The sequence below is a fragment of a genome, unplaced genomic scaffold (assembly GCF_019419815.1).
Source record: "Pyrus x bretschneideri cultivar Hongxiangsu unplaced genomic scaffold, Pyrus_bretschneideri_v1 Contig52, whole genome shotgun sequence".
NCBI lineage: Eukaryota > Viridiplantae > Streptophyta > Magnoliopsida > Rosales > Rosaceae > Pyrus > Pyrus x bretschneideri.
Window position 1 is genome coordinate 1,510,986 of NW_025999790.1, and position 142,158 is coordinate 1,653,143.

The 142,158-nt window shown below is 37.1% G+C and overlaps 14 protein-coding genes, 1 long non-coding RNA gene and 1 pseudogene across 26 annotated transcripts in view; 11 read left to right on the forward strand and 5 right to left on the reverse strand.

Moving 5' to 3' along the window:
* Positions 1 to 660: 660 nt before the first annotated feature.
* LOC103945529 (defensin Ec-AMP-D2-like) lies at positions 661 to 1,457 on the forward strand. The gene is made up of 2 exons (XM_009356109.3): positions 661 to 927; positions 1,017 to 1,457. Exons 1-2 carry the CDS (start codon positions 864 to 866, stop codon positions 1,187 to 1,189), a joined length of 237 nt encoding a protein of 78 aa, XP_009354384.2. The 5' UTR covers positions 661 to 863; the 3' UTR covers positions 1,190 to 1,457.
* Positions 1,458 to 2,467: 1,010 nt separating this feature from the next.
* On the forward strand, positions 2,468 to 2,965 carry LOC103945528. The gene is made up of 2 exons (XR_666975.3): positions 2,468 to 2,615; positions 2,725 to 2,965. It is a non-coding gene; the product is annotated as an uncharacterized LOC103945528 (long non-coding RNA).
* Positions 2,966 to 10,558: 7,593 nt separating this feature from the next.
* Positions 10,559 to 15,514, forward strand: LOC103945530 (serine carboxypeptidase-like 40). Its single transcript, XM_048570186.1, has 7 exons — positions 10,559 to 11,078; positions 12,590 to 12,696; positions 12,795 to 13,070; positions 14,146 to 14,406; positions 14,501 to 14,712; positions 14,848 to 14,953; positions 15,207 to 15,514. Exons 1-7 carry the CDS (start codon positions 10,691 to 10,693, stop codon positions 15,363 to 15,365), a joined length of 1,509 nt encoding a protein of 502 aa, XP_048426143.1. The 5' UTR covers positions 10,559 to 10,690; the 3' UTR covers positions 15,366 to 15,514.
* An 11,183-nt stretch (positions 15,515 to 26,697) lies between these two features.
* Positions 26,698 to 27,622, forward strand: LOC103945531 (N-terminal acetyltransferase A complex catalytic subunit NAA10). The gene has a single exon (XM_018647052.2). It carries the CDS (start codon positions 26,821 to 26,823, stop codon positions 27,427 to 27,429), a length of 609 nt encoding a protein of 202 aa, XP_018502568.2. The 5' UTR covers positions 26,698 to 26,820; the 3' UTR covers positions 27,430 to 27,622.
* Positions 27,623 to 32,136: 4,514 nt separating this feature from the next.
* On the forward strand, positions 32,137 to 33,038 carry LOC103945532 (N-terminal acetyltransferase A complex catalytic subunit NAA10-like). Its single transcript, XM_048570189.1, has 2 exons — positions 32,137 to 32,666; positions 32,702 to 33,038. Exons 1-2 carry the CDS (start codon positions 32,171 to 32,173, stop codon positions 32,824 to 32,826), a joined length of 621 nt encoding a protein of 206 aa, XP_048426146.1. The 5' UTR covers positions 32,137 to 32,170; the 3' UTR covers positions 32,827 to 33,038.
* A 4,427-nt stretch (positions 33,039 to 37,465) lies between these two features.
* On the reverse strand, positions 37,466 to 41,338 carry LOC103945533 (protein PNS1). Its single transcript, XM_009356114.3, has 5 exons — positions 41,065 to 41,338; positions 40,524 to 40,943; positions 39,329 to 40,246; positions 38,480 to 38,713; positions 37,466 to 38,322 (listed from the first exon to the last, which is right to left on the reverse strand). Exons 1-5 carry the CDS (start codon positions 41,080 to 41,082, stop codon positions 38,143 to 38,145), a joined length of 1,770 nt encoding a protein of 589 aa, XP_009354389.2. The 5' UTR covers positions 41,083 to 41,338; the 3' UTR covers positions 37,466 to 38,142.
* A 3,385-nt stretch (positions 41,339 to 44,723) lies between these two features.
* Positions 44,724 to 46,867, reverse strand: LOC103945534. The gene is made up of 2 exons (XM_009356115.3): positions 46,634 to 46,867; positions 44,724 to 45,248 (listed from the first exon to the last, which is right to left on the reverse strand). Exons 1-2 carry the CDS (start codon positions 46,775 to 46,777, stop codon positions 45,126 to 45,128), a joined length of 267 nt encoding a protein of 88 aa, XP_009354390.2. The 5' UTR covers positions 46,778 to 46,867; the 3' UTR covers positions 44,724 to 45,125.
* A 1,274-nt stretch (positions 46,868 to 48,141) lies between these two features.
* Positions 48,142 to 50,283, forward strand: LOC103945616 (annotated as a pseudogene).
* Positions 50,284 to 53,814: 3,531 nt separating this feature from the next.
* Positions 53,815 to 64,426, forward strand: LOC103945535 (protein transport protein SEC31 homolog B). Its single transcript, XM_009356116.3, has 22 exons — positions 53,815 to 54,474; positions 55,137 to 55,191; positions 55,312 to 55,434; positions 55,914 to 56,010; positions 56,103 to 56,139; positions 56,242 to 56,347; positions 56,415 to 56,472; positions 57,233 to 57,330; positions 57,469 to 57,588; positions 58,092 to 58,134; positions 59,014 to 59,114; positions 59,191 to 59,318; positions 59,444 to 60,002; positions 60,157 to 60,249; positions 60,470 to 60,655; positions 60,761 to 60,974; positions 61,208 to 61,317; positions 61,433 to 61,606; positions 62,008 to 62,133; positions 62,222 to 62,489; positions 63,548 to 63,786; positions 63,881 to 64,426. Exons 1-22 carry the CDS (start codon positions 54,155 to 54,157, stop codon positions 63,971 to 63,973), a joined length of 3,348 nt encoding a protein of 1,115 aa, XP_009354391.2. The 5' UTR covers positions 53,815 to 54,154; the 3' UTR covers positions 63,974 to 64,426.
* A 2,953-nt stretch (positions 64,427 to 67,379) lies between these two features.
* Positions 67,380 to 69,330, reverse strand: LOC103945536 (serine/threonine-protein kinase-like protein At3g51990). Its single transcript, XM_009356118.3, has one exon. It carries the CDS (start codon positions 69,184 to 69,186, stop codon positions 67,684 to 67,686), a length of 1,503 nt encoding a protein of 500 aa, XP_009354393.2. The 5' UTR covers positions 69,187 to 69,330; the 3' UTR covers positions 67,380 to 67,683.
* A 5,805-nt stretch (positions 69,331 to 75,135) lies between these two features.
* LOC103945538 (acyl-CoA--sterol O-acyltransferase 1) lies at positions 75,136 to 77,181 on the forward strand. Of its 6 annotated transcripts, none has more exons than XM_048570417.1 (2): positions 75,136 to 76,515; positions 76,925 to 77,181. In XM_048570417.1, exon 1 carries the CDS (start codon positions 75,279 to 75,281, stop codon positions 76,503 to 76,505), a length of 1,227 nt encoding a protein of 408 aa, XP_048426374.1. In that variant the 5' UTR covers positions 75,136 to 75,278; the 3' UTR covers positions 76,506 to 76,515; positions 76,925 to 77,181. The 6 variants fall into 6 exon arrangements, with proteins under 6 accessions (XP_048426374.1, XP_048426373.1, XP_048426375.1 ...); XM_048570416.1 differs by lacking the exon at positions 76,925 to 77,181 and adding an exon at positions 76,744 to 76,923; XM_048570418.1 differs by lacking the exon at positions 76,925 to 77,181 and adding an exon at positions 76,761 to 76,923.
* Positions 77,156 to 79,618, reverse strand: LOC103945539 (structure-specific endonuclease subunit slx1). Of its 2 annotated transcripts, none has more exons than XM_009356120.3 (3): positions 79,187 to 79,616; positions 78,237 to 78,343; positions 77,156 to 77,613 (listed from the first exon to the last, which is right to left on the reverse strand). In XM_009356120.3, exons 1-3 carry the CDS (start codon positions 79,408 to 79,410, stop codon positions 77,420 to 77,422), a joined length of 525 nt encoding a protein of 174 aa, XP_009354395.2. In that variant the 5' UTR covers positions 79,411 to 79,616; the 3' UTR covers positions 77,156 to 77,419. The 2 variants fall into 2 exon arrangements, with proteins under 2 accessions (XP_009354395.2, XP_048426377.1); XM_048570420.1 differs by having other exon boundaries at positions 77,552 to 78,054; positions 79,187 to 79,618.
* An 883-nt stretch (positions 79,619 to 80,501) lies between these two features.
* On the reverse strand, positions 80,502 to 83,887 carry LOC103945540 (pheophytinase, chloroplastic). 2 transcript variants are annotated; one of them, XM_009356121.3, is made up of 6 exons: positions 83,730 to 83,887; positions 82,558 to 83,326; positions 81,974 to 82,200; positions 81,583 to 81,774; positions 81,328 to 81,484; positions 80,502 to 80,860 (listed from the first exon to the last, which is right to left on the reverse strand). In XM_009356121.3, exons 2-6 carry the CDS (start codon positions 83,308 to 83,310, stop codon positions 80,633 to 80,635), a joined length of 1,557 nt encoding a protein of 518 aa, XP_009354396.2. In that variant the 5' UTR covers positions 83,311 to 83,326; positions 83,730 to 83,887; the 3' UTR covers positions 80,502 to 80,632. The 2 variants fall into 2 exon arrangements, with proteins under 2 accessions (XP_009354396.2, XP_018502571.2); XM_018647055.2 differs by having other exon boundaries at positions 82,558 to 83,376; positions 83,730 to 83,880.
* Positions 83,888 to 93,724: 9,837 nt separating this feature from the next.
* On the forward strand, positions 93,725 to 96,445 carry LOC125470735 (probable rhamnogalacturonate lyase B). The gene is given in 3 exon segments (XM_048570219.1): positions 93,725 to 94,357; positions 94,460 to 94,631; positions 94,877 to 96,445. Coding segments are annotated over 3 exon segments (2,274 nt in total). The 3' UTR covers positions 96,346 to 96,445.
* Positions 96,446 to 98,944: 2,499 nt separating this feature from the next.
* LOC103945542 (basic leucine zipper 23) lies at positions 98,945 to 100,650 on the forward strand. 5 transcript variants are annotated; one of them, XM_009356124.3, is made up of 3 exons: positions 98,945 to 99,022; positions 99,375 to 99,543; positions 99,633 to 100,650. In XM_009356124.3, exon 3 carries the CDS (start codon positions 99,692 to 99,694, stop codon positions 100,427 to 100,429), a length of 738 nt encoding a protein of 245 aa, XP_009354399.2. In that variant the 5' UTR covers positions 98,945 to 99,022; positions 99,375 to 99,543; positions 99,633 to 99,691; the 3' UTR covers positions 100,430 to 100,650. The 5 variants fall into 5 exon arrangements, with proteins under 5 accessions (XP_009354399.2, XP_048426155.1, XP_048426152.1 ...); XM_048570198.1 differs by having other exon boundaries at positions 99,004 to 99,022; positions 99,426 to 99,543; XM_048570195.1 differs by lacking the exon at positions 98,945 to 99,022 and adding an exon at positions 99,034 to 99,237.
* A 38,470-nt stretch (positions 100,651 to 139,120) lies between these two features.
* The window catches only part of LOC103945543 (zinc finger CCCH domain-containing protein 53), a 5,024-nt gene continuing 1,986 nt past the window's right edge, over positions 139,121 to 142,158 (forward strand). Inside the window, exons 1-5 of the mRNA XM_009356125.3 lie at positions 139,121 to 139,649; positions 140,100 to 141,301; positions 141,417 to 141,599; positions 141,715 to 141,894; positions 142,030 to 142,121. Of these exons, the coding sequence (XP_009354400.2) occupies positions 140,322 to 141,301; positions 141,417 to 141,599; positions 141,715 to 141,894; positions 142,030 to 142,121 (1,435 nt within the window). The 5' untranslated portion in view covers positions 139,121 to 139,649; positions 140,100 to 140,321. The remainder of the gene's footprint in view (positions 139,650 to 140,099; positions 141,302 to 141,416; positions 141,600 to 141,714; positions 141,895 to 142,029; positions 142,122 to 142,158) is intronic.

Genomic DNA, 142,158 nt, shown 5'->3' on the forward strand with positions numbered 1-142,158 from the left:
TAACCCAGAAAACCTTCTCCCTCTCCTCCGTTCTCTTCATCTCCCCTCCCTTCTCTCTCCCTGAGACCCACCAACCCATCCATCCTCGTTCGTCGTCTGTCCCCTTTTCCCCCTCCGTTTGTTCCCCTCCCTTCCCAACCAAAACCACAACCCACTTCCCCACCGCCACCCGATCCGACCCATTTCAACTCATCCCTCACATCTCCACCTTCACCTCTCTGGTCCTATTCGACCCGCCCACAACGAGGATAATCCTAATATCACAGCCAAACAGCTGTTGCTCCACCTCTCGAGGCTGCCCGCGCCCATTGTTCTTGAATTTGGTTTATATTTTCAATTTTTTATTATTTTTTTGGTTGGGTTTCCACCGAATTGGGTTTTTTATTTGGGATTGTTTGAATTGGGGTTTTTGATATGGGTTTGATTTGGACTCTTACCTTCACCGGCCTCCATTTTTTTATTTTTTGGGATTAAGGTTGGGTGTAGGTTAATATGGGGAGGTGAAGAGAGTGGAAGAGAGGGAGAAGGTAAGACATAGGTGTGTGGGGGGCTTGCGGTGGAGGTGGGATGGAGTTGGGGTGGGGAGGGGAGGGGGAGTTGCGGGGGAGGTGGGGTGGGGTGGGAGGGTTGCTGGGAAGGTGGGAGTGGGGTGGGATGGGGTTTGTTTCTTTTTTTTTTAAATTTTTAAATAGGGTAAATTATTATAAAAATTATTTTTTTAATTAGTAACTTATAATTTTCTCGATAGTTCTGAATGGCACAGCACCGATCAGGCAGCTCCACAACAACTCTATATAACAGGGCTTGCAAGGTCACTAATCTTCACATCGATCTAACTCATATAGTATATTTCATATAGAAAGATGGAGCGTTCCATGCGTTTGTTTTCGACTGCCTTCGTCTTTGTTCTTCTTTTGGTGGCTACAGGTAACCTAAATATATGCATATTCTTCTCCAGCTAAATTGCCTCTTGTTAACATATTAATTTAGGACTGTTTAATAACCATAATTGGCAGGGATGATGGGACCAATGCTTGCAGAGGGTAGGACCTGTGAGGCTCACAGCCGCAAGTTCGAGGGACACTGCCATAGTAAAAGCAACTGTGCATCTATTTGCCAGACTGAGGGCTTCCAGGGAGGCCATTGTCGTGGCTTTCGCCGCAGATGCTTCTGCACTAAACATTGTTAATTAGCTATTAATTAATGATCAAATGATCATCATTAATCAGACATGTATGATATATATGTGTGACATGATGAAATAATCGCTTAATTATCATTCCGTGCATGGATACCTACGTACGTGCTTGCTTGTGTGCTACTAGAATAAATTAATAACCCAATCTTTCACAGTTGGGTTATCATTAATTGTTCTTTTGTTCTTGTTTATTAAGAAAAACTATCACCGCGTGAGTTACTTTGTAATCTCTTATGGAGATGTTCATTTTATGTAACTTCCGTATTTCAGAACAACGTCTTTGTAATACCCTACCGTTTGCAACTGTACTAGGATCACGGTTTATTACACTAAGTAAAATAATACAATTGGTTGGACATCTCAAAAAAAAAAAAAAAAATCAATCAATTATATTATAAAACTTAGTATACCGAATCTTGTTCTTGACACACTAAAAAATTTCTCCCATGTAGATGCTAAATGAGGACATTATTTTGACCTTATTTTATAAGAATGAGGCAAAGGTCATTGGCCTGCCACGTCTCTAAGACGTGAGGTTAGAAAAGAGGTAAATTTTACATGTTCCCACAAAGCTTCAGTACTAATTCTACATGTTTCTGAAGTTTTACCATTGAAATAATTTAGGGTTTGCATAACTTTATGACAATGGTTGCTAGTGTGGCTCATTTTTTTTAATTTTGCACACCTATTTTAATCATGGCCTTTGGTCAGAAATTATTTTCGAGACAATTTTTTGTAATGACCTAGCCAACCTTAATAAGAGTGTAACATCAAGATTGGTGTCACGTTAGTTGGTATGTAACAACAAGATTGGCGGATCTAAACTTCTGGCCCCTGTGCTACTACCGGTAGTGCTTGTGGTAATCAATTTAGAGAGTACTTGTCTCCTTCTCTCTCGTACTAAATAATGAATTAAATTCAAGCTTCTCGATTCTCCAACAATCTTCCTGGTTATGATTTTGGAGATGGCTAAACCCTAAACTATAAAGCCTAACTAGCTGTAACGTGTTCATGATCAAGTTAAGTGATGAGTCTGATGACTACCATTGGAGCAGCGAAGAAAAGAAGCATTTTTCACAGCACTGTAAAACTTGGATTAGTTGCCGTCATGTGGGGAAAAAGGACAGAGAGACATGCCACTGCAGCAAGTACTGACTCACTCATTCATTTGAGCACAGAAAAATGCATGGCTCCTATTGTTTCCCTCTTTCTTTGTCGTCGTATATTTGTGAACGGCATGGCCCAATCACATCAGTCATAATGCTTAGCACATGCACATATCTTATCTTCTCAATCTCCAGTCTATATAAGGGCTGCTAGGTTACGACTATGGATACATATAAATTATATAAAATGGAGCGTTCCATGCGTTTATTTCCAACCGCCTTCGTCTTCCTGCTGCTTTTGGTGGCCACCGGTAATATTTCTCTTCCCTCAATCTTGTTAACAACTTCGTCGCTAATATATACTATTACGATTTTAAGCATGCATGTTAACCGTTTATTGTTTGGAATAATTGTTTAAAGGGACGATGGTTGCTGAGGGTAGGACCTGCGAGTCTCAGAGTAATCGCTTCAAAGGAACCTGCGTGAGTAAAAGTAACTGTGCTGCTGTTTGCCAAACAGAGGGCTTCCCCGGAGGCAATTGTCGTGGCTTACGCCGTAGATGCTTTTGCACTAAACATTGTTAATTAGCTAATTAATTAAGCTAGTGATGAGCTGATCACTTATCACTTAATTATCAGTGGATGCATGGACGTAGGTACTTTGATACGAGTGTGGAACTAGCTAGAATAAGTTAATGGCCTTCACAGTTGGGTTGTTAACATCGTGTCCCTATTATGGTTCTTAGTGTTCTTGTTTGTTAAGTACCACCGTCGTGAGTTATTTCGTAATGCCGTACTATGTACGAATTTCAGTATTTTTAATGCCCTACGTTTGAAATGCAATTAATCATCAGTTCCTCAAGCGTTCTGCTTTAACTTCATTTTATTAGGCTTAGCCAAATTAAATAAAGCAACATAATCTTCCTCTACACCTAATGTTCAAATCATGATCTATAATTTAGGTTAATTTGGTATAGACATACTAAAACTTGTGTAAAAACAATCATTTTGTTTAAAGGATATGGTCATTTTAAGTGAGATATATGTCGCTTCATTTACGTATAAAAATGTGAATAATAAGTCAAATGTGCCTAAAATTCAAATATTCGTTTAAGAGTAAAAGTTAAAATTCAAATATTCCATTTTTTTATTTTTTGAGATTAAGGTTGGATGCAGGTTGAAATGGGGAGAGAGAAGGGAGGGGAGGTGAAGAGAGTGGAGGAGAGGGAGAAGGTAAGACATAGGTGAGTGGGGGGGCTTGCGGTGGAGTTGTTGTGGTGAGTGGGTGGGGGGGGGGGGGGGATGGGATTTGCAGGGGAGGTGGGGGTGGGGTGGGTTTCTGGGTTGGTTTTTTTTTTTTTTTTTTTTTGTTTAGGGTAAATTATTTTTTTGTCATGTGGCATAAATTTGACAGTCACGTCAACATAAATGTGGATCTCATATTTGCCATGTCATCACTTAACAGATTTTCTAACGGATGTATGAAATTGAAATAAATGATAAGTAAATATAGGAAATTTAAATGTTTCAAAAATGTTGTAAGAAATTGAAATCAACCCTAAACCTGATGGGGTAAAATGTAATTTACCCTAAAAAAAACAAAAAAAGGAACGTGACATTTTTTCGTTTGACAAATCATAAAGAAAATGTATAAGTTGATCACCAGTGAATACTAAGTATTACTGTTTCTATAAAAACGATAGTTGATTCACGAGACCAAGTCAATAACAGGCCAAAGCCATGAAAGCAAGATTACAGAGAAATGCAATCCTCGAGACAAGAAGGTCTACAATGAAATTGGGAGGACTTCCAATCCATTCACAACGGCTGACAATATTTGGGCTATAACGACACATTATTGGCTTGGCGGCAAATATGGGCACACAAATCCTTAGTGATTGCAGGAAACAAAGTCATTCAAAGCTTCAACGATCTGAAGCGAATCTCTTTCAATCAAAACATCTCGAAAATCCCTCACCGCGGCCCAAACCTCACCTTCTTTCGCAGCCAAAGCATCTGCTTGCAAAGGAGAAAATACATCATGGAAATTCCTGCAGCATGGCGCCACAAAACTTCCAGCTTTTTTCCCTCACAATTAAACCCACTCCTCCGACTTTTCTTTCATTGATCCATGCTCCATTAAAATATAGCAGTCTAAAGAGATTCTAAGAAAAGATTTGGACTACTTGGATCTTACAGAAAATACGACATAAAACCGAGCGCAATAACGTTCTAAAATTTATATAGCCGACCCCACTTAGTAGGATAATATTTTATTCTTGTTGTTGTAGATTCTTACTCTTCTTTGTTGACGCTATATTAAAATTTCCAATTTTAAGGATAATTATACTTTTTCTGAACAGTCTGTTGTTTTCAATTTTTCTTGCACAGTGAATTTGGTATCTGTAATTTTATTGTTTGTAAATTGTAGTCAATCCCTTTACTTGTAAACCTTATTTACATAAGATTGTTTCGTTGTACGTGCGAAAGGGATTATAAGAAGAAAAGCAAGGGAAAATGAAAGGAATGGGACAAATTTACATGCATTTTACTATCTTATTGTCAGACTTAGTGGAACTTCAAATTTCTTCACATAAAGAGGAACACAAGAAGACTTCAAAATCCTAAACGACGACTAAGGGAGAAAAAAACTCACGCCCTCATGAGAAGGGAATTTTAGAAATAATAGTGGGTAGGAAAATAGCGTCTTAATTATATAACTTTTTATTGTGGGTGGAATTACAAGAGGAGGATAATTAAGCTCAATTAGGCTAGTAGAAATGGGTTAGGCTGTGATGTGCGTCAAATTAACTGAAGCCGTCTACTATTGACTTTTTCTTTAAACAAACGATATTGTCTACACTAAGGGGAAGGGGGTGGGCTAAGCCTCACAATGGGCTAGCAATAATGTGGTTCAAATTCGCCTTTGGCGAGAATCAAACCTAATCTCTCACTTACAAGTGAAGATGAATACCATTAAATTGTAGTACTAAATGACATATGTCTGCTGTTAACTTAAAAGATGCATTAGCTATATGGAGCCATAGGTTTGGCCTCATGTCCCTCCTGACATATTGTATTTTTTTTGTTTATCAATAAATTCTCCTCAAAGTCTCTTCCCATGATAGCAATGCTGGAGTGGAACGGACTTTGTGGCCAAATTAAAAAAAAAAAAAAATGGAGCCATATATATTAGTACTCCCACCAAATTGCAAGTTAGGCTAAGATCCATAAAAAACAAGACACATTACATAATTTAAAACGTATTACTATAATGGAAACTAAATTGCGAATACGATATCTTATTGTTAGACTGTTTTTTCTATCGACCTCAGTCACAGTTGAACGGTTAAAGAAGTACTTTAATTTCATAATAGTTCTGAAATTTTGCTTTGTCAGTTTAGAATTTGTCAGCACAATGATATTTTCTTAGTAGTGAGTTGACAATGATGTTAAGATGTCTGGTGTGTTCTTTCTTATCTTTCTTAGTGTTGTTTTCCAGATAATTATATCACATCAAAGCGTTATGGACCAACATATGTAAACTTATCTATTTGAGTTTTAGTCAAGTTCCTTGTATAAGGACAAGGGCTAGAGAATCTCTTCAATTATTGAGTATTGCCTTAAGTACCCAACTCTAATTTTATAAAAGTAAATTAGCTACAGTTGATTGAACAAACTCTTGGACAAATGCTCCTTGTGCCTGAATCGATAACCATCCAAGAAACATGCCAAAAGATGTTTCTTTTGGAGAAGGAATCCCTAACCACCCATCATGTACATTGTAATCCATATTATATGAGTTATTCACTATGATTGAGGAGGAGATGTTAGCTACATTTTCATTCAAACCTTCTCATTTTACTTTTTCATTTTTTTTTTTATCCTACAATGTTGCTTAGTGATAGAATCATCTGCTTTATAGATCACCATATGAAGATTAACTTTGCAAAAAGGCAACTAAAATTTGTAAAGGTGAGCTAGAAAATAGAGTAGACGATTTAGTAGAGAAGGATTGACAAGACAATTTTAGATATAGTTAATTTTTTCTTACGAAAAAAAATATTCTAAAAATAACGGTTTCAAAACATAATAAAACATTACATAATAAGAATAAGCATTGAAAAAATACAATGAGAAACTCTAAATGAGCACGTTGCTAAGAAAGAAAAAGAGGTTCAACTTTTGTTTCAAAGATTGCATCACAGTCCAAACCCACATATCCTCTGACCTTCTGTTCTTTCAATCTTTTTTTTTTTTTTTTATAGATTGTACCATTAAAAAATGAAACAGGAAAAACTGAAGAAAGTAACAAACACCCACGTACACATTTTCTTCATCATTTTCAGGTAACTGTTTTCAAGGGGTAAGACTGATAACAGGTATATTTATTGGTATTTGGAGTAGGGGCAAATATTCTGTTATATTTATAGGACTGATGGCGTGGTGATTACTCATATACTTTGAATGAAAGAGCTAGTTGGCTGAAATTGCAGTGGCTGCTGAACAATTATTGTGCGATCTGATCTCTGTAGCTATCTGACATGATCTCTCCGAGTACCATATTCAAGGGAATTGGCGGAAGTGTACGATTGCATCTCTGGTCAATTCAGAAAAAATTACATAATGGTAGCTCAATCAAGTCATGCGCTGGCCTATATCCCGCTTATAAAGTTAAATGATTATACGCACTTCACATTATTTTACTATATGCTCACGTTATTCTATTTGTATTATCCACATGTTTTATGTTATTATGTTTGTGTTGATCAAGTGTCGGACTTGAAAATTCTTGTTGTGTGTTGACCACATGTTGAACTTGAAAATTCGTTGCACAGAGGCATGTTCATAATAAATCCTACATTAATTAAAGAAAATATTTTACATTATCTTATAAGTAAGTTAAATTATTTCTCAACAATTAATTTTGTAAGAAAATCTCAAATTTTTTCGTGATGATTGCACATTCATATAATTTAGCCTTCGACAATTCCCTGCAAATGTGGACACAATCCCTGCAAATGTAGATAGGATAAACTTGTCACCAACTTTTTCATAAAAATGCGTGAAAAAAATAAGACAAGTGAGCTAAATGTGGAACATGATCCCTCCGGATCCAAATAAACTCAGCCTCCTGGGCAAATGATCCGGGTTGTTGAAATTTGATACAACGGTTGTAAACAAGTGACCCTTCTAAAAGTTATAATAATTGTAGCCATTTGATCAAATTTCAACGGTCCAGATCCTTTGATTCTTAAGCTCAGTTTATTTAAGTGCAAAAAGAATCCGATTCCGCTAAATGTAGATAGGATAAACTTATCATCAACTTTTTCATAAAAATTCGTGAAAAAATAAGTACAAGTGAGCTAGAATAACGACTGTCTTTATTATGAACCCTAAATTTTGTACATATATAAGTAGTATCAAATTAGGACATCAGGAGATCGTCTCATTCGGGTCCTCATTATGAAAAGTAGGTGACATAAAAAAATACGAAGAAAATATAAAAATAGTTACATAATTGAATTTTGAAAACCGGAGGCCATTATTAACGCTTTTAAAAAAGGAGTATGTACAACTCCGAATGCAAGAATGCATGATATATTTTAGAGTGCTTTTCTAAAAGCATAGCCGTTATTCCTAGTTCCTTTTTTATCGTCCCTAGTTTAGAGATCTATCTCCTACATGTTACATATATACGGTACAATGTTGGTATTGTAGGTAAAATAGTTTATGAGATTGTTATAATTCATCAATTTCATCATTAAGATTTAAAATCGATAAAAGTGGTTTCTGAATTTGTCCGCTGTTAATCATTTTAGTTATTCCGTAAAAAATCTTTGTTAAATAAAGATCAAAATGACAAAAATACTCTTAATTTAATAAACAATGGTCTAAAATGATTTGATAAAATGAGAATATTTTTGTCATTTTGATCTTTATGTAACAGAGATTTTTCACGGAAGACTAAATTGATTAATAGTAGGACAAACTCAAGATCAGTTTTATCGATTTTAAATCTTAAAAATTAAAATTATGAGTTATACAAATCTGAAAGACAATTTTAGTTGAAAAAACCTAGATCATCCTTTGACCTTACCCCTTTAATTGCCGAGGATTCATTCACGCGAGGCAATCATAGGACAGAAGAATGCGTTGACTCCGGAACTTTCCTTCTACAATAGGATTAGGTGGGACACTCTGCATGTTCTCTCATTTTCTTTTATAAACTGAGTGGTGTATACTTTTTCTTTCATAGAACATTGTCCTTTACCATATATAAAGGATAAGTCAGGGAAAATTCTTATGGATAGCAAAAATAGAACATACTTGACGTACCATTTTAGGTGTTATAATAAGAGTGAATGATGTGATTAATATATTTCGGTTTTATAATTATATTAATAAGAAACAAGCTTTTGTGTTTTATTTGAGTGAAATAGTAACATAACATTGATCGTATTCTGAGCACACCGAAAATTATTCACAAGAAAAAAATGAAATATATTGGTCCTTTTATTGCTGCATTTATTATTTTTAGTCATCTCACCACTAAAATAAAAGCTAGTTACAGGTGTGTTGGTTATATCAATTGACTAGGATGATGAGTCAAGCTATTTGCACTCAACTTCAAATCCCTTTCACCGTAAGTTAGAATATTTAAAAATAGAATATGCCATTGTCAAAAAGACAAAAAAAAAAAAAAAAAGAAAAAAAAAGACTAACTCTTAATTTAGCTCAACTAGCAAAAGTGCTTCATAACAAAAATGTAAGTGCTTCATACAAAAAGAGTCTCAATCGAACCCTAGCTAGAAGCGCTTTATGTAATGTAGGTTGTAGATGTTTTTTAAGACCCAAAAGCATTTGGAACTACGTTTCAAAAAGAAAACTTATAAGCGCTTTTTAAGCAAGTGCTTCAAGAAATGCTTGGACTTTTAATAAATCTTTTGACTCGCAGCCCCAACTGCGAAGTTGAGGTCGGCGTGGCCTCCATATGAAAGCAATCCTAAACAAGCTCTTAATGTCATTCTTAAGACTGCCAACAACTATAGCAAGTATGTGTGTTACATCATTATAGGTCTTTGGCCAAAAAAATTTACATATAATAGATCGTAGTATAAAGGTTAACTAGCATACGTATTCATCGCAATTATTTAATTAAATAAACACATGTAATACGCAAAAATAAAAATCAGTGAAATGATAATGATGTGTCAAAGTTAAAGGTTGTGTGCAAAAACTGAATTCTTCCTACTAATTGAGTGCAAGTTATCAAATATATATCTTTTTCATTATCTTAGACGTACGTACCATCTCTCTCGGTGGAAATGGAAATGAGTGAAAGATAAAAGATGGAAGAGCAAGTGGTCCATTTCAAGTCCCACGCAAATTATTGGAATTAACTTCTTGTGATCATCATCTTGAAATGGGAAATTTATTAGGAGGGAAGCTAATCATCACCAAGAATACTAAAATTATAAATTTTTTAACGAAGAGATGAGTAGTTTGTGAGGGTAATTTAAATGGTATGGTTATATAATAAATAATAAAAACGTTATAGTAATGATTTATAAATTATAAATTTTATAAAAACGTTAACAGTATGCGCATATCATTCTCAATTTATTGACACGATTACACCACAATCAAAACGTTATAGTAACGGTATACTCGGTAATATGTAAATTGTTCTCACTTTGTTGAGGCAAGTTTGGAAACGAGTGACAATTAATACACAAAATCTTGACGAAGGGTGATTTCCTTAGAGCCCGGCCCTGCACTAGCTAAGGTTGTCATACTTTCTCTTTGTTGGAATTTTTCATTTATTTAATTAATTGCATGTGTTATTAAATGATGAGTAATGTTATTCATACTATGTTTTTGTACTATATTTTTATACCACCTTAGGTGACATCTGATGTGGATAGCCACATCATTTGAAAAATTTGCAAAACCCAAGGAGAGGAATAAGAAAGATTCCTCGTATACCACAATCATTATTTAATTAATTAGTTTTTCTTAATTATTAGTTTATTAAATAATGAACTAAATTTAAAAATCTGATTAATTCAAATAATGTGGCTGTCCACATCAAATGCCACTTAAGGTGGTATGAAAATATGGTACAAAAACATAGTAAGAATATCATTACTCTTAAATGACCCCAAGCACTTCCCAAACACTACTACACATGGCGTAACATGATTGGTGACTAACACATTTGGTCCCACTTTCGTCTTATAAAAATGCGAGCTCTCCTACCCTTTCATGGGAATTTCAGTGAAACCTAAACATTTAAAACAATCATTCACCCTTTGGATCTAAAACCCACAAGCCTTTTTATTCTTTCTTTCTCTCTAAAAAGACAGCGAAAATATACTAATACCATGAATACAATCAAAATGAAAACAATTAGGCCTTGTTTGGCACTTTTCTCTCTTCTCATTCTTTCTTGCTTCGTAGCTCAAATCCATGGAAGCAAGCAATCAGAAGCTCTTTCACGGCTCTACAAGTCCAAATTGAAGAACGCCGCCCCCATCGACAAGAGCCCTTTCGTGGCGATTCTTCACGCAAACACAACAAAAACTCATACTCAAGAGGGATTGAAGGAGAAGGATAGGATCGATAAGTTGCCTGGACAACCCAACGTGAAGTTCTCTCAGTATGGCGGGTACGTTACGGTGGATAAAAAAGCCGGTCGTGCATTATTTTACTACTTAGTTGAAGCTGAGAAAGCTAAGGATTCTTCACCTCTTCTTCTATGGCTCAATGGAGGTAAGTTACTATCCTACTTGCAAATTGTAATGTCAAAGTCACCAGCTCAACTGATGGTGTTATAATTTGTCATTTGCTGCAAATAGTAGGCGCGGTTGCGTGGTTGCGTGGTTAATTGTGATCTCTTTGTCAAAGTATACATTTTTTTCCTTTATTGTAATTATTGGTAATTGATAGGAGTGAAAATATATGAAGTATTCCACGGTTCTACCAATATCCCAACAAAGTAGCACGTTTGAGTTTGGCTAAAATGGCTAGATCAATATGCTCATTTTTCTGAAGTCAAATTTTAATCTATTTTCTTATAATTTAAACAAATTTATGTAAAATATCGCTTTTATAAAAATATAAAAACCGTATTGTGTATGGTACTAGCTACTCCAAGCTATCTTATCTTTCTGTGTTTTTCCACTCTATGAGTCTGTGTAGTTTACGACTCCTTTGGATGATGGTGGTTCCTAGTTTTCTTTGGCTGGATATGATTATTAAAAGAATAATATTTTATAGCCAATATTATACCCGTCAATTATATATTGATGATGCCCTAAACAATAATTTTCATCACCCAAAAGGTTAATTGTTAATCAGTTGCTTGTAAATTTGCATTAATTGTCTTTAGGTTGACAACCACATATTGTACTGTGATAGTCTCACCAAAAACACATGGCTCACTGTTAATCGTTGATGTGTGTGAAATTTAATATAAAAATCACGTATGTCAACTAATGACAATGATTCATGTACTTAATATTGTATCGGCCGTCTTTGATATTATTTTGACCATAATTTATTATCAACGATCAATTACGATCACCTTTTTATTTTAATTACAATTTATTTGTTCGAAACATTTCAACTTTCATTCACATTCCCCAGATGGCTAATCCTGCCACTCCTCTTTAATTTCCGGAATGGGGCTGGGATTTAAATCCCAGACTTCACTCTTGTGGAGGATATCTCGGCGCTCATTCTGTTGATGAAGCTAATATGTCTCAGTTGGAAAATATACATAATTTAAATATGACGTTGAAAAAGTTTGTGATTGATAAGTTGATAACATGCAGCTCAATTATTTATCAGATAAATACAAATAGTTTTATTGTCCACATGCCAAATAATCATTTATTTACACAATTGGGTTAACCTATCCTTTCGACCATTGGTTTTTAATGATTTGGTATAAGACTGTTATGACTCACTCTTGCAATACACCAGTGTATGGAATGGCCTAGTATTTGAACTATTATATTGAGATTGTCATAGTTCAGTCATGCAAATTTAGCAGTTCAATGCACCGACTCATCTCATAGCAGACCTGTGTAATATTGTAGAAGTTTCTTAGAAAACCATTGTAATTTAGTCTACAAACTTCCACTTGAATTCTGTGTTAATTGGATCCAGTAACATAAGTAATAGTTACTTTGATGACCTTTTTTAAAATTTATTGCCCGTCAAATGGTACAAATTAAGTGAAAATGTAATAAGGTTGCCATTGCTTAATATTTTCACAGGACCTGGTTGTTCTTCTCTTGCCTATGGAGCAATGCTCGAGCTTGGACCGTTCCGAATCCACAGCGATGGAAAAACACTTTACAGAAACAGATTTTCATGGAATCACTGGTATTATAAATATGAAACAATTAACAGATATTAGCCTATCATTTTCAAAGTTTACAGAAATTACCTAATCTTTTTAATATGTTTTACTTTCCTTCAGCTGCCAATGTGTTGTTCCTTGAGTCTCCTGCTGGGGTGGGTTTTTCTTACTCAAATAGAACATCTGATTACGATGCAAGCGGGGATAGAAACACAGCTGCAGATAATTATGTATTTTTGGTGAATTGGTTGGAGAGGTTTCCTGAATACAAGGGCAGGGAGTTTTATATTTCTGGGGAAAGCTATGCAGGGCATTATGTACCTCAACTTGCACATACCATTCTCAACCATAATAAGAGGGCAAACAAGACCATTATCAACCTCAAGGGCATTATAGTATGTGCCTCTCTCTCTCTCTCTAAAATTGGGAAGTACAAATATATGGCAAATAGTATTTTTGCTTTACAAATAAGCAACATTGGGGGATGGGGCATCAATGCGGAACTGTGATTGAATGCTCTTAATCAACTGATTGAGTTGCTGACAAATCACTGGAAAATAATTAAGTTTTAGATTAATTGGCAAGCACAATCTATAGCAAACAATTAGAACCTAGACTGCATGTGGTTCTATGTTCTTGGATTCTTGGTAGTTAGTGAAAGTTGTTAAAAGGCCCTAGGAAAATGCTTGCATTGGAGTGATTGGTAGGTCCTAGCAAGTGTTGGCCAACTGGTGGTGCAAAATGGTAGGCTATTTGTCATCATATAATCCCTTTTATTATTGGTTTTCCATAATTCTTGGTCTGGTCATCATTTTTGTTTTTGATGGCTAGTGTGACACATATTATGGGCCCGTTGCCTAATTTTGGTGGGTGGGTGGAAAATCAGTTATTATATGATGCGAAAGTATTTTTGAACTCCTTTTTCACTACACGTTCATGGTTATTTTATATATTTGTATTGAACAAATTAAAAAAGAATTAAGGATAAAAAATTTAATAGATGCATGCAACATGAGAAGGGAGTTGCGAATTTTTTTTTTTTTTTTTTTTATATATATGTGGAGCAGTATGTTGGCTTCTCACTGTAATAGATGCGATTCATTATTGTATATACCATTCACATCAAGTTAATTTGCTACCAACCTATTATTGTTATCATAACACACTTTTTATGTGAGACAATTAACTGCCACATAACGTTATTGATTCATTTATGTATAGCACATGTATTAATTAGTGCTATGTTCTAGGTCCATCAAATATATATTTACCATGTCGTGTGTTTGTATTACAATATGTATTTAGTAGCACCATTTGACGGTGTGATGGTCAATATCCAAAAACTTTGTCACCATGACATGTTAAAAGCACTGATGACAATGAAGCAGAACGTTTCACTAAAATTTTAGCAACATTGCAAATACCCTATCTCACTTATTTACTCAAAGCTTTCTTTGTTGCATCTTGCAGATTGGGAATGCAGTTATCAATGATGAAACTGATTCAAAAGGAACGTACGACTACCTTGCGACCCATGCTTTGATTTCAGATAAAACTGCAAACAATATAAACAAGTACTGTAACTTTGCAGCTAATGTCACCACTCAACCTAAGGAGTGCAATGATGCCACTGATGCTGCTGATAAAGATACCTACTACGTTGATATTTTTAACATCTATGCCCCTTTATGCTTGTCTACGAACCTCACTGCAAAACCCAAAAGGACTTCAGTAAGTTAAAACAAAACCCTAAATTTTACTGCATGTAGATATACGCAACACCTGCTAATTACCAAACGTAATCTTGCGGTAACATGTCGTGCAGATTTTCGAATTTGATCCGTGTAGTGAGTACTATGCATATGGTTATTTGAATCGGCCTGATGTTCAACAAGCTCTCCATGCCAATGTCACCAAACTGTCACACGACTGGGAACCATGTAGTGATATAATCACAAACTGGGGCGATAGCGCATCAACCGTACTACCTCTTTTACATGAGTTCCTGGATAATGGACTTCGAGTGTGGATTTTCAGGTGAAGTTTCGGCGTTTTCTTCTTCAATATATAATTGAGAAAAAGAAGGCCTTGCAGTTTTAGTGTTTGGGGGGGGGGGGGGGGGGTGTGGTGGTGGTACAAACGATCTTATTTTTATGAAAATATTGAGTGCAGTGGCGACATTGATGGGAGGGTATCAGTGACTTCAACAAAGTATTCTATTGACAAGATGAATCTTGCAGTAAAGACTGAGTGGCATGCTTGGTTCCTTAGTGGAGAGGTAATTTCCGACGACATTTGGATTTTATTTTATTTTTTTTCTACTTTTTCTTTGTTTCAGTAATTGAATTTTGGGAAAATTTGAAATAGGTCTAATTTTATAAACTACCTTTTGAAATAGGTCCAATTTTTAGTGACTTTTAACTTTTGAAATAAGTCCAATTTTTAGTTACTTTGGACCTATTTCAAAAAACCCCTTGAATTTTCAGAAATCCTTCAAAGTCTTTATATTTATTTTGGATGTTCTATTTCAGGTTGGTGGGTACACACAAGTGTACGAGGGAGGCCTAACTTTTGCTACAGTGAGAGAGGCAGGGCATCAAGTTCCAAGTTATCAGCCTGCAAGAGGACTTTCTCTCATCAAGCACTTCCTTGATGGCACACCTCTTCCTGATACTACAGGATATTACTAACTAGCTAATTTCTTCAAATCTTTCTACCTAGTCGACTGTCACTACCTTGTTATTAATATTTTTGGTCCACACAAGGTTAATTGATTTGTCACTCTCCTATTTGTAATTTATGGTTATTGAAACTAATAAAAGTTCACTGCAATTTTTTATCTCCTCTCGCTACATTAATGCCTCACATAGAAATATGACTTCTTAGATTAATTATTAAACAATAGTACATATGATATATATAGGAGTACACCAAATCCCTATGACACCAAAAATTCTACAATAATTACAACTCCTCCCAGTCCCCACCACCACCCCTCACCACCATTGTTACCACAACCACCCTCCACCACCATCATTGCCAACACCAATCACTCTCCACCACCACCACCACTCCTCGTTACCATCACCATCTACACCACCACCACTCCAACTACTGTTACCCCCTCCTTACTCAGCTATTGTCACCACTCACATCCAACTATCACCATCATTGTCACCTACTACGATTTAGTGGCATTTCTCTTTACTTATAAGTGAGAGGTCCTATGTTTAATTTATACTCATATTCCTTAATGTAAATATATTGTTGTAGTTTAACCATAGACGGGAGATAAGTAGTTTCCTCTAAGGGAGAGATACATTGTCCTTGACTAAAATACATTACCAAGAACATAGGCAATTAGCCAAATTAAATATCAGTCACATATTTATTATGTAGAACAATGTAAAAACCAAATCATTTCAGCATCCAAATATCAAAATATGCATTTTTTTGCCAATTTCCCCAAAAACATTCTCAAATCCTTTAAAATTCCAGAATTAAAAAAGCAAAAATCCCTTTCAATGTTTATATTTTTGTATAACGTTACTAAAATCAATTTACCGACGGATTACCAGCAAAGATGGATATCTCTCTCCCTGGCGACAAGAAGAGGTCGGGCAGAAGCTCAAGAGCAAAAGCTCCGACTACATCACTCTCTCCAACACGAAATCCTTTGCACCATCTTCCCTTTCCTCGACTTCTTCAACCTCTCAAGTTCTGTCTTGTGCAAAATCTGGTACTCACTTTTTTCTTCGCCTTCTTACGGAATTTTGTAGGTAAACTTGAACTGGGGTTTGCTGTTTTAATGTAGGAGCACGATAATCAACAAGTCTAAGGTGCTCCGAGTATTTTACTGCAAGCATGGCAGATGGATCTTGCAGGTTCTAGCAATGGGTCTAGTGACTGTCAATGAGAAATCTTGGGAGGTTTTCCCGGAACATTTGCGCACAAGATAATTCCATCAGGAAGTACGAGCGTCCTTAGAAGTTCAAAATCATGCTTCCCTGGATTGTCACTACATGCTACATAAAGAAATAAGCATGTTTCATTGGAAAAACTTTGTCATGGTTGAATATTATCATATCAGAAACTGACATGTAGTCATAAGTTCATAACCAAAGACCATACCTCACGCAAATTGCACATCCCCTGCTCCATGATATTCGGCCATTGGGTGCAGGCTCTACCATTCACAACAAATCCAAAATAAAAATCATCTGACGCCCTTTTAACGGCCGTCCCTTCACGCTGTCAACATTTGGGATATGTTCTGATGGTAAGCTACTTTTAAGTAATTGATCCAAAGAATAAACTAGCTATCCTCCATAACCTGCACACGCTACATGCTCCATGTCAGTGTCAAATTCACAAGGTAATCCAAAAAAAATCGGGTAAGGTTCCCTTAATCTCTCTGCATGGATTAGGATATTAGTTAGAGTCCCGCTCGAGTGTAAATCATCCTGGGAAAGCAGGAACAGAAAAAGATCCTGGTAAAGCCGTAAACCCAACCAAAAAAAAAAAAAAAAAAAACCTACAGGAAGAGCAAGTCTCTATGCTTTTGCTGCCCCATGAACCTAAGCTACGATTCAGCTGGTGGTTTGGGTACAACAGCGGAAAGATCAGCCCACAGAAGGCCACAGTATGGAACAAAAGCTGAGGTAAGATGAGCTGCAAGACGGTGACAACATTACTACAGAGTACAGACTACAAAGCTGAATTAAAGACCAGGTTGTGTTACCGTGTAACACCACCACCAAGTATCACCATACTAAACTCCCAAAATTTAACTTATAACAATCTAAACTTTCAATTACCTTCATGCAATGATCAAAACCCTAGATCAATAAGAAAATATCCTTAACCAAACTCAGAAACATAGACAACTACACCCTTATATGTTACTGATTTCAAGAATTTATAACTTCCTCATTGATTATGTTGGAAAATTTAAATTATAATTATAATATTAAATTTATTAATTGAATGGAAATTAGAAGTGGAGCATTTTGGTAGAAATGTGTCTATTCAAAAAGAGTTGAAACTTTTGACCCTTTATAAATAGTCATATGTTTTTCAAAAAGGTATCTCAAATTCTATAAATAGGAAAGCCCCTATAATCATTTTAGAACTTTTAATTATACATATAGTGTACTAAATATTAGAGTGTCACATTGAGTCCATATGAGAGAGTTTTTAACACAATCGTGGTTAATGGAGCCTTGTGATTTGGATTGCTACTATTACAAGAACGTGGTCATAGTATCTTGGGAGACAAGTGCCGATCAACCATAAGCATCATAGAGAGGCGTAAACTTGTCTTAAGAACAAAGTATCTAACAATTGCCTCGACCATATTTCCAAGTTTTTCTAACCGTTATATTATGTTCATTTAACATTGGTTACTAATGTACATGCATTACTTTGATATATAATTGCATGAATTATTTCTTAATTTTCTATGTGATTTTATATAGCAATTTACACCCTATTTTTTCAACATATTACAAATAACAAAAGATCTTCCAAATTCATCCATTCTTAGCCACTCTCACGTTCTCTCTCTCTTTTCTCTCTCCTTCAATTTTAAAAACAAAAATAAAACATTCCACATACAATTTGTGTGTGGACATATACTAGTTTAATTTAAGAGGATGAGGAGGCTAAGAGCAGCAAGCAAGTAGATTTCGCACTTTCTTTTCTTTCCTATCGAACCAACCTTTTTTTTTTATATCTAAACTACATATTAAAATAATTCACTTTGTCAACAAAAAGTTAATAAAATTACAATTATAACCTTTAATGAATAACGGAAAAGAAAAAAAATGAGAAAAGGAAAAGAATAGCAGCATTAAGTAATTTTAAACAAATAATTTTTTTATTTTTTTTCCTAAACCTCACTGCAGCGTCACTCTCTCTCTCTCACACTCTCTCTCTCCATAACTGCCAAAAGAAATTTTCTACAAAATTCCTACTAAAAATAAAAAATAATATTTGATAAAAAAATAAAAATAAAAATGATATTTCTCATGCATAGAGTGTGTGACTTGCTAGTTTTCAACGGCGGATGAAAAGAGAGCACAACAGTACAACCAAACCTAGTCAGTTCTTTTTTTTTTATTTTTTTTTATTTTAGAAAAAGGGTTTGAAAACTTTGAGTTTTAATGATAAATACAAATAAAAGATGAATAGTATCATGATTGATTTTTTAATATAAAATGTGATTTTTCGTTAAAATGAACAATATCGTAGATTTTTTTGTTAAAATTCTTATTTATTTCTTTATTTATTTTCAGGCTCAGCTCAGTTGTGTGTATTTTATGAAAGAAGCTCGGTTGTGTTGGTCAATTATCTTTTGGTCGGACTTTCTCTCATGTTATCTTTTGGTCGGACCATCTCTCCTCTCTCTCTCGTGTCGACGGTGCCGTGTACAATTCTCTCTCTGTGGTGTGCAGATCCTCTCGCCTCTCTCTCCCAAATTGTAGAATGAAAAAATAGCCCCAATCTTCTCTGCCCCAGAACCCTAGAAAATCCCTAATTCATCTGGGAAAGAGAAAGGCCCAACCTTTTTCTCTTTTCTCTCTCCAGAATAACCTAGCAAAATCCCAATTCTAGAGCCAGAATCTTTTCCATCAAATCAAGTGATATTGCTTAGAATTTTGGGAGACAATTTCCCCTCCTCTCGTTGACATGGAATCCAAATCTGAAAAAAAATTTATTCGATTTTGCGAGGGAAAGAACAGTCATCTTTCCTTTCTTTTCTACGGGTGCATATGACAAGCATTTAGGGATTTTTCCTGTGAGAGAAGGCATTTAGTGAAGAAATCGGTTATCTCGTTAACTGAGTAGGCTCATAGCTTGATGAGGAAAGGGATGTGTGTTAGTTCTTATCTTATGCCTAGGCCTACTGCTCTCTGCGGGGATGTTATCATTTTTCATCATATATTTGAGTTCCATTGTCGAAATATATTAGGGTTGGACATTGTCGAAAGAAGATGATTTACATCTTTTTGTATATCATATATTTGAGTTCCATAAATGTTAATTATCCAAAAGCACAAATATTCCTGAGAGTCCTGAATCTCTTGATGTACTTCCGAACTGAGGGGGGAGCTTGAATACTGTCCTTGAATCATATGTTCCTAGATCATGATTCCTCCCTATAGTTTGGCCATGGTGATATTTCAACTGTATACTGTATTGTGATGACTTATATATTGTGGCAACAAGTTAGTACCTCTACCATACATCTTATTATTAGACGGTGTGCTACGACTGTGAATCAGAACACAGGTGAAGTAATTTCAAGATGCGTCTTGAATGGATGTTTATCATCAAGTTCGCAGAACTCGATTGGAGCTACCCAAAGAATGAGAGGATCAAGGCTTTCGGAAGATACCCCGTTGAGAGCATTCTTAGCACCAGATGACCTCCCAATACGATAAGTACATCAGAATTTGGAAATTCGACTAACACGGCTACTCTTTTTTTTGGCTAGGATATGCATGATATTCATGATAATGTTCATGTGCAGAGTTTATTTTTGGTTCTTGTACAAACTACAACAAATTCTTGCTAATGTTTAGTTAAATTGGTTGTGAGAAAAATCGATATAAGTCTAGACAAGTTGGATACTTTGTGAAAGCAACTCAAAAAATCACTTCCTCACTAAGTCCTTTTACAGCAAAAGAACAATTGATATCGGAACGAATCACTCACAATTCATCTAAAAAAGAAATAGAAAGCCACAACCTCCCTTCTTTCCCCAAAAGAACCCTAGAAAAACTCAATTCCGAAGCCCAATCTTTTCCATCGAATCGAATGAGATTGCTTAGAGTTTTGATACGACTCTAATCTATTGGGCTTGTATTAGGACTAATTGGACAACCTATTATTGTTGGCTATCCATAAGGTCCATTATATATGTAATACCATAAGGTTCATCTACATCTCAAACCCTAGTTATCCTTGGATGTATTTAAACCCCTTTTATGATGTAGAGAGCTTATGAATGAAAATATGAATTTCCTTTGATTTCTTTTCAACTTTCTACATTTACTTTCTTGCATTTTCCCTTTTATCATGTCTGGTCCTGTTAGAGCTTTGGGGAGACAATTTCCCCTCCTCTCATCAGATGGAATCCAAATCTCTCTTCATTTTGATTTTGATTTTGCGGGGCAAGAACAATATCAAGAGGTTCTCTTCTCTCCCTTTTACCTTCTTTTCTACAAGGACGACTTAAGTAGCAGAGAACCGACTGGGTGCGTGCATTCCGTCCCCAACATCCAACACACATATAGCTAAGGATCCTGTGTTCAACCGCTTTAACGAAGTACCTTTAGCCCTAGTTTAGTACTGAGCTGATTCTGAAAAAGTGGCTATAAAAAAAAAAGCTGGGAGCTTATTTATGTTTGATAAACATTTAGCTTCAGCTTTTTTTCACAGTTTTGGGTAAAAAAAAAAAGCCAAAAACACAAAGCTGCAAAACTCAGCTTTGAAAAACAGCTTTTTTTTCACATCTATTTTACATAAAATTTATCAAACACTATAATACTGCTTTTTTTTTTTTTCAAAAGCACTTTTACAAAAAAGTTTACCAAACACTCTGTTGTTGCTTTATTTCACAGCTGCTTATTCTCACATCACAGCAAAAACAGTTTTTTTTCAAAGCACAACAATACCAAACCAGCCCTTACTAGTTTCGAACTCAATGATGGAATGGCTAAGCTGGGCAAGTGCTTAGGGCTTTTTATTTTTATTTTTTGTGGCTTCAATTCTTTGATTTTGTTAACGTTGATTTCTTTTGGGGAGCTTAGATCTTTCCATCTCCGTTTTCAATCTATTTTCTATAGATTCTGGTTATATGCAGATTGCAGTTTTAAAAGTTGTCGTCTTTCGTTTTAATTTCTTAATTTTTCATGTATAAATTTGGTTTTTTTCATGTATAAATTTGTTGCTTTTCCATGCAGCTTCTCCAATCATGATGCTGTTAAAAGTCGTCTCATAATAGTAGAAGAGCTCAAATGTGCAGGTTTCTCCATCAACCTAAGTTATCGATTCAGGTGTTAGTTCGAGCACAATGGCAAAGTTCCACAACATGGAACAAACTGAGGTATTCTAAAAGAGTCAATTAGAGTGTAAATGAAGCTTACATAATCTCTCAAATAGGGTCAAATAGCTTTAAAGGTACATAAACCTCTCAAATAGAGTGAATTGTTACAAGAAGATCTCATGATTCACATCTTGTTCGTATTGCATACGTCTCGATATTTAAGACTGGCGGATGATAAGGGAAATTGAGATATTTTCTCCACCAAAGTCCTTGTGGAGCATTCTCATTTCCTACAAGCTTCTTAGAATTTTGAAGTAGACTTCCATTCCCCACTTAGGTCCCCAGCTATTTCTTGCTTGCCAAAACCTAGGCCCGTATCCACAAATATTAACAAAATAGAACCCGAATCTATAGCCAATCTCCTTCAAAAATACCTTTCATATTTTCCATAATGTTAGCATTTCTTCTTCTGGCATTCATGCACTTTTGCATGGTCATAAATGCCAGAACAAGAAATGCAAATTTTATGAAAACTATGTAAGGTATTTTTGTGGGAGATGCGGTTATGGATTCAGGTTCTCTTTTGTTAATATTTGTGGATACAGGCCCCGGTTTTGGAATGCAAGAAATAGTTGGGGACTAATTGGGGAATGGAAGGTACTTCAAAATTCTAAGCAGCATAGTAGAAAATGAGAATCCTCCAAAAGGACTTTCGGAGAGAAAATACCTCATTTTCCCTTATCATCCGTCCTACGGAGTCTTAAATATCGAGCCGTATGCAATACAACCTACCTATGGGACCCATTGCTCCCATTGCCATCACGTGGCATAATGAAATGTATGTGGATGTGTTAGTAGATGTGAATCTTGAGATTTTCTTCTGACTTTTAACTCTAGTTGAGAGCTTTATGTACCTTTAACTCTAATTGACTCTTTTAGATTACTTCAATTTTTGTTCCATGTTGTGGCCTTTTGTGGACTGTTCTTTCTACTGTTGTGCAGGATCCACCAGCTGAATCAATAACTTAGGTTCATGGGGAGCAAAAGTATAGAGATTTGCTCTTGCTGTAAGCTTTTTGCTTTTTTTTGTTGGGTTTACTACTTTCCCAGGAGCATTTGCTGTTCTTACTTTGAAAGAATGAATGATCCTATGTACAACAAACTAAAAAATGCAGAAGCTCGACAATAAATATTACCATTCGAATGACATGGTCTTATACGTCCGTATGTGTGTTTGTGTGTCTGTGTTCTTAGCTAAAGCAGCCACAATAGTGCACCAACTTGGATGATTACATTAGAGTGAGACTAACTAATATCCTAATCCATGCAGAGAGATTGAGGGAACGTTACCCAAAAATTTTTGGATTACCCTGTGAGTTTGACACAGGCATGCAGCGTGCAGAGTGTTTAGCTTATGGAGGATAGCTAGTTTATTCTTTGGATCAATCATATAAAATGTAGCTAATCATCAGAATATATCTATTCAAGATGCGTCTTGAATGGATATTTATCATCAAGTTCTCGAAACGCTACCCAAATAATGAGAGGAGCAAAGCTTTCGGAAGATACCCCATTGAGAGCATTCTTGGTACCAGAGACCTCCCATTACTGTGTTTGACTGTTGGGGATAAGGAAGGTTGTCACCACGCACTACGATAAGTATATCAGAATCTGGAAATTCGACTAAGACGGCCACTCTATTTTTGCTAGGATATGCATGATAGTCATGATAATGTTCATGTACAGAGTTTATTTATGGTTCTTGTACGAACTACAACAAATTCTTGATGTCGAAATACAAACCCTTTTCCATCTATTCCTCGAGAAAAATAGTCGGTCGAGTTTATTGACGATTCCAAAACTGAACTGGGACGAGAAACAATCAAAACTACAAATTGCAGATGACGAATTGAAAATGAATGTCAGATTTAAGAATTTGATCTTGGAGAGTTGGTATTCATATTTCTATGTTTTTGAGAATTTCGCCGATTTCCCTATTGAGGCTTTTTTTTTTTTTTTGGTCAAAAGTACTTCCTATTACAAAAAAACTTTACAACTTGACAAGGCCCAAAACCAACATATTGACATCCAAAAAAGGGCCACAACAGAGCAACACATCACAGAAACTAAGATACAATTAGGCTCAAAAAGCAAAACATGAACACCAATCCTAGAAACTTCTACTGTCTCCTTCGCCGCCAGAGGTTGTCCCAAGCCGTCAAATTCCTCTTTCACAGTCAAGCAATACCTCATCAAATGCCACATCAAACTCCAATTTGCTACCTGAGCATAGCCATACAGTAAGGATAGCCAGCAACCAAACAATTGAAGCCAACTGACGAGATGAAGTCCATGGAGATCCACGAACAACACTGCCGATAAAGACAGATAACAATGAGAAGGTGGTGGTGCTGGACACACTCAAGCCAGTGAAGCCATTGGAACTCTACACACAATCTCAGTAGGTTGTATGGTTGAAGATCGGAATATGGATGAACACATAGGATAGATACTGTCTTGGAAAGAGAAACCGAACATATCAGTATAACAACCAAGCCTAAAAAACAGTAGAAGTAAGGAAAACATATAAGAAGGAAAGAGAGGGGAGGACAGTGACTGACCCTGACCAAAGCTAGGGTCGACGCCACTAGTTTTACTGAAATTTGGAGGCCTTACACGAACGGGTGAAAAAATTCTCAAAAAGAGAGAACGACTCTAACTAGAGAGAGAAATCTACTATCCCCTATTGAGCCTTTAAACCACTGCGAATTTCACTAGAACTTTAACCAATTTCTCACATGAACTATTATAAGCAATCGTATATGTTCTAATTTTCTGTCCAAAAAAATCACATGCCGATTACAATATTATTTGTTGTTATTTTCTCTTTCTTTAATGTGACAGTTTTAATGCAAATTTAGATCAATTACGGGGAAAATAAAAATTCAAAGGTTAAAGTGGTAGTGGAGTTCAATTTAAGGAGAAAAATCAACGAAACACTCTCTCTTGTTTTTTTTTTTTTTTTTTTTTTTTTTTTTTTTTTTTTAAGTATAGACTTTAAGCCCTTGTTGAAATTCATCAAGATCATGACTCAGCCCATTTCTACCATTATTGCCATCATTATTATCAAGCACGAATTTATAGTCTTTTTTTTTTTAACATTTTGAATACTGGTACTAGACTTATTTTTTAGGTTCTCAATCTAAAAGATTATTCTCGGATTACCGGGTTATCAAACCATAAAAAATGAAAATAAATTTGTTTTGTTGCTTTTATTTTACAAAATAGTTATTTAAAAATCATTATGTAAAACATTACTGGACGGTTTACCACTTAGTAATACAGTCTAGTGATATTTATTTCTTCTTCACTTAAGTAAGATATTTTAGGTTCGATTCTCACCAAATACGAATTTGAATCATATTATTACTAGTTCAGTGTGAAATTAAGTTCATTTATTTTTCTTAGTATAGATAATTTCATTTCTGCAAAAAAATAAACATTACCGGACTCCCTTAGAGCATCCCCAGCGTGGGGTTTAGCTCGGGGGACGGGCTCCAAAACGGAGGCCCGAGTGAAGGTGGATCGGCTCCAGCGTTGGGAAGCCGGGGGGAAGGGGAAGGCCCGAGGGCCAAGCCCGTGAGGAATTGACAGGCCTTGAGCCTGGGGTGGGAGTGACGCCATGCTGACGCCAGGGTGGCGTCAGCCTATTATTTAATTTTTTTTGTGTCAGGCGCGTGCACCCCACCCGCGCGTGGGGGCGCGTCCTGACACTTTAATCAGAAAAAAAAAAATTTTGTCTGTTACCGTTGGGAAGCCACGTGGCTTCCCACGGTACGTTAGATCCTAACGGTCACTTAATGTGGACCGTTAGATCTCAACGGTAAAAAATTTTAAAACTGTCAGATTTAATATCCACCGTTCGATCTGAGATCAACGGTGGATATTAAAATGCTTTATAAATTAAAAAATAAATGAAAAAATAGTTTAAAAAATCTGAAAAGTTACCGTTGTGACACGTGGCACAATCTGGAGCGTTGGAATTCAAATTTTTTTATATCCAACGGCAGAGATTAATTAATTGAATAAAAATTCAAAAAAAAATGTAAAAAATTCAAAAAAAAATGTAAAAAATTCAAAAAAATTCAAAAAAAAATCTGAAAAAAATTGTAAAAAAAATTGTTTTTACTTTTCTATAAATACCTTCTCATTATCATCTACCTTCACAACAATTTCATATTTTCTCAACCACTTTCAATCACATTCCTTTCTTTGTCTCAAAGTTTGAATCCATTTTTTTTCAACAAAATGACCACTGGTGCAGGTACGAATTGGTCGCTTATTGAAGATGTTGCGTTGTGTACTAGCTGGGTTGAAGTTACTCATAGGTTCTGCATAATGCCACGTGGCATGCCGTCATTCGTTAAAAATCTGATGGAAATCTATCATCCAAGATTGTTAACAGATTATGACACGTGGCATGCCGTCATTCGTTTAAAATCTGATGGAAATCTATCCTCAAAGATTGTGAACCGATTATGACACGTGGCGCGACGTGATTGGTTAATAATCTTATCAGAAATCCATATTATAATTATTTATTTTGTATTATTTAATAATACTTAGGATAATGACACGTGGCGCACCGACAACGATTAAAAATCTTATTCGATATTACATTTAAAATTATTTTGTATTAATTTTATAAATAAAAAAAATACTAATATTTTATTGCCTATTGCCAGGGCTATAGAAGTGTAACGGTGGAGATGCAAAATCTATTGCCAGGGCTACTTACTGTTCATTAAGGGCAATTACTGTTCATTAGGTGGATTGAATAGTGAATTGCCAGGGGGAAGGGCTCCAACGCTGGAGTTGCTCTTAAGATCCTCCAAAATCCTAATAGGACTGCAATTTTTATATTTTTAAATTTGTTTGAAAAGTAAGGATGACTCGGTCCAAGCCGATCCCATGAAATGTCCCAGAACACCCCGACACTTCTTTTGATCTCATCGCTCTCTGTTTCTCTTCTTCCCCAAAATCAAAATTCCCACACCAAAACATCGATCCTATAAACTCCAGAAGCTCCCAAAATGGTGTGCATACGCAAGGCAACCATCAATGACCTCCTGGCGATGCAAGCCTGCAACCTCTTCTGCCTCCCTGAGAGCTACCAGATGAAGTACTACCTCCTCCACATCCTCTCATGGCCGCAGCTCCTCTACGTCGCCGAAGACTACAACGGCCGCATCGTCGGCTACGTCCTCACCAAGATGGAGGAGGAGAGCGACGAGTGCCACGGCCACATCACCTCCCTCGCCGTCCTTCGCACCCACCGCAAACTCGGCCTCGCCACCAAGCTCATGAGCGCCGCCCAGAACGCCATGGAACAGGTGTTCGCGGCGGAGTACGTGTCGCTTCACGTGAGGAAGAGCAATCGGGCGGCATGCAATTTGTACACGGGAACTTTAGGGTATAAGATTCATGATGTGGAGGCGAAGTACTATGCCGATGGGGAAGATGCTTATGATATGAGGAAGGAGCTCAGGGGGAAGAAGGTGCATGGACATAGTCATGGGCAACACCACCATCATCACCATCATGAAGGTGGGTGTTGCTCAGGGGAGGCGGTGAAACCAGAGAAGGCGGAGGCGAGGAAGGTCGAGAGAGGGAATGCTAAGGCGGAGGCCAAAGCGGTTTGAGAGTGAGAGGTAAATTGGGTTATTTGGGGGGCTTTCTGTTGTTTTACTTTATATATGGTTTTGATGCTTAGCGTTTGTATTGCAATTTGACAAATGCATATGAGGATTCGGAATAAGTTGTTGATGTTTAATACTTACTCTGCATTAAGTGATTTATGTTGTAATTTCATGTTTATTTTCTGTTCGTTGTGTCTACTCTCAGGTGGTTTTGTTTATGTCACCCAATATATTTTTGAGTCGTATGCAATAGTTTTTCTTGTAAATTGATGGAGGGTTGAATCATAATAGTCGTTATGGATTGATAAACGATCTATGTTCTCTCTTTGAGTTTGTTCCATTTGATGATGCGTACCACATGCTCTTAACATCTAGTACTGAATTCTATTCGAGGCCGAGGTTGCGTATAATACTGGAATAGAATAAGAAAAATAGCTTAGATTACTATTTTCTTGCTGGGCAAGTGAACAAACCCGCATTCCCACAATGCACTAAACCCGCATCTCGCCCTTTAGCCTTTGCCCTTAAGGGGGAACAGGTGCTGTTGTGCCCAAAGGTGATTTTGATGCTGGATTACAAACTACTCTTTTCAGTAGTGTGCATATGCACATATATATGTATGTATGTATTTAAGTAGTATTGGTGAAGTAACTACTTTTCTTGAGAGAAAAACATCTTTGCCATACGGGATACTAGCTATAATAATGAAATTGAAAAACGGTAATTTTTGAATTGTGAGATTGTGTCTGAAGTTAAATTGTTTGATGCTTAGCTATCCTTCTTTGTCTGGCTTTTCAGAAAGGGGGAGGGATGGATTTTTTTTCCAATTTTAGGCACTTGTTCTTTGAACATGAGTTGCTCCTGAGCAATGGTTTTAAATCAGAGCTTTGTATTTATGTTAAGTAGTTAATCACCTAAGTAATCTGGCCTGATGGTGGATTTCTTTGCTCACGGTGAAACTGATCGAGTAAAGTTTAGGATAAAGAAATGGCCACACATAGAATAGTAGTGTTGATAGAAAATCACTAAAAGCACATAATCTTTTATCTATGCACCGGAACAGAGCTCTAATATGTAATGCAGCTGGAAAAGAGTTCGATAAATACAGGAAGCTGCCCCCTACTGGCCGCCTCTGCCTTTGGCTTATGGGGCAGTGGCAACCCACCCTTATTCTCTACCCTATCTCGTCTTCTCGCCCTCTCAGTTCTCTCCCCCCTTCCCCCTCCCTCTCTTGTGGTATTTGCTCTTAGGCTCTTAGCTTCGTCTTTTTCTCACTGAGCTTTGTCTCAGATTTCCCACATGCTCGGGTCCTCTCTTTCCTCCCTGACTTCAATATCAACCAGTGGCTGCAGCTAGTGATCTAAAACAGGAAGAGTGAAGTATTTTTTTATTTTGGACCGTCAGATCGAATGAGTTAGAGAGGATTAAAGTATAGAAATTAACAAAATGGGTGTGGAAGATAGAAATTTTGATTGCAGTTGTTTGGAAGTGTTGGCACTTACAGTATATGAATATTCTAAACAACATATTTATGCGTTTTGAGCAATCCTCTCTATCCCAGAATTTTCATTGCAGGCATAAAGACTTTGTGTCTCAACCCATGTTCTCACTTAGTATTTGCTGGATCGACTGCTGGATATGCATTACGTTGGGACATCAGGTATGAAATATGACTTCAAATGCTAATTTAAGAATTTTAATTTGCCTGGTTAAACTAATAAGTACTTTGGCTTGATGAAAGTCTATGCTGTATCCGTTTCCATGTTGCACTTCGTTACAATTTCGAATACAAGGTTTACGTTAATTAACCTTTGTGTCCTTGTTTGGTCTGTCTTCACCGTTTTATTTTACTGTTTTGACAGTGACAGATGACGTAATAGAGTTGTATGTTAATTGACCCTGTTCTTCTGTTATATTGTATGATTCAGGACAATGAGATGTTTATGGGAGACACGAGTGAGTCCAAATAGGGTATACTCATTTGGTGGACGAGACGCTGTGCTGCGTTTTCTGAACCAGAACACAGGTGATGTAATTTGAAGATGAGTCTTGGATGGATATTTATCTTCAAGTCCTCGAAACACGAATGGGGCTGCCCAAAGAATGAGAGGAACAAGGCTTTCGGAAGATACCCCCATTGAGAGCACTCTTTAGTACCAGACGACCTTCCATTACGTGTTTGACTGTTCGGATGAGGAAGGTTATCACCGCGCACTATGTTAAGTACATCAGAATCTGGGGTAAGTATATCAGAATCTGGAAATTCGACCAAGACCGACCACCCTTTTGTTTTTTGTTAGGATATGTATGATATCCATGCTAATGTACATGTTCAGAGTTTATTTTATGGTTCTTGTACTATAAACTACAACAAATGCTTGATCATGAAATACAAACTTGTTTTCCATCCAGTCCTCGAGAAAAACAGGTCGAGTTTACTGATGTTTCCAAAACCGAACCGATTGACAAGAAACGATCGAAACTGGAAATTGCAGATGATGATGTATTGAAAAGGAATGTCGGATTGAAGAATTTTATCTTGGAGAGTCGGTATTCATGTTTCTATTTTTTAAGTATTTCGCCATCCCTATTGATCTTGTGAACCACTCTGAATTCCACCAGAACCTTAGCCAATTTCTCACAAAACAGTCACATGCCGGTTACAACATTACTTCTTGTTATTTTCCTTCCTTAAATGAAACAGTTTTAATGAAAGGTTAGATCAATTACGAGGAAAGTAAAATTCAAATGTAAAACTAGTAGTGTAGTACAAGATCAGGTTAAACATCGACGAATACTCTTTTTTTGTATTTAAGCTCATGTTAAAAATTAAAAAAAAAAAACGTTAGGCAGATCAACTTTTGAATTGATTAATGTTTGAACTTCTTTTTTAATGATTTATCAAAAACTTTAAGCCCATGTTTAAAGAAAAAGAGGTAATTGTCGATTTTTCCCTTAAACTTGTAAGGTGTTGTCAATTTTCTCCTTGAACTTTAATTTTAACTAATTACTCCCTTAAACTATTATAATTAGCCGAAATCCCCCATACTGTTAGATTTTCTAATTTTCTGTCAAATATTCCATCAATCTCTGTCAACGCTAGAAAATTCTACGGGGCATAAAAGTAATTTGGCCACTCACAAAAGCCAAACTGACTGAGAGAAAGCATCAGGGTTAACCATTTGGCAAAAGAGGTGTAACTGTTGAATGCAAAGTTTCTGGAAATGGGCGTTGGGCACGATCTTCTGGTCCTTCTCGAAATTCTACAAGAAGTCGATGGGGGAGTTTGAAGCTAGAAGGCGACGACAGATGCCGAGGGACCATGGAATTGGAATTAGGGTCACATCGAAGTGACGTGACGTAGCTGGCAGTGGGGATGAGGGGTTTCTAGAGTTTTGGAGGGATGAGGGTGTGTGGGGATGGGGGGTTTCTAGAGTTTTGGAGGGATGAGGGTGTGAAGGCGTCAATGGTGAAGACGTCATGGGGTCCGGGAGTGGAAGTGGCATTGGGTTTGAGGGATGCGGGAGTTTGTGGGAAATAGGGGGAAAGAGGTGGGTAAAAGTTGAAATTGATAGGTGTTGGTGGGGTGGTTGCAGAGAAAATAAGCATGGGGTGGTGGGTAGGTTGGGTTTTGGGTGTTAATTGGTGGAAGTAGATTTTTGGAGGTGGTTTTGGGAGAGAGATTGAGGTCTAGAGACATGGGGTGGAAAGAATTGGAAATAAGATTTAACTGTCGAATTCAGTGGGGAATTTTGCAGGAGTGGCATTTCTTATTGCTTTGTGTGTAATCTGTTGTGAACTTTGGAAAGAGAAGCATCGAAAATGAAAGAGCTCGTAAGATATTTGGAGGAGGAGCAGGAGGAGGAGGTTGTGGTGAGTTGAGTTGAGCGAGTCAGTTTGCCTATAAAAAGACGTTTTTGTTCAGGATGGACGGAATATCAAATGAAAAATTGGGAAATCTAACCGCATGGGGAATTTGGCTAATTATAAGAATTCAGGAGGGTAATCGGCTAAAATTAAAGTTCAAGGGGAAAATTGGCAACGCCTTACAAGTTCGGGGGGAAATCGACAAATAAGCCTAAAGAAAAATGTTAGGCAAACAAACTTTTTAGATCGATTGATGTAACACGCAACAGCTTTCGTGCGAGTTCTTAATCCGTTGCTTTGTTGCTTTCGAGTTTGAACTTCTTTGTTAATGATTTATTAGTCATTACATCATGTGGTTTATTGAAGATGGTTTAAAAATTTGGTCTCTCGCATCACCCATGTTTAAATTCATCAAACCCAAGACTCAGCCCACCTCTGCCACCATTGTCGTCGTTACTACCAAACACAAATTTGTAGCATTTTTTTTTAACATTTTAGATATTGGTATCAGACGGGTTTTCTATGTTATCATTCTGAAAAATCATTACCGGATTAAACTACCAGATGCATTTTTAAATCATAAATGTGAATATCGTTTTATCTTGTTCAGTTTTACAAAATAGTTGTTTTAAAAGAAAATTTGTAATACGTTACTGGAATCCTCCATAATTTTAATTTCACTTCAACTTATATTTGTTTGAAAAGTGTAGACTTAAGCCCATATAAGCCCATGACTCGGCCGAAACCCAATCCCATGGAAAATTCCAGAACACCCCCACATTGCTTTTGACCTCAAATACTCTCTGTTTCTCTTCCTCCCCAAAACCAAAATTCCTAGCCCAAAACCCTAACCCTCGAAACTCCAGAAGCTCCAAAAATGGTGTGCATACGAAAGGCCACCATCGACGACCTCCTGGCGATGCAAGCCTGCAACCTCTTCTGCCTCCCTGAGAACTACCAGATGAAGTACTACCTCTACCACATCCTCTCATGGCCGCAGCTCCTATACGTCGCCGAAGACTACAACGGCCGCATCGTCGGCTACGTCCTCGCCAAGATGGAGGAGGAGAGCAACGAGTGCCACGGCCACATCACCTCCCTCGCCGTCCTCCGCACCCACCGCAAACTCGGCCTCGCCACCAAGCTCATGAGCGCCGCCCAGAACGCCATGGAACAGGTGTTCGCGGCGGAGTACGTGTCGCTTCACGTGAGGAAGAGCAATCGGGCGGCGTTCAATTTGTACACGGGGACTTTGGGGTATAAGATTCATGATGTGGAGGCGAAGTACTATGCCGATGGGGAAGATGCGTATGATATGAGGAAGGAGCTCAAGGGGAAGAAGGTGCATGGACATAGTCATGGGCATGGGCATGGTCATGGTCATGGTCATGGGCATGGGCATGGCATGGGCATCACCACCATCATCACCATCATGAAGGTGGGTGTTGCTCAGGGGAGGCAGCGAAACCAGAAAAGGCGGAGGCGAAGAAGGTCGATAGAGGGAATGCTAAGGCGGAGGCCAAAGCGGTATGAGAGTGAGAGAGGTAAATTGGGTTATTTGGGGACAGTGTATTTTCGATTGTTTTACTTTATCTATGGTTTTGATGCTTAGTTTTTGTACCTGCAATTTGACAAATACATTTGAGGATTCGGAACTTTCGTAGTTTTTGTTATAAGTTGTTGATGTTGATGTTTAATACTTACTCTGAATTGAGTGATTTAAGTTGTGATTTGTTTATTTTCTATTCGTAGTGTCTACCGTTTGGCAATTTTGTTTTTGTCACTCAATTTATTTTTGAGTCGTATATAAATAGTTTTTCTCGTAATTTGATGGAATGCTGAATCACAATAGCATTTCTCATAAGTAGCAAGTTAACAAACCACAGTCCCACACTGCACTAAACCCGCATCTCACCCTTTAGCCTAGTCCACATCTCGCCCTTTAGCCTAGCCCTTAAGGTGGAACAGGTGCTATTGTGCCCAAAGTGACTTTGGTACTGGATTACGAACTACTCTTTTCTGTAGTTTGCATATGTACATATATACATACATCTATATATATTATGTTCTTGAGAGAAACACATCCGTGCCATACAAGGTCCGAGTTTTAATATTGAAAATGATAAACAGTAGTATTTTAATTGTGAGATTGTGTCTGAAGTTAAATTGTTTGATGATTAGCTATCCTTCTTTGCCTGGCTTTTCAGAAAGGGCGAGGAATGGAATTTTTTTTCTATTTTGGGCATTTGTTCTTTAAACATGAGTTGCTGTTGAGCAATGTTTTAAATCAGAGCTTAGTCTTTACGTTAAGTAGTTAATCACCTAAGTATCTGCCCTGATGGTGGATTTCTTTCCGCACCGTGAGGTGTCGATTGACTAAACTGCTCCAGTAAAGTTTAGCATAAAGAAATGGCCACATATAGAATAATAGGGTTGACGGAAAATCACTAAAGCAAGTAAGCTTGTATCCATGCACAGAACAAAGCTCTGATATGTAATGCAGCAGGCAAAGAGTTCGAATAGAAAATAGGATCTTATTCAACTGACATCCTGAACTGAGCACCCACGCAATAAGAAGTTCCTACTAAAATTTTTTACACCAGTTAGGGCTCCGTTCAAGTTTTTGTGGCCGTGCTAAAATATCTAGTTTGTTTCTGGAAAGAGGGAACAGTGCAGAAAACATGTGTTGTAGTGTGAAAAGTCAGCCTTGGCACCGATGTAAGTTGAGGTTAACTTCTCTTGGCTGTTAATTTTGGATATAATGATATAGCTATTGTACTTCCTTCATGTAGGACTATTGGTTTCTTTCTTTCTGTCTACCTTTTTCTTTTGTTATTAAACTACCGTCAGGAAGTAAACGTTGTGAGAGGACATAACTCTCGCCCTATGAGAAAAATACAAGAAGCGACCCCCTACTGGCTGGCCCCTGCCTTTGGTTTAGGGGATGGTGGCAACCCACCCTTATTCTCTACCCTATCTCGTCTTCTCGCCCACTCACTTCTCTTTCTCTCCCCCTCTTAGGTGGTTGTTTTGCTTTTAGGCTCTTAGCTTTGTCTCAGATCTCCCATGTGCTCGGGTCCTCTCCTTTCTCCCTCACTCCAACATCAATCAATGGCTGCAGCTACTGATCATAAACACGAGTTGTCACATATATGTCGGGAGGTATGTAGAGTTTTGGCTTAGGTGCTCGCACTACCTCCTTGTCTATGTCAGTTCTGTCGGTAGTTGGCTGCTTGTTTCCCATTGCTTTTCTCTGATTTGTTGGGTAATCTCTCAGGTTTGATTTTGGATTTGATAAGTGTGAAGTGGGTCGACCTGGAATGGTTTCTTCGGAGGATATTTTTGCAATTTCAGGCCTTTGGTTTCGTTGATTTCGGGCTTTTAGTTGGTGAGAACGCTCATTACCTCCTCATAGGAAGAGTGAAGTATTCAGTTCCCAGCATGTTTTAGCGTAGTATATTTTGATTCGAAGCTTGCTATATTTTGATTATATTTGTATGTAAACTTTCCATCTTCCAGTCACAAATCTTGAAGATCTAACAGTGGGAACTCAAATTTGTTTGAATTTTTGGTTGAAATGTGTGTAGGTATTGGAAGTAGAAGATTAAAATAAAATATATATGTATATAGTTTTGGTTCGAACCTTAAACCGGCATAAATCGAACGAAATTTGCGTAAACTGAACCGGACAGATTTATTAATAAATTTAAGTGGAATCACATTAAACTTAACTGTTGATATTTTCTAGTTCCGATTCAAGGGCGGAACCGGGCTGAATTGGACCGTGCCCCACCCCTACTTATTGAGGACTAGTGGAGTTTGTCATAGCTTACTCAACAAAGTTGGGCAATGATGATATTTATGCACTGGACTTGAGGATGAGTGTTATCATTAAACTATTTTAGTTTAATTGATTCAAGCCACGAATTTCGAAATTTAAACTAGGGTGTTTAGAGGACTAAGCAAAACTTTCTGTTTTTGAAGTACATCCGCACGAATGAGGATCCTCACGCGTACCTGACTACAACTGGCCGTATAATATACAATTAACGGATGTGATTGAAAGATTTCTACTGATTGTCACGTCGGATTCTCTCTCCATCTGTACAGTACCAATGCCACATTAATATTAAATTTAATATAGTTATTATTGTTGGCATGCTGGGAATAGTCTGAGCGCTAATTAATATATGATTAAGAAGTGCGCATTATGCCAACGTTGGTAGCTGTCATATTCTTCAACCGGACAATTTTTTTTAAAGATAATGTTAGAAAGATTAAATTTTATAAATTAAATGACGTGGCTGTTGATAATTAGATTATTACTTAAGTGTTCATTAACATGTTTATTTTCTATTAATAACACATCATTTAGTTTACCAATTTAGTTTAAAATTTTAGTATCGCTAGCATTACTCTTTTTTAGGCCTCAAGTCGAGGCAATGGAATTAGGATGCAGCTCTAAACAAACAAGAAGAATGCTAGCAAGACCTGCTCATTTACGTAGCAAAAAGCAAAATACTTTCATGAAGGAAGGATATGGATAATTTTGAAATAGGTGGGTGAGTGTGATCACTACATTTTATGGTATAAATCCTTCTAATAGTATAATGTCACACGTGTTATATATTAAGTTTTTTTTATTCCTAATCAAACCCTTTACTTTTAAAAAAAACTAACGAAAAGTCTAAAAAAACTTCATTTTTAATGAAAAACATTTTTTAAAGGTACAATGAATAATACCAGAAAAATGTATAAATGTGGTTTTTCGTTAAAAATGAACAGTACCCTTACTTTTATGATTGAAATAAAAATATAAAGAGCAAAGGTTAGATGGATGGCACCTACCCTTACCCTACCCTACAAGCAAACAAAGGAGGGATTGTCATGGAATATAATCTCTTATTCTTATCATCTACTTCTTGTCTTACTAGACTATGGAACAATATGAGCAAATTTTCGACGATGTTTAAGTTTATGTCAAGTTTTATGTTAGCGTAATGACGTGGCACATGATTTAGCGCATTTTATGCCTTGGCGTTGGATCGAAGAGGCAAAGGGGAGTGTGTGTTGGTTTGGGGTGGGTGGGTGTGCGTTGTGGATCAAAGTTGGGTCAAGGGGGGGCTGAAGTCGTTCGAATGGGAGAGGCGGTGAAGGAGACGAACGTTGGGGGCTGATTTCATAATTCATGTGGCACCATATTAACAAAGATGTATGGAAGATAAAAATAAATGTGTGAATATTGAATAGCACTATCCAATTCAATCATGGTTTTGGTGCTCTCCCTTGAGTGCTTGCCACCATAACAAGGCAATAGTGAGTGTTTTAATTGGTTCTTTCTCAAAAAAGTAAAGTTTCCTCTAATGAAAGCACAAGTGAGAAACAAAGGGAAGGAAACTATCATGTTTTTTTTATAAGATCCAATCATTTGATGTTTGCTCTCTTTTTGGTTAAAGCCACATGTTTACGCATACTTCAATCACTTGTTTTCGTTTGTTTGAAATCGAAACACAATGGAGAGAAGATTCTCAGCCGATGCTTAACCAACCATACATTTCAAAAGTAATCAAAGGTATAACTTCTTCAAAAATATTATCAAACTTAATACAAAAATGACCATACTTTTGTCTTAAATTTGCAAAACCGTTTGTTGGACAGAGGGTGATTTACTAATTGTTTAATAAACAAGGGCTACTTCTTTGGGTAGTTCATCGGCTCGATTCTCATGTGAGAGAGATTCTTCTTTAGGTATTATAACATTTAATGTACCAAATCGTATTTTTATCATACTAAAAAATTTCCTCTCATGCAAGCATGGAAAAGAAATAAGAAATTGATAAAAATACTATAGGATCAAAAAGTTAGATAAATTCTTGAAGAAAACCCTAAAGAGGATTTCTTTAAGAAGGTACCGTTCACACATCTCGATCTCTTTGAGGATATACCATTCACACCTCTTTTTACTTTCTACAAATTCTGTTCAGTTCTGTCTTTTGATTTTTTTTAATTCATTAAATCCGAGATCAAAAATTAAAAAATGTATAAAAAGTAAAAAAAGTGTGAGTAGCACCATCCTTTTATAGGATCCAACCAACCTAGGGCAGTATGTGCATTAGTTTAATAAAGATAAACCCTAAGATTTAGTATTTTTTTACCATAAAAGATGAGAAACTCGAGAAAATATCTTCAAAAATTAAGTAGATTGCAGAGAATTAAATAATGAATAATTACAGAAAAAAATAGTGGTGGGTGAAGCATATTCAGCAACACATGTTACATGCCAAAAGTATATACCATACAAAATGGACAGCACGAAGAGACATTTTTCTTTTAGCCCCTTGTTTAATGGAATCTCAGTAAGTGGGCTCTCCATGTTCCTTCCAACAGTACTTCCAATAATGGTTCAACTCTCTCGTTCAAAATTATCTTCATCGTCACCACCACCGCCGTTGCCACCGCCACTATATCACTCTTGTAGCAGTTGCAGGAAATTTGTAACTTGAGCTCATTTGGCCGATTCCTCGAGTCCGAGTTTCCGGAAAATAAATGTATGAGCTAGTTATATGAAGTGTTCCTCTATTCGTATGTACGGAGGCCTCATTGTTACGTGACAGACCTCGCGTACATGTTTCAAGAGGAAGGTTCTATATAACTCACACGTAAAACTTCATCCGAACTGTATCCGATGCCCTCATAGTGTCGTACCATTGGAGAAATCGGGGCTCTAATTATGTTGGGGGAGTACTATCCTCCACACTTATACGCGAGAGAGTGTATGGTGGCCGGTGCTGCACTCCGACAAGGAGTGAGGGGACTTGAGGAGTTAATGACAGAGTGACTAACCATGCTTTACCTTGCTGCAAACCGGCGGGGGACTCGAGGTGTGGGAACGGCTGCATCTCGACCGGAATTCATCAAAGCGAGGCGATCCTTGATTGTGTTGTCGAACAATCTGTTGTCTGGATTCTCTGCGTAGCAAACTAAGTAACTACCAACACAAGCATGTGGTAGTGCCATGGCTATCCTCGTCTGAACAAGCATAAAATTAATAGATATTGGTTAGGTTAATATGGTATTTGATTAACTAAAGCAACAAAGATTAAAGAACTAACAAGTTGATCACATGGTTCATATGCATCAAATGAATATAGAGTGAAAAGAAACTGGTCAAAAGGGGGCCACCAACCATAAGGTATCCAATGAAGAATGTAAGGAGGGAAATGGTGGCTGTGAAACTTTGGTGCACTCTAGCGGTCCAAGCCGCCACAACTATGACACAGATAGAGCCACTGCAGACGCCCGTGAGGAAGCAGATTGAGCTCGTAATGTCGGAATCAACAATTTGTTCCATTTCTTGCTGTTCAAAGAGCTCCCAAGTGTCTTGTGACGCCCTCACGAAGCCCTTCCCATAGGCTGCTATCTGTAGCAATTGGTTTAATTAAAATAATTAAGTTTAACTTATAATTTAGTGTTTAAACAGTGACCACGGATGGAGTTCATATACAATTTAGAGACTTGCAATTGAAAATTAGGATTTGGATAGTGACTGCAGCGTAAGTAATTCAAAAATATGGGGAGATCACAAGATATAGTAACTTAATAACCAACTTGAGAAAGATTTCCTAGATAAACCAAAACAATCTTTCAGAAAACTAGATAGCCAATCATGATCTTACTTGACATTCACGAACGACTTCAAATTTATATTTTTCTCATAGCAAGGAGGACCTTTTGGAAATAACTCATTTCGAGATGATTTCATCGACACAAGTAGCAGACAAAGTTAGCTTAGCTGTCACCATAATTTGTTATCCGAATTATTCAAACACGATATACAAACAGCAGTACAGTCATATTGTGTTATTGAAATATTGATCAGCTGCCGAAATTAGTATACTTTGCTGTGCAAAATAATGCTTTTCTTGTTGAGAAAGAAGCTGGAACGAAAGTTATAGTTCTTTGTTCTGTAACTTGTATTTTGTATGATATGCAAATGGAATCACAAAGGTCAATAGAAAATGGTTTATAAACGTACCTGTACGAAGGCCCAGCCGTTGCCATAGCGGAAGATGCCCTCCATGACTCTGAGACAGCAATGTGCACAAGAAAACATGAACTCATCTTCTCCCTCGAGTAAATTTAAACCCCGAGCAACAATTCTCAGGGCTTCAATTGCAGGAACAAAGAGAGATCCAAAACATGCGCTTCCAAGATTTTTACTCAAGGCTCTTTGGAAGCAAAACTGAGTATTAGATTGCATTCCTCTGAGATAATACAGAGAAATTACCCTACTGACGGTTATATTTGCAACGTTTCTCATTACTTCAGTTGTCCAAGCTAAGCTCAAGCCCAATAAAATTATGATCAATGGAGGAAAGTAGAAATTCAGGGCTCCAATCACAGCTAGAATCCACAGGGACATCCACAGAAATCCGACCCCAAGCATCCAATAAGTGGGTTGATTCAAATCGGGGAACTTTGATACTGGTTCGAGCGATTTGATCAATATCTTGCTACAAAATCCGATCCGCTGTGTGATCCAACAAGCATATAAGCCGTTGCCTATTGCAAAGGCAATAAAACAGACTCCAACGCCATTGGTGGGAGGCTTTTGGAAGCAAATTAGCAGAATTCCGGCAGATAGAGACATGAGAAAAGTGGTCCATAGTATGAAATGAACAAAAAACTTCGGCCATAGCCTCACTGCCTTTTGCCATGCAAATGCAAGAGTAATGCTTAAAAAAGATGCAGCTTCGACTTGTGGTAGAAAAAACTTCAACACTCGTTTCTCGGCTCTTTTAACCTTGTTGTCTGATGATTCTATCAGCCCCTGAACTCCCCGGAATACAAGAAAACCGACTAGCCCAAAGGCGGCAACCGTGTGAAAAAGAAACAGGAACAAACATATCTTGTTGGTGTATTTTCTGGAATTCAGTGTTGCGATGGATGGCGGCTGACCAAAAAATTGAGGGAAAACCCATCAAAATATCAGATTGCTAATTCAAAAATTCTCCCCAGAAAATCCATGCTCTACCAGATAAATAGCTTGTATCATTTCCTTTCCAAAATGATTAAAGATAAGATATCTAGAGAAAAAAAATTAATATGGTTCAAACTTCCAACAACAAAAATGAGATATCTTTGTTTAATCTTTCTTAAACATCACTTAAAAACTTTTATTTTTGTTTTAATGGGAAAGAAAAAAAAAAGAGAAGAAAAAGAAAACTTACTTGTGGGGTTGGTGTAGAACGAGGCTGAGAATGCTGGGGACTGTTAGTGCGAGAGGAGAACTGAGAAGGAGAAGGAGTAGCAGTAGCAGTAGCACCGCCACCACCGCCGCCACCGCCTCTGATATTAGAGATCCGAGACGGCGGCGGCGGCGGAGTTGCAGTTCTGGTTTTGCTATTTATTACAATTCTCAAAGGGTTTGTTGGATTCAGCCTCTGCAGCATTGACACGTGAACATCTCCTTCTCTCTCGTTCTGATTAATATTATTATTTCCATGATTAATATCAATATTTCTCTGAGCTCCCACCGCCTGTTCTTCAAAACCCACCTCCCCTCTCTCAACATCTCTCACCTCCTCCTCCTCCTGCTTCCTTCCAATTTCCTCTCTCTCCTCAAGCTCCTCTCTTTCTCTCGCCTCCACCTGCACGCCATGGCAAAGCTCAGACCTTTTGACATTAATTAAAATGAACAGAGCAAATTAACAGCAAAGAGAAAAATAAAAAAAATAAGGAATGAGAAATAAGAAAGATGGGTTGTGTTACAGGCTCTGCGGCACCCATGTCGACGGTGGTGACGTGGCGCGGGTGGCAGCTGATGTCGAAGTCCGCCGCGGCGGTGGTAGTGATGCTGTTGTCGGGAATATATGTTTGGTGTTTTGTTAGGTGTGTTTTGTACGTGTTTGTGTATTTATCTCTCGACAATCCATCTATCTATGTATCCATGGCGGTGCTGGTGGATGCTGATGTTTATCGGCTCCTTCTCTCTCTCTCTTTCAGCTTTTATTTCACAAACTTAATTACCTCAGAGTTTCTGAGGCGCGTGTGCCAATGACCAATTGGAGAGGAACTTTGTGGTACATGTCAGTTCATCGTGCGTCATGTTTGATAAAATAATTTATTTTGTTTATAGAAGAAAACTTTTTAATGTATCTGAAACACATCGTAGTAAATAGATTCTTTGGTGAATCAAATTCAAGGCGATACACTACTTATTGAGGTATTTTTAAAGAGAAACTTGAAGTAAAAGCATAGAGTAAAATATATAAATTATGTTTTTATTTATAATACATGATGTATTAATTTGTGCTTCGAATTTATTCTATCCTCGTAAATGATTTTAAGAAATGTTTTGCGGATGAGGAATTATTGGACGGATGAGATTAAATAATGGAAATGAGTAACGGTTGCATAAGAAGTTTTGACTTTTGTGTGGGAAAGGAGAGAGAGACGTATGCAAAAAGGAAACGAAACCCCACCTCATCGTCCTTTTTATGTATACTTTTGTGTATTTTGTTACACGAAATTCCAAGCCGTGCAAGCAATGACACGTCAAACTGTTAGTCTGTTGCTACATTTCTGTTACTTTTGAGAATTGTAATGGTTGATTACGTTTAGGGAATTTTAACAAAAAAATTTCGGTATTATATATTTTAATAAAAAATTATATTTTTATACTAAAAAGTTAATCCTAGTACTATATACTTTACCTTTTATTTTGTCCTTATCATTAAAACTCAAAGTTTTCAAGTCATTTTTATTAGTTTTCTTTAATTTTAATTCAATTAAGGTAAATTCTTTCAATTAAAAATTCATAATCATTGTTCGTTTAATTTTTCAAATAAAAGTTAAGGATTATTGTTTCAATGGAGTTCAAGTTTAATGATCATTTCTCTAATTAGGTTAAAGTTGAAAGATTATTACTATAATTTTTTCATTTAAATTTTCGTATCTTACCCTTGATTTAGTCTCATGTGTGGTACGTGACTCATTTGGTTTTCCATATTTGCTTCATTGTTACAATTTTCAAACTTCTCACTATTACTACATTTATGTCAGTTTTGAGAAACGTTACGTTATTTGACATCCATAAATTGCTTACGTTTACCAATGGAGATTGGGAACAAACAAGAAGCAAACAAAATATATTCAGTCCCCAAATTAAATTATGTCAAGATGATTTTATATGGTAGTTTTCAACATTTAAAAACAAAAGAAACCGAAATATTACTGATGTTAGTAATTCCTTATTATTATTAAGTTATTTTCTTTAGACAACAACTAAGGTTAGTAACGTTTGTGTTTGCTACTCGTGATTGTAATCTATCAACTCACAACGGTTGATTTTGTGTCACGTAATGATGGCTTTTATACATAAAACTAGCATAAAACTGGTTTGAGCCTATATTGTTATTTAAAACGTTCACATCCATAGTAAACACTTTTATTCGGACCTACAAAATTCTTTATTATTTGAAAATAATAAAAGCTATTTATTTTTAGAAAAATTAATAAAAAATACTTTAAAATTTTGAATTTTAACAAAAATAATAAAATAAAGCGTAAAATAAATAGTATTATGATTGATTTTTTAAAATAAAAATGTGATTTTTTGTTAAAATGATTTTTTAAAATAAAAAATAATTTTTTATTAAAATAAATTGAAAGATTTTCATTAAAATTCTCTTTATTTTTGAACGAATAGTACTTTATGAGCATGTTCAAATCATAATGAGTTACTGCATGCTTGGTTTGACCAGGACGACTAAAAATTGAGATAGTCAAAGTGGAATCCGAGAACTACTTGGACCAGAAACTCCACGTGGATGTGACAGACCACATGTGGGCCCTGTCTACTCTGGCTGTGAAAATGCAAACGTGGTTAATGTTAGTGGGCCTGGGCCATTAGATTGGATGACTCATATACACCTCAATTTCTCTTATCTGTCTGCGTCACTGTCATTGTGGCGTCAATTGTAGAAAATGACATGGATGACTCAGAGACACCTCAAATTTCTCTTATGTCTCCTATTTAGTTTTTTTAAAAGAGGTATCGGTCAAAATCCGTCTCAAATTTGTAACCGACCGTCAATTTACTTCTTGAACTTTATTTCTATCAATTCCTTTCCTAAATTTTTGTTTATGGTTAAATTCCCCCTTCCGCTTAAATTTCTCACCATTTATCCATAATTCATATTAAAAATAGAAATAAATTAATTATAAAAAAAATAAAAATAAAGAACATCTCTCTCGCACTTTCTCTCTTCTACCCGATTGTAACCCTTCCCACCCACCCCAAACCCCAAACCACCAGTCACCCCTAATCCCAGATGAAATTCATCCCCTGCCCCTTCCCTCAAATTCAACCCCAGTACCACCTCGCCACAACCCACACAATCCATAATCTTCAACAGCAGGTCCCAAATTCCCGATTCAAGCCGTGATCCCCCTTCCCCTTCTCCATGGGAACCCACCTACCGCCACACCAATAGCTCATTGTTGCCCTCTCTTTCTCTCTCTCCCCCCTGACTGTTTTCGAAACCCAACCATAACCTCTCGCAAGTCCCAGATGCTAATCCCTTCTTTTTGGTCGTACCCCAGATGCCAATTCAAAAAGGAAACAAAAATGATCCAAATGATGATTTTGACCTTCAAACTAACGGAACCATGGATGAAATGTGTGAGACTTACCAGAAGATGGAATTTGGTCATAAATAAAAGTTTAGGGGGTAATTGATAAAATTAAAGTTTAGGGGGAATTTCGACAAATAGGCCTTTTTAAAATACTGATAGAATTATTACATAATAACAACAAAAATCAAGCTTTATATTGAACTAAGTAGGGTCTGTTGTATGAATTTTAGAATATTACTTCGCCCAGTTTTGCACCTTATCTTGCGTTGGCTCTAATTACTCCATATATTTTCTTAAAGTCTCTTTCCGAATTTTCCTAGATCTTCCTCTACTCCTTTTACCCTAAACCTCCATCTCGTAGTCACATATTCTAACCGGAGTATCTGTAAGTCTTCAGTTCATATGTCTAAATCACCTTAATCAATTTTCTCTCATCCTAACTTCAATTGCGGGCACTCCTGCTTTACCTTGGATATGCTTATTCTTCATCCTATCATTTCTCAAGTGCCCGCACATCCAACGAAACATTCTCATCTCCATTACACTCAATTTTTGCACATGTTAATTTTTGACCCCTAAACATTCTGTGCCGTAAGGCATTGCTAATATTATTGCTATTCTGTAAAAATTTCCTTGAACTTTAGAGGCACACAACGATCGCATAATATATCCAATGCACTCTTCCACTTCACCCATCCAGTTTGTAAAAAGTTATATTGAATTTGTTCAAATTTTAGAGAGGAAAATTTTGAACTTAGGCGTAGAGAGTAAACTACCCTGTTCTACCCAAATTGACTAAACACAGATCTGCAATATTAACTTACAATTATTTAGATCCCATTAGATACCATGTTTCCCTCAAAGCAGTCTACACAATAGGAAATTTGAAATCGGACGCGTTGATCTAACCAACATAGCATTGTTAATGTTAGCTTCTCAATTTCAGGTATCAAAAGATTCAAACGAGGGGTCCTTAACAAGGCTAAATTAGATGAAACAGAATAAGCTGTATTGGAATTGATACAAACAAGTAACAGGTCACATTCCGAAACTTTAAGACCTAATCAAATGCTACAAACTAAATAACGAGAGCACAACATAACACCACAAAATTTTCAACGAGGGTTTGTTTCAAGTGTTTCCAGACAACCTATCACTCTCCGCTTCCATAGTTTCACAAGCTTTGGCAACTACTATTGCTTCGCATTGTTACCGGCGTCCTGAGGTGTTTTGACTATACTTAACTGGCCACCTTCCTTGTTTGCAGCGGTTGCCGCCTTCACCTCATTGCAGTGGTTTATGAACTTTGTTATCTCCTGAATTCATCAAATAAGAAAGTAACAAGGTAAGAAGCTAGAAGCAAGAAGGGATGTAAAGCAACTGGCAACAAGGAAATAGCAACCGATATCCATATAATGAAATTACTGAATTACCACCTAATAGAAAGGAATCCGGAGAATAATATAGGTTTCCGAATCCTATAAATCCAAAAACGGATGAATGCTGATGACGGAATCTAGGAGCACATCCAATAAAGTGTTACGATGAAAGAACTATTTAGATTAGTGAAGTTGAATAGAAGTTATTTACTTCAAAGGTTTATTTTTTGTACTAACAGGGATCTAACAAGGTGACGGGAACTATCAACTTCCCACACTATGACATATACAAATTTTCACAAACCTCATCTCCACGAACCTCAGATGACATATACAAATTTTCCGGTACTCGTTAACTATGAGAATAAATGGAAAACAAAAAAAAGGGTAATGCACAAATACTACTAACTTAAGAAACTATGTTACACAATACACATTAAAAGAAACCCCAAAATAGCACCAAGGTTGCTACAGAATATATCGATTAGCTACAGTCAGAATCATTTAAGATTTGCGGGCTGCATCATGAATAATGACAGTTTATAAACATGTGATCTAGCAAAAAGCAGACAATTGTAGTTGAGGAAAACAAAAACACAGAAGACCTCTTCCTATTTACTTCACACGTTCGACAAGAAATCCATAGTAGCATTGTAGAATAAAGTTGTGTTTTCAAAGCTATTCCGTACATTGGTGAAACATAAACTTACCCAAAAATAAGAAGGAAATGAAACAGAGCAAGCAAGGGGGCCAAAGGCCTGTTTGGGGTTTCTTCTATAGAAAGAAAGCACTTCTGCTAGAAGTGCTCCCAGAATAAGCATCTGGGAGGTGCTTCTCCATAAAGCGCTTCTATGAACCAGAAGCACTTCAAAGTTCAAATTTTTCTTCCAAACGCAACCAAAAGTGCTTTTGAAGCAAATCCCAAACAAAATCCTATGGAAATATCAGTGGAAGAGGATTTGATTTTTCCTGATATATGAACCGAATGAAAGACATAACCTTCTATCCTCAGAGAAAGAATTTCACTTAGAGCAACTCCCCAATCAAATGCCCCAACTAAATACTCTTAATTCAATCAACTTTACTGCATAATTACTACCATAAAATTCTTTAAAAAATAAAGAACAAATTAATGGAATTCAAATTAGTCAAAAACCAATTAAACAGAACATAAAAGCTCTCAATTTACAATTCTGTGAAATTAGCACAGAAATTGACAATTCTGGACTGAAATTAATCATAACCAATCAAATCAAATAATACAAAAGCATGAGAGAGAGAGAGAGAGAGAGAGAGAGAGAGAGAGAAGGGAAGAAACAAACCCGATCGGAATCCATGTCACCGGTGACCTTCGCAGGCTTAATTACTCGCTTGCCTTTGCGAATTTGAGTCATTTTTCCATGGCGGTTGGGAGGAATTGTCTTCCTCTTCTGCTGCCCTTTGAACAGCTTCCCTTTCTGCGTCATCTCTCTTCCGACTTCTCACTTCTCCATTCAGCGCTTCAGCCTTCTCTGTTCTTTTGGGACTAGGGTTTTGTTCAGGGTTTTAGGTTTAGGGTAATTCTCTCCGCTCCCAATGATATACTCAATTAACCCAGCAACCCCAATAAATTATCATATTCCCAGATATACCCTGTTATCGATATATCTAAATTACATTTTGCCAACCTAGTTTAAGCTTTTTTCAATTTTATCCTTTAATTTCGTTTTTTATATAATGAAATGTTGCACTGAGGATGAGAAAATAAATTAGTATAAAAGCATAATACTCGTCATCAACGAGATTCGAGTCTAAGACATTTCACTTATATATGAAGTAAAATACAAATTAAATGACAATTTTGTGCTCCTAGTTGGTAGTTATCTAATAGTCCAAGTAAACTTCAAAACCCACTGCTGGTGTGGAAGCTAGATTTGTGGTTAGGGAGAAACTAAAATGTCTTTGTGAATCTTCTCGGCTCTTGGAAGGGATGGATAACCGTGGCTTGCCACTAATTGTCCCTCATTTTTCCCCAAAAAAAAAAATAAAATCATCCAAGTAAACAATTATTTCTTTAATCTTTGGATTGCAAAAATTTCTTTCCTGAAAAAGAAATGTTACTTATCATTAATGATACACTTCTTAACTCGTATGTTGAAGATCTTGTATAAGTTCAATTGTCGCAAATAATAAGTTTGATACGAAAAAATTATGGTTAACCTATTGTGCGGTTTACCCAAAACCTTCTTTAGGATAATTCTAATTCATAATTTGACATTTTAGAAAACGAAAGTTGATTCTCAATTGTATGAGTTGAAGAATTGAGTAGGAAGTTACTTTTGTAAAAATCAATATCGTCGTATCTTGACCCTAACTCAATAGTCGGCTCTCCTTCACAACTTGAACTACCTCCAAGAGGTTCCGAGTAAACGATCATCGATACTTTGCTAGCTAGGATTGTCCCAGCAAATAAAGCATTTGGACTTTTCAATTCAAAGTAACGGGGAATTTTTTATTGTGATAGGAATACAGATGATATATCACGTGTTTTTATAGAAGTGGTGAAAAATTTTACTTTTTAAATTATTAACTTTTTAACACACGTATCTCACCATTTATTGACACGTCGTGTAACGATTACACTGAAAAATCTCTCCAAAGTAACCTCGTCACCACCAATCCATAACCCAGGGGTCTTCTGCAGACTATGCACACGTAATTCACTTCCCATGCAGCTTACTCCACGTGTCAATATTGGTTCACAGATTTCTAAATAGAAAACGCTGCTAAACTCTAAACCCTAAACCCTAAACCTCAAACCCCAAACCCCGCTGGCTAAGGCAAAGCAAAGAAAGTAAAATTAAGAGAAACTGTCGATGCAGAGGAAGCTGGAAAAACCCAGCGAGAGAAGGAATGATCAGAAAAGCAAAAGCAACCATGAGGAACAACAGCAACACAGCAAGGAAAAAGATGTGCAGAAGGAAGAAGACGCCTCACTTCCCCTAATGGCGTTGAACCACATGTCCAGGCTGTGCAGAAATGTGGAGGAGTCGGTGGATTTCTACACCAAAGTGTTAGGTTTTGTGAAGATTGAGAGGCCGCCAGCTTTTGATTTTGATGGGGCTTGGTTGTTTAATTATGGAGTTGGGATTCACTTGGTGCAGTCTGAGGATGAGGAGAGGCTTCCACATAATCCAGATCACTTGGATGCCATAGACGGTTAATATCTCCTTCCAGGTTCCAAATGAAATTAATTTAAGTCATTCAACTATTGAAAAAAAAAACTTAGATGAATTTAGTTTTGACTAAGAGTAATGCTAGGTAAACTAAATTTGGAGACTAAATTTGTAAACTAAATGATGTGTCACCAATAAGAAATAAGCACGTTAACCAACACTTAATGATCTAATCATCAACTTTTATATCATTTAGTTTACAAAAATTTAATCTGTATATTTAGTCTCTCTAACATTATCATTTGACCAATAGTCAATTTAGTCATCTTTGAGATGACGATGGTTAGTAAAAGACGGAACATACTCTAAAATAATACCGAACGAGTATAATACGTGAAAAATTATTCGATCGTTTTGCTAGAATACTATTTTGAAAAATTCGGCCATTTTATAACTTTTTAAAAATAATTATTTTAAGTATTTATTTATTTCTATTTCTTTAATAATGACGTATAAAAAAAAGTCAATTTTGTATGTAGAGAAAATGTTTTTTCTACGTCCATTAAACGTGAAAAGTGTGTAAGTACGTGTACAATATGTTGGAGTTGTAAAAAAAAAAAAATAAATGAAAGGGGATCCAAAACCTTTCTTTTTTTTTTTTTAGCCAAGGGATTCAAAACTTTGAGTTTTAACGGTAATGACAAAATAAAGGGTAAAATAAATAGTACCAAGATTGATTTTTTAGTATAAAAATGTGGTTTTCCGTTAAAGTGAACAATACCGAAAATTTTCGTTAAAATTTCCTATAAAAATTATGCTTTTACGAATTATTAAGAAGTGTACATAAAATAAAACATTTTTAAAAGTACATGCAAATATAATACGCCTACAATACGTGAGTGCGTCATCCATCATTTGCCATACGCGTCCTCGTGGTTTAATGGACTGGCATCTATATATAACTATTTTGTTTAAGTTTTCTTCGTTAATATATAATGTGATCAATACGATTAGAATTTGTAATTTAGTACACGTAAAGCTTTTAAAAGACACTAGTTGCTAGTCGGACAGTGGGTTGGGCCATAACGCCTAGACGGCTAGGCGGGGCCTAGGCGAGTGCTTAGGGGATTTAAGTAAATCGATTATGTTTCATGTAAATAAATATATGTTTATACTTAATATATATAATAAATCACAAAATAGAATGACAAATATGTTATGAAGTATTGGAACATAATGAAAACATTCATTTAAGTATTCACCAAGTCTCTTATAATTTATTGAAAAAAATAAAATGCAAAATGAAAGTTATCTATTTTCTATTTAAATAAGTCGCAACCTAGGCTGGTTTGGATAGGCTAGGCGTATGCCTAGGCGATATAGATAGGTGCCTTAGCAGGTTTAGGCGCCATTTTTTAATTTTGAAACGTCTGGGCATTAATCGGGGCAGTAGCCAACCGCCTAGCGCCTAGGAGGAGATTTTTAGAACAATGAATAGCACGGTTTTTCTACATTTACATAGAGGTCATTCTTGTGGCAACTTTTCTTTACTCTATAAGTACTAAATTACTTGCAGTGCGAAGACATTGAAGCCGTAGAACGGAAGTTGAAGGAGCTTGATATAAAGTACATAAAAAAAAGCAGAAGAGGATGATGAAAACGGAACAAAAATAGACCAACTCTTCTTCAACGATCCAGATGGATTCATGGTTGAGATGTGCAACTTTGAGAATCTCAAGCTTGTTCCTGCAGGTTCCTTGGGCAAAATAAAGATCCCAGTTGACATGCATACTCCGCCTGTTGAATTAAGGGCATAAACTTTAAAGGATGAAATATTATGAGAAATATTTCTTGTCACCAATTTTCATTCATGAGATAGATGCTAAACCTGAACGTGATGATTTCTTCTTATCTTGGAAATAGAGGTGCGACACTGTTATTTGCAATTGCAAAGACACCGTTAAGCAAAATAGTACGTAACTTGTACACGTATACTTTTGTTGACTCTAAAAATTACAAAACCTACGTGGCGTGCAGATCGAGTAACTAATAAGCTAACTATGTCATTCGGTTGAATGCGGGGTGTGCCAACTTGTCAGCCAAGCTCAGTCGAGAAGTAAAATTTGTTGATGTTGCGTTGAGCGCGCTGCTGACTTTTTTATCTTGCGATTGCGGCCGAGGAATGAACAAGTCTCGACCTTTGGATTCTCGAGCCTAAAGACAAAGCTGCTAATTCTGCGAAGTTCACGAATCGTCGCCGCTAGATTCGGTCACAGTGATTATATTTGTGAGTGTATAAGCACGTCGAATCGACATCAGACTATATGGACACAAGTACTCAAAGGTAATGTATGTCTTGATGGTAAATGTAGTTCGGCCATCAAAATGCGAACTCTGAAACTCACTTGTGAGTATCCAATCATAAAATCACTTGGCGTTCAATGTGCCGAATGTCGTAACTCGTAACACCTTACTTCGCCGAGAAGCCTAATAAGATGACCTCTGCCTATAAGGATCTGGAAACCCTTCTTGACCGAGACTTGGATAGATAACCAGTTAGCCTCAACGCAGTGTTGTTTATCCAAACTAAAGATGCTCATCGATCGATTGATTCTACAACAACATTGCTGTTTATCCCAACTGAAGATGTTCGCCGGTTGCCTCCACAATGCTGTTTATCCAAACTGAAGGTGTGTCAGCGGAAAAAGAAAACGAAAAATCTCAAGTTGTTTGAGAGGTTTGCACAGAGCAATTGTGTGTTGAATTTTTTTGTTCCTGAATTGCACCCTCATTTCTTTATTTATAGCAGCAAAAATCAATCCTAACCATACTCGAACTAGGACTCCTTATCTGGCCGAGAATCCTTACTGCATCAGGACTTAACCACTTCATTCATCTGCTTCGCAATAGGGCCCACCTACTTCCTATTCATCTGGAATATTCTTTTCCAAACAGGGCTTGGTCGACTTTTAGTTAGACGGACCATGAACTGGCTGGTTTGTAGAAATCCTCGAACAGAGCTTCTGGGCCGAGAACAATTCCATACTCGGCCCAACCCAATAATTTTAGGTCCAAACAACTTTATATTTAGGCTCAGCTGCATAAACCCGCCATTTCGTAAGGCAAATTATGCCTCGAAATATCCTCAAACACATCGCAACAACTTCATAATCACCCCAAGATTGCAGTGACCATCATCAAAATCTTCCCCAGGATTGTGTTTTTCATCTAGGCAAGAGCTTAACGCTATATCTTCCTCACTTGTACACCAGAACTATAGTCGATAGTGAAACAATAAGTTTGTCGACTGCAACATGCATGCGTCAAATTTCAACTTTAAAGTTAAGAGTAAATTGTAGCAATGATCCCTTAACTTTAACTCAATTGGAGTAATGATCCCTCAACCAAAAATCCATTACCATTGGTCCCTCAACTTATCAAAACGTGCAGTTACAGTTCTTCAACTAAAAATCCATTGCCATTAGTCCTTCAACTTTAATCTAATTGGAGAAATGGTTCCTCAACCTTAACCCAATTCGAGTAATGGTCATTCCAACATAACTCATTTTGACAAATTTTTGACGAAGTTGACGTAAAGGACCATAGCTACACGTTTTGATGAGTTGAGAGACCCCAATTGTAGTAATGGTCCTTCCAACATAACTCATTTTGACAAATTTTGACGAAGTTGATGAAAATGACCATAGCTACACATTTTTGGATGAGTTGGGGGACCAATGGTAATGAATTTTTAGTTGAGGGACCATTGCTCCAATTTGATTAAAGTTGAAGGACCATTGCTACAATTTACTCCTAAAGTTACTATCTCTTTGTTAAAAACCAAGCCAAACATCATGTGAATAAAAATAAACAAATTTATATACACATCTTTAATATCAACTTAACCATGATGTTGAACAAGACTAACATATACACTACAAGTAAATCGATCTGAGAAACACTATTTATAAAAGACGATACAAACTTGAAAGCTTAATGAAATCATAAAATACATATGGAAAATCACACATTTGACATAAAAAAGGCATCGATGTAAACTGATTCAAGGACTTAGTCTATGAAAAGCTACAATGAATCCGGATCAAACTTGTTGTGAGTAACTCAAACCAAAATGAAAGCTCAAATCCGAGAGGTGTATATGTTGATGAAGGACTGTATTATGACCTCAAACCTTCCACTATCTGGATGAACGTAAGTAACCTCAAGTTTTCCCTTCCTGCTAAAATATCGTAATTAACTTATTAAATTGCTTACAAATGAGGGCGAGCCTTGACGTATCAGAATTGCTCATTTGTGACTGAAATGTCATAGATTCGAGTCATGGAAACAATCTCTTTAAAGTAATGATAAAATTGCGTACAATAGACATTCATTCCCTGATTCTTGCGAACCGATGAGCTTTATTGGCTTGGTGTCAAACAAAATTACAAATGACTTGAAATTCTTGAGGTCATTCCCTTCATAGAAAAAGCAAAAATGATTTTGGGCCGGCTATTATTCATATCCCGCAAAAATAAAGGCTCAAAGTTTTGTCCAAACACGCTCTACCTATGCCCACAGGTTGGTTATTATGGAATCCGACTCTCTCGAATTTATCTCATGCTTAAGGGATTCGTTGGAGAATTGCAGTAGGGAGGCCTATCCTACTTTGATGAAAGTCAAACACTTAGGGGAATCCTTTCAGGATTGTTGCTGGTATTGGATTCCAAGATCAGCCAATATGTCTGCGAACTTGTTAGCGTTGACAAGATTTTTGGAGATGTGCGATGTCAACCGACATCTATCTTCGTTGGTTCATGTCTTTAATAATGATGGTTTACCTTAATTTTGTAATGGCTGTGCAGGAGGCGACGTATTAGCATTTGTTGCAGCGTCTTTCCTCCTTGTGCCTCCCTGCACTGCTCGGATTATTTTCTACCTAGTTAGTTGTTTGCCTTGGTGTAGGCTTTTTGTGTTATCTTGACATCTTTACCAATTCCAATTCCCCAGGTTTTTAAAAAAACATAAAAAAAAAAAAAAAAAAAAAGCGCTTTGCCAATGGCCCAAAATACCCTCTGGTCCCCAAAAAAATGCAAATCATAGGACAATGCCTAGTATTACACTTGTCATCATCTAACTGGAAGCGCGTCAGTCATTCGTACAAAATTATCGTCTACATCCCCTCACCTCCCTAAACCAGGCTCTTCCCGCTTGTACACAAACCCCTCCTCCTATGAGCTTTCACCGTACAACCATCAACAGCACAAACACCGAAGGCACACAGTGCAACCGACCGCAGAGAAATAGTAACCCAAACCCGCTAACACACCATCTCGTAACGCCAACGATTGCCAGATATCAACATCACAGAGGGGGAAGAGAGAGAGAGGGAGAGAGAGTGAGGAGGGGAAGAGAGAGAGAGGCCTCAACTCAGAAGCCAAAGTGCTTATCTTTCGCCTTCTCGGTATAAAATTTTCACACACAGAGATCACACTCAAAACCAAACCCTAAAATTCAAAAAATTTGCAGACTGGATTTACAAAATCATCCCCAATTCTTCAATTTCCAATAAAATCCACCATTTCTTCTCTCAGATCTGTTGCCTCGTTCGCCTTCAAATCCCCCAGTTCTTCCGTTTTGCAATAAAGATTGAGTTGGGGTTCTTGGGTTTCGCTCAATTTTCTAGCCATGGCGTGCGTAAAGGGGGTGAATCGATCGGCCTGCGTGGCGCTGGCTCCGGACGCCCCATACATGGCGGCAGGGACGATGGCCGGAGCAGTGGATCTGTCCTTCAGCTCCTCCGCCAACATTGAGATCTTCAAGCTTGATTTACAGTCAGACGACCGTGATCTCCCGGTAGTGGGCGAGTCGACGAGCTCTGAGAGATTCAACAGGTTGTCATGGGCCAAGCCCACTGGATCGGGGTCGCAAGAATTCGGGCTTGGGCTCATCGCTGGTGGACTTGTTGATGGCACTATTGATATCTGGAACCCACAAACTCTGATCCGGTAATTGGATTTGAATTTGGCATTTGCTTTTGGTTACGATTGGGATTGAATTGAATGGATATGAATTGAGTTTTGCTTGTAAATTTCGGATTTTCTGTGGATTTGGATTGTGGGTTTTCTTTTGGGTGCTGAAACAATGTGGGAAAGTGGAGAAGTTAACAGATTCTGTAGTTTCTTGTTGCTTGACTTTGATCTGAGTGAATGGCCTGTTTGGGGTGACGGGAAATGGGGTTAACGGTACCTGAAATTGGTATTTATTGTTCTATTGTGAGTGATTAGATCTCATTTTAAGCTGTGCTTTTATACCCAGTTCTTATTTTTTTCATTATTTGGAGTGAAATGATACCTTGAAATTTTCTTGGTTGCTGGAAGTCATGGAGATAATGTGAATTGGGATTTTCATGAATTCTATCTATGAAGATGAAAGCTTGGGCGTATTCTCTGGACGTTTTCTGTTCATTATTTATTTTTGTTAGTATTGCGGAACTATTTGCAATAATTTGAACCTCCTGTTAGATTTATTTGGTTTTGATCTTTCCCTTACAAAAATATGCGTGGAAATACATGCCCTCTGGTTTTGTGAAACATTATTTTTGTATTTGAGAAAGCATTTTATGGTATGCTTTGGAAAGGCCTTATTTTTTGTTCTCTCTTATCCTTAGTCCGGAGGCGGGTGTAAGTGCTTCAGTTGGGCATCTCACAAGACATAAAGGCCCTGTAAGTTTTCTTCCTTCAGAATGCTTGTCTTTTTGGCGGTTCTTTCAATGCTTGGACAACTGATCATTACGTAGATTAGTTCTCAAACTCTTAAATTTGAGTCTTGTTATTTTGTTCCAGGTTCGTGGTCTTGAATTTAATGCAATTGCACCCAATTTACTTGCATCTGGGGCTGATGATGGTGAAATTTGCATTTGGGACTTGACCAATCCTGCAGAACCCTCTCACTTCCCACCTCTCAAGGTTTGTGCTAATTAGTTGTCAGTTTATCTGAAATATTGCAAACTCTTTCTCTATAGTCTGTATTGTATTATTTATCCTCAATTTTTTTGGTGTTCTTATCCACTTCTGTGTATTTCACTTTTCTTTTTTAATAAACTGTTACATGTAGAGTAGAATAATTAGACATTATTAAAGATGCTTACAATTTTGTTACCAAAAGGTAGCTAAAGTAAACACCACTAGTTTGTACAATTATCATCACAATGAATGAGACGCAAGGTGGATGTACTAAGCAATGTATAATCATAATAAACATAGAGAAGTGGAAAGGATGCAAGGTCCCTTTCTACAAATTATTCTCATAACCTGTAGAGAACTATGTTAATTCTGACCGTATTCCTTATTGTACAAGAGAAAGTCTATAATTAGATCCCTCTAGTCTTTTCTGTCTCCATCTTTGCATGAAATGATTTTTCTCTCTCGTTTTGTTCTTTATGCAGGGTAGTGGATCTGCTGCCCAGGGTGAGGTGTCATTTTTATCTTGGAATAGCAAGGTCCAACATATATTAGCATCCACTTCATTAAATGGGACAACTGGTGAGAAATATACTATTCTCTTTAGGTACTTGTTGTCTAGTAGTTTTATAACTTTTATTTAGTGTGAAAATCTAACATTTTGAATTTTTCAGTGATTTGGGACCTGAAAAAGCAAAAGCCAGTAATAAGGTGATTTGATTATTCTCTACTGTGAAGCTGTTGTATTAAAATCTCAATGATTATCTGGATTGGTCATTTCCATTACCTAACTTGACATTGGTTGTCCGGCAGTTTTACAGATTCAGTTAGAAGACGGTGCTCTGTTTTGCAGTGGAATCCTGATATTGCCACTCAGCTAATTGTTTCTTCAGATGAAGATGGTTCACCTTCTCTTAGGGTAATGATACTGCAGTACTATTCTATTTGTTTAGTGGTCAAACGTTTTAACATTTCTGTTCATGCAGCTGTGGGATATGCGTAATATAATGTCACCAGTTAAAGAGTTTGTCGGGCACACAAAAGGTAATAAGACAGAAAAAAATCATCTCTTTCTTGACATACTACCTGTTAATGATTCTTTGGTGCCTTTCTTTTTGGTTGGGAGCAGTTTCTTTCTTTTGGTTTCATAAAGCTATTTTTACTCCAGTGCTAATTTCCATTGTTGTTTAACTAATTACTGGACATAGGAACAGATCAGAGATAGCTGTTTAAATATTCATCTCTACAGCTTAATATGCTAAGAGATTTTTGTACAGCCCTTCCCGATGTGGTTTGAAAATCAAACTGCATTCAAATATGAACATGATAATGAGTCTTATGAACCTGGAAGGATTTATGAAATTCAGGGAATGGCACATATTATTCATTAATCAAATCCTCAAACTGCTAGTCTACTTGAGTTGTCTTTTACTATAGTAAACAAGCTAATCCATTTTGGTTATTGTTTGTCACTAATTGTGGAAGTGGGCGTGTGAGAAAGCACAAGACTTTCAATGGGTCACCCAGATATCATGCCATTTTATGCGTGATTGTACTTGATTAGTGACTTTTTTAAGATACATTTTTGAGGCTGTGTGAAGTAGTACATAAGTTTCTCCATTATGCTTCTATTTATGCTTTTAGGAATTGTTGTGTCAACCTCATATTCCATGTGGTTGAACTTGCATTCAGTTTGACGAGATTGTTATTTTTGTAACTCAAAAGTACCGTATTAATGATATTATTTTGATCCGAAGTTCATTGGATATGCTTATGATTATGTTACGTACACATCCTGCCCCAGGTGTAATTGCAATGTCTTGGTGTCCGAATGACAGCTCCTATCTGCTTACATGTGCCAAGGATAATCGAACTATTTGCTGGGACACAGTTTCTGCAGAGGTATGGTCTTTACCCGCTCATCAAGGAGGCCAATATTTTGCATTGTGCACCTTGACCGCATTTTAATCTCTCCTGTACTTTTGGTTTCAGTATCATTGTCTTGACTGTGGGGTTGTTTTTTGTAATATATTGGTTCAGATTGTATGTGAATTGCCGGCAGGCACCAATTGGAATTTTGATGTGCATTGGTATCCAAAAGCACCTGGAGTGATATCGGCATCTTCATTTGATGGAAAAATTGGAATTTACAATATTGAGGTATAGTGAGGTTTTTATTATATTTCTGAATTATTGTACTGCACAAGTATTGAAGAATCATGGGGTGTAAGGAATGTGAAATAGGTTGAAAGAAAACTCTACATATGCTTTGTTGCTTGCTTTTGTTTATTAAAAAAACTTAGTTGTGGTATCTGATATGTAGATGGGTAAAGTAGCAAAATGTTAGGTGATCTGTTAAATGGGCGAACTCCAATTTTTAGTGAATGCTTGTGCTAAAATCCACGATTTATGATTATTATATATACACAACAAATTTTGTTTGATTATTATTACTGCATTATCAAACTGAGGATCACAATTTGTACGAGACACTAGGCGCATGTATACTGTTATGTAATCTGGAATACCTTCCAGCTACTAGACCACTACATTTACTGTTATTTTATAAACTGCACATAAATGGTGTGCATCCTTGTGTTTATGTTACTTCATGAACTTATCATGTTTTAAATCTCTTCTATTCTTTTATATTTTTCTCACAGGGTTGCAGCAGATATGGAGTTGGGGAAAGTGATTTTGGTGCAGGTAATGCACAATTAATTAGCCGTTGCATAGTAACATTTTGGGGTTCTATTTAAAAACTGAACTAAAAAAACTACGATCCTTCTTTAAAACACACAAATTTTCAAATACTAGATTTTTTTATTAAAAAGGTCGGTTGGTATGGAACTTGAAACCTTTTTTGTAAATCTTTAGTGAAGAAAACTGCTTTAATTCTTAAATATTAAGGAGGCAAAAAACCCGGATCTAACGGCCCAGAAGAGTGAAACTGACCACAGTTCACAGAAAACGGAAAAGAAGGAATAAAGGAGAGAAGGGGAAAGTGATAAAAATATCACAAAGAACGAAGTGGAACAAGAAAATGGAAAAGCAACTAGAAACTCCTACTGCAGAAGAGTGTGAAACTAGTACTTGTTTGCAGAGCCAATGATAATCAAAGAGCAGAAAGAGATGGAGAAGGGACTGAGAGGAGAAAGGATTCGAGAGGGAGAAAGAGTGGCTAGATTGAAAACTCAGAAACCTAACTTTTTTGAGTTTTAAAAAAGTGGGTTTGTTTTAGTGAGTTTTTAGTTTAGAGTTTTTGAAAATGGGTTGAGCAAACAAGAGTTACGAGCTTGGGACTCAAAAATTGTTTTTGAGTTTAAAAAGTTAGATACCGAACATGCCTAAATATTGCCTTGACAATTTTAGTATTTTCTTTTTGGGTTGCTGAACTCTGTTAACAACAGCACTTCATTGGCTGTTTTTTTCTCTGTTTCTTTTTGTACATAGATTATCTCTTACAGCACGCAATAAAGTTTGGCTATATGTTTCTTTTGGATTTTAGGTTGGAACGTTTTTAATTTGTACAGAACAGTAGATCTACTGTGTTCCAAAATTTCATTTGTTATCCTTTCTTTTCAGGACCTCTGAGAGCTCCGAAATGGTATAAGCGCCCAGTTGGGGCATCTTTTGGCTTTGGAGGCAAGATTGTGTCCTTTCAGCACACTTCTGCGGGTTCGGAGGTAGACTTTATTGGCGTGCTCCCTGTGTCTTCTGCAATGATGCATTTTAGAGTTCATTTTCCTCCCTTGTGTCCAGGTTTATGTACACAGCTTGGTTACTGAACACAGTTTGGTGAATCGCTCATCGGAATTTGAAGCTGCAATCCAAAATGGGGAAAGGCATTTACTTCGAGCCTTGTGTGAGAAGAAATCACAGGAGTCTGAGTATGCCACTTACCAGAAGAATAACTTTTTATGAGCTCCATGAGAGTTAATATCTCTTGAAAATTAATTCTCGTGTCATGGTTAACATCCTCTTTTGCTTCTGTTTGCATGATTTTTTTCGGCAGATCTGAGGATGACCAGGAAACATGGGGCTTATTAAGGGTATTGTTTGAAGATGATGGGGCTGCAAGGACGAAACTGATCACTCATCTTGGTTTCAGTATGCCTGAGGAAACAAAAGAAGATGCTCCAGAGGATCTATCACAAGAAGTCGATGCACTTGGGCTTGAGGATACTATAACTGATAAAGGGGGTCTTGGGAGTGATAAGGAAGCCACCATCTTTCCTTCTGACAACGGAGAAGATTTCTTCAATAATCTTCCTAGTCCTAAAGCTGATACTCCTGTGTCAACCTCTGGTGACAAAATCTCTGTGGGGGATACAATTCCTGTTACGGAACAAACGGAACAAGAGTCTGATGGACTGGAGGAGAGTGCTGACCCATCATTTGATGAATCTGTTCAACATGCTTTAGTTGTAGGAGATTATAAGGGCGCTGTTGCAAAATGCATTTCAGCAAATAAAATGGCTGATGCTTTAGTTATTGCTCATGCTGGTGGTTCTTCATTGTGGGAGAGCACACGGGATCAGTATCTTAAGATGAGCCATTCGCCTTACCTTAAGGTATTTAAAATCTACTTTCTTAAGAGGCTCGGAACACTTCCTATTTCATATTTGATAATATTTGAAACTTCTTGAAAAGATGTGAAAGATTGATTGTACCGTGTCTTAAGTTTTCCCATAATTCAGGCTTAACATGACTACTTCCTACATTCAGATTGTTTCTGCAATGGTGAGCAACGATCTCTTGAGTCTTGTCAACACCAGGCCTCTAAAGTTCTGGAAGGAAACACTTGCTCTTCTGTGTAGTGTAAGTTTCCCAGCTCCTCAAAATGTTAATGCCATGATGCATTGTGCCATTGTACATTGTAAATGAAGTGTTTTGGTTATTTGGCTCATTACTGTTCCTGACTCACCCTAAACTGCGCTCTTAATAGCTGCATCATAAGAGAATACCATTAACAAGTCAACTTTGAAATTTGTGTATCCACCAATTGATTTATGTTTTTCTATGTTTCTTGAATCAACAGTTTGCATCCAGAGACGAGTGGACTGTGCTTTGTGATACACTTGCTTCCAAACTTGTGGCAGCTGGTAATACGCTGGCGGCAACTATTTGTTATATATGTGCGGGAAATATTGATAAAACCGTAGAGATTTGGTCAAGAAGTCTGACCACTGAGCATGAGGGGAGATCCTATGTCGACCTCCTCCAGGTAATTTTTCATTTAGACAGTCATGTTCTTCTTGGCCATGAGGTTAAATATGTGTTTTTTTGGAGAGAGAGAAAGAGGTTAAATATGTTTTGTTATTTGGTTTAGGAATTAATGGAGAAGACAATTGTCCTTGCCTTGGCATCTGGGCAGAAGCGGTTTAGTGCATCTTTGTGCAAACTTGTTGAGAAATACGCCGAAATTTTAGCTAGTCAAGGCCTTTTAACAACAGCAATGGAGTACCTAAAACTCTTGGGTTCTGATGAGTTGTCACCTGAGCTTGTTATCTTAAGAGATCGTATTTCTCTTTCAACCGAACCTGGTATGTGCATCTTAAAAAGTTACTGAAGTGACGTTTTAATATATGCATTTTTGTATGTTGCAGATTGTGATCAATGGCAATTAATCTTATCAAAGTTAATACTGGTAGTCGATATTTTAATTAGTTCAATATGCAAAAAATACGATGGTTAAAGCTCTTAAAATTTCAAAAGCTTCTTTCTTGTCACCTGCATTACTTATTTCCTCCCCATATTATTTGTTGTGTTATTGCAGTAGAAAAAGTTGCCAAGAATGAAACATTTGGAAACCAACCTGCAGCAAGCGGGCCTGTATATGCGGCTGATCAATCTACTTTTGTGGGGGCCTCTCCTCCATATTATCAGGTGTTCATAAAGTTTTACGTTGCCGTTTTATTTTATTTTTTTGATTTGTCGTGTGTTGCCAAATCTGTTGCCTCGATGTGGATTGACCTTTTATTTTTTCTCTTTAAATGGTTAGGAAACAGTGCCATCACATTTGCAATCAGGTGTTCCTGTAAGTCCTTATGGCGAGAGCTACCAAGAACCTGTGAATCCTTCGTATGGAAGAGGAGGATATGGCCCTCCTGCCCCGTATCAGCCTGCATCGCAACCCCAGATGTTTCTTCCTAACCAACCACCTCAGGTTCCACAGGTAATTTGTTCTTATTTAGGGTCTTTATAAGCGTCATTAATTTGTTTACTTTATGAGTATGCTATAACATACTTTTACCACGAAAAGTATATTGCAAGGGCAACACTCCTCCACCAGTGGTAGAGGGCCACTTGCCAATGTGTATTCTTGTTGGTCAAGGGTTATTAGGATTTTCATATTTGGTAAATTGCAGGTGCCACAAAATTATAAAATTGTTCGTTACAGCCTTCAAACATGCACTTGTTATTTTAATGATTATCTGAAATTTAGCTGTTAATCACACTTGGACATGAAATCCTAGTTGTAATTAACTTTTTGTTATTGAGAAGTTACTGGTCACTTCCCACATTTTTCAATGTTCAAGGTTCTGATTCATTGGAATCTTCATGGTGTACCTGTAGGAGAATTTTTCTGCACCTCCCGTTTCCTCTCAGCCTGCAGTAAGGCCTTTCATTCCTGCAACTCCTCCTGTGCTAAAAAATGTGGAGCAATATCAGCAGCCAACATTGGGTTCTCAGCTGTATCCTGTCCGTATATCTTCGTTTGATGTCAAAATAAATATCAGAAATCATGTCCATGACTGTTTTTCTAAATTTTTTCTTGGTGGTGTTTCAGACTTTCCAACCTATGCAACCGGGGCCTGGTTCAACTGCTCCTCTTCAATCACAAGTCGCTCCAGTTCCTGTAAATAAGCCACATGGTGTAGCTCCCTCTGTTCCTCCAAGAGGATTTATGCCAGTTCCTAATCCAGGAGTTGTTCAGGGGCCTCATGCGGGTTCACTGCAGCCACCTAGTCCTACTCACCAATCTCCAGCTCGTACTCCTGTGGCAGTAGCAGCTCCACCACCCACCATACAGACAGTTGATACATCCAGTGTTCCTGGTAATTCAAGAATTCTTTTTATCTTTTGGAAATTTGCTAACTTCTCTCCAGAATTGTCTTGCTCTGTATATCTGTTTAACTTGTGCAGTTTTAAAAGCAAGCTTTGTGTTGTAATTTTCTCTTGGTTGTAGTTCCCTCAGTTTCAAACCTAGAAACAGAGGAATGCAGCCAAAATTAGAGGGCCATGAAATATATAACATGCAATTAGTGTAATATGCTGGTAGGATTGCAATATTTTGAATTGAAGTATTTGTTAAATAATAAGATGCGGATTCTTTGAGGTATTGAGATCTCGCTGACGTGAGAATTTTGGAAAACTGACAAAAAGGACATGAGAATTTTGGAACACCATGATCACTGCAAGCATGAGTGGTTATGGACAAATTGCATTGATATTCATTTGGATGATGAAGACAAGTATTATGGGTGGAGGTAATTACGAGATATATGATAAAAGTACAACTTGGAACAGAAGTATTGTCCTTTCAGATTGGTAGAGGAAGAGGATTTGTGCAGTTGACTCCAATTATAGTTGAGAGAACTACAACTATAATTGAGTTCTAATTAGGTTCTGTGTAATAGAGGGTCCAAAATTGAGTTCTAATTAGGTTCTGTGTTTGTTAGGTATTATATAGTGTAGGCTGTTTCCCTACTTTAAAATTAAAATCGACCTGACCTGAATGGTGGGCTACTTACACTATTTGGGCCGTACTCTTTTCTGGCGTGCAATTGATGGCCAAGAGTAGTAGAGGGAATGAAATATTTGTAGAGAGCGCAGTTAGTCGAGTGTTTGTATTGCAGTTAATTTCATGGAATGGCCTAAATCTTGAACTGGGATATGGTCTACGAGATGTTTTGGCATCTAGACGTTAGTGTTAATTGTGCGTTAATTGTGTATTTAAACACGTACAACAGTTAGGAGACTGCTATTTATATTTTCATGTGTGTGGGCTCTGTAAGATATTCTCCTTCATTTTGCGGTTCCCTATTTGTCACATAGAATTTCCAACCTGTGGTTTTGTGACAATCTTTGCTTATTTGTGGATAATGTGGTACAGCCCATCAAAAATCAGTAATTGCAACATTAACAAGACTTTTCAATGAGACATCGGAGGCGCTGGGAGGTGCACGTGCAAATCCCGGTAAGAAGCGTGAAATAGAAGACAATTCGAGGAAGATAGGTGCATTGTTTGCCAAACTCAACAGTGGGGACATATCTAGAAACGCTGCTGATAAGCTTGTTCAGCTTTGCCAGGCATTAGATAATGGTGATTTCGGTACTGCCCTGCAAATCCAGGTACGTTTATGGAAACTTTACTCTTATATTTTACTTTTACACTATAAAGGGTGATTTTTAACAGGGGGTTCTTTCTGTTTCTGCTTGCAATCAGGTGCTTCTTACCACTAGTGAATGGGACGAGTGCAACTTTTGGCTTGCAACTCTCAAGAGGATGATCAAGACAAGGCAAAATGTGAGACTATAAGTTATGAACGCTGTGATTACCCAAGTTTCGGATTGTTTTGTTCCTAGAAATCTTTCATGGCCTTATCTGCACGAAGACATGACGGTTTGTTTTCATGCATTCAAAAAGTGCATCTCTAGATTTTGGCCCGGGGATTTGATTAGCTTTGGATTAATTCTACCTTGGAAGGCAATTAGTGGGTTTGAAGTTTGAACGCGGTTAGAAAAGATAGTCGCACATTAAGGACATCTTGTTGACTGTTTCAGTTTTATTTTTGTAGTGCTTAGAAATAGCATTGATTTTTTGTTTTCTTTCGACGTTTTTACATAAATTCATAGTACGTTTACGAAGCTGTTCGAGCTTTTCCTAGTGATGTGGTAACATTTTGCCAATGGCATGAAATTGTACCCCCCCACCTTTGTGTTTTTATTATATGAACAGAAATTAGAATGACGACTTCAATTTTGTCGAAAATGATTGGATGTGAATCATTTATATGCTACTTTTTTTGGCAATTTGAGTTTTTTGTATTGGTTTGGGCACACGAATTTGAAGGTGCCTTTGACATTCATGTCAATGGAACCCCATTTGTCTAGGTTTTTTCTTCCATGGTTGTTCTGTGTTTGCCCGAGTCTTGTATGATGCAAATTTGTATGATGGCAGGACCAGATGTGTATTTGGTAGACATTTTTGATACGCTGGATATCCTGTTCATGTCTGATGGCAGGACCAGATGTGGCCGAGTTCAAGCGCCCCAAGAACATAGAAGTGTGCACACGCTAGGCCACAAAGATCCAGACCTCTCCAATTTTATAACAAATATTAGCAAGGCTTCCTCAACTTTAACTCAATTGGTGCAATAGTCCTTAAATTCAAAACTCATGACCATTGGTCTCTTTAACGCATCAAACTGTGCAACTATCATTATCGTCAACTCCGTTAAAGCTTCTGTCAAAATGGCTAAATCAACTTTAACCCAATTGTAGCAATAACTATTCGAACATAACTCGTTTTGATAAAAGTTTTGACAAAGTTGACGAAAAGGATTATAGCTGCACGTTTTGAAGAATTAAGGGATCAAATTTTTAGTTGAGAGACCATTACTTTAATTGAGTTAAATCTAAGAGACTGTGCCACAATTTCCTCATTTTAGAATTTCAAAAAAGTAAGGGCCAAGAAGTGGGAGTAGGTGTAAAGACTTGACAGACGGATACCTAATATACTTGTTTCTGCTTGCTGCCAAACAGCTAAAAACAGAGTTCCTCTTCCAGGATACGTTTTGAGTTCGAAACCGTGTTTGGGGAGCTAGCTAGTAGTGCTCCGGAATCTTTTCATCTTTCAAACTTCAGTTTGTCTTGTACTTGACTGTTTTGTCCAATCCAAAGGGAAACAAACAGCAGAAATAGCAACAGCTACGACATAAAGAATTGTCACCACTAAAGAGAGTGTTTGGCTACTGCACTTGTCCAGTCCTTTTTCTTGGACCACCACAGCACTGCTGTTCCTGTACCCGGAAAATGCGTCACAAAAAATCTAGGTTCTCCAAGGAAAACGAAGAGTTTCTTTTAACCATTTTCTTCTTTATTATTAGCAATATTTTTACTTTATGTCGGACTGAATGAGGGGAAAGAGGGTGTTCGAACTCAAGATGTAGTAGGATTAAGAAAAAGATTAACAGCCATAATAATAATGTAACAAGCGCTTTTCAGTTGTCATGTAATGTAGTCAACTATTGTAATCAAGAGATGTAGTACATCTAGTATTATTCGCAAATCATACAATTTTATGTATGATTTATTTACATGAGACTTATGGATGAAGAGTCAATGATCATCTGATTTCTTAGCACTTAGGGCATGTTTACCAAATGAGATTAGAGTGGGAAGAAACAGAATCACACTTGTCTAGCGCATTCGAGCGTTTACTAGCATTTAGGGAATCAGAAAATAGTTGGGGATCACCTAATATCGGTAATCGAATGTCCTAAATCTTTCTAAATTTAGTTACTTAGATGGAGGAATCTAATTATAATTCCACTCTCATTCCAAACTCATCTTCAATTCAATTCTTGTCAATTCGATTAGGAATTAGTAAATGAGCCATATGTTTTTATTTTATTTGAAAAGGTCCTTATTTGTTACATATCACCAAATCTACCAATCCGAGCCTTTGAAATTTAATCAAACGGTTAAAGTTATTATAATTTTTAAAAGGATCCTCTGTTTTTAGCCGTTAGATCAAATTTCAAGAACCTAGATTGATGAATTTGATGGATTTAATAAAAGGGATCCTAAGAGGATCTCAAAATGGGAAAGAGATTAGGAAGTAAAGATACTTTTACAAATTAAATTAACTGACAAGACTAGGACATTTTCATGATGGGTAAACAAAGCAAACAGTGTGATACTGCGAGAGAGTCAAACAAGAATTCAAAGTGACATGATGAAAGTTGAGCCATTCCCTTTTAATATATTTCTTGGTAGAAGATAATTCTTCCTTGTCGAACTAACGTCAAACCCATCTAGAAGCAACAAGTTATCTACTACGTACAACTTAAGTTCGTCAAAAAGTATGATCAATCTATACTAAAGGATTCTCGCCCGATTTTTTTGTGTGGAGATTTTTGCGAATTTCGTGATGATGGTCGTTTATTGTATATCGTGTGATTAGAAATCATTTTAAATTTTAAATTAAATATAAATAGTACCTAACGAAAATTGATTGCATGATGTATGATGAACGGTCACGATCACGAGATTCTCAGGATCCCCATAAAAAGAATGCTCGCCTAAAAGAGAATGGATGAACTCGTCGATCTAACAACTTCCTACGTGTTCTTATGCAATTTGAGCTTGCATTGTGAAAAAATCTAACTTAAATCGTGATTTCAAATGGGTATTACTTCAGGTCAAAGATTAAGAAAATTTGAGAAACTAGGACAAGAAAACATATTAAAAGATAGGAAATTTTTTTGAGTAATATTGGAAGCATGGGAAATTTTCATTAATAATAACAATAAAATAAAAACTTGTAGATTGATATCATCCTACAATTTTGCGGGGATTACAAGAGATGAGTTTTCTTCGTGACTTATTCAACTTCAACCTTCAACTTGGACACAAATTTTGCTTTCTCAAAAGTATCCATTGCTTCATTTGACACGCATTGAATCCAGTGAATTATCCAATTCAATCCTTGACACCAATTGAAACCAACAAAAGAAAGCCACATGCATAGACATCTAGAGCTCACAACTAAACATAAATCTCTTGGGATGCAAACAACACTTGAATCTTAAACAGATTGCCTCTACTTCTGTTTATTTGAATTTGAATACAAACAAGACAATACAAAACATTGTGCTAAAATCTTATCCTCGTTCCATTTCAAAACACTCGAGACTCGGCAAATCATAAGATCGCGGAAATTGGAACAATGCAGTAATATAGATGCAGAACTACAAAGAACAACAGCGGTATCACTTGCATCGACATTAAACAACTTACAAAGACGAAAAACAAAAATGATCGACAACTTACAACTGGGGACATCAGCAATGTACCCTTGACTGACATACATGTCGTAATTAACAGCACATGAACAAATTAATGAATACACCACTAGAGGCGAGATAACAAAACCCGGAACAAATGAGATACCAACAACAAATCTACATCAATGTGAAATTAGCAAGCAAGGAAGCTTACATGCCTTTGTTCTATTCACATAAATCAAATTTCTGCAGCAAGCTGTATACCAGCAGATGCACGGAAACTGCCGCTCACATGAGGCATTGCATCATCTCTCCTTGAACATGTAAACGACCTTTTCCCAAAAGAATGATTTTGCATCAAATCAGGGACTTGTTTCCCGTTACCAGGAGTTGATTTATTAATCCTGCCAATGTATCGTCCGCTACCAAATCTAGAAACCTGATTCGCTGATTTTGAACTGCGATCATCTCCATCTGCATTACCATGAAAGTCAGGCTCCCCATCAGTACCTGCCATAAGCTCCATCAGATTGCTACTAAACCCCAAATCCGAATAAACTCTCTGCGAATTCCTCAATACTTTCCTAGCCAACTTAGCTTCCAAGGCTTCCAAATTCTCTTCTCCAACACCCTCCAGCTTCGAACTCAAATGCACAATCCTCGACTCAACTGGCCGCCCCATGGTCTCTACCATTGTACACGGATTGTTAAAACCATTCCACGAATGCCGGGGAACCAGTTTACTCAACCCGGTAAGCCAAACCACAACCTCCTTCATCGTTGGCCTACGCTCCCTACAAGACCTCACACACTTGGCTGCAATGACAGCTAATTGCTTCCTCACAACAGGGTCTTTAGGAGGTACAATTTGCGGATCATAAACCGTTATCAGCTTCCCTCGCTTTATAAGCGGGATAGCCCAATCCACAATCGAAGGCGGAGAATGCCCAACATCTATAGCCTTCCTACCACTTATAATCTCCAACAACAAAATCCCAAAACTAAAAACATCAGTTTTAGTACTCAAATTGTCAGGGGTCACATAGCAAGGGTCCAAGTACCCCATCGTCCCCGCCGGAGGGGTCGACCGGAGCCTATATTCGTCGAACAGGCAGTACCTCAGAGCCAATCCAAAATCCCCCAACCGGGCATTGTAACTACGATCAATCAAAACATTTGCAGACTTAATATCTCTATGAATTACAGGCGGGCTCGATGAATGTAAAATGTCAATTGCCTTAGCAGTTTGCAAAGCTAATCTAATTCTACGACCCCAATTCGGAGGCCGATTCGTACTTGAATGTAAAACATCGTACAGCGTACCGTTGCTCATGAACTCCACCACCAAAAGCCTGTCTTTCGAATCATTCGAAAACCCCAAAAGATTGACCAGCCTCGGACTCTGAATCTTGGACAAGATCTCGATCTCGTTGTCGACCTCGTTGGCGGTCTCCGGCCCAGAACACGAGTTGGGTCGGAGAGTCTGGCTGTGAGCTCTGGAGGGTCTTTTGATGGCAACTAGACGGCCGCGGAGCATAGCTTTGTAGACGTAGCCATGGCTGCCTTTGCCCAAAAGCTTCTGTTCGGAGAAGCCATTGGTGGCGGCCACAAGATCACTGTAGTCGAAGTGTTCGATCTTGATGGGCTTTTCAGCGGTGACGGTGGCGGTGGTTTTGGAGGATGAAGTTTGGGAATTGGCGACGGAGATGGCTGATTCAGCTCTGCAAGAAAGGTACCCCATAAGAGGAAAATCGAGATTTCAACTTTGTGTGTTTGTGTTTTTGGATGGATTGAAAGGGAGAGACGAGAGTTTGGTGTGATGATATATTACGTGACTGATTATATGAAAGTTGCAGAACCAAAGTTGGTTGAAAATTGGGTTTTGTTGGCGTCGTGTTCTACAACTGTTTGTGCGGTGTCGGTACTATATATTACAAGTAAGGACGCTTGGGCAGGGGTAAAAAGTGTTACTGACTTAGTTTTTATTGGTTATTATTATTTTTTTTTTTAAAGTTGACTCTTCAAGAGTATTGGGCAAGAGTCTGGGTAATACTAGAGTAAGGATTCTCGCCGGATTCTTACCGAATTTTTTTTGTGAGAATTTTAGAGATCTTAAAGTTACATTTATTTATTGTACATTGTATGGTTAGAAATCATTGTAAATTTTTTTTTATTTAAAATTAATTATAAACAGTACTTGATGAAAATTAGTCTCACGATGTACGATGAACGGATATGATTATAGGATCCGGCGAGGATCCTATCTCATTAAACTGGACCTGTCAAGAGCCATTGTATTATTTTAGCGTAGGTTAGATGTGACTTATTTTTTGAAACAAACGATATTATCTATATGAAGGGGGTGAGAGACTGGGTTAAGTTTCGTAATTGATTAGCAAAAATATGGTTCATATTTGTCTTTGGTGAGAATCGAATCTAAGATCTTATTTACAAATAAAAAAAAATATTACTAAACCGTAGTACTAAGTGTCACATTTGATATGCATTGTTAGAAATTGAATTTTATCATTCGAGGCTAAATTACACTTATGTCAAGGCTGGTTTTCATGCATTAGGTATTCTCTTAGTTGCAATGATGCAAATTTTGTTAGACTTGAGGCAAGCATGATTGTCTTATGGATACAATCTTAATAATGATATGTAGACATGTTCAATCAAGAATGTGGCTCGTGTTATTGTTTGGACTCTTTATTGTTTCATAGAGGTATGTGAGTGTACAATAAGAAACATGCTCTATGGTTTAGGGTGGGATTCACTGTTAACACGTCTTTTCATGTGTGACGAATTTTCAAATCTAACACGTGAATAACTTAAATTGGGTGACGTGGAGCACAGTGTGACCGTTGGGCTTCACATGGGACAACCTGTTGTTCTAATACCGTGAACAAAGTTAAGGTTACACCATGAGAGTAGCCCAATTACTTAGAAGCAAGGTTCATTTTGCCTATGATGTATGATTCATTCTCAACATGCACTAGAGAGGAATCGCATTCAATTGCACTTATAGTTGATTGTATTCCCTACTATTTTTCTTAGCTTGAGTAGCCATGATAATTGCTAGGTGGCTCTCATGACTTGTAGAAGCTTTGAGAATTATTCATAAGGGCTTGTTTAGGAAATGTTTTTAAATGACTGAAAGCGCTTTTAAATTTTTTTTTTTTTTTGAAATCAATCCTTAGTAAAAGGCAATTTAATTCTGAAAGAAGCACATAACTAGTGTTCTTGTAGAATGCACTTCAAGTGATTTTGGAACCCAAAAACATTCTAAAAATATTTTCAGTCATTTAAAAACACTTTCTAAACGAGCTCTAAGTTCTTGTAAAAGGGAGAATAAAAAATGACCAATTAATTCGTAAACGAATAGTAAGAGTGCTAGCCTCACTAATTAAAACCTAATAGATCTCACATCCATAACTTAATTGAAAAACCAAATGGAAAATGATTGAGTTAAAAGGATGGATAAATTAAACCTAATAGAAGTTAGTATATTACATGAGCATATGACACTGAAATGAGCCTTAAGATTAGTTTCGATTTCTAGGCTCATTGAGCTTTGACCCAATAGACTTAACTTACGTTGCGCATGACAACTTAAAGATAACGGCCCAAAAAGGCTAAGAATGGGCTAGGCCGATCCTAGGATTATAGGATCCTAAACTCAGTAAAGATTATATAATCTTTATTTATTTATTTATTTTTAACCAATGATATTATTTACACTAAGAAGGAAGATGTGGACTTAGTCTCACAATTTGCTAGTAAATGTTGTTCACATTCGCTTTTGCACGAAAAGCGAACCTAAGACTTTTCACTTATAAGAAAAGAAGAATATCATTAAAACGTAGTACGAAGTGATAGTAAAGATTATATAATTGTATTCTAAATTAAAAAAAAAATGTTAAAATAGTGAAATCTATAGGAGTTCATATATAGTGAATACATGGTCCCTACGATGGTCCTATATATACGTATATCTCGTTAGATTTGAAGAGAAACATAGAAAGAAAGAGTAAGGAGCATATAGTAAAATTACATTATTTTATGTTTAGTTAGCCATTCAATTTCTCACTCGCTAAATCTTGCAAGTAATTGTTCATCGCATTAACTAGCGAGGCAGATAGCTAATACGGTAGACTTGAATATTTTATGTGTTTTATGTTAAAGTAGTCGAAGACCCTCCCTTTACAAACGTTGGTCACATTGGATATTCCATTAAAACATAAGAGTTTTAACGAAAACCTGCATTACTGTTTACTTTAACGAAAAACTATATTTTTACACTAAAAAATCAAACCTGTTACTATTTACTTTACCCTTTATTTTGTCTTTATCGTTAAAACTCAAAGTTTTCAAGCTATTTTTATTAATTTTCCTTTAAAACAAAGAAGCATGGTTGTCAGGGGTCAACAAACCCCAGTGCCCTAATTGATGTGGTTTGTTTCGTAAGCATGAAAAGGACATTAGAGTTGTACAGATGTTAGCGAAAGGGATGCTTTATGTATATATAACATCTATATTAAAAACTCTAGCTATCAACTTGAATAAGAAATTAAGAAATGTCAACATTTTAAGTAAGGGTGGTTATATCCACATACGCAAGCTTTGGGATTGGATAAGTTGAAGAAGACCGATGAACCAAAATTAATAAAAGTGTGTAATAGGTAAAATGGGTGTGTGAATGGCACTATCCTAAAATTAATAAAATTAAAAATAACCTTGTGATTGGTTAATTGTCATTTTTATTCCTACTTTTCCATTTCAACTTATCCCTTCGTTCAACAAACATACCAACTATTCATACAGTCTAATTGTACTTCTCGTCACTTTTAAGTGAGTGATTTTTTGTTCGATTCACATAAATGACAATATCCTCATATAATTGTGTTGAGTTCGATATTTAGTATATGTTACTGACGATATATGATGAACGGACATAATTGATTGATCGTCTGTATCTTTACAAAGAGAATCTCTTCGATCATATTCCTTGACTTTGCTCCATTTCCGAAGGAGCGTGAGATATATATTTTCCCCACGAGATTAGCATGTAATTTGGTGCAATATTTGAAGACCCCAACATGCTAGGAATAGGATTATTTCCTGATTCTCTTTAGGTGCAATATTTAAAGACACCGGATTCATATCAAACACGTGTACTGCACGATAAGACCACACCACACTAGGCACCCTAGCTATAGTGTACAGTTCAAGATATTCTGACTTTAATCTAATATATAATGGCTTTTTATATTGGACTTGGAGGCAAATTCTTGGGATTCTGCTGAGCGACAAACACAGACAGTTAGATTTCGATCTAATAGTTACAAGTAGGAGGTCCCTTTTAAAGTTATAATAATTGTAATCGTTTAATTGAAATCCAACGTCCTGTGTTTGTCTCTATATTAGCACCTGAATGCATCCCACATTAAAATTTAATATTAAATGATTTATTTACTCAACTATGCAATGATAATTTTGATCTTATTAGGTTTAAAAATAATAAAAAATTCTAAATACACCCCAAATCACTTTTAACTTATTATTTATCTTTTTCAACTATCAAAATCCCTCATACCCTCCATTTTGAACAAAAACCTAACCAATGAAACTACAAACATGTTGATTGAGAAATTATTTTTGACGAATGAAACACGAAATCAATGTTTTCTGAAGTTTCACATGAGGTAAGACTTCATAATTTTTTATTGTTTTAGTGATTTTGACGATATCAATAATTATTTAATCTTGCTTTTGTTGCGTTATTCAAGCTTCTATGTTCGTATTCATTTTTTAGGGATCATAGGAATTACATGAAGAATTAAACACCTAAAATTACCACCAAATATTAAAAACAAACGACATGAGTTTTAATAGTGGAATTAAAAACAACCCACATATGCTTTAAATCCCATGAGTCATCTTTTTTCAAAATTTCAGTCGACATTTTTTGTCCCAATTAAAAGTTTTATAAGATTTGATAAATGTGGGGTGTATAGAAAATATGGCGTGCAAGTAGAAAATGTACAGTGTATATTGAGAATGTGAGGTGTGAGGGTATTATGGAGAAGTATGTAGGGTGTACTAAGATAATTTTCATTGAAAAAGCAAATGTGGGATATATTAATTATGTAGGGTTTATTCAATAATACGTAGGATGTTAATATAATAAACCTATATAATTACATAATAATTACATATCTGCCATCTCCTGTTTGTTCCTCATCGATTATCAACAGTTGAACATCAAGGACATACTAACTATTCATACTAACTATTCATACGGTCTAATTGTACTTCTCGTCATTTTTAACTCAGAGATTTTTTGTTCGATTCACATAAATGACAATATCCTCATATAATTGTGTTGAATTCAATATTTAGTATAGTGACTGACGATATATGATGAATGGATATAATTGATTGATCATTCGTATCTTTCAAAGAGAATCTAAAGAGGATCATATTCCTTTGACTTTGCTCCATTTCCGAAGGAGCGTGAGATATATATTTTCCCCACGAGATTAGCATGTAATTTGGTGCAATATTTGAAGACCCCAACATACTAGGAATAGGATTATTTCCTGATTCTCTTTATGGTAGGATTATCTCCATCTCCTGTTTGGTGCAATATTTAAAGACACCGGATTCATATCAAACACGTGTACTGCACGATAAGACCACACCACACTAGGCACCCTAGCTATAGTGTACAGTTCAAGATATTCTGACTTTAATCTAATATATAATGGCTTTTTATATTAGACTTGGATCTTCTCCTAGGCAAATTTTTGGGATTCTGCTGAGCGACAAACATGGACAGTTGGATTTCGATCTAATAGTTACAAGTAGGAGGTTCATTTTAAAGTTATAATAATTGTAGCCGTTTGATTGAAATTCTAATAGCCTGTGTTTGTCGCTATATTAGCACCTGAATGCATCTCACATTAAAATTTAATATTAAATGATTTATTTACTCAACTATGCAATGATAATTTTGATCTTATTAGATTTAAAAAATAATAAAAAATTTCTAAATACACCCCAAATCACTTTTAACTTATTATTTATCTTCTTCAACTATCAAAATCCCTCATACCCTCTATTTTTGAACAAAAACCTAACCAATGAAACCACAAACATGTTGATTGAGAAATTATTTTTGACGAATGAAACACGAAATCAATGTTTTCTGAAGTTTCACATGAGGTAAGACTTCATAATTTTTTATTGTTTTAGTGATTTTGATGATATCAATAATTATTTAATCTTGCTTTTGTTGTGTTATTCAAGCTTCTATATTCGTATTCATTTTTTAGGGATCATAGGAATTATATAAAGAATTAAACACCTAAAATTACCACCAAATATTAAAAACAGACGACATGAGTTTTAATAGTGGAATTAAAAATAACCCACATATGCTTTAAATCCCATGAGTCATCTTTTTTCAAAATTCCAGTCGACATTTTTTGTTCAAATTAAAAGTTTTATAAGATTTGAGAAATGTGGGGTGTATAGAAAATATGACGTGCAAGTAGAAAATGTACAGTGTATATTGAGAATGTGAGGTGTGAGGGTATTATGGAGAAGTATGTAGGGTGTACTAAGATAATTTTCATTGAAAAAGCAAATGTGAGATATATTAATTATGTAGGGTTTATTCAATAATACGTAGGATGTTAATATAATAAACCTATATAATTACATAATAATTACATATCTGCCATCTCCTGTTTGTTCCTCATCGATTATCAACAGTTGAACATCAAGGACATAAACAACAAAGCAGAAAGCCAGATCATACAACAATTAATGGAGGGTGAATTCTTCAACTTCATTCAGGTATGGTCTTCAGTGTTTGCATGTTTCTTCTACAGCCATTCAATTGGGAAATTTGTCCCAAAAGGAACAACCAGACTTTTCTGTGTCCTCCCAGTTGTCTTCCTCTTCCTTTATCTTCCTCTCAACTTCTCCTCCATGCATCTTGAAGGTGGCACTGCCTTTTTCATTTCTTGGCTCGGCAGCTTCAAGCTTCTACTCTTTGCTTTTGGCAAAGGCCCCTTGGCTTCACATCCACCAATCTCTATTGGACGTTTCTTGGCCATCGGTTGCCTTCCAATTGAGTTCCAAGAAAACCCACCTCCAAAATCCCCAAATCCCAAATTTGAAACCTACCCATCTCCCTCAAAATCCCACCCAAATGGCCAAATGACACAAAACCCACCTCCAAAATCTCAAAACCCTAAAATTGAAACCTACCCATCACCCTCAAAATCCAATCCAAATCGTCAAAACGGAGAAAACCCACCTCAAAAATCCCAAAATTCTAAAATTGAAACCAACCCATCTCCCCAAAACGCCCAAAAATTGTCCCTAAATCAAGCAATAAAGGGCATACTTTTTATCATTCTAATTGGTGTCCTTAAGTATAGTGAGCACTTCCACCAAAAGCTCGTATTGGTCCTTCATTGCTTGTACATTTACCTTAATCTGGAAAACTTACTGGCCATTGTAACAATATTGACTCGATCTCTGTCGGGTTTGGACCTCAAGCCCCACTTCAACGACCCATACTTCTCCACGTCGCTTCAAAATTTCTGGGGCCGAAGATGGAACCTCGTGGCCCACAGCATCCTGCGCTCCGCTGTGTACGAACCCACCCGCGGTTACTCTGCAGGCGTCATTGGCCGCGAGCGGGCCCATCTGCTGGCTGTCTTCGGAAGCTTTCTGGTGTCGGGGCTCATGCACGAGCACATCTACTACTGCATGGGGCGGGTGAGGCCCAAGTGGGAGGTCACGTGGTTCTTCGTCTTGCACGGAGTGTGCTTGCCGGTTGAGATCGTTTTGAAGAAGGCGTTGAAGGGCAGGTGCCGGTTGCCGAAGGTGATCTCCGTGCCGTTGACCCTTGGGTTTATGGTGGTGACCTCCTATTGGCTGTTCTTTCCGCAGTTTATTCGGTGCAAGGCTGACGTTAGAATGCTTCAAGAGTACGGTGAGTTTGCCGCGTTCTTGAAGAACGTCATTCCAAGTTTCCGATAATATATGAAAGGTTTATTTTGTTGCGCCCCCCTAAACCTCATAGTTCAAGAAAATTATGGTTATCAACTGTTTGATTTTAATTCAAGTTTGAAATAGAAAGTATTATAGGCAAAAGTTAAATGACTAACTCTGTTGTATTGAGATCGTACGGTGAATAATCACAATTTTCTTGCACCATGAGAAAAACACAACATTTTTACTCACAATATACTCTGATCATCTTCAAGGAACTCATCAGACACTACATGACAACAGGAAAGTGACAGAATTCTATGCGACACCCCAAAATCATGAAATTTAAGATCTTGGCTCATGAAGTGTCTTAGTTTTATCCAACATGAAGTTTACAGATTGTATCTCTCTTAATCAACCATTAACACAGTTATGTAATATTTGATTTTGGTCCATGATCACGTCAGTCTACCATCTCCTGCTTGTTCACCATCACCAACAGATCAACATTAAGGACATAAACAACAAAGCATAAAAGAGGTACAACCGAACTTCCCCCCATACATCTTGGAGGTGGCATGGCACTGCATTTTCATTTTCATGGCTGATAAAACAATCCATTGTTTGAAAAATGCGAGTATGAATTGACAACGTTGTATTCGGTGTGTTCCATGAGATGACAATAACAAAAGCAAACATAAAACAAATGTCCCTTCCTTTCTCAGTTCATTATTTCGTTCCTTGAGAGAAAAAACATACATTAAGACATGCGTCCATCCGTCGGACTGAACAATCTCATGATACAGTGTTATCGTACAAGTAGACAACCATTCTCGACTAGCAATTGTTATCCTATATTAATATGACTCATCTTCCTGAGTTTTACAACATTTTTTGTTACTTAAACATTATACATTTACAATGAAAAATTGTTGAGAAACGTAGACCATGCGACTTAGAAATCACAAGGGGTCCAGTTTCCAGTCAATTTCTAAGTGGGTGCAATCAAGTATACCTTTAACTCTATCCAGAGCTGCTTGCCTGTGTTGTAGCAATGGAAGTGACAAATCATTTGCTTGCTCCTCCTCGTCGTGTTTCTTTCTTTTCCGAGGCAAACGCCTTGATAAAGTTTTCCATTTTGATTCGAACTCGCAAGCTACAACAGAAAACAAAGAGTTACTTGGTCTGTTTGCGTTGAGGATGTGGAGCTTAGCTTACATAAAAGGATCATAATTGCAGAGAAAAAAGCTAAATCTGATTAACCATTCCTTTTGCGTACAGTTTAGTAAATCATAAAATATGATATCAAGTTTCATTAGGATCTTACACAAAATTTGCATGAAAAATGAGTCACTAATCATAAGTGGACGAAACCCCTTAGAGCTACATAAAAAGACTCCACACTAGAGCTAATCCCACCACATAAAAACCGGGGGACAAAATGCTCATCCCTCCCACTCTAGTTCTTGAAAAACTCTTTGAAAATTCATCCACTAAAGAGCTCCCGATCCTAAGGTATCCCCTTAAGTTAACAGCTAACTAGACATTTTTTCACATCCAAATAATCGTCATGGAAGGAGCTCCTGATCAATCATCCCTGTGGTGGACAAATGTAAAAATTATATTGGCACTTCAAAATAATGGGTGCCATTGTAGGCAGCAACATTTTAACAGCTGGAGCAATACAAATTGAGCCCATAAATTGACCAAAAATTGACCGAATGAAAGGATTAAGTATGTTAAAACACAATCTTTGTTTTCCAATTCCAAATAAAATACCTTCACTTTGGCCCTTAAAACCATGTATTAGGCAAGCACAAATCCATGGTCTTCCAGCACTAGATGCTTTTGCACCACCTTTGAGCTCGCCATTATGTTGTTTCAAACTGCATAAGAGTTATATAACAATAGACTATAGTTACTGCTTGACCAAAAGATTACCAGAAATCACTGAGTCCGCAAACAAAAAACCAGATCATAAGAACACATAAGCATTTATTTTCAGGAGAATAATTAGAGGGACACCATCACCAAGTACAGCATAAGTAAATACACAAAAAGCTATAACTCCAGCGGCAAAACAAGAAACTGAATGCTAAAACAAAGTTCCTCTAAATTCCTACAACAACTATATAGCTAGCAAAGAAGGCAAATCCACCACAGGGAAAAAATTTCAACATCTTTGCTCCCCACCCAGAAAACCTAAAGTGATCACGAAACAATTCACCTTGCATACTATTCATTCCTTAAACTGGCGGTTTTTTTCGTCTTCATAATTTGTAATCGAATCCAATGTATGTGCACTAACACTGATCATTGTTTCATTCCCTTAATTCTTTCAAAAGCCGAAAAGAAACATTACAGGAATCTAAGATACCAAAAGTATACTCCTTTGTGAAACTCAGGGGCTAGCTAGAATCAGAACTAACCTAAATTATCACGGAGCCGTGCGGTGAGCACAGAGCCACCAATTCTTTCGCATTTTACTAAAGTACTACCAAATTATCCCAGAATGATACAGACCCAGATAAAAATGTGTGCACAAATTTAATCAATCTCTACGGGAAAGCATAAATTTGAAAGACCCAGAAAAGAATTTGTTCACAAATTTATCAAACAGCTAAGAGTAAGGATCAAATTTGATTCTCTGAAAGACCCAGATAAGAATTTATTCATAAATGCATCATATTAGATGAAAAGGATAAAACTTGAAACGAAATCAGACGTACCGGCGAGAGAAATCGGTGGTGACGCCGACGTAGGTTTTGATTGGGGAATTAGTGGAAAGAATGAGATACACAGACCAAGATTTTGGTTTTGATTTTGATTTGGACGGAGAGCTCGAGGATGCTTCTGATTTGATCGACAGGGATAGCGAGGAGGGTAATGATAATTTTGGGGGGTTAGGGTTCTGGAACTTGACGGAAGGGAATGTGCTCGAGAGCCGTCGCATAATTTCAGGTGAGCAGATCAATGCTCTGCTCGATCGGCCTAAAAGTCTGAACGTTTTTGAACTGTTCCATTTAAATATGCATACACCTGAAAATACCGTTGATGCTATAATTTAGATTTGGTAGGTGTAAGTATTCTAAAAATCGGCCGTCTCGGCACTAGGCGGTGCAGGCCTGCCGCGATTTAGCGCAACTTGTTTTGAAAAGAGTTAGGCGGCCACCTATAAATAACAAGGTTAAATAATTTAGTCTATATCAAATTCAATGAAAGGATCATGAGTAAGAAGAATTTAGTCAATCATCTAAGAATACTCCTCGTTATGATTATATGCTTACTGGTTTTCAAATATTGAATTTGTTTGATGGATTTATCATTCTTTTATTATCTATACAAGTACAGTTTTTTAGTTTTTTTTTTTTTTTTTTATAAATATTTTTGAAGAGTAAGTAGGCACTTATTTACAGGATATACAATAAATTTACATAAACCAGTCTAGGTGTTAGACCCTTACTCACCGCTTGACTAGCCCCTAACGTTTTAAAAAACCTTGACCATTGATCCAAGTTTTTATGTTATACAAGTTTTTAAGAACCCTATTGTAGGGCCAGGGTCATTGGAGCATGCCAAAGAGGAGGTTGAGTGCGAATTGTGGTGAAATGTTATGACCAAATTATCCGCATTGACAAGTAATTTTTAGTGGTTAAAGAGCTTTTGAGCACCGTTTCTTTAAACGAGAAATTCTCTCATGCACCTGTAGTTGTGCGCATGAGTTGGCATGACCCGACAATGCATCGCACCATATTAGGAGTATAATATGGTATAATTACGATACAAAATCTATATTAATCAATATGGTGGCATACCTTATCAATACACTGTCAATACGGGTCATATGCAAGCAACCCATGCCCTCACCCCGCGTGCGCTGGAGAGAATTTTTGTTCATTACAAATCAGTTTTAGAAAGCTAGTTTTACCCAGATCTCTGTAAAGGGTGGGAAGCATGAAAGGTAGTTGGATGGAGTGAGTAGATTGGAAGTGACAATATCGTCACTCTTGCTATAAGTAAATATTCAGCGAGACAAAGTGGCTTCAATGACAGAAGTAATACATATAACAACTTTATATACGTCGTATATATATATGATACATTTCAACATCTACATTCTATTCCCTTCATGTTCATGATTCTTCTTTGAATCTGATGCTACTTTATGATTTGAGCTATAACTTCCGAAAGAGGGATCTGATATAAGAACTGATCATGTCCCAAAGTGAGAACTTGGATGCAAAGAACCGAACGTTTACTGACTTTTTCGATCCATCTCTCACAAATTCCAAGTCCCTGGCAATGTTGTTCTGCGTACCTTCTGGGACATCAATCAAAGGCAATGCAACTAAACCCCGACCCTCCAGGTTTTTGATCCACCCGCGTAATAAGTAATTCACAACCTGCATTACGATGACAATAAGTCTTCTAAGAACGAAAAACAAGATAGGAATCATCAAACGGGAAATCCAAAAATCCAATCGAAAGTGCTCCAACGAAAAGCTGATAGCGAATATGGTTTATACATGCATTCTCTTCTTCAAAAAATCACACCAATCAACTTCGCTGAATCTCTCAACTTGGATGAATGAAATATCTATATATCTATTTTCATGATTCCAGTACAAGAAAAATTTACAAATAATTAACAAGAGTTACTCTTGCTGTGTAAGAAACTTTTACACAAAATCACAAAAAATACACAAGATTTACTTTCCTACTTTACTGACCTAAAATACACAAACTTTTAATGTGTATCCAAATTAAAGCATAGATAACAGCGATAATATATGCCAACTATTCCTGCAAAAGCAAATATTCAACATGCGTAAAAGGATAATTCTGTGCTAATTAGTGAAATGCTGCTTACCTCAGGAACTTCATCGTGAGGGCAGTGACCAGCTGGACTGATCTCGTAATATGGAGCTTCAGGCACTTGTTGCTTCACCTGAAGGCCCCAAATAGGTTTCACCCATGGATCTTCTTTTCCATACATAAGACAAATCGGTGTGTTGTTCATTTGACATCTACAGAAAAAATGTGCTGGTGCGTCTCACTTAACTTGGACCAGAAAAACGAAAGCACATACAAAATTGTCTTCATGCATATACGTTATAATGTCTACCTGGACAAAGCCTCCTTAAAGGATAATTTTCCTTGAGGAGCAAGCATAATTGAGGCCAATGATGCAGCAGCGGCTGGATGCTCTGATGTCTCAAGTATACGGGAAAATACTTTGTCAACGTTTGTTGAATGATCTGCATAAACTTGTTTGAGTACCTCCGCTATACTCTGAGGATCACTAATTTTTTGCCAACTGAAACCAATGAAGCAAGCTCAAACAGTTTTAACTCGATTGCTGGTAAATATGGAAAGATAATTGCAGCATCCATGCAAAGCTCCTAACTATGTCAAAGATGTTTTACAGCCTATCATTTACTGATCTAAAATATACTAAATTACAACCTGAATTGTAAAACATATCTTATAGAATTATGCCAGCTATAAGAACTTACAGTATTTCTGTGAGCTTTCTCACACTGGCAGGTAACGGAAATGATCCTGCCGATGGGAATATTTTTGCTAGTCTTGGAGATCTTATGGGATTAGGTAGAAATCCCCAGAAAGGAGTTGCATTCAGCAATGTAACACCTTTCACCAAATGAGGGTTACATGCGGCAAAATACAAAGCAACAAATCCTCCTAGCGAGTTCCCCGCAATATAGACAGGTTCACCAATTACCTGCAAGAAAAATGGTTGCATTTATATTGCTCATGAGTAGACAGTCAAGGAAGTGATGAAGAGAGCTACTTCTCATAAAGAAAAAACTAAAATTAGATGATATTCCCTGGCAGAAAAGTATTAAGTCATAGCAAACTCAAGCAAATGAACCATGTAAAATGCTCAAATTAGCATGAATACTAATGGAAAGAGAACAAAGGAAATAGACCAAGTTATCAAAAATGCTTCCCAAACTTTAACAAACAGAGGATCCATGAGCTACAATATCATTATTATCTACTAAAAGAACCTATAAATATGATTCTTTGTATCCATCAAATAATGGAACAAGGAAATAGATTTAATGCTATAGTGTACCTCTTCTATGAAGTAACGAACTTGATCCTGCCATAAATCAATAGAGTAGACAAGCTCGCTTGCCCATGGTTCGGTTTTTTCTCCAAAACCCCACGCTATATCTTGCCTGTCGGACATACCTTCTTCATTAATACGAGGGGCAGGGTCTTCAAATGGCAATGACCTACCCTGCCCAAGAAAATCAATTGCCCATACTCTAAAATCACGCCCCAAATCTTTCAGTTGCTTCTCATAGTGAAAAGAGCCAACCCCAAAACCAGGAAGAAACAATACTGGAGGGGATCCCAAGTTATCGCATCCAGCTTTCTCATAATGCACATTGAATTTGGGCTTCCATTCCCAAAAGCAACTACTTATTGGGGCACCAAATTCGCCTTTGGGTTCGTCAGGTAGACCAGGAATCAAAACCTTAGTAACAGATTCCCCCGTTTCTGAAACATTTGCATCCTCAGCCGTGCCAATTACATAGCCATCCGAGCTTCCACTAGATAAAATCGGACCAACATGCCTGAAGTTTTCACTGGTGTTGGGTAACCTAAAACCTCCCAGGCGATTTAGCTGCTTCAAGAAAGACTGATCTAAACTATGACAGTTCAACAACCTACTTCTGGAATCAAATCGAACACCATAAACTCTTTTTTTCCTAAAATCTGGGAGCCTGGATCGATGTAAATTTGAGCTTTTCTCGACTAATTTTGCCCTTAAACTTACAGCATCACAGCATGGTGCAGAACTGTAGGAGAGTATTTCCATAACCAGAAAATGTATTCTGCAAACATCAACCAGATCAACGATTCAGAAACGGCTTAACTTTACCCTCTATTCCACATAAGAAAAATACAGAAAACAAAAACTAGTAAGTTACAAATAATTTGCAAAATTAGGAAACAAAAAGCAATAAATCATGATATATACCTTGTGAAACTACAAGAAATTGAAGAACATAAAATCCCTATATTACAATTTCAAACAAAAGAGACCCCTTTTCATTTAACTGAATAATAGCACAGCAAAAACAATTAATATGAACAAAACTCACTGTTAATTTACCAATCCTAAAAAAAATTAACGCCTCAAAACAGCTAACTAAAAGATCAAGCAAAACTAGCTTTCCTTGGTAAAGAGAAATCGTAAAGAACAAAAATTTTCATATTTTTTTTATTTCGGGTTACCTTCAAAGTGAGCAGAGAAGTGTCATTAGAGTTGCGATGCAAAATATGCTCTGTCTTCTCCAACTATTAGGAGATTCGGCCAAAATCTATCGAGGGAGAGACAAAAGAGAGCGCGGTTGCTTAAACGCTTCTTCTTCCCTTTGAAGCCAAGTAAAATACGAGCTTTTAAATTGTTGTCCCATATCTTCGGGATATTTTTCAACGTGATCGGTACATGTATGCAAATAATAGGATATATGTGTTAAAATATTAATAATTTAAAAAGTAAAATTTTTATCACTTACATAAAAACATGTAATATACCACTTGTATTTTAGTTAAAATTAAAAATTTCTCTATATCTTCTCATGAATATAGGAAAGCTCACTTGCCAAAAAATAGTGTTCCCCTAACCCCTATTACGGTAATCATAAGCTGATGGTCTAATAATAAATGACTGATTATGAGACTTCTTTAAAACTAAAAATTAGAGGTCTTGGGTTCGAAACCTGATGCCTGTGGAAGCCAGACTTGTACCCAGACGGAGGTTGAAATGTCTTTATGAGTCTTCCCGGCCTACGGAATGAATGGATAACCGTGGTTTGCCATCAGTTGTCCCTTTTTTTTTTTTTTTTTTTTTTTTTTAAAAAGCCCCAATTAACGTATGTTTTTTCATACAAGTTTTATAGTCAAAATTGTGTAATTTTTTAATTTTTATTGAAGATTGTTTCTATAAAAATATTATTTAATTTGAAGATCGTTTAGTCATCTAAATATATGAAATAAATCGACAGTGTGAGTACCTAGTAACATATTCATAATGAATCGTCTATTTATTGGTTACATATATATGACTAAATGACATTTAATTTGAATAATATTTATGTAGAAATGATCTTCAAATGAAAATTAAAAAAATTAAACAATTCCAATTATAGAGTTTATACTAGAAAGATATGTTATTCACAAAAGCATTCCCAGTAAATGCAACTATTATTAAAAAAATTATATTTTCACCAAAATAGAGCCGGCCCAAAGCAAACGTTGTTTTCTGACACTTTTTGATTAATTATACTCTTGATTATTTAATTTTGTGACTAAATCCTATATAGATTTTTTTGTCTTAGAAAAGGAGATCAGCCAGTAATTTTACTACGACAGTTCATTTTTTTTAGTGGCAAAAAAAACTCACAGAAGCATTTCAGCATCCCCTGACGATCATTATGCGATTCATCAGCGTCAAGAATCGAATTCAGAATATGCCTTATAGAATGCAAGCTTGGAATTCATTCTCAACTACTGGCCACCAACTAAACCCCATCTATAATTTTTGGGTATCTAAATGAGGTGGGGGTCAACCAGTGTGCTAAAGAAGAGCATGTGGCTCCAAATAATGTATGTATGAAATGTTTTAAGTTTGATTCTTTTTAAAGGTAAATTTGAACCACATCATTGTTAAACCATTATGAGTTAATTTTATCCCATCTCTTTTAGTGTAGATAATATCATTTGGTGAAAAAAAAAAAAAAAAAAAACAAGGGAAGCAAGAAGAAATTGTAAAGAAGACAAGAGTGTGTAGAAACTCTCCGAACTTGTTCTTCCCTTCCTAATCGCGGTCCCCACTGCATGGAACTGAATACCTAACATCAATCTCATTGGTTCAACTAGATCCTTAAGAGCTATGCTTCTCTGCGACCGAAATAGCTTTCAACAACTACACTCGGCTGTTCAGTGGGGCCAAACACGGCAGTGGTTTCTCGATCATTGTCACTGGGTTCAAGTGTGCTAACGTGTTTTGATATGGTGATGACATGTGTCCCGCCGTAACGCGTATGAATATTTGCATTCGCAGCAGAGCTCTACCCGAAGCGAGCTAGCTCTATCGTTACGCAAAGGGGAGGATTCAAGGTTAGTGTTGCTTGACACGTTTGAGTTTGAAATGGTGTTCTGTTCAACGTTGTTTTCAGTTTAGTTTGGAAAACAATATTTTCAGTAGCCACTCTTGCTTTCACTCAATTAGTTTTCAATATGTATCTAGTTTGTGTTTGTAATTTAAATTATTTGGACACATTTCCAAATCTAATTGAATTAAAACAGGAATTCAGCAACAAGTATTGTTCTAGTTTAGACTAGTAAAAAAGACTGCAATCGTATTTCCAAATGTTATTTATGATTGCGGAAATAATGTCTTTTACATATACGATGAATATCTTAATCAACCACAAGCAATGGAAATAACAACTTTGATTCATCAATAATCTTGGGCCTCGGACCACATCCAAGGCTTGCATGTAATGTCATGGTTGAGTATAAGAACGCTAAATATTAAAGGTGAAAAAAATTGAGGTTTCATTATAAAATCAATTGGTAATATGAGATGTAGCTCAATCTTTTACAAGCCCTTAAAATGTTTTTCCTTTCACTGATGTGACTATTTTACCTTTACATCCTCAACACATCTCAAGCCAAAGGCATGTACAACATGAATTGGATGACATTGAGCACATATCGTTGTTGGGCATTTCAAGCCAAATGCGTGGAGAATACGAATTGGGTGACGTGGAATGCACGTGGTCGTTGGGCCTCAAACGTGGGTCAACTCCTCTGGTATCATGAAAAAGTTGGGGTTCCACCATAAAATCGGCAATATAAGGAGTAACTCAAGTCATTACAAGTTACACAGTTAGCATTCACTACACTTTTTTACCGATGTGAAACTTTTTTACTTTCACATCCTCACAGAAGGCTTGGAGACTATTTTTAGGTCAAACATCATATAATATGTCGTTCTAAAGTTAAATTTTCTATACAAGATAAAAAACACTGGCCGAAAAAGCTGAAAGATGACTACATTTGCTCGCCAGTGTGGTAATAAAGACGTTGCGGGGTATTGTCGAAGTCATCTTTGGTAATGTCGAAGTAGGTACTGACGGAATCATCTTCTAGGTCATCAAAATCACCAGAGACGTTGGGGTCATCTTGGTATGTGCCAAAATTGTCCAGGTCATTCATGTCATCGGGGTCATGATCGAATTTAAGATCTAGGAAGGTCTGAATATGAGTATGAGTCTAAGTTGGATCTAAACTTGGGTACTTTGAAGAATTGTCATTAGTTATGCCAAGAGTTGAGAAAAGGATGGTCGTCGATCGTAATGGTGGCACAAAAATTTCTATTTGTTTTTATTTTTCGGTATTAAGGTCTATGGTTTAAGCAAAGCAAAATTTTTAAGATATTTGCTTTGAAACTGTGCCAGAATTAAGTATTTGCAGAATTCCCAATACGTATTTTTTCTCCCTTTGACCTATATATGGTGTATATAAGTCTGTATATATAATGTACGCAACCCTCTATGTTTCTCAAGCCCATCTCTTTGCTCTCGACAGTTTTTACGGCTGACTCAACTTCCACGCCTATATTCGAGTTAGAATCAGCTTGTTTGGGCCATGAATGTTGCGGATTATATTGACACAGGATGGTCTTGGACCATGGTCAAGATCTGTCGTCGAATTACTTTCCATGCCCAGATTAGTGACAGGTGAATCTTGATTGAGTTGTGACTATGGCAGATTTACTGAGGTTTTTGATGGTCGAGATGAGCGTGCCCTGTTTTATTATTGTGGAGATGAGTCGAAATTGGTTTATTTTTTGGCTTACTTATTTTTGTGTATATTTGTACCTCCTAGAGGTTTGTGTGGCCTCGCTTTTTAGCGATGACTTTGTGATCCTCGATGTCAATAAAATCTATTGTAGCAGATTTTCACCGTTAGTTCTTGTATGTTCTTTGTTTACTGTGGCCTGCCACGTAAGAGATTTATTCTGCTTGTTTGTTGTGTGCTCATTCTTTCAGATCATATCAAGAATTTGGTCACCAAAAAAAGTATACTTCGATGACATCTTCTTGTACTGTGTTTCTACTATTAAATAAAAATAGATCAGGTAATAAATCTCATCAATATTGATTTATTTCGTACATTTCATAAAATTAAAAGTGAGTTAATGTTGTTAACTTCTTTTATTTGTATTTGAAATTCCAAAACCTAAAATACCAGCAACACCTAACTGTCTAATCCCCATCACCCAACGACTTCCACATTGCCGAGACCCCCAAACTGCGTCGCTGGACTCGCCATTGAGCTAGCTTCCTACTCTCTCTCTCTCTTACACTTTGACTAAACCTAGCCAATAGAGAGAAAATCTCTAATTCCAATCATCGACATTCAGTTCAATTTAAATGTTAGGACTTCGATTTACGTCCAATTGCAGATTATCATTCAATCACTATCTAATGGTCGTTTTAAATTCATTGTAACAATCTAATGCTTGGATCTTCAAAGCATGAATTTGAGGGGATGATAAAGTATATGAATTGATGAGTGAGATTGTGCCACTTGTCATAAGATTAGAAGTTCTTTTAGTTATCTAGTTGAGATTATTTTGTATAAATAAGAACTTTCATGTATTACTTGCTCATTAAGAAATATATATACAAAGGTACATATTTTCTCTCATCTTCTTCTCTTTGTACTAAAACTGTTCTTCCTCATTACACACTGCAAGATCTTCATGGTAACCCTAATCACATAGTCTGATAGAGTTTATGAAGAGATAAGTATGTGAAAGGATAAAACCAAAAACCACTACTAATTATCTTGCATGTTAAATTTGCACAAAAACATAAAACTAGTCATGCGGCAAGCACCTATGCTAGGGTTTTGTGGAGACTTAGAATCATATGGGCTTTAACTAAAACCTAGTTAAGTTACTCATACAAATGAACCCACAACTAAATAGCTCATTTTATACTACATTAATGCATACGCATGGCAGCGAGCTTACACCCTCTACATGCAGGCCCGGTCCAGCCTAGTGCGGGTTGGGTCACCCAACTTGGGTGACTGTTTGGGGCCCAAAAAATTGGGAGCATCAAAATTGTTTAGGTGGTATATTCGTATATTTTATAAGAGTATAAATTTATAAAATTTGGTTAAATTACAAATAAGTTTAACTAGAACCAGTGGTTTTGGTTCTTTAAAATTAACAAGAAACACTGTGTGTATTTATTTAGTTTCCAATTTTTTTACGAATTTCTTTCATAAGTGTACACCTTTATGAAATTTGGTCAAATGATCAAGAAGTTTAACCAGAAGTGGTGGCTTATGTTGTTTAAAAATAACGAGGAGATTCTGGGTTCAAAAAGCTATGTGCATTTTTTCACTTTCCAGTTTTTATGAATTTCTTTTCAAAGTTTGATCAGAAGCAATGATTTTGTTGTTTAAAATTAACAAAATATCTTGAGTTCAAAATGCTATGTGCTTTTTATTTTTATTTTTCCATTTTTTATGAATTTATGTTTGATTTTAATTTCTTTTAATTACTAGCTAGTTGTTGACTGTCACATCCCAACCCGGGGCGGATCACTTCCCGGGCCCGCTTCCGCTACCGTAGCACGATATTGTCCGCTTTGGGCTTACCATTCCCTCACGGTTTTGTTTTTGGGAACTCACGAGCAACTTCCCAGAGGGTCACCCATCCTGGGAGTGCTCCAGCCCTCTTCTCGCTTAACTTCGGAGTTCCTACGGAACCCGAAGCCAGTGAGCTCCCAAAAGGCCTCGTGCTAGGTAGGATGGGAATATACATTTAAGGATCAGTCCCCTGGGCGATGTGGGATGTCACAATCCACCCCCCTTAGGGGCCCGACGTCCTCGTCGGCACACTCGCGACCAGGGTTAGGCTCTGATACCAATGTCACATCCCGGCCCGGGGCGGATCACTTCCCGGGCCCGCTCCACCACCGTAGCACGATATTGTCCGCTTTGGGCTTACCATTCCCTCACGGTTTTGTTTTTGGGAGCTCACTGGCTTCGGGTTCCGTAGGAACTCCAAAGTTAAGCGAGTAGAGGGCTAGAGCACTCCCAGGATGGGTGACCCTCTGGGAAGTTGCTCGTGAGTTCCCAAAAACAAAACCGTGAGGGAATGGTAAGCCCAAAGCGGACAATATCGTGCTACGGTGGTGGAGCGGGCCCGGGAAGTGATCCGCCCCGGGCCGGGATGTGACATTGACACACCACGACCTGGAAGATTCACCTGGACTTCGAATCGAGTTGTGCTGGCTGACACTGGAAGGTGATGAAGCCATAGAGTGTAATGATGCGAAATATGTGAATAAATTTAAACCTAGAAGTGCCTAAATGGAAGAGTGCGCATGTGAGCAGGAATGAACCCATTTCACACGTGATGTCAGAGCATAAGTAAAAGAGGAATTATACCGTTAGGAGTATTCCCATAACAATGTTTTGCCAAAAATCCTCGTCGACACAAAAGCTCTACCACTAAAACCTGGAGGGGCGAAAAACAAGGATGAGTGGGCCTAAAAGAAATGAATCTTTGTAAAACCTTTTTGAAAATGTTATAACCCATCGCCGTAAAACAAGTATAGTTTCCACATATAATATACTACATATGGTATGAAATGTTTATTGTAAACAGTAATATCACCAGAATGCAATAATTCACGATATTCAACATATAAACTACATGACAACCGGTAATCACAATAACTCGACATGTGCTGACACATGGGTTCATGCAGAGGTATTCTGACATGAACATGACTAGGTGTAATAATGATTTATACTCTAGTACTACAATCACTTGAAGACTAGCGCTACGCGTATCATATACGAGTCCTAATTGGCTGTAGCAATCTAGGATAGGACTGACATCTACAATGGATCCAAAGTGAGCGTATGATGCAATGTGAACATACGCATGAAAGACTAGCCCTAGCCTTGGGTGAGTACTAACACCGGTGCAGCACACGATAAGCAGATAACGTAAATATAGTCATGCCACAGTGATTCGATAATTCTAGTCAACATAGTATTCATGGCTGCAAATATAATTAAGGCATCCCATAATAGTACACATACCTGTGCATCCCGCAGGATTCTGAATAATTTCATAATTCTCAACATTACGACTTTTCTTATAAATGTTAATTTAATTATGGCAATCACATAGAAAATTCATTATTAAATATATATGTTAAAACTAAACCAATATATATATGCTATATAAAAGAAAAGACCTACTCACAAATCATGTCGCTAGGTCGAACCCATTTCGTGGCCATTGAAGATCCTTGTGATGTGTTTCACCTAGAAACAAAACCATTTACGTAAATATATAACGTACTAATTTATATACACTTTTTGTACAAAGTACGAGTAATAAAGAAACTATTTTAAAACGATTGTTCAGAAAATGAATGGTAGAATCGGGTTCAGCACGTCGAGAAACCTAAAGATGGACCTTGGGTTCCTCTACAGGCCGCCGCTCATGTCAATCACCCTCACATGCCCACGCGCGCCCACCCATCTGCAAGTACAAACGTACTAGCATTTTTCGCGAAGCACAGGTTCGGCCTGATTTCTGGGCCAATTTCCAAAGCTAATATCTAGCTCAATTCACCACCAAAATCGATGATACAAAAACCAATTTGAAGTTAGAAATGTAGGGAATTGGTCTATACTTAGTGGAAGCCTAATCGTGATTGGTGTTGGTCAGCAAACGCCCAAAGAGCTCAGTTCTCAAATGGAGGTTGGTAATTGGTACTATAGTGGTGGTTTAGTGGTTAGAGGGATCGCCATAATGATGAGGTGGTGTGGCAGTGTTACTGTTATGCCCTCTCGGTGCAAGTGGATGAAGATAGAAGACTTTGCATGTAGGGAATAGGGTGAGGTGGTGATCTAGATTTGTTACGCTTGTTGGAGTGGCCACCATCATAAGTGGCTGGTGGTGGTGGGTTGGTGCTCGCCGTTCTAGCAAGGGTGGTATGGTGTAGCGTGGGCTCTCTACACTTGCACAAAGAGAGAGATGAGAAAGAGTTGAGAGAAAGAGAGAGTATAAAGGTAGAGAGAGAGTGAGTGACAAATGGGAGGTGGGCCGAGAAGGTTGGAGACACGGAAGAGAGGGAGACACACAACATATCTCTCAACATGAATTTACCAAATTGCACTTCAAGTTCGAAAGTCAGTAAAATCTTCACCGTAACTCCAAATTTGATTCCACTTGTGCCCACGTGTTTGTCTCGGCGAGTACTACACAAATACATTAAAAGAATGGGTCGTACATCCCTTTAAACAATGATCAACAAAAGTCAACAATCCTCGCCTCAAGGGGCATTTTTGTTAATTCGCATTTTAAAAATTTATAAAATCATAAAATTAGGGAGGGGCTATTACTTTGTTATGTTGATTGCAGTTTTTAGACATTCATTCCAATTCAAGTCTAACCTTTAACAAAGAGTAATGTGTAGACCAAATTTTTAGAACAAATTTTCAAACCATATGAAGTGTCACCAATAGGAAATAAGCATGTTAATCAACACTTAAATTAATAATTCAATTATCAACAATCACATCATAAGATTTACACAATTTGATTTAAAATTTTGGTATCCCTAGCATTAGCCTTCAAGAAATTAATGTATGTATGTCTTGACCAATACTATGTTTAATTTAGTGCTCATTCATTACTTATACATATCAATTAAAGACTTGAAAATATAATTATCTTTTTAGTCTCATATTGACAAGGTTAGTTAATAAGAAAAAATATCTCACGAGTTATATAAAAATACTCTTTTAAAGTTCAGATAGAAGGGAAACAAAACTCATCATCCATCTACTTGTAAGCCCGAGTTTTTTTTTGTTCACTTCTCTCAATACAAAATAAATTAGTTTTTACATAAATTATTGAGTTTGAAATGTTTTTCTAAGTATTATTTTATCAAAGTCTTGCATGTGAAAACAAATAATTTTTCTTATATGAGATTAAAGCACATTTTTAAGGTCACCCAGAGCCTCAAAAATGTCAAGACCGGTCGTGTGCAGATGTTTTTAAAATTTCTTAATGTTCTTGAACTACGAGAGACAAACTTAAACTCAATGGTTACATACAAAATATACACAAGTCTAAATAAATTACGGAGACAAGCATTTTACTAGAAATTGCTTATTTACACTAGCTAACAAAATGTTATCAAGGACGTGATATTACTATATGTATTTTTTTTGTTCGACTCGCCTAAATGGATACAAATACTAGAAACATGTTTTACTAGTTATATTATTACATTTGATAACATAAACATTATAATAGTCGAACAAAAAAAAATGTTTGTACTTGTATTTTTATTCGCGATATTTAATGTTTCTAGTGTTTGTATCTATTATAATATATGTTTCTAGTGTTTGTATCTATTATAATATATGTTTCTAGTATTGTATCCATTTACATAATATTAGTATGGTATTTATACTCTTTTCTACTATTTGTATCCATTTACATAATGGTATTTATATTTTTTTTTCTACTATTTGTATCTATCATGTAAAGCTATCGTAGCATATGTGTTGTGATTGTGGTATATTAAATAGACGTCTATCTCACTCGAATGTTTCATGGACTTGAGTTTACGATCATACTGCTGAATTTTCATACATTTTCTCCTTTCGATCAATGTGGTTTTTGCAACAACACTACATTGTTCCAGGTAATAGAGTTTTCATGGATAAGGTACGGCAATGGAGCAGTTGCATCCTTGGGGCATCAGCAGTGGCGGTGCTTGTTTTACTCTTGTTCCTTCCTAATAATGGTGATTTTGAGAAGACAATTTCTGCAAGGAGATCTCTAAGGAGCAGGCATGGTAGTACTAATTATTGAGGGTACAAATGTAAATGTAGATATAAAAGATCCTACTTAGATATTGGATAGTCTGTTAGATATTAGTTGAGTTTGTTTTGTTTGTTATAAAGCATCTCTCAGCAACTCTCATTGGTTGCAACACTTGTATATATACTGGATGTAATATTATTTGAGAATATGAAGAGTTTATTTCTCAATATGGTATCAATCGCCCTCTGTCTCACGACCTGATCCAAACACGCTTCTTCGCTGGCAACCTTTCTTCTTCCCCAATCTTGATCTCTGCAACCCTAAATCTTGAGTATTCATGGCGGCTCCTGTCTCTTCTCCTTCTGCTTCTACTGATCATGATCGTCAGTCTCCTCCGACGACCACTTCTGTCACCGCCGTTTCTCCGGTGACCTCCTCAATCACGATTCAGAATATTGGATCCATGGTACCGATCAAGCTCACCACTTCCAATTATCTCACCTGGAGTGCTCTGTTCGCTCCGATCTTTCGTCGCTACAATCTCACTGGCATCGTCGACGGCTCCACCCCTCCACCACCTCAGATGCTCCTGGACGATTCTGGAAATCGTACTTCTCTCATCAATCCTGAGTATGTTGCCTGGTATGAAAACGATCAAAACATTCTCATCTGGCTCAATTCTACATTGTCTGAAACCCTAATTCCGTATACTGTTGGAGTTAATTCCTCTCGGGAACTTTGGGCAAAATTGGAATCACGATTGGCTGCTGCTTCTCAATCTCATATTCATGATCTCCGATCTCGTCTGCGTACAATTTCCAAGGGTGATTCCACAGCTGCTCAATTTCTTCAACAGATCGAGGAAATCGCAGATGCACTTGCAAGTGCAGGAGCTCCAGTAGCTGATTCTGAGCTTATATCTGTCACACTTCATGGCCTGCCATCAGACTATGACTCTTTTGTTGATGCTGTTCAATTTCGCATCGGATCTACGACACTTGATGAGTTACATGGCCTTCTTCTGAGCTGACGTTTTTTACTAATAATTGGAGGAGACGTTTTTGAAATTCAGATGCTACAACGGACTCATAACTTGGTGGAGCTAAATAATGGCCTTGTTCGACTCACCTTTTCTTTTCCCGAAGGAGACGTGGTTGGAATCCAGTACAAGGGAATTGACAACTTGCTTGAAGTCAAAACTAACCCACAAGGAGGTTACTGGGATCTTAACGCCGGGAACTATGGTTATTACACTCTATATGGAACAAAATTTAAAATTGTTACAGTGACGCCAGACCAAATTGAGATATCTTTTACTAAAACTTATGAGTTTCCCTCGGTAACGTGACACTTCCCTTGAATGTTGACAAGAGGTACAAAATGCAGCGTGGTCTCACTGGTTTTTACACGTACGCCATATTTGAGCGTCTAGAAGGGTGGCCACAATTGCATATCGATCAGATTAGAATTGCTTTCAAGCTTATACAAGATAAATTTAAGTTCATGGTTGTATCAGACAACATACAAAGGTTCATGCCAACAGCCGAAGACCGTGGCAAAGGTCGGCAACTTGCCTATAAAGAAGCTGCTCTTTTAACGAATCCAAGCAATCCTGAGTTTAGAGGAGAGGTGGATGACAAGTACCAGTACTCGAGGGAGAACAAAGACACTAAGCTTCATGGTTGGATTTGCATTGACCAAGCTGTAGGGTTTTGGATCATCACACCCAGTGATGAGTTTCTCACAGCGGGGCCATTCAAGCAGGTACTTACATCTCATGTCGGCCCAACTGCCCTCTCTGAGTTTCACAGTGGTCACTACGTTGGGAGCGAAGTTGGGATGAGCTATGCAGAAGGGGAGCCATGGAAGAAGGTTTTTGGGCCAGTCTATGTGTATCTTGACTCAGACGTTCCAGGCTCGAATCAGTCGAATATGTCCCTCTCGCTGTGGAATAATGCTAAAGAGCAGATGCTTCAAGAAGTAAACAGTTGGCCATACAATTTCATTGAGTCCGAAGACTTTCCTAGCTCCGATGGACGTGGATGAGTTGCCGGTCAACTACTAATACGGGATTCATACATTAACGAGGGCGTATTTAGGGCTAGTTCAGCTTATGTGGGATTGGCTGCACCTGGAGACGTGGGATCATGGCAAAGGGAATGCAAGGGCTGTCAGTTCTGGACTCGAGCCGACAATCAAGGTAATTTCCTCATTAAAAATGTTCGACCCGGGAACTGTAGTCTGTATGCAACTGTTCCTGGAATTATTGGGGACTACAAATATGAGGCTATCGTTACAATAGAACCAACAAGTGAAATAAATTTGGGTAGTCTCACCTTCGAACCTCCGAGAATTGGTCCAACCCTGTGGGAAATTGGCATCCCTGATCAATCTGCAGCCGAGTTCTACATACCGGATCCATATCCATCACTGGCAAACCATTTGTTCAACAACAGTCACACAAACAAGTTTAGACAATACAGCTTGTGGGATCGGTATGCTGATTTATACCCTGACCATGATCTCATCTACAACGTTGGTAGTGACAATCACTGTGATGATTGGTTTTTCGCTCATGTGACGAGGAATATCGGAAATGATATGTATAAGGGAACCACATGGCAAATTTTATTTCAACTTCAAAATGTAACGAACACCGGAGATTATATACTCCAGTTGGCGTTGGCCTCAGCAAACGGTGCAGAACTTCAGGTTCGATTGAACGACCAGAGCCCCAATGGCGGACATCATTTTACAACTAGGCTAATGGGGAAGGACAATGCTATTGCAAGGCATGGAATTCATGGTTTGCACCGGCTGTTCAGTGTTGTTGTGCCTAGCTTTCGACTACGAGAAGGAAACAACACTATCTATCTTACTCAGGCCAGAAGTGCAAATGGCCCTTTCTCAGGTATCATGTACGACTATATCCGACTAGAAGGACCTCCTCCGAAGTGATCGCATAGGTTGGAAAAGTTAGCTAATTAAGTTTTGCAATTTGATTTACTTTTTAAGTTAGGGTATTTTTAGTATTTGATATTTATAGTGTTTTGCAGTATGTTGCGATTTTATCCCTAATTTCAACTAGAGTATAACATTGTTTTCTGATTTATTGTTTCTTTTATGTTTATTTCAGAGTTAGAACTATATAATTCAAGTTTCGACAAGTTAACAACGAAAGCATTTGTATGAAATATATGGTATAAACACTACTTCATGGAACATGGATTACTTCATGTCCGCCTACATGACCAGATTTGAAAATATTCTTGGATCAAACACTACTGAAACAATGACATCCAACTGGGCAGCACGCTAGAAAATCTCCTTTCTCTTCCGGGTGGAAATGTTTTGTATTATCTCCTAGGTCCGAAATGTTATTTGCTGATGCGATACATAAACAAATCCTACAAATTTAATTAAATTAAAAATAAATTAGAAATAAGTTTAATAAGTTTAATAATTAATTAAAAAGTTTGTCAACCCATAAACTCAATCCGGCAATTACCTCCAATCCCAACCCACTCTTCTACCTCCAACTATGATAGCCTTTGCCATCTTTTTTTCTGGAAAAAAAAAAAAAAAAAATCTCAAGACACTCATCTTTTCACCCTTCGACACCCTTCACCGAAATTGACCAGGATCGAGACCACCTTTGGCGACGACTTCTGTGACATTACCGTTGACATTTGGTTGATCAACATCCTTACAACCTTAATCTTGGAGAGCTTGTTGAGCACTCCCTCGGTGATCATAGTGATGTGAAGAATGACGAGCTCTGCCTTGAGATAATCTCATTGTGTATAACAAAATTTTTGATGGAATTGTGATAAATGGATCATATTGATTTGTGACACCTATTTTCAAGGACTACATTGATTGATTTTCAATTTAAGAGACAATCTTTATAGTGTGGGTCAATTTTAGGGACCATTTATGATAAAAGCCTGTAAATCTTGCGGGATCCATTTATGTGCCACATTAACATATACCAAAATTTTTTTGACAAAATTATGATAGAAGGTTCACATTGATTTGCGACATTTATTTTCAGAGACTGCATTGATTGACTTTCAATTTCAGAGACCATCTTGATGGTGTTGGGTCAATTCAAAGGATCATTTGTGATAAAAACCCTTCTTTTTATGACCTCAAAAAGAATTCCATTTACAAGTTTTAGATATAAAGGAAAACTCAGGTTTTTTTTTTAATTTTTTTAATTTTTTTTAACAAATAATATTATTTACACTAAGAGAGATGATGTGTGTTTAGCCTCATAATAAATTAGCAATTACCCAACTATTTTCATACAACTTTCAGCTTTCTTTGAATTTGAAAATTAAAATCGGTTACCAAAGAAGTTTAAAATTGGCCATTTTAATAATTTATGGAGGTGGCCTTCTGTACAGGTGTCAAACTAGAGAGTTTGTGTGAGGGAGAGGCCCCGGTTGGCGGGTAGGTGGGTGGGGGTTGGGTGGGGGGTTTGTTGAGACCAGTACGTGTGTCAGGTTAGCATGTCAAATTAGGGGGGAAAGAATTTAGGGATCCCTTCCTTGTAATTTACTAAATTAGATAATATTTACAGTTGAAAATTGATTCAACGGTTACAAATATGAGCCCACTTTAAAAATTATAATAATTTCAACTGTTAAATCAAATTTCAACAGTATAGAATCCCTGATTTGAAAGATTAGAAGGAAGAGATCCGAAGATATCCCTTTCCAAATTAGGGTATGGTGTACTGATTTTTATTTCTGTTTAGTCAGCATGGACACGTGGTCCGGTTGAAAAGCCTCAACAATTCTCCATTTTATGCTACAAATTATGATAATAAACCCAATTTAAATGAAGAAATTTAAAGGAAGAAGCGGAAAGAGAAATAATAAATGCACATTATTTATTGTATTTTACACACTTATATTTAATTATATGAAAAAATAGATGTGTAAGAAGTTAAAATAATGGGTGTGAAAATTAGCTCCAGAACTGAAAAGCACGTCACAGGCCCTGTCGCACTGGCACATATAAAAATACAAAATATGCCAGGTGTATTATCTCAACGCTGGGAATAAAACTACAAATCCGGTTCATTTCTGGATTCTCTTTACGAGAATTTCGAATATTTGTAAATTGTGTCTGTTTATTGTACATCGTTCGATTAGAAATTATTTAAAATATTTTTATTTAAAATTAAAAAAATAGTAATTGACAAAAATTGATTGCACGATTTACAATGAATAGATACGATTCACAAATTTCCAAGATTCCCATAAAAGGAATCTGAATATCCTGTTGGTAAAACTGCAACCGTTGATACCGTTGAGTGTTTGACATTTTATCCTCCAACAAAAGTGCTAGAGAAATAGGCCGGATCATTTTCCTAGGAATTTTAGGAATTTCGTAATCTTGTTCGTTCATTGTATATCGTGTGATCAGTTTTCGTTATGTACTATTTATATTTGAATTTTAAATTTTAAATAATTTCTGACCGTATGATGTATGATAAACGAATAAGATTGAGGGATCCCTAACTTCACTAGGAAAAGGATCCAGGATCCTTTTACGAGAAATAGTGGTGTTTGACTTCTGAGGGTGGCAGATAGATCACGTTCACAGAATCTTAAGCAAATATCAGGTAACTAATAAATCATACTGCTTTCACAAAGAATTCCACAATTTTCTGGCTCACAATTTGATCAAGCTATCATCTTCTTGCTTTTCTATGTTCTGCAACAAAAGTCTGCTTTCTATATTCTGTTCTGTTCCATCATATATATTATTGCCCCACTTAAAAGTTTTTATTCTCTTCAGCAGTGGAATCGAATTTATCAATTACCCTCTACTTCTGTGGTTGAATTTTATATCTTCTTTAATATATATTTCTGCAAAAAAACTTGTTTCCATTTCAAGCCCTCTATTTCTGAGTTCAGCTCATGGTTGATCTTCTGCTTATATGTTCGAATAAGTTATTGAATTTTTTTTTTCAGAGGGATCTGCTGCTTGTATATGTTCTTGATTTAGATTTGATTTGGATGCAGTCCAAGGGGACTCCGCAGAAATTTCGATAAAGTACTTTCGCTAATGAAATTTGTCTTCAAAGTTCATCTCCCTTCAATTTTGAATCCCGGACCTGCAGTCAAGCCCTCATACTTTTGAGTAAGAACTAAGTTTGGTTTAATTATGCATCAAGTTATTAAATTTGTATACCAATAAAATGGGAGTTGACCAAATTGTGTATTTTGCAGATAATATTTCTTGTGTGTTTAGCTTCAAATTGTTCTTGTTTCAAGTAATCAAAGAAAACATGGATGATGGGGAGGTGGTTACTTCAGACCATGCTTTGCTTCCAAATCCCAATTCCTCTAGCAATTTTCATGGTTCAACTTATGAAGATACATTTTTCGATGAATTTTTGAAGACCGCGCGGACGTGCACTCACACTCACACTTGCAACCCACCTGGCCCTGAAGCTGCACATACGCACACTTGCTACCACACACACACCCAAGTTCTTCCTTCGGAAGATGACGATGGTACAAAGAATAAAGAGCATTCCAACCTGAGACCACGAAGAAGGAGGTCCTCGGGAAATAAAGAAGCAGTTCGGAAGTACAGGGAGAAAAAGAAGGCACATACAGCTTATTTGGAAGACGAAGTCAAGAAATTGCAGGTGTTGAACCAGCAACTTGTTAGGAAATTACAGGGGCAGGCAATTCTCGAAGCAGAGCGTTTAAGGCTGAGAGGCCTTTTGCTGGAACTTAGAGGAAAGATTGACACTGAGTTGGGTGCTTTCCCCTTCCAAAAACAATGTAACAGTAATACTTATTTCGAGGACAGCCAGTGTAATCTGCAGTCTAGTGTTGGGGCAATGGGACTTCGTTGTCAAACCGATTTACCATGCTTCTGTCCGCCTGTTGGGTCATCCGTTCAGGCTAGTATCGGTGCAAGGGGGGAAACAATGGTGCCATCAGGAGGAAATTGTCAGCCTGCAGTAATTGATTGCCGAGCAAACACAAATGACGCGTCAACACAAGCTAAGTAACTTACGGAAGCAACTATAGCATTAGCATGTTAGTTTCTTGTATATACCAGGGTAATTGTCCGTATACTAGTCCTAGATATTATTATGAGTCTATAAGGGCATGTTTACTTGTTAAGAAAGAGAATAAAAGGTATGGGTATCATTCCCATTCCTAACATATGTATCCTTCGTTATCTAAAACACTAGGAATGAAAAGAAAAATGGGCCTCGTGTTGTAAATATGTGTTTGATTCCCGACAGATTACCCTTCTTGGTCTGCAACAATTCATTTCTGAGAAACAAAATGCGATTTTCGGAGGTAGATGCATACCTTTGCTCAAGAGCCTCCCAGGTAGCTCGAGCAGTTCTTTTACTTGCCACCACAGACAAGACAGATGCAGTCAGAGATCCATTTATCCAGCTGAGGATCACTTGATCCTGTTGAACCCAAGTAGTGTAAGCAGGGTTCACAGTGGTGGGGTTGGCAACATGTTTTGGGGGACACAACATAGTACCATCGACATACCCCATCAGGTCCCTACTATTCAAAATAGGAAGCATTTGAGCCAACCACAGTGGGTAGTTGGTTCTATCAAGTTTGATATTCACGACAGTGGAGAAGCGATGGAAGGTGTTTTGAGGGTTGGAGTGGACAACAGAAACATTGTTTTCAGCCATGGAAACGTAGATGGGAAAGGAAAAAAAAGGAATCTTTGTCGTTAGACAGAAAAGGCTCTAGAAACCATATAAAACTATGAAACTTAGGTTTTCCACAACGATTGCATACCCACTCAACTATGGGATGCTTGTATTTATAAGAGATTCATGATTACATCAGAGGGTTTGAAAACCCTATTTACAAGGAAGTTTGAAAATCAAATAATACAAAATCAGAAAAGCAACCGATTATGCTTATTCGAAATTACATCCTATAAACAAGGAACCCTATTTAGATAACACTTTCAAACTAAACTGAACTCCTCAAATCACGGTATATGAAACTGCATGTTGACTTCGTCTAACAGTTCTAGCATATTTAGGTTGAAGTTTAATACAGTGTACAAGACATGTAGTTTCATGTTCATATATATATATATATATATCACGTATATAAGACTTGCTTGCTCTCTTGTTTCTTGATGCATGGTTATAAAACTTTTGTGGATGGAGGAGTTTAATCAGAAATGAAAAGTCCCTTCGTTCAGTAACTTAATCTATATGATGTTAGACAACAAGATGAAGATGCTAAGTTTTCTCTTCCTATCTTTCTTCTCTCTCAGTCAACTTTTTGTTAACGTAGAAAGATCAAGAACTATAGCTAGGGTTTCAAGAACTAGAGAGAGATGAAGACGAGAGAAGGTTGAAGAGAGAGAAAGAGATTTCACATATACTGTTTTTCTTATTATCCAAGCTATTACATTGGTGTATATATATACTGAAAATAACAACTCTAACTAACTAACTAAAGGATACAATCTTATAACACTTGGCATGATCCTAACCATTCTTTATATTCTTACATTCCCCCACAAACTCATGGTGAGGAAGACCAAGCATGAGGTTGAAGCAATGAGATCGAAATAGAGGAGTACTGAGACCCTTGGTGAGGATGTCAGCAAACTGTTCGCGAGAGGACACAAACTGAACAAGAAGCTGTTTCTGAGCAACCCGTTCTCGCACAAAGTGCACGTCAATCTCGATATGCTTTGTCCGTTGATGTTGAATAGGGTTGAACGATAGGGCAATAACAGAAAGATTATCACAGAAGAGGACAGGAGCAGTAGTAGGGCTAATGTGCAAGAACTTCAGCAATTGCTGAATCCAGTCAAGTTCAGCAGATGTGGTCGACATAGCTCGATACTCAGCCTCGGTAGAGGAGCGAGAGACCGTAGTTTGTTTCTTAGAAGACCACAAGATGGGATTGCTGCCCAGAAACACAACCATGCCAGTAGTGGAACGTCGATCATTTGGGTCTCCAGCCCAATCTGCATCACTGAATGCCTTCAAGGATAACTCACCCCGAGTATAAGAAATACCAACAGATAACGTACCTTTGAGATACCTCAAGATACGTTTAACAGCTGTGAAGTGAGACACCATGGGAGACTGCATAAATTGACAGACCTGATGAACGGAGAAGGCAATATCGGGGTGTGTAAATGTAAGATATTGCAAAGCACCAATGATGCTCCGATATGCAGTAGGATGGTTATAAAGGGTACCATCATCCTTAAGAAGTCTGGTGGAGGGCAAGCAAGGTGTATCACAAGCCTTACAGTCAACCATCTCAACTTTCTCCAAGAGATCCTGTATATACTTTGCCTGGGACAAAAATAAACCTTGAGAAGTTTTGGTGATCTGAATCCCTAAAAAATAATGAAGCTCACCCAAGTCTTTGGTATCAAACTCAGTGGTCAAGGATTGAATGACCTGGTGAATACAGATAGAGGAACTCCCAAAGATAATAATATCATCGACATAGAGTAAAAGAATGACAACATCACGTCCAACAGTCTTGACAAATAGGGAAAAGTCAGAATATGTAGACTGGAATCCGAGAGAGGGACGAAACCTTGTGAAACGTTCATTCCAGGCGCGAGGAGCCTGTTTCAAACCATACAGGGACTTATGCAATTTACACACAAAATCAGGCCGAGAAGCATCCTCAAAACCTGGGGGTTGAGCCATGTAAACTTCTTCATTCAATACCCCATGCAGAAATGCATTCTTGACATCCAACTGTCGAAGAGACCAATTAAAATGAGCTGCCAAGGCGAGTACTAAGCGCACAGTGGTAGGCTTAACCACTGGACTAAAGGTCTCCCCATAATCCAAACCAGGCTCTTGACTAAACCCCTTAGCAACCAGGCGAGCCTTATGTCGAGCAATGGAGCCATCATAATTCTTTTTAAGTTTGAACACCCATTTACACCCAACTAGATTCTTATTGGGGGGTAGAGGAACTAAGCTCCAAGTCTGTTGAGACGCCAATGCAGCAAGCTCTTCTCTCATAACACTTAACCAAACTGAAACTTTTAAAGCAGATTTATGAGTGGCAGGTTCCACTTGAGTGAGATCAAGGAGACTAGAATCAGGAACCGTGCTGAGAAACACCTTCTTCTTAATTATACCATTTTTACTCCGAGTTTGCATATGATGCAAGTTAAGTGGGGCAATAGGCAAGACCACTTGAAGAAGCTCAGTTCTAAAATCAGGATCCACAGGGAGGGTAGGAGATGAGCTTGTAGGGACAGTAATAGACTGAGGTGAATCATGATCAGAGGATGGCAGTGATATAGGACAAGGAAGAGATGGTATAGATCCAGGAGACTGTGGGAGAGATGGTGAGGAAGTAAGAACACCAGTTGATGTCGAGGAAGATTGAGGTTGGGATGGTGGGGTTGGAACCTGATGCTGAACGAGTACATTATCCAAAGTAGGAACAGGAGATGGAGGGGAGGGTGGAGACACATGGGACTGGACACACTTGGGTGTAGAAGACATGGTCAAAAAAGGATAAGGAAATCGAGACTCATCAAAAACAACATGTCTTGATATGTATACTCTACCCTTTAAGACATCAAAGCAAATGAAACCTTTGTACTTGGAGGCATAACCAAGAAATACACACTCAGTGGTTTTAGGTTGTAACTTAGTGTGATTATAAGGTCGCAACAACGGAAAACAAGAACACCCAAACACTTTAAGATGTGTTAAGAGGGGAGGGACTCCAAATAATTTTTCAAAAGGTGAACAGTTTTGCAAAGTTGGGGTAGGCATACGATTGATAAGATATACAGCTGCTTGACAGGCAAAGGACCAGAAAGTAGAGGGTAATTTTGCAGACTGTAATAAGGTGATAGTGGTTTCGACAATGTGTCTATGTTTCCTCTCAGCCAATCCATTTTGTTCTGGGGTATGGGGACAAGATATATAATGTAAAATGCCTGTACTATGAAGAAAACGTTTAAGTTTACCACTACTGTACTCTCCACCTCCATCAGATTGTAAAGTTTTGATACACACAAAAAATTGAGTTTGCACAAATGAATGAAAGGCAACAAAGCTTTCAAAGAAATCAGATTCATTGACAAGAGGAAACAACCAACAATATCGAGTGCACTCATCAAGGAGAGTCACATAATATCGATATCCATCCCTGGAAGTACATGGAGAAGAACCCCAAAGGTCACTATGCACAACCTCAAAAGGAATTACAGATTTATGATGACTAGACTGAAACGGGAGTTTCATGAATTTTCCCTATAAACAGCCATGACATAGCAAAAGGATATCATCCTTATTACACGAAATGGAGGACTTATGTAACATAAGATCGACAATGGTATTAGAAGGATGTCCTAACCTACTATGCCAGAGATTAGAACCAACACGCTGGCCAAGAAATGCAGAAGCTTGAGAAGTGCTGTGAGGACGAAGGGAGGGAGAAGTGGCTAGGGAAGAAAGAGGATAAAGTCCATTACTGCATTGCCCTTTGTATAATATCCTCCCTGTGGCTTTGGCCTGTATCCAGAAAGAATAAGCATCAAAGATTAACCAACAATTGTTATCGAGACAGATCCTGTGAACTGATAACAAGTTGTTGGAAAGTCTAGGAACATAGAGAACTGAATTAAGTTTAAGAGATGCACAGGTGTTCGAATAACAGAACAACCAATATGAGTGATTTGCAAACCTTCACCATTAGCTGTTTGCACTGTTTCATTGGTAGGATAAGGAGATGCCAAAGTCAGGTTACTAAGATCAGCCGTCATATGATTGGTAGCGCCCGAGTCAGTGATCCAGACTTGTGGTTGGGAACCTGGAGATGCTTGAGAACTAGATGTGTGCAGCGCTTGCATATGAGATGGAGTAGGAAATGCTGGTGCAGAAGAAACATATGCACGAGCATGCGATTGAGAATGATGAGGACCACCATAGTTAGGCCCTTTGTCATTGAAAAAACAATACCAAGTGGTATGGTTAGCTTTACCACAAATATGACAGCCCTGTCGATCCAGTTGTTTTGAAGTACACAATGGAGCAGTGTGACCAAAGGTATTGCACAACTGACAAGGAACCTGAGAAGAGACAAGCTGACCAAAAAATGGGGGTGGATAAGGACCAAGCACTCTAGAGGAACCATGATTCGAATTAGAAAAATTATTGAAAAACTGTGGTCGCGGATTAGGATTAGGATACCGATAGCTGTGATTAAACTTCCCTTTACCCTTCCTGTTGTTATTAGCTGATCTATACCTGCCTGGAGGACCAGAATAACCACCATGAGGACCAAGATTATGTGGAGAAAACCCAAGATTAGGGCTTGCAGACGGAGACAGGCCTGTAGAAGGTTTAGGGCTAGAATGATCAGCAATCATGGCAGTCATGAATTGAGAGTTCACGGTACTATCCACAATCAGTTCTTCAGCAAGCAGTTGCACACGAAATTCTTTGAGAGAGATGACATGCTCACGTCCCCTTATCACACTACGAAAAATGTTATACTCGGAGGGTAGCCCATTAAGAGCGAGGATAACAATATCCTCATTATCAAAAGTGACTCCAGCAGCAGACAAATAATCTCGAGCCTCCTTAATACGTTGCATGTATTGAGACACCGAATCAGAACCCTTTCGAATAGTCTGAAGATTGGACTTAAGCTGAAAAATACTAGTCCGCGAAACCGCTGAAAACTGTTCTTTCAACCGATTCCACAAATCACAAGCACTAGTGCTACCAATCGCACAAGAAATTGCAACTGGTGATAAAGTAGCAGTGATCAGCTGCATTAGACACGATCATGCATTTTCCAAACAATGTAAGCTTCATCCTCAGATCGAGGAGAAGAGGTTGCAGAGCCTTCAGACATATCAGAACAAGTCACATATCGAGGTGGACAAACATGCGATCCATCAACAAACCCCATGATACCGTGACCCTTAAGCAGCAATTGCATTTGAAAATGCCAATTCAAGTAATTAGACTCGTCAAGCTTAACATTCACAGATGTAGAGATTGTAGAAATGAGACTAGTAATCGGAGATTGTAGAATTTGTAACTGCGACGCAGTCACCATATTTGAAGAAGAAAGATGAACAACAAGATAGAGGAAATAGCACAAACACCTTGCGTGCACAATCGTAGAAACACAGAAAGGAGAAGATGAAGAAATCCAGAAACCCTAGAAATCACAGGAAAAGAAAATACCAAAAGTCTGCCAAGAAGACAGCAAGATTCACAGACAGAGAAGACGAGCGGAAGTAGCCAGAAGATCGGAGGAAGCAGCGTGAGCATCAAGGGCGAATGATACCATGTTAACGTAGAAAGATCAAGAACTATAGCTAGGGTTTCAAGAACTAGAGAGAGATGAAGACGAGAGAAGGTTGAAGAGAGAGAAAGAGATTTCACATATACTGTTTTTCTTATTATCCAAGCTATTACATTGGTGTATATATTTACTGAAAATAACAACTCTAACTAACTAACTAAAGGATACAATCTTATAACACTTGGCATGATCCTAACCATTCTTTATATTCTTACACTTTTCACGATTCCGTTTTCATCGTTTCAGTCTCTAGTTGTCTGAATTGCTTCCCTGGAATTGTTTAACCCTTGAGCTATGAGCAGACCTCATGTTAGAAAGCCAGATTTTCACAAATGAAGGGTGGTGAGGGTGTCACACTATTATACTCCATAACGTATATATCCCATTTTCAACGATTTACTCCAAAAAAGAACAGATGACATCTAACTCGATCTTGTGGTGCCCTTTCTGTAGAGAAATTCTCTCTTGCAATTAAGACAAAAACTTACCTGAATCACATTTAATAAATGCTTGCAATGTATTCAAAAAGTACAACATTGGTCGAATAGATGCCTATCACATTGTGTTTTTGGTTACACTAGTGTCTCTCTTTTTTCATTCTATGGTTAATCACAACCCTATTATATATAGTATTGATTTGAACCGAGATGCAGTAAGTTGAAAAGGATAGATCCTATCCATCAAGATTGTGATCAACCTACACTAATATACACTAAGGAAGATAGAGAAGAGTTTGAATCCGAGATGCAATGGATTAAAAAGGAAGACCTAACCACTAGGACAAGCCATCACTTCTTATATGGCTGATAGTTTTGTTAGTCGGAATAGGATCCTTTCTGGATCCTCTTTGTGGGATTCTGAAGGATCAATCAATTGTGTCCGTTTATCATACATCATGTGGTTAGAAATCATTTTAAATTTTAAATTTTAAATTAAATATAAATAGTATCTAACGAAAACTGACCATACGATGTACGATGAACAGACATGATTGATTAATTACTGGATCCTCACAAAGAGGATCCGGAAAGAATCCTCGTCCTTGTTAGTCAACCTTTGCACATGATTCTTCCTGTGTTTATTATTTTGTTCCTGTTTCCAATTTTGTTAGTTGTCCTTCGACCATGTGAGGAGAAGGTTGAGGAATTTCAAAGACTGGGGAGGATCAACGAGGCTAAATTGTGAAGTTCATTGTATTGAATATAAGTCCCACAACGGGAAATTGGGAAAATAAAACACAATATATAAATGTATGGTTCCACTTTTAATAACATCAAGGTCTTTTGGATTAAAATCCAACACCTAACAATAAGTAGGTGGTTAAGTTGGGACAACATCGATATGGTTAGGAGTGGATAATGACCATGTCTCACTAAATATTTGACACATTGTGACTTTGGAACTTGGTTACAATACATCTAAGTACTTAGTACAATCACTGATTAATTGTCAGATGTAATGTAATGACATCTAACGACCATATTTGACCTTCGATAGGTGATTCCTCTAGGGCTTCTATTTCGAAGGCATGATCTTAGGTAGTTGTCTAGGGGTTCTAATTTGAAGAAGGTGACTCCAAACCTTAGTGTGTAGTTACCTCTTTCTTTGTCGTAAAAGATAGCTTGCAATTGTGCATGGTTTCTCTTTCCCTGTGAAGCGAAATCAGTTCTGCAATTGCTCAACGGTAATGGGGAAAATTAATACTTGTGTTTGTGGACATATGCATCAGCCGCTCTCTCACTTGTATATAATGATGGAGAGAAAGGGACATCTTTAACAAAGTTCAATTATTCATTTTGTCAGATTCCATTTGTATTTATCTTCTTCTATCTTATTAAGGCAAAAGGTTCTATGGTTAAAAATTCAAATAATTAAAAAAATATCCTTTGTTTACAAGTAATAAAAAGAAGAAAAATTATATGGGGTAAGAGGGTTGAATTGTTTTGCGCTGTGATGCCTTTGTCAAATTAAACACGAAGGTGGTGGAAATGATGATGGCAATTGACGTTTGCCGGTTAAGGATTATGATTTCATTTTTATTTTCAGCCTTTTTGCTGGATAGACTTTAACCATCCCCACTTTATTGGGCTAGTTTGATGAGAAAGTATTGGACCTTTCTCATTAAATGAAATTTCATTTTTTTTAACCTAAAAAAAGGAGTCTTTTATTCTCATTACTTAATTAAGAGGCAAAAGTTGTTTTCTTGCATTTTTTATTTTCACTTTTTCAAAAACAAAAATATTTTTTAATAATTATTTTCAATTTTTTATAAAAACTTGAAGCAAAAATTAAAATTAAAAATAAAATTAAAAAAAATAAAAAATAAAATCGCTCCTAAAGAAGAAAGTGAAGCAGCCCCTAGTCACTTACCTACATCCACGAAATTGCTACATCTCACCATCTTCAAGATCTCACTTATATTGCGAAGGACCCATATAAATTGTTCATGCAACTTTTTGCCCCATAATATTGTAGTTTAGCGATGACAACTATTTCCGTCATAAACCTCGAGTGAGACATTTCTTGGACAACAGAAGGGCATATGGCAACAACCCCAGCAAACCCCGCATGCGAAGCAGCCTACCAACTGGCATCAACATTATTTTTGACAAACTGGGGGCCCGGTGGAAACCATTGGGCTGTCGTCGAAGTGACGTGACATCAAATTTAGAGCGGGAACACGAGAAGCTTCCATAAACGCACTGGTGTTGGTGGAAATGGCCGCAATCACCCGTTTCGGGTTAATTGGTTGTTGTTGGAAAAGGAAGCAACATCTAGCTTTTTAGATGGTAGCTTCGTTGCAGCTTGTAGGTACTGTCTCTCTGCTCCATGCGTTGCGGTGGCTGAGGCACTAGCCATTCTTCATGGGTGCGAGTTGCGTATTTCCTTGGGTCTGAACTCAATTATCATTGAATCTGATTCATCAGAGTCAATTTCATGCTTTAGGGATACACTAACAAATGGCAGTTGGGAGGCTTTTCCCGCTTTGGTAAAGAGCAAGAAACTGGGAGAATCCTTTCAAGACTGTCGATGGTCTTGGATCCCAAGATCAGCCAATATGGTGGCAGACCACCTGGCATCACGAAGATGTTTGGAGATGTGTGACTTTACTTGGGTCGATCGACCCCTATCTTTTCTTGTTTATGTCCTAAACAATGATGGGTTACCTTGCCCCCCTTAAATTTATCTATTGATAGTATAAGGGGTGACGTCTTAGCTTTGGTAGTGGCGTCGGGTTCTCTTTCACCCCCTTACACTGCTTAGTTTTCAGCCTCGTTATTTTGCTTGCCTCGCAGTAGGCTTTCGTTTGTACTTTTGGCATCTTTGCCCTAGTAATGAGAACTTCCAGTTCACCAAAAAAATAAAAAAAAGGGCACATGGTTTCCCTACTCTCTTGCTTTCTAACTTTGTCCCCCCTTTCTGTAATTATCAACATCATTAGTGGCAAGGTGCAACTTCTTTGAAGAATAAAGTCAGCTATTGAAGACATTATTCACCTCAGGGAACCAATTTTCAGGAATATAATTCACACATATCTTCCACAAAGCCAACATGACAGCTGATGCAATCGCTAAATTGGACATCGCTATAATCATAATTGTATTTAGTTTCGCAATTTTCTCATTCCGTTACAAGGTATATGTAGTATGATTGTATATCTGTAAACTTGAAGTCAATCATTTTTTTCTCGCTTCGGTTTTGATGTCGTATCTATTTATATCTTTCTATGAGCTCAACTATCTGAGCAAGGCCATAGATCACCGACTAATAACTAACTGTATTTTACAACCTCGCAACTTGAAGTATCGAGTTTCAGTTACGTTTTCTCGCGTCGGTTTTGACGTCGTATGGATTTAACTCATTCTATGAGTTGAACCATTTGCTTCAATGGAGGTACTAGCTGGGCAAGGTCATAGATCACCGACTGATGACCAACTACATTTTACAATCTTGCAACTTGAAGTCAATTATATTTTCTCGCTTCGGTTTTGATGTCATATCTATTTAGATCTTTCTATGAGCTCAACCATCTTGGCAAGGCCATAGATCACCGACTGATGACTAACTGCATTTTTCAACCTCGCAACTTGAAGTATCGGGTTTAAGTTACATTTTCTCGCTTCAATTTTGACGTTGTATGGATTTAACTCTTTCTATGAGTTGAACCATATGTTTCAAGTGCTAGGGCAAGGTGAAAGATCACTGACTAATGACTAACGACATTTTACAACCTCGCAACTTGAAGTCAATTATTTTTCTCGCTTTGGTTTTGATATTGTATTTATTTATATCTTTCTATGAGCTCAACTATCTGGGCAAGGCCATAGATCACGAGCTGATGACTAACTGCATTTTACAACCTCGCAACTTGAAGTATTGTGTTTCAATTACGTTTTCTCGCTTCGGTTTTGATGTCGTATGGATTTAACTCATTCTATGAATTGAACCATTTGCTTCAACTGAGGGTACTAAGGCAATGTCGTAGATCACCAATTGATGACTGACTATATTTTACAATCTCGTAACCTGAAGTTAATTATTTTTTCTCGCTTCAGCTTTGATGTCGTATCTATTTAGATCTTTCTACGAGCTCAATCATCTAGGCATGGCCATAAAAAATCACCGACTAATGACTAGCTGCATTTTACAACATTGCAACTTGAAGTATTGAGTTTCATGTACGTTTTTTCGCTTTGGTTTTGACATCGTATGCATTTGGATTTTTGTATGAGCTCAATCATCTGCTTCAGCTGAGGGTACTAGAGCAAAGCAAGGCCATAAATCACCGACTGATGATCGATGAGGTGGAGATGGAGAGTGCAAAGCTGACTTCTACCGCCCCCACTGTTGCCATCACTATTTTGGTAGTTACTTCTTTTTGGAGATGCTGTTGCTAATGGAAACAAACCACATGGGTTTTGGCCCCCTCTAGAAACGAAAACAAATGTGAGAGGAATAAAGCAAATAGAGAAAGCTGACGATGGTTCACGTGAGAACTGAGGAGCGTCCGTGAACCCTAATTCTCATCACTTTTTAAGGCCTTGGAACTGTGCCTTTGTGCCATGCCCAATTGGCGGGAGACAAATAGTAACCATGCACTTGAGGACGTGTTTAGCTACTTTGGTAATGTGATATATATATATATATATATATATATATATATATATATATTGTCAAATTGGAAATGTGATATATGGATTAGTTAAGGAAAAAAGGCAGTATCTTCCTTTGTACAATAAAACCATGTTTTTACTTTCTAATTAAATTTCCATATGAATATTTCCTAAATTTTTGTGATAGAATATTTCCCAAGTTACTCATCTCTCTTTGCAGAGAATCGATGCCCCACTTACTAATCGGGAGGCTACCAACTGCTATACTGCAAGATTTTATATGTATAATTTCTAATTTAGGAGGCTAGCTGTGGAAATTTAAAGGGTTTAGAAAAAATGAATAAATACATAAGCGCAGGACATGGTGATCATAATTTAGAAGAATATTTAAACTCAATTATACCCCAATACACCAATTAATAAGTTCATTCATAAGAGGTTGATTGTGAAGTTAACTCAAAGGTAATGTTTTCAAGTCGTTTGTTAATTACTTGTATATTAAGGTTTTTGGGCTCAATTCATGATGAGTTGAATTATTCCGAACAATTTTGATTGAAGCAGTATTTCTTAATGCTGTTACGATGTGACTTTTAGTGTGACAAAGACACCCCAGAAGTTTGTACATGGGAATACTATTATTTCATCACTTTAGAATAATTTTTATTTTATTGTACTTTCTTTCTTTGCGTATACAATATAATCTTTAAAATCTAAATTATTGTTATAAACTTTTTGTTTAAGTGTGATTATGTAAATCTTAGATTATATTTTATTCTAGTTATTCTTCCTTATTAGGACTTGTATTCCTTGTCGGAGAATGATTTCTTCTCTCTCTTATTACTATAAATAAAGGCACTACGTAAGGGAATAACAACATTCTACACAACCCTACAAACACATCTCTCTCTATTCTCACTTTGTGCCTCCGGCCCCCTTCCCCTGTCAGTTAAATATAGGTCATAATATGTTATCAGCACGCTCATACCAATGCGCTTAGGAATCTGATGTGGAAGCTTTCTGCATCAAACCAGTTCACCAATATCATCATGCAGTCAGGTTCTTTCAAAACAACGGTTTTTATCTCAATATTTTTGCAGCCCCAATAGGATGAACATTCACCATAATGCATGACCCAACTTTACGTTTTTCAAATTTTAGATTCTACATAAATTGTGTATGTATTATATCCATAATTGTTGAATTATGTGAATTGATATTGCATGAATTGCATCAAATTATATATCCATGCATTAAATTCTTTATATGAATATGCAGTGAATTAATCTGGAATTAAAAAAAAAAAACAATCATTTAGGCTTTTGTTGAAAACCCATCCATGTCGATAGGTTTCCTTCCCCCGAGCCGAGAACTCAAACCTGGAGCCACGGCTCCAGGCCCAAACCCTAAAACCCGACGCCTAGACGGCGTTGCCCTTTGAACCGTTATGACGCATGGCCTGCAGCCATGCCCAGCCATAATGGCTCCCTCCCCGATGACCTGAAGATCGTCCACCGATGTCAATTGGCTGAGATTCCTTCAAATCTCATCGGATTTTTCAAAAGCCCGATTTTAATTTCTAGGGTTTTTGGTTGATTCGTTGAAATTTCTAAATCTCCGTTCATCACCATGGTTGAAAACACCCAAAAACGGTACCCCTGAGTTTCTCTATCCAAGATTTGGTAGTGGCGGCGCCAGTCATCTTCTCCAGTGAAAACTACTTTGCTAGGACTTCTTCGTCCAAGCACGACCCCAATTTTTGGGCCTGGCATTAACTCGGGCTGAAAAAAAAAAAGAATTTTTTTTTCTTTTAACTGGGCTCGCCTGAAGAGGCCCAACACCACGACTCGACCTAACACGCGACACCAACCCGAGGGTTATGGTGTCCCATATGCCTGCAATACACCGGATCCCAGCCTCGTGCTAATGCATCTATGTTTCGCATAAACACAATCCCAGCCTGCAGCTGGTGCATCAGTGCACTTGCACCGCATTGCATCTGATCAGTGCCCATATGGGCCTTTGTTTTTTGGACCCAGTTCTTGCAGCCCGTTTGCTGCTACTAGGCTTGCAAGCCAAATTCTGTTTGGGGCCTGATCACCCTATGTTTATCTAAGCCCAGTTTTTAAACCTGGACCACAGTACAAATTTGCTCAGCCCACGCCCAGTATTAATTGTCTATTATTTTTAGACAATTTGGGTTATATAATTTTTCACCCACACTTTAAATTTGGCCTGAAGTCTAAATAATTAATTCAATTATAATTATAGACCTAAAGTTCTATTTGCATATTTTATTGTTGCATATTTATGTGTATATATTTGCATTTGTTTGCAGGAACATATGAACCTGAAGTTCATAATTATTTCGAAACCTGAAGTTTCTAGAAACATGCCTTGTTTGAAAACTGTAGTTTTCCTTAAAAACATCACCTATGAAAAACCCGAAGTTTTTTTCATGTGAATTTAAACCAATACATGTCTATTAGAACTTTATGGCGTGTTTAAATATGGAGAAAGGATATGGCGGAATGGGAATCATTCCCCATTCCTGATTATTCCTCCGTTTACTAACTTAAGCGGTATGAACAATTCTGCAGGTCCCACGTAAAATCAGAAATTCATCTCCTGATATTGTCAGAATTGGATTACCTAGAAGAAGGTAGTATTTGGATTTCGGGGAGAAGGCTCCATCCGGAATCAAATTTTCCTTCCCAAAATGCCCTGCACCTTCAGTACTCCTTTCCATCTTCTTGTTGTCCTCCGCCATCCCCTTCAGCAGTTCTCTGCTGCTTCGCCGCCTCCTCTCGCTCCACCACCTCAAAATCCTCCACGTCCTCCTCCATAGGATTTGGCACAGCAAAATCAACCCAAAAATGGCAAGCATACCCAAAGCAAAAATCAAATCTTCAGAAAATCCGAACCCAGTTGCCACCATTGATAATAACAGAAAATTCGGCAACAAAAGGAAACGGAAGTGACGGAGAAGAGAGTGGTACCAGAGAGGCCGAGGGAGAGGAGTGGGTTCAGGTGAGAAATACCCGAATTGGAGCTCAGGGTTGCGGAGTCCCACACTGAGGCACAGGCTTCGACGCCCGCACGTCATCGAATAAGAAGTGGTAGGAGGTGATCTCTCCGCCGAGATAAGGCTATGAGCACGAGAATTCCACGGTAGGAGGTGATCTCTCCGAAAAAGAAGCGGTAGGAGGTGAACTCTCGGGGTTGCGGGTTCTAGATAATGCCAATTTGGATGAGCACAGTGTGTTCTAGGTTAGTAGATAAGCACGAGAATTCCACTAAAAAATCCAAAAATAAAATAATAAAAGTTTTACTAAAAAAATAAAAAATGATAATGGTTCTCTCTTCTAAAAAAAAAAAAAAAAAGAATAAAATATTTACTAAATTAGTATATAAAATAGATTAATTAAACTAGGGGTATTTTAGTAATCATAATAATTTTCGTTTCGATTCATGTGAATTAGTAAACAGTTATATACATCAATGTCATTCCTACTCCGATTCCAGACAGTTTTAGTAAACAACTTCAAAAGGAATCTGATTCTGATTCCACCTCATTTCAATTCCTCCTCAATTCAATTCCTCTCAATTTGATTACGGATTAGTAAACGCGCCATTAATGTTCTAGTCCTATGTGAAGGGATTGAGTTTTCTCTATTACACTAACCACATCTTGTCCATTATTTTGTGATAGGAACATGTCAAATTTGAACAAACTCGACTTTACCGCTTTGGAGGTCTTTGGAAGAAACTACTTCAAGTGGGTTGGAGGTCTCTGGAAGAAACTACCTCAAGTGGGTCTAAGATGTGAAGCTCCACCTCACTGCAAAGAATTTGCGTCCCGCCATTGAAGATGAGACAGACAACCCAATTGGTAAAGCTGAAAAAGCCACTGCCATAATCTTCATCCGAAGACATATTCATGACGCACTGCAAGCTGAGTATCTTGTTGAGGAGGATCCACGAGGACTTTGGATCGTTTTGGCTGATCGTTTTGATCACCAAAAGGACATCTTCTTGCCTGAAACAATGACTAGCAGTATTTGCACTTCCAAGACTTTAAGTTTATGATAATTATGAAGTTTGTCGAATCAAATCACTTCTCAAGTTCTGTAACGAAACCTTGACCAAAGAGGATCTCTTGGAAAAGACCTATTCGACCTTCTCTGTTATTAATATTGTCTTTTAGCAACAATATAGGGCTCATAAGTTCACCAAGTTTACGGATTTGATCTTTGTTTTACATCTCGTTGAAAAGCAGAATCAGCTATTGATGAAAAATCATCAAGCTTGACCTACTAGGGAAACTATTGTGCCTGAAGCACATTATAGCACAAACAAATGCTCAAAACGCTAAAATAGGCGTGGTAGGGGCGACCCAAAGCCACCCCGTCAAGGTCAACACAGCCAAGGCCCATCTAAGGAAGTAAACCGAGCCCAAAAGCACCCTAACCTCGTTCCTAAGGCCCTAAACTTCAAGAATAAGGGCAAAGCACTTAAAACTATAGATACGGACATGTGTTATCGCTGTGTTTCAAATGATCATTGGTCCTATGTTTGCCAAGCTCCCCAGAAGGTTGTAGCTGAATATCATTCTCGTTGTAAGAAGTTTGAATCAAACTTTTTGCAAGTGGATGAACCAGAGAGTACCAAGATGGAAGTTTCTGACTTTCAAGAGGCTATTACCCCTATGGAAGATTAGAATCTTAGACATAAACTATTTTTTTAGTTGAAATTTAGACAATAATGCTGAATTCCACCTAGTGGCCAAACCCCTCCTTGTTTTGTGGTTTAATTTTGAACAATTTTCCTTTATGTTTGGATTATTTGTTGATGATTTGTTTTTTGATATTAAGTTTATTAATTACCATCCTTGAATACTTAAATTATTTTGAATGGATATTTGTTTTTAGAAATTTTATGCATGTGACCGATTCAAATTAATTTTTATTCAAGGTATGACTAGTGGGAAAGTTAGTTGTCTGGCAGATAGTGCAACCACGCACACCGTTTTACGTGAACGCATCTATTTCACTAACTTCATACCTAAAAATGCACCTCTAACAACCCTTTCAAGTTCATCCACCTTGATCGAAAGATACGGTAAGACACGTATAATATTGTCCAATGGTACAATTTTGACCATTGGTGATGCACTTTATTCTCCGTGTTTTGAAAGAATGTTGTTGAGTTTCAAGGACATTAGAGATAATAATTATCACGCTAAAACCTATGTAGAAAATGGAGTTGAGTTTATGTGTATAACTTCCTACGAATATGGCTAAAAGCGTATGCTAGAGAAGATTGAGCGTATCCCAAATGATTTGTATGCTACGAACATACGCCCTATAGAAAGCGACTATGTGGCCGGCCCTACCTCTAGGACCGCGCACGAAATTACTTTTTGGCATGATCGTTTGGGACACCCTGGACGAACAGCGATGCACTATATCCTTAAATCATCATACAGGCATCCACTAACCCGAATTTAGGTTCGATTCAAGGAATCGCATGTCAAACTTGCTCCATGGGAAATCTTATTATTAAGCCTTCTTATGACAAGATTCGTTCGAATCCTCTTATTTTTCTACAAATGATTCAGGTGGATATTTGTGGACCGATTCAACCTCCATGCGGACCATTTAGATACTTTATGGCACTGGTTAACGCTCACACACGTTGGTCACACGTGTGCTTGTTGTCCACAAATGACGTTGCATTCTTTAAACTGTTGGCTTAGGTTATCAAGCTCAGGGCTCACCACCATGATTATCTGATCAAATCTATTCGATTGGATAATGCTAGAGAATTCACATCTAAAACTTTTGATGACTATTGCATGTCGGTTAGGGTTGAAGTCGAACATCCAGTACCTCATGTTCACACCCATAATAGTCTGGCAGAGACATTCATTAAACGCTTACAAATGATTGCTCGACCATTGGTGATATGTACCAAGCTCCCAATCGCTACTTGGGGTCATGCAATATTGCACGCAGCCATGTTACTCCGCCTGAGGCCTGTTGTGACCCAACCATATAGCACCCTTCAGTTGGTTACTAGACAGTCTTCCCGTCGTTAGGGAAAGATAAGAACGTCAACGTTCCTGAAGAACGACGCGAATTATCGTGGACGAAGTGCAACCCATATTAAATCTTCAAAGCATAGCTCAGAGTATGCCAGATGTTTTCACCAATCTAGCGCAAGTAACAAGATCACATATTTTAGCTGCGAATGTGCTTGCAAAGATAGATGTACCAAATGTACGATGGACTTCCCTCTCGGAGGCCGATCCACGTACACAAAAGCATGGCAAACCACTTGGTTCAAATGATTCACACCTCTGGAAAAGGAAACCCATGACACAAGCACCTGAAGAGCCTACCATGAATCTGACTGTAGCTTACTCATTTTATCCAACTCATGAGGAAATTCTAGATTACTGAAGTGTCATTGAAAAGACGAATCCACCTCCTAAGAATTGTGAGATTTCGGTCCACTATGCTAGCTTAGATGATGTTTAGTGTAGAAATGAGATAATCGTCGACGATACATTAGTATATGCAGTAGCTATTGAGATCATGTTGAGCGATGACATTAAACTTCATTCTGTTGATGAATGTCGATGTAGAACTGATTAGTCAAACTGGAAACAAACAATCCAAGTCGAACTCGATTCGCTTACGAAACGTAAGGTGTTTGGACCTGTAACTCCTACTCCTCCACATGTGAAGCCTGTTGGCTACAAGTAGGTTTTCGTTCAAAAACGTAATGAGAATAACTAAATTGTGCATTACAAAGCTTATCTTGTTGTGCAAGGCTTCTCATAACGCCCTCGGGATTGATTATGACAAAACTTATTCACCCGTTATAGATGTGATTACTTTTCGCTACCTTATCAGTTTGGTAGTTTCCGAAAAATTAAGTATGCAGTTGATGGACGTAGTAACTGCGTATCTTTATGGGGATCTTGATACGAAAATTTATATGAAAGTTCTTGAAGGACTTACATTGAATGGATCAAATATTTCCAAACCCTGGAACACGCTCTTAATTCGGCTGAAGCTTTCACTCTAGAGTTTGAAGCAATCCGGAAGAATATGGTATAACCATCCGGGTGGGTCTTTGACTAGTCAGGGATATGTGAATATCAAACTATGCCCTTGTGTGTTCATTAAGAAATCGCATTCCGGTTTTGCAATTGTTTCAGTATATGTCAATGACATGAATCTCATCGGAACTCTTGAAGAGCTCACAAGAACTGCCGTGCACTTGAAGTCAAAATTTGAAATGAAAGATCTAGAAAAGACTTGATATTATCTCGGTCTCGAAATAGAGCATCGTTTGGATGGAATCTTAGTACATCAAACGAACTACACCTATGATTGTCAAAAGTGAAGCCTTCGAGTACTCCTATGATTGTTCTACCATTAGATGCAAGACGAGATCCCTTCCATCCAAAGGAGGATGATAAAGAAATTTTAGAGCCTGAAGTTCCTTATCTAAGTGTGATAGGTGCTTTATTGTATTTAGCTCAATGCACTAGACCTGACATCTCATTTGCTGTTAATCTTTTGGCAAGATACAGTAATGCACCAACACGCAGACATTGGACTGGTGTTAAAGACATATTCCGCTACCTTAAGGGTACTATGGATCTGGGCTTGTTCTATCCCTACAGATCCTCGAGTGATGCCGCACCCCCTTATCTCGAGTCGATTCTCTCTTTGTTGGTTATGTCAACGCATGATACTTATCTGATCCGCATAAGGCGTGCTCTCAAACAGGTTATGTCTTTACCATTGAAGGCACCGCAATCTCTTGGAGGTCAACTAAACAAACCTTAGTAGCCACTTCGTCTAACCTTGCTGAAATTCTCACCTTATACGAAGCAACTTATGAATGCTTTTGGTTAAAAGCAGTTATGGGCCATATTCGAAGCTCATGTGATATTTATCCCATCGTTGATGTCCCGATGATGATCTATGAAGACAACGTAGCATGCATCGTCAAATGAGATAACACTAAGTACATTGCGCCAAAGTTTTTCTTCTCACATCAACAATAAGAGCAGTAAACGATTGAAGTCACATAAATCTGTTGACAAGACAATATAGTTGACCTCTTCACGACATCACTACCCCACTACCCAAGGCGACGTTTCAAAAGCTTGTTCAAGGAATTGGTATGCATAAACTTTCTAAGTTGTAACATTTCTAGTTCTCCTTGGAATTATGTCAAACTCAGGGGGAGTAAACTTTCTCAGTTGTAACATTGCTAGTTCTCTTTGGAATTATGTCAAACTCAGGGGGAGTATCCTAAAGTATACTTGCTTGATCTTAATGTACTCTTTTTCCTATGATTAGGAGCATTTTTTCCATTGGGTTTTTGCTACCTAACGAGGTTTGACGATGCACCCACCTTTGGTTGATCATATCCCTGATGATGTCTCGTAGACGTTTCATTTGACTTTGCATTAATCACGCATTTTTCCTTCAACTATAGGTTTTGTCCCTACTCGGGTTTTTACCTTAGCTGTAGGGTTTTTTGTGGGACTTAGTTCCTTATGCAAGTTCCTACCTTGTTGAGAATAGCGTGTTCCTAGAATCAGTGTCGACGAGTCGACTTTCTCAACCTCTACAGGATGCCGAATCAACTTGAGTATTTACACACTCAAGGGGAAGTGTTATAAACTTCTTGTTTAAGTGCGATTGTGTAAATCCTAGATTAGATTTGATTCTAGTTATTCTTCCCTATTAGGACTTGTATTCCTTGGAGGAGAAGGATTTCTTCTCTCTCTTATTACTATAAATAAAGGCACTACATAAGGGGAATAACAACAACCTACACAACCCTACAAACACATCTCTTTCTGTACCGCCCGCCCCCTTTCCATATTAGTTAAATATAGACGACAACAATTCTATGGTTGTCAATTGTCACTTTTAATTTACGTTTTCTAACCTACTTCGCTTTCCTGGGGTAATATAGTAGTCGCGAGCATTCTATCATATTTTGATGTATGGCAATACACCGAGCAATAGACGGTAAATTGTTTTTTTCTTATTTAGTCAAAAAGTTTAAATAATTCAACGCTCTTTAGTCGTATGCTAGAATAAACATGCATATAAGGATGAAATATTACAATTTATTATAAAAGGGCTTGAAAAGAAATTTCGAATGCTCAATTAACCAAACATATATATTAGGCCCCTAATAACCAAAAATAAGAACCGACACAAGCTTTTTACTTGTTTGACGTCCATGTATCGCTTCATATACATGCATAACTTTCCATAATCAATAAAACACATATATATTTCGGAATTTATTTTAATAAGACACCACCGCTAAGAGCATTTTCAAGAGGCTTCCTTAATGAGCACACACCTTTCGACAAAAAAAAATTAAAAATGAGTGCACACCTTTCGACATAAAAAAATGAGCACATGCCTAAAATAATATAGTGAGAACTTAGAAAAATTCATCTCCAATCATACTCTCTATTATGCTCTTCTAAAAACTCCTATATCTGAGAAAGTAGAAAATAGCTCCTAATGGCTTTTAGCACTAATTACTACAGTTTTAATAATATTAAAAAAATAAAAAAAATAAAAACCTTTTTTTGTTGGTTCATAGTCATTGTGACTCCTTTATTTAGTAAAAACGATATTCTACACCAGTGGGAGGGGGGAGAATTTGAATTTGGGATGTGTGGGTCGTAGAAGAAGACCCTAATCACCAGGGCATCAACTCTAAGTCTCGTGTTGGCCCGCAACAAGAGTAAGGGCCTACGAAAATGACATAAAAGTTGTCACACCAAGCGTCCAGGATAGTGCTGAGGATAGGCTGAGTCCGTGTTGGCAGATAAAACCTTGTAATTAGCCCTGAACGAATGACACTTCCTCCACAGTGTCGACTGGATGATGGGGGGAATATCCACTAGGTCAGGTATATGTGTTCAGTTCATTTAATGCAAGAGCGGTAGAGTACTTGTGAGCTAAGACTTTTGAGCACATTGAAGGCATAAATAAAGATAGACAAGTACCTCTTATAGGGTCAGACCCATAAAGAAAGAGAAATATAACGTTATTACCAAACACTTCTTATAACTTGTATCAGATATATCTGAAGTGCTACAGTGGCCGTAGCCCAGTTTTAAGAGTGAAACCACTTAAATCTTGATGTCAATTACTTAAAGTCCTTACCTCGAGGCCATCCAGGGTTGACCGCACTAGTCTTTGTCGATCTCCCACTTTTGAGCGTTAACCATTAATTTTACTTTAATTATTCAATCTAATGACTACAAAACTAAGGATGTGTGTATGAGGTGAGAAACTGTGTTAAAATCATTCTCCTTTTTTTTTTTTTTTTTTGCTCAAAAATGAAATTTGACTAAAGGGAGAAACCCCCAAAATATCCAATGCCAACACAATCAAATAACAAAGGATAAGCCCACATCAGTGACTGCATCAGCCATAAAATTTGCTTCACAAAAAATATGTTTCCAGGTCACACATTAAAAGAAGGAAGCCAACCATTGGATTTCTTTAATTATATCTCTAATTCTCCAAAGGATACCACATTTACGCTCCACAACTTAAATAACCAACTTTGAGTCGCCTTCTACAATGATTTTTTAGAATCCTTTTTGCCTTGCGAAATTGAAGGCATCTCTAAGGGCTAAAGCTTCAGCCACCAATATCGTAAATTCACCAAGGGATCGGGCACCAGAAGTGAGGGGGCAACCATTTTCATCATGAATCACAAAACCTGAGGTTGCCTTGTTTTCAGCTACAAAACCATCAAAATTTCTCATGACAAAAGCTGGATTAGGGGGTGCCATTTGATGGAAAAGGATCCGGCGAGTTTTCATGATCGTGACTGTTCTTCATACGTCGTGCGGTCAGTTTTCGTTAGATACTATTTATATTTAATTTTAAATTTTAAATTTTAAAATGATTTCTGACCGCACGATATACGATAAACGGTCACGGTCACGAGATTCCTAAAATCCTCGAAAAAGGATCCGCGAGGATCTTTTTCCCCCATTTGATGACCTCATGCAGCCCCATTCTTTTGCGTCTTTACTGTCTGCAGTTAAAAGAGAATTCCAAACCAATAACAGCAGCCAAGGCGGGAACCTTTAGGCCATCTTCAACCCTTGGCCTAAAATATAAAATTTTAGCCCAGAAAATTTAAGTTTTAACCCAAAAATAACTTTTCTACTCCAACCCTTCTGGCTTAAAATTTTAGCCCCAAATTATTAAAGAATGAATTTAGGGTTTTTTTTTTTAAATTAACTTAAAAAAAATATGTAGACTATCCTAAATTAATTTTATGAATATTTTAACCTAAATATATTTAAATTCCGATAAACATTGAAAAATCACTAAACCAACAAATGAAACTCATGAAACACTATAGAAGAATATGAAACACATGATAGAGATGTATAAACACAAGACACGTGAGCAAACACATGGTTTTGGAAGATGGTAGAAAAAAAAATTGGAAGAATTGTGGGAGATAAGTGAGTTTTGTGTGGATGTTTTTCAACAAATATATAGGTTTTGATAGAGTTTTTGGGTTAATTTTGAGTTAAATAATTTTTTATAATTATTCCATTGATCAATCAAAAGAGCCGTTGGGCTCAATTTTATTGGCAGACAAGAGGGAGACACACTTATGTGGGTGGGGGTCCACCACTAATCTTGGCCTAAATCCTTAGCTAAATCTGGCTTTTTTTTAGGTTTTAGGTTTAGGTCAGAAAATTTAGGTTTTAACCCATAAACAACTTTTCTGCTCCAACCATTCTAGCCTAAAATTTTAGTCCCAGATTATTAAAGAATGAATTTAGACTAATTTTTTTTCTTAAAGTAACTTTTTTAAAATAAAAAATTATGTAGTTTATCCTAATTTAATTTTATGAACATTTTAACCTAAAAATATTTAGATTCTGACAAATATTGAAAAATCACTAACCAACATTATGAAACTCGTTAAACACTATGAAAAAAATATGAAACAAATAAAAGATTTAAATTTGGACTGTTAATTTTTTTTTTAACCGTTAACCAACATTATTTTAACCGTTAGATTTAAATTTGGACTGTTAATTTTTTTTTTTTTTTTAACCGTTGGATTCAATGAATTTATAAATATAAAACTAAATAAAATATACATATATGGTGGGCCAACCCTACTAATCTTGGGGTAAATTTGGCTTCTATTTGAGTTTTAGGTTTTAGGCCATATTTTAGCCTTGGGTTGGGTTGAGTTATGGAAGGGAATAAAAGTGAAAATTTGAGTTTTAGCCCAGTGTTGGAGAAGGCCTTAGACCAACTCCAATGGTGGGCTAAAAGCCAAATTACCCCCCAAAATTTCCCCCCAAACCCACTCCAACCCAAGGGGAAAATTTGGGCTAAATGCTAAATGCTAAACCAAGGTCAAATTTCCCCCAAAATTTAGCCCAGAAATCGGAGTGGACTCCACCCAATATTTATCAAAATTTAAAATTTTTTAGATTAAAATGTTAATAAAATTAATTTACGATAGTCTACATATTTATTTTTTTTAAAAAAAATTAATTTAACAAAAAAAAAATAGCCTAAGTTCATTCTTTAATAATCCCGGCTAAAATTTTATACTAGAACGGTTAGAGCAGAAAAATTGTTTATGGGTTAAAAGCTAAATTTTCCGGGTTAAAATATTTGACTTTTAGCCCAACCATTGGAGATGGTCTTAGTAGGATGGGGTTTACCCTTCTTGAAAACTGCACTATTTTTAATGTTCCAGATTTGCCAACAAATTAGCAAGACTTTACTTAGCTTGGATAGCTCATTAGAATCCTCATTAGGGACAGAATCCAGCTATCAAGGAAACACAAATGACCATTTGAATGATTTGTTGGTACTAAATCAGGCAGAAGCCTCCAAACCTCAATAACAAAGCTGCACTTAAAAAATAAATGAACTTGGTCTTCATCAATTTGACAACATAAGACACAGAAATTATGAATGTTTGGAATAAATTTCTTAAACCTACTCCTTGTTTTTTAGTTTTTTTTTCTTAATAAAAAGCCAACTGAAAAGTTTTATTTTTTGTGCGATAATTAGTTTCCACATGTTATTTAACACCTTCTGCCCGTCGGGCATCTGCAAATGGTCGTTTTGCAACCAAGTAGTACATTTGATCGTGAATTCCCCACTATTGACTAACCCCAAATGAACTTTGCACCTGTTGTAAAGGAAGAGGAATGCTACAAATTTTATTCACTATATTATGCTCGAGAACATTAGCCAACTTATCTTTCACCCAATTTTTCCCGTCAATGAAATCATTAATTCACTTTCAAGTTCCAATTCAAATTTTGTCCATCAACTTCGGGATAAGATGGAAAAAAGGAAAAGGAAAAACCGGTTATGGGTCCAAAAAAGGATATCTTTACCATCTTCCACTATCAACCTCATTCTTTTGTGAATCAAATCTCTACTATTAAGGATGCCTTTCCAAGCTAAGGAATGATTTTACCTCACACTAGACTGTAAGAAATCTTCATGCCTCAAGTATTTTTGTTTCACAATTTGAACCCACCAGTTGTTAGGTTTCTCAAGAATTTTCCAAGCCTAAATTAGCCGGGCTAGCATTATTAATATGATCCAATCTACGAATACCCAAACCCCTTGTAGCCTTACGTGAACAAACCTTATTAGTGTCACTACCCCAGAAAAAATTCATGCACTCCTCGTTTAGGCTACTATGAAGACTAGTAGGACATAACATAATTAGGTATTCCAAAAAGATTTGCTTTGATAAGAGTAACCACACTCACCTTAGAAAGAGTATTACCCTTCCAACCAGCTAACTTATTCTTGACCTTTTGCATTAGTTCTTTTTTATTTATAGGGTTTTTCCAAAACACAATATTAGAATACTCAAATATTTTCCAATTATAGTTTTATGCTGAATTTGAAGAATGTTTGTAATTTCAATCCTTGTCTGGATAGAGCTATTATTTGAGAAAAACGAGGATTTGTGAAAATTTACCTTTTGCTCTTGCAAAATCATTTAGCACCTCCAAAATATTCCTTGCAACCCTAGAAGAAGCATTGGTAAAGTTAGACAATCATCCACAAACACCAAAATGGAAACTTTAAAACCAAGGGGAGAAGTGAGTAGACAAGCATGATTTTTAGTCACCATATTTAGAGAATTTAGATGTTATTGTTCACTAGAGGCTATTCAATAGTGAGTTGCCTTCGGACTTTTGGGCCACCGATTCGAGCTGGGCCTCTCACTCCCCCCCCTCCCCCCCCCCCCCGGCCTGCCCAATCGCCCTCTGGGCTGGAGCTTGCAGCTTTGGCTATTGGGTTGGTGAAGTCGCCGGTCCATCGGGCTAAGTGTCCCGGTGAAGTTGCTCTAATGAAAGCTTCGATACAAATGATCAAAATATATGGTGAAAGTAGGCCACATTGTCTGATTCTTTTTTTTTTTTTTGGATAAAAATAACTATGAGCTGTACCATTAATAATGATAGAGAAAGAAGTAGAAGTTATACATTCCCTCGACCATTTCTCATGGAAACTAAATCTTAACAAAACAGTCCCAATGAAATCCCAATTAGACCTTTGTAAGTATAACTTTAGAGCCATATCTCCCATTCTCCCTTTTTAGTCTTAAAAGTTAGAGAAGATTTCATGAGCCACAAGAATATTATCATGAATAGACCTTCTGAGAGCAAAGTCCCCTGGTTCTATGATATACAAATTTAAATAAAGGCTTTAGACGTTTTATTATGATTTTAGTGATAATTTTGTAACTCACCTTACACAAACTAATAGGCGGAAAGTTACTTTCAGTCTCAGGATTTCCACTTTTGAGATAAGGGCAATATTAGTATGATTAATTAGCTATCACCGAAACATTTACCACAAGCCAATAACCTTGATAAAAACTTGCATGCAAATCATCTGGATCAAGAGCTTTTAAACCACTAATGATACAAGGTTGTATGACATTAATAACCCTGAGTATATTGGTTTGACAAGAAAAACGCAGTTTGAACTCCTGCACAAAAATCTCATATAGGCCCTTTATACCAACAAAAACCATTTTCAACCTTTATTTTATGAATTTTATTTTTCTTCTTTCTTATAGTAGCAAACGTTTGAAAGAATTTAGTATTTTTATCTCCATCTGAAGCCAATTTGCTCTAGCTTTCTGAGCCCACTAATCTCGTTCTCACTAAGTAACAAGCAAAGGTCCTGTCTAATTTTTGTTCCTTCAAAATATCGGAGGTTAGAGGGGATGCAGTCATAGTTTTTTCTTGAACTACAGCAACAACTTGTTTTTCCTAATTTTTAGAGTAAATTATATTTTCATACCTCAGGTTTTGGGTCTATTTTAATTTCTTATAACATCTTCAAAACATTTCACTTTCATACATTAAATATTATTTTATTTCAAAATAATACATTCGTTACATTTTACATCTATAAATCCGTTAAGTACTGACGTGGCTGCCACATATATGCCACGTGACTGCCAAATGTGTGTCATGTGGCAAAAAAATTAATTTTTTAATATTTATTTTAAACCTAAATCTTCTTTAAAAAAAAAACCAGAAACAAAACGCAACCCCCACTTTATCTTCCCTTCCCCCACCCCAGAAGAAGAAGAAGTAGGAGTAAAAAAAAAAAAAAAAAAAACCCCATCTTCATCCTCCACATCCTCCTCCACACACACCCTCGCACCTCCTCTACACACCTCACTCCTTAAATCCACACCCATTGGGAAGACGGGATCTAAATTACAGGGAAAGGGAGATGGGTTTTTTTTTGTTTTTCCTTCTCTTTTTCTGGTTCTCCTTCTTTTCTGGGGTGCAGATGGGATGGGTTTTTTTTTTTTTTTTTTTTTGTGTTTCCCTTCTCTTCTGGGTTACAGATGGGAAACATGGGGGGGAAGATGATGACGACTGAAGGGGATGGGGCTTTGACGCCCCGGGAGGGGGGGTTGGTTCTGTGTTTTGTAAGTTTTTTTTTTGGGTTCTTTCCTAGTTGAAGATTCAAATGGGGTTTCGGCCGGGGGTGGGTGGCGTGATGGGATCTGTGTTTCCTAGGTTTTTTTTTTTTCTTTTTTTTTTCCTTCTTCCTTCTTCTTGTTGTTGCACGTTTTGCAGGTTTAGGGATGTGGGGGGTGGTTGCGGGGAGATGGGATGGGTTTCAATTTTTCTTTTTTTTTGGGAAAAGTCAGGTTTAAAAAAAATTAAAAATTTTTTTTTTTTTTGCCACGTAGCATACATTTAGCAACCACATCAGCACTTAACGGATTCATAGATGAAAAATGTAACGGATGTATTATTTTAAAATAAAATAGTACTTAAGGTATGAAAGTGAAATGTTTTGAAGATGTTGTAAGGAATTGAAAATAAGCCTCAAACCTGAGGTATGAAAATGTAATTTACCCTCATTTTTATTTTCCCAATCACATTCTTGTTACAATTCTTCACTATATGTTTAAACCTACCAGCACAGAATCTGAAAAATATAAACTGGGTGTAATGTGAGTCAAAACAAACCATTTTAGATTTACTATTTCGCAATGTAATAAATATGTCATGGTGCAATACTCTTTACATTCTTTTTGCAATAATTATATTTTTATCATATATTTGTACTATATTTTATACTATTCTAAGTGTTACTTGACGTAGACAGCCACATCATTTAAAAAAAGTTGAATTTTTATTTATTTATATTTTGAACAAAAGATATTATCTACATTAAAGAAGTGAGCTAAGCCTCATATTGGGTCAACCATAATAATGTGATTCAAATCATCTTTGACTAGAATCAAATATAAAATCTTTCACTTACAAGTAAAGATGAATATTACTATATCATACTACGAAGTAGCAATTTCTATTCAATTAGAAGAATTATGGAAACAAAACAAAAATCAAAAACCTAATTTTACGCTTAAAATAAAAACCTAGCAGAGTGAAATCTTTTATTTCCTTGTCTTAATCTTCCACAACCACCGCTTCCACATCCTCTCAATCAAACTCCTCCTATCCATTCTTGGCATATTCACATATACACGATTGAACGATGTTCCATACAATTGTAAGGAAATGATATTCACTATTCTTCCTACGAATAGGCAAAGTGGAAGTGAGAAATCTAATAACTAAAACAAGTAGAGCTTCATGGGGAAGACGGTGAATGTGAAGGGTATGGGAAGGAAGAAGGAGGGGGAAGGGATGAGGAGGACGACAAAAGCAAACAGATTTCACATACCTAGGTTCTAGAGTTTTTTTTTTTTTTTCCCTCCAATTAAATAAAAAGTTAGATTATTTTAAATGATGTGACTATACATCTAAGATTCTATTCAAGATTGTATAAAATTATAGTACAAATAGAATAGTAAGGGTAACATTACTCTTTTTTTTTCTTTTTGTAATTTTTTTATTTATGTTTAACAAAACTCAAACCCAACTAATCCATATCTAATAACTATCTGTCATGAAATGCACATAAAGCTCTGATGTGAATTAATATGAAACACTATCGTTAAAGAACTTTTTAGATACCAAGAATAGGGGTCGGCATCAAACCAAACAAATCGATCGACCCGAAACATATTGGTTGGTTTGGTTTGGTTTTGATCAAGAAAAATGTCAAAAAACTTAAAAACTTAACTGAATCGATTTACTTCTGGTTTGGTTTGATTTCATCAATTTTCTGACCGAAAAAAAAAAAAAAAAAAAAAAAAAAGAAGAAACAGACCAAAATCAAAATGAACTGATCATGTATTTTTTTATTAATTCAATTTTTTTGCACATGTCAACTTATTAGTGGTTATTTTGAGGTCTTACCATACACATTACAAGTCTCAACACTATAAGTTGAGGTGACTATTCACAATTAGGAGATTTATATATATTATGCTTATGTGAGGTAATTAATAAATCATTTATTAGCATGCGATTTTATTTAATTAAAACTTATTTCCATTTAACTTCTTTTTATGTTCCCAAAAACTTAATCTTCCAATCCAATCGAGTGCATGAGATGTGTGGACGTTTAGAATATTAAAACTCTTGAAATGTTTAACTTTCTTTATTTATGTGTTAAATAGGTTTAACCAGACCGAACCAAATTGAACCAAACCAATTAGCAGTGGTTTGATTTGGTTCGATTTCAATGGTGATATTGGTTAAAACTAAATCAAACCAAATCGTTGAATATTAGTTTGATCGGTTATATTTTTTGTATCAAACTGAATCAAACCCATCCGTGCCGAACCCTAACCAAGAATCCAGCAGTGTTTTACCATTACATAATAGAAGGAAACCATCCTTTTCATAATGAAACTGATTTATAGGCATTTTAATTTATTTTTCCAATTCCTAACAAGGACTCGCATTTCTATGTCAAACAAACGGAAAAAAATTGGCATTAAAATTAGTCATTTACTTTTTTTACTTAAAATTTGAAAACTCTACAATTCTTGCTCTAAGGAGCATATTCTAAAACAATAATTAGCACTCTAAAAAATTTATTCTATTTTTTCACAAATGTAATTTTTTTTAATTATAAAAAATTTGAATTCAAAATGAAATTTTTAGAATACTTGCAACAACCCGTCCCCAAATATTTTGGTTTTTATAATTTTAATGCGTGAATTTACGAAAATGTCTTCGAGGCAAAAACGTTGACTTTTGTTGACCACCTTGTTGTGTCACGTAAGATTCGTTTCCTTAGCGTATCCTTATAGTACTCGACGTTGCAGACGCGTGGGCGCAAACGAAATTGAAATTGGAGTTACAATGAACGTTTTACGAAATTCGAATCGTAGGGGTATTATAGTAATTTTACATCCATAAATATATTTTTGAGTGTGTGTTGTTTTGTGAGCCGACTTCTCCTTCTGCCACGTGTCATCCTTCCCTGATTTCTCTCTCTAGAACTCTCTCTCTTTTTCCCTCTCTTCTTTCCATTCTCTCCTCGGGAAACTCTATCCCTCTCACCATTCTCTCCCTCTCTTTGAGCACACCACCACCTACCCCTTGCAGCTCCAGCGACCACTACACCCACTACCACTACCACCAACTCAGCCACCTCTAGCCCTTGTCTTTCTCTGATCTCCCCTATCTCTCATTCTTATTTGTGCACGCTGCACAAGAAAGCAGAAACCACCTACCATCGTCGACGAGAACCAACAGTACCCTCTTATTTTTCAACCTTGGTAAGGACTCATGTCATTCTATTTAGTTATAGTTTCGATTTCTAGCTCGATTTTGAGCATACAAGGGAGCTTTAGGTAAGTTAATGCAGAAAACAACTTGGGGAAACGTTTTCCAGATTTTTTGGCGAGGTTCGACGGCTTTCGAGCCATTCTCTGGCCACGGCCGAGAAAAACAAAGGTATATTTCGATTCCTTGTCTCTCAGGCTTCAATCTGATATATTGGGTTACTAAATTTAGTTGAAATTTGAAGCCAACCAAAGTCAGGGAGTTTTCCCGGCTAAAATCCCCAGAAACCAGTGTTCTCCTTTCTTGGGTCCGTCAATTCGCGAGTTCAAACGGGTCAAACCCAACCTGCAATCTAAACCAGCCCAACCCATTAACCCTAACCTAGATCCAACCCAGCAACCCAAAGCCCAAATCCAACCCGACTCGATCCAGACCCAATACCTAGTTTCCACGGTCAGTGCGTGGGCCACGAGTGGGTGCGCGTCATGGCCGGCGTGTAGGGCACACACGCCTTCACTGGAGGTATTTTGTTGCCAGTGAATTTTCAGCGAATTTTCTAGCGACCCATCTCGTCGCGTACGGCAACAAGTGGGGGAACTCGAGGTCCCCCTTTAGGTTTTCGATGTGCCAAATCCTACTATTCGTTTTCCTAAATTCTGTCATTTTAGTAAAGTTTTATTAAATGGCCTTTATTTGTGTTTAGGTGCGCCAGTGGGAAGTGACATCATCCTATCTAGTTCGTGCGGTTCCCTGGCAATAGAATATTTGTGAGTGGACCCCTTCTCGAATTGCATGTTTTTATAAAATATTAGGCTTGCATGTATTTCATATTTCATGAATTGTATATGTTTTATATTATATTTTACAGATTTCTATAATTATGGTTTACAAAGGATTTATGATTTATGTAAATTGCTTTTATGAAATATTTATGATTTATCGAGGTTACGTTTTATTAAGGGTTAAGAGTTATTCGATTTTCGTAAATGAAATTCTATGGATTTACGAATATGATTTATCATGGTTTATGAAAATGAGGTTTTCTTTTGAGAATTGTGAAAAACGTTCATTAAGCTATAGCATGCATTTTATCATCTGTATGCCTTAAACAAACATTACCCGAATCAAAGAGGATAGGTGAACAAGATTCAAAACAAAGTGAGTTGAGAAATCAATACCTTTGTAGATTCCTCTTTGCATAAGCAAAGGCTAATCACCCAAAGAAAGGGCCTTCATTCCTTGCATCTTAGATCCATGGATTTGGATGGATGAAAAGGTTTCTCCAAGTTCCCAAAATTGAGAACCTCTAAGTCTCCACACCAAGGTATATTGTAGAAGAAATGAGTGACCTAGAGGAAGTAAGATTGCTAGCTATTCCCCTTTAGATTGGCCAAAATTTTTGAGAGAAAGAAGAGCTTGTGTTCTCATCCTTTCCCCAAAAATAACCCTTAGTAAATTTTAGGCTATAAAGTCCTTTATATAGTCCCTTCAAATAAGTGACCTAATGGACCAAAAGCCCTATTCTTTTACACATGGCTAGCCTATAGGTTTATTGGGCTTTCAAGCCCTTTGTTTTATTCAAGTTGTCATACAACTTGAGTTAATGGGCTTGACATTCAAATCCCATTGGACCTTGCGGCCCAAAACTAACCCGAGGTCTTTTAACGAACTTATTCGTTTGATTAATAATTATATTAATTAATCCTTGGCATAAATAATTAAACCATTTAATTATTCTTACTCATCTCCGTTGAATCTTCAATCTCTACCTTACACGGTGTACGATCCATTAGGTTCCTTTTAGCGAGGCAGTGGGCGATTCAAACTCTTTCAAATCGATTGTGAATTGAAACTTACTTTCAATTCTCCTGTTAGTGATAATACACTTTTAGGGCTTCCACAAACCATGAGTGACACCTAGCAGCATATCATGGTTACCCAAGCTAATCAGAAGAGGTGGAGAACCTATTCAGTTTAGGATTACAAATGCAATACGATCTTTCTCTAATACAATACTCTTGACCACATTGTTTGGTTTGATAGTTTATTCATGTCTACTATCCAATGTGAATCTTGTACTTATATGATTACCTTGAATGTGATCTGGAACGCATTCCAACATCTCATTCATACTCTGGCCAGAGATTCTAAATCATATCATAGAGTATTCTCCCTCAAACAGTTTGAAGGTTAGAGATCCCTTGTTGCGCATTCACTTGCCTCCATGGCTAAGTGGCTTAACCCCAACGATGCCGTGGACACCCTGATAGAGTGACTTTGACATAATCAAAGATTAAGGACCTAACCACAAGACAACTGTGATGCCTCAGGTCAAAAGACTAATTTGCATTATCCCAACCATGAGTTCTCATGTGACATGAATATGAGAACTCTTCATTGATCGTGTTCAGTGAACTCATTCTCTATTGAGCACCTACGTACTTGTCTTGATGTCACACACACCAATGACTCGAGGACTAGTCACTCTCCCTGAGAGAAGACATAGCACGTACTGATCTTAACGGACTGTCAATGCCCAATTGACAATCCTATGATCAGGAACGTTTAGGATGTGTCAACGAAAGAATGGTCTCATGAATCTAACTTCTTTAGATCGCATTCTTCCAATCACATATTCCTTGGACTTATCGTTTAAGCATAAACATTATATTGAGATTCGCCCTTTACTTTATAAGTTAGTTTGAAATGAACTTTGTTTTCCGTGTTTATCTATGGTTGGGTGAGCTTCGACATTTTAATATGAGTTTTTGAAATATGTTTTCAGTGCTTATCTAGTGGGTTATCATACAACACATCCACACAACACAAGTATGTAGACATTTATGGCCATATGACACAGTTAAAGATATTTATAACATACCCTCAGCTTCACTGGCGAAACCAATGTTGGATAGCTTCACTAGCCACGGCTAGTGTTGGTGTGTGATGTTATATTTTATACAGCTTCACCTTCGGGTGATGGACAGGTACTGCCTTCGGGTGACTATGATACCTCTAGTTGACCATACTATTGTTTCAATTTATGAGATTCTTAGGTTTTGCCTTTGGGCGGCAATATTCCCATTACTGAGCACTATTTTACACGTACTTGTTTTATGAACGTTTTTCATGGCATGCTAGAGTTTTCAACAAACCTACTGTGTAGTACTATATGTGTTTTCAAAACAAGGGATTAATATGTTTATAAATAAAATGGTTTTCTTATTATTATAGTATTAGTATTATAAAATTTAGTCCACTCACCCTTTGTTTTGCGCCCCCTTTAGGAGTTAGAATCGAGGCATCTGATCCTGGTGTCAGGGCACTTCGGCATAGGTATCTTTGAGTCTTCTCTGTTTAGGACCCATTCCTTTGTTCGTATCTTTTTATAATAATTCTCTCACATTATTCTTAATTAGTTGTATGCTCTAACACGATTCTGCATTAATGTATTTCTTTCTAATTACATATTTTAATTGTATGCATGTTTAAAATAGCTTCGTCATCCTCGGGTGTCGGCCAACGCGTATCTAACCTGATATTTAGAAATATCAGAGTCGTAGTGTGTCAACACTAATAACAATTTTCAATAAATAAAAAATTGACTAATGAAACAGACATGTAAGTTTATAAGGTCGAACAAAGAATTGAACTAATATCATTTTGGTCCACAAATTGTAGAAGGGTTAAATTATAAAATATTTAGTTTTCCGACTAAAAGTTAGATGACTCATTAAACTTAGTCACTTGAAGGCATTTAAAAACAGTGGATTAAAAATTAAACCACCAAAATACTCCACTACTTGTTTTAAAATAAAATACTTTAAAAGAGCTTAAAATGACAATATGCAAATATAGATTTACAATGTACTTTTAGAGAATTGCTATTTTTTCAACAAACGATAATATTTATACTAAGAGAGAAGTGGTGAGTTTAGCCTAATTAACAATACTGTAGTTCAAACTCGCATTTGCCAAGAATCGAACCTAAAACCTCTCACTTACAAGTGAAGAGGAATATCACTAGTACTAAGTAGTTAGAGAACTAATTGACCAAAAAAAAAAAAAAAGTGGCTAGCGAACTACTACTCATAAGTGTATTTTTCTTTCTAATTATAGAAAGTTTAAAGTGCAAAATGAGATTATTTGAGAGCTAATAACAATTTTGTACTTCTAAAATGCAACTTAGTAATGAGAATTGATATGGAAACTCTCTTAAAGTGGGTCTTTCTATGGACTTCCAACCACTTCACAGTTTAACATTAATGTGCAACGTTATAATATATGGATAACACTCAGGAGACCAAAATTTTAATCTAATTTTCAAACCAAAATCAAATGAAGTCTCACCAATATAAAATAAGTACGTTAATCAACAACTTAAGTAATAATTTAATCATCAACATTCACGTTATTTGATTTACAAAATTTAATTTAAAGTTTTAAGGGGTTTTTTGAAATGGGTCCAAAGTAACTAAAAATTGGACCTATTTCAAAAGTCAAAAGTCACTAAAAATTGGACTTATTTCAAAAGGTAGTCTATAAAATTGGACCTATTTCAAATTTTCCCAAGTTTTGAATCTCTATATCATTACTCATAAAATATTATCTAAAAAGGGAATTGTTATTATCACTCCAAAAATCTCGTTTGGCACTCCAAACTTTCTATAATTAGAAAGAAAAATACACTTATGAGGAGTGTAGAATGAAATTTTTGAAGTGCTAATAATAATTCTTTCCAAAAAAATATAAGATTACAAATAATCTATAAAAAGTCTTATCAAAATTTTGATAGAACCTCTTGCCATTTCTCCTTAATAATTTCAAATAAGCTCTTATATTTTAAAGAGCATTTTTGCTCACCATTATTTAGTGTGGTATATGTTTACTATCCTATTTATCACCGTTAAATAATTTTGAATTTAGAGATTCGTGTAGTGAATAAGTACAAATCTCACAATTCAAACTTATATAATAATAATAAATAGAATGATAAATATACATTACAATAAATAATGATCAGCAAAAATACACTTTATATTTTATGTCTGCACCTGGTAATGATAGAGAACAGTTTTGATAATTGATACATATGACCCCACCACCAAAGCACATTAAATTTTAAAAATATATTCATGGGCCAGTGGCAATCATACACTAGATTATACAAACAAAGTGTATGAGTTCCCACGCGCTTGTAATAAGCTTCAAAATGTCACGCGCGGAATGGACAAGCAAAGAATGTTGTGATTAGAGAGCTAAAAACATGCAATTGTTTTGTTTTGAATTTAGGGAGATTAAGTAAAGACAAGGTCATGGACCATAAAGTACTCCTTGTATAAAAAGGATCATCACCATTTTGGTATTAGTAATGTGTGCATGTTTGGAAATGATCTCTTATTTGATTGTGTAATATTTTTTTAGTTACATTATCGTGAAATTGTATTCTGAATTTATTTTAATTCTTAAATGTCACTTTACTCTTCCTCATTAGTGGTCATTTACTTGAATAGTTTGATATATTATGTCATCAAATTGTAAGTCTCATACTAATTACGTGAATAATAATTTGAGAACTTGACCGAAACGGTCCATTTATAAATCTTAACTGCTGGACTGGTCAAAATCAAATACACATAGCCATATCAATCCAGACGATATATGAACCAAGTATTGAAAAGTAACCGTTTCAATAATAAGCATGTATAACTGATTGTTTCAGCCAATAAACCATACAAATTTAATTGACGATTTCATGATATCTATAACTTACTCATTTCCATCACCATACCTAATACATTCATAATGTAGGACTAAAATGTGTGGTACAAATTGACATACATCTCTCACATGTTAATTAGAAAAGGGTACATAATACATAACCACACAAGATGAATATTTGCTTGAAAGTAGAATTATGAGAGTGGTCACACACCCCATGTGGAGGCTTCCTGGTTCCCTATCTTTCTCTAATGAAAGCTAACGCTTTTCAAGTCCCAACTACTTTTGTTACTCACAACAAAGAGGCAACAATTTTGTGCTCCCTCCTTTATCTTTCTTTGTGCATATAACTGAGTAATAAACATAAAAAAGGTTGGGGAGAAAAGTGATTGGGGCTCATTGCCTCAAAATTATAATGTGGTATGAGTTGGGTGTTTGATGAGTGAGAAAAAGGAGAGGAGATAGGGGATGGATTCAGTCATCATTTATTTGTTTGTGGGGCATCTTGTTCAAAATTTAAAAAACAAAAACAAGTGAGAGAGCAAAAATGCAAGAGCTAGAACCATGCCTCCCTATCCTATACAAATCCCCATACCTTTTGTAATTCAAAACCCGTTCTCTCTTTTTGCAGGAAATTTTTAGTATGCTGGAAATACAATCTGGTATATTAAGTATCATAAAAAAATTGTTGAATACTAAAAAAAAAAAAAAAATTAACCACTTATATTATAACACTTTGTTATATAAAATTGTAATTCAAATATATTGAAAAATTTCTCGTCTTGTCACATATTTAGGCATTATAGTATCATAAACCACCATCAATGTGTCAATTATTTTAAAGAGAGTGGGACATGACCACCAGTGACCCTTATGATGTGCCAGATGTTGGCAAAATTTTTGACTTTTGTACCTCGTTTGAAAGCAATTTTTTAACAAAACATGTAATTTTTTGAAAACTCACTTTAAGAGATCATTTAGAATTATTTCTTTGAAAGAAGCTCAGTTTAAAATCATTTTAGTAAAAATGTTTCTGTTAAACATAATCAGAAGCGAATTTGATGTTCTGAAACGTTTTTGATTAATTTAAAAGTATTTTCAAATAGTTATGATAACAAATGCTTTTCGGTAATCCAAAATTGCTTTTAATTATTTTACCCAATTCCAAACAAGACACCCAGAAAATCCCATTTGTAGATCAATCAACCTAATAAAGCTTAATAGTTTATTAATTTTTCTAATTTCACTTTCAAACTTTTGTAGAGACGTTGACTCACCCACAAAACGCAGATAGAATCCGTCCATGAAACCAAACGCCAAGAGCGTGCAAACCACACACTGCAATCACCATACAGATGCTCCGTCTGTCAAACCATGGTCCCGCTTTGAGAGCAAATCCATCCTTAAAAAAATACGTCATTATCTAGCTTAATTAATCTATTCAATGAATAGTAATAGACATTAACGAACAGTAATAGGTCAAATGTATCTTCGTCTCTAACAAAAAATAGTCTAATCAATTTTATTAAAATATTATTATTTTTATTATAAAATAATAAAAAATAATAATTTTATTTTTAATTTCTGACTTTATAAAAAAATAAAATAATATTATTATTATTAAAATATTTTTATTTTCTCATCTTCCACCTCTTTCTTGTCCCCACCGCCGTCCACCCCTGCACTTCCCTTCCATTCCCATCGTCGCCTCCAAACCTCCTCCTCCCATCCTCCGACGTAGTCGCCTTCCTGTCCTTCAAATCCCAAGCCGACCTCAACAACAAGCCCCTCTACACCCTCAACGAGCTTCAACTCCTGCATCTCCACACCTCTTCATTGTCCTCTTTGTCCTCCCGTCCTTCTCCCTCTGTGGCTCCTTCCCTCCCGACACCTCTCCCGCCTCGACCAGCTCTGCTATCAGCCTCCACAACAACTCCCTCTTTGGCGCCAAAAAAAGAAAAAAAAAAAAAGTGGCTGACATCAGCCCCCGTGGTATTGGGTGCCGGGCTTGATGAAATTGAGGTTCCACCATAAAACCAATTGGCAATATGGGGAGTAGCCCAAGATCATATAAGTATATAGCAAACCTTGTCCCTCACCGATGTGGGACAACTCTCAACAGGGCTATCAAGCCCTGGTGGAACTGCTCTAAGTCATCACCATTGGCGCGTGTATTGACCTCCCCACACGATCGCGTGGAGTCAAACCAGGGTGTTTCTGGGTTGGGAAATAAAAATAAAATTAGAATGAGAAATTAGAGAGAGATAGAGTTTTAGAGAGTGTCAGAGGTTAGGGGCTAGAGAACGTGCAGTATTTGAAGCAAGCACACAGATCTGGATCCCACTCAATACACCAGACTCGGACACCCCCAACACTCTATCTCTCTCTCTCTCTCTCTCTCTCTCTCTCTCATCAGTCGGTTTTTGTCCCCTGTAAACTTCAAGGGCCAGAGAAACGCAACGGAGAAATAAAGAGATACAAGGAGGGAGAAGAAAATCCAAGCCGAACCAAAGCTAGAGAGAGAAAGTGAGCTCAGAACCCAAAAACTCAGTAGTGCAGCAGCAGCAGAAACAGTGGCAGCAGCGAAGGGATTGATGGTTCTTCTGCTGCAGCAAAAGAGGGGCTAGAAACTAGCAAGAAAAGGCGGTGGTTTGGCTTTTGTAGTAAAAATTTGACTGGGATTTCCATAGCTATAAGCTTTGGGATTTTATACAATTTATAGCAAATAATATGTTTCAAGTAGTTGAGCTGCAGGAAGACGCAGAGAAACCAGAACACTCTTACTCCTTTCGTACTTAGCGGGTAAGCGTTACTTTTAGTCTCAGATTTTGGTTTTAGTTTCAAATTATTTTTAGTGACTGATTATTTGTTGGGGATTTTCATTTCATTTGGGTTCAGACTTTCAGTTTTATTGCTATTTCTTTATGCGTACCGAGTCCTCCCAACTTTCCTCCACTTTAATTGCTTTTTGGAGAAAATTTCAATCCCCAAAGCTTCTTTCTTTTTTCTGTTTTCCTTTCATTTCCTGTCAACAATTAAAGGATAACTCTCTCTCTCTCTATCTATCTTTCTCTCTCCCCCATCTCTCCAGCTTCAGCTAGGTGGCCTGTTCCTTCGTTTTAATCAATCAAACCACACGAGAATACTACTTTTCACACTCCAACTTTTATATATATATATATATATTTCTTTTCTTTTTCTTCTCTCTCTATACCTTTGGTTAATTAATTCTTCTGTTCTTGGGTTTTGCAGGAACATTAAGATAGAAAGAAAGAAAGAAGAGAGAGAACACACACTCTCTCTCTGTTGTGCTCTCTCTCCTCCCACTCGTCACAAAAACAAGTTGGTGGGTGAAAGGGTTGGGAAAAAGAAACTTTCACTTGTTCCTCTCAAGAAACACAAATTTTTTAGGGTTGGTGGTGGGAGTGAAGTTCCAGTTCCAACACACACACCAACCCAACTTCTCAATCCGCCATGGACTCCTATGAAGCTACAAGAATTGTGTTCTCGAGGATCCAAAATTTGGACCCAGAAAATGCTTCAAAAATCATGGGTCTGCTTCTGATACAAGACCATGGCGAGAAGGAAATGATAAGGCTAGCTTTTGGACCTGAAGCTTTTCTCCACTCGGTCATTCTCAAGTCAAGGAAGGAGCTGGGAGTGCCCCTATCATCAAACTCTCCTTCCACTCCTTCCACTCCTTCTCCTTCCCCCTTCACAAACCCCATCGCTATCTCCAGGCAGAACTCTTGCTCTTCCGCCTCGAGGCTCTCTCTCACTATCCCCAACCCTTCTTCTTCCTCCGCTTCCTGGGCTGCTATCTCCGAGCTCAGAACCCAAGAAGAAATCAGCAGCCTCTATGGAGGTAGTAATGGAGGAGTTCCAGCTGATGTGATGGATGAGTTTCAGCTCCAAGAGCAGCTCTCCTTCCTCAACGATGGCTGTCCACCACCAATGGTGGGACCCAAGTCGCCTGATTTTTTCTACCCACAGTCCAACTTGTCTTCCAGTCCTACCACCGCTTCTGATCCGAACCTTTTCTCCTCCTTGCACGGCTCTGCTAATTGGGGTGGTGGAGGCGGTGGCGGTGGTGGGCCGCTTGACCGACGAAGTTGCTCAATCAGCGACGTGTGCTTGGAGGACCCCAACTCAGGGTTTGGGTGGAAACCCTGCCTGTATTTCGCCAGAGGCTACTGCAAGAACGGAGCCAGCTGCAGGTTCTTGCACGGCGGCGGGCTTGGAGACACCGTCGTCGACGGCGGTGGACAGGTGGTTGTTGGGTCGCCGAGCAAGCTGGAAATGATGGACCATGAAGCGCTTCTCAGATCTAAAACCGCTCAGCAGCAGAGGCTTGCTGCTGCATCTCAGCTTATGGCAGCGTCAGCCAATTCCTTCCCTTACTCCTCCAAGTGCATGAACTTCCTTCTTCAGCAGCAACAAACTGATTCCCAAAGGTGCATGATTTACTGAAGTTCTTATCATTTTTGGAAATTAATTAAAGCTCCTGTCTTTTAATCATTTGTGTTGAATAATTATTAAGTTGATCTTTTTTGTTCTTTGTATTTGTAGGGCTGCGGCAGCTGCCTTGATAATGGGTGATGATATGCACAAGTTCAGCCGATCCCGCCTCGAAAGATCCGATTTTTCGATGAATGGCGGTGCGGGGATTGTGAACCCGGCTTCAAGGCAGATATATTTGACTTTCCCGGCCGATAGCACTTTCAGAGAGGAAGATGTCTCAAACTATTTCAGGTTATTTTTTTACCTGATTTTGTGTACCTGTATTAGTGTCATTTGAAGGTCATGGTGAAACAGGTTTTCGTATTGCTGACTTAGTTTGCTGTTGTTAATTGCCAAAAAATTGAAGCATTTACGGGCCGGTCCAAGACGTGAGAATCCCATACCAGCAGAAGAGGATGTTTGGATTCGTTACATTCTTGTACCCGGACACGGTGAAGCTGATTTTGGCCAAAGGGAACCCTCATTTTGTTTGTGATGCTAGAGTGCTTGTCAAGCCTTACAAGGAGAAGGGCAAAGCTCATGAAAAGTACAACAACTCTCTCACAATCTCATTTGATCTTGTTCTAATTATTCCACTAGTTATTATATCATTACCTAAAATTAATTATAATTTAGTGGATAATAAGCTAATAATGGTGTTTGCATGTTATTAATTTTCCAGGAAACAACAGCAACAAGTGGAAAGAGGAGATTTGTCTCCCTGTGGTACACCTTCTGGGCTGGATGGTAGAGACCCTTACGATCTCCAGCTAGGTTAGCTAATTAAACAAAATTATTTACATTCTGTTAT

What these genes read in the sequence shown, in the direction of transcription:
- LOC103945529 (XM_009356109.3), top strand. Translation starts at nt 864, where the DNA reads ATGGAGCGTTCCATGCGTTTGTTTTCGACTGCCTTCGTCTTTGTTCTT. An exon ending in TCTTCTTTTGGTGGCTACAG is followed by an intron (nt 928 to 1,016) that starts GTAACCTAAATA and finishes CATAATTGGCAG; the next exon opens with GGATGATGGGACCAATGCTT.
- LOC103945530 (XM_048570186.1), top strand. Translation starts at nt 10,691, where the DNA reads ATGAATACAATCAAAATGAAAACAATTAGGCCTTGTTTGGCACTTTTC. An exon ending in CAAAACCCAAAAGGACTTCA is followed by an intron (nt 14,407 to 14,500) that starts GTAAGTTAAAAC and finishes CATGTCGTGCAG; the next exon opens with ATTTTCGAATTTGATCCGTG. An exon ending in CTTGGTTCCTTAGTGGAGAG is followed by an intron (nt 14,954 to 15,206) that starts GTAATTTCCGAC and finishes GTTCTATTTCAG; the next exon opens with GTTGGTGGGTACACACAAGT.
- LOC103945531 (XM_018647052.2), top strand. Translation starts at nt 26,821, where the DNA reads ATGGTGTGCATACGCAAGGCAACCATCAATGACCTCCTGGCGATGCAA.
- LOC103945532 (XM_048570189.1), top strand. Translation starts at nt 32,171, where the DNA reads ATGGTGTGCATACGAAAGGCCACCATCGACGACCTCCTGGCGATGCAA. An exon ending in TAGTCATGGGCATGGGCATG is followed by an intron (nt 32,667 to 32,701) that starts GTCATGGTCATG and finishes GGGCATGGCATG; the next exon opens with GGCATCACCACCATCATCAC.
- LOC103945533 (XM_009356114.3), bottom strand. An exon ending in GTTCTACACCAACCCCACAA is followed by an intron (nt 40,247 to 40,523) that starts GTAAGTTTTCTT and finishes TTTTTTGGTCAG; the next exon opens with CCGCCATCCATCGCAACACT. An exon ending in ACGGCTGGGCCTTCGTACAG is followed by an intron (nt 38,714 to 39,328) that starts GTACGTTTATAA and finishes CAATTGCTACAG; the next exon opens with ATAGCAGCCTATGGGAAGGG.
- LOC103945534 (XM_009356115.3), bottom strand. Translation starts at nt 46,777, where the DNA reads ATGACGCAGAAAGGGAAGCTGTTCAAAGGGCAGCAGAAGAGGAAGACA. An exon ending in GTGACATGGATTCCGATCGG is followed by an intron (nt 45,249 to 46,633) that starts GTTTGTTTCTTC and finishes TGATGAATTCAG; the next exon opens with GAGATAACAAAGTTCATAAA.
- LOC103945535 (XM_009356116.3), top strand. Translation starts at nt 54,155, where the DNA reads ATGGCGTGCGTAAAGGGGGTGAATCGATCGGCCTGCGTGGCGCTGGCT. An exon ending in GGAAAGTGATTTTGGTGCAG is followed by an intron (nt 58,135 to 59,013) that starts GTAATGCACAAT and finishes CTTTCTTTTCAG; the next exon opens with GACCTCTGAGAGCTCCGAAA. An exon ending in GCCATTCGCCTTACCTTAAG is followed by an intron (nt 60,003 to 60,156) that starts GTATTTAAAATC and finishes TCCTACATTCAG; the next exon opens with ATTGTTTCTGCAATGGTGAG.
- LOC103945536 (XM_009356118.3), bottom strand. Translation starts at nt 69,186, where the DNA reads ATGGGGTACCTTTCTTGCAGAGCTGAATCAGCCATCTCCGTCGCCAAT.
- LOC103945538 (XM_048570417.1), top strand. Translation starts at nt 75,279, where the DNA reads ATGGAGGGTGAATTCTTCAACTTCATTCAGGTATGGTCTTCAGTGTTT.
- LOC103945539 (XM_009356120.3), bottom strand. Translation starts at nt 79,410, where the DNA reads ATGCGACGGCTCTCGAGCACATTCCCTTCCGTCAAGTTCCAGAACCCT. An exon ending in ACCACCGATTTCTCTCGCCG is followed by an intron (nt 78,344 to 79,186) that starts GTACGTCTGATT and finishes ACTCTTATGCAG; the next exon opens with TTTGAAACAACATAATGGCG. An exon ending in TTTTAAGGGCCAAAGTGAAG is followed by an intron (nt 77,614 to 78,236) that starts GTATTTTATTTG and finishes TTTCTGTTGTAG; the next exon opens with CTTGCGAGTTCGAATCAAAA.
- LOC103945540 (XM_009356121.3), bottom strand. Translation starts at nt 83,310, where the DNA reads ATGGAAATACTCTCCTACAGTTCTGCACCATGCTGTGATGCTGTAAGT. An exon ending in TTCGTTACTTCATAGAAGAG is followed by an intron (nt 82,201 to 82,557) that starts GTACACTATAGC and finishes TTTTTCTTGCAG; the next exon opens with GTAATTGGTGAACCTGTCTA. An exon ending in TTTAAGGAGGCTTTGTCCAG is followed by an intron (nt 81,485 to 81,582) that starts GTAGACATTATA and finishes TTTTTTCTGTAG; the next exon opens with ATGTCAAATGAACAACACAC.
- LOC103945542 (XM_009356124.3), top strand. Translation starts at nt 99,692, where the DNA reads ATGGATGATGGGGAGGTGGTTACTTCAGACCATGCTTTGCTTCCAAAT.